Source organism: Homalodisca vitripennis, unplaced genomic scaffold (genome assembly GCF_021130785.1).
Source record: "Homalodisca vitripennis isolate AUS2020 unplaced genomic scaffold, UT_GWSS_2.1 ScUCBcl_1034;HRSCAF=4144, whole genome shotgun sequence".
In the NCBI taxonomy this organism is placed as follows: Eukaryota; Metazoa; Arthropoda; class Insecta; order Hemiptera; family Cicadellidae; genus Homalodisca; species Homalodisca vitripennis.
Genome location: NW_025777169.1, coordinates 1 through 109,040, shown reverse-complemented (window position 1 = coordinate 109,040; position 109,040 = coordinate 1). Strand labels below are relative to the sequence as shown.

Sequence of the window (109,040 nt, the reverse complement as noted above, 5' to 3'; positions counted from 1 at the left end):
TTGCTGTAAACAAAAACTCATTTTTTCTTATAACTATCTATCGAATCAATTACAACTATTATCATAGGGAAAGTAGTAGATAGAGTCCATTCGTATACCATACACAAGTATTAAATCGGCATACAAAGTGTTGAGGGTATTCACAAAAGACAATATAATGTGAAATGCAAAACCGAAGAATTGTAATTTAACCACTTTAAGTGGCAGTAGTCTGGCACTTTGAAAAATGAGCCCAATTTCTTTATAGGACGGTTCAAATGTTGCCCAAATATGACTTAAAAAAATAATTTCAAAACAATTTTATTTGTTTTTGTGTTTTTTTTGGGTGGGAAATTAATATCCCAGCGAAACATAAGCAACCTGCCATTTATCCATGTGCGGTGTATGATTTACTGGGATATATATTTCCACTTTTTGGATATTAGAGGAATTGAATGAAATAGTTTTAGTCATATGCATAATATTTTCTTAATAATAACAGCAAATTTAAATTATAAATATTATTACAAAACATTATTAATAAAGAAAAAAAACACTTTGAAACACAATAATGTATTGTGGGCTCGTTTTGTAGCCTTCTTCATCTATTTTTGGTGGAATGGAGTGAAACAATCCTTGCAGAGAGGCAACGTTTACAAGTCGGGCAGACAACATATTGCTCTTCTTTCATTCTCCTTGGGCCCTTTGTAGAACAATGTGGCGCACCTTCTATACTTCTCAATTTTTTGGGGTAGATGTGCACCTACATTTGAGTGCCGAACAGCATTTTGAACAAGATCGCTCGTCCTTTTATACTATTCCTTTTTCTCCCCCATACTCTTCCTGGAGAAAATCCTTTCCGAAGTCTCAAAGAAAAACTTCCAATGAGGCCATTTACAAGTGCAGATCTATAGTTTAGGTGTGTGCTTGGTTTTTTCTTTTTTGTTTTACAATCATGTGAGGACATGATATAGCTATTGACTACAGCTGATTCATTAAATTTTTTCTGCTATAGTCTACAAGTGGGAGACAATATTTGACACAAAGAGATTCTAATTAGTGTTAAAATTGTCAGGAAGTGAATACATTTTATGCAATTATAAGCTGTAACAAAAATGCTAGACATAAAATGATGTAGGCCTCAACCTCGTATAAAACATTCCTTTCTAAGTATGCACGCTTACAGTGACAGCTAAATATTAACTTTTTCCAAATGTGCTTGGACTAAAGTGGTAATGTCCTTTTGAAAACTATAATTTGCTGAATAGGTTTTCGATGTATAATACTGTGTTATCTAACCCTTCCAAGTGTGTAAGAAAATATTACAAACTCTCCAGCCAAAAACATAACCTGCAAATCTAGCCTGTCTTTGCAACACAATAGTTTTCACTCCAGTCATAATACATGAGAAAATGTATACATTATATCATTAAAATAATCCTATTTGATCATAGATATGTTTACTAACTTTCAAAATCTGCAATGGTTACATCAGTCATCTATTATCTTGATATAAAAAACAAAGAACCAAGAAGAATCTGTAAGTTAGTTGTCCCAGAGTGCCAGTGGGATAATAATTTCCCACTTTTGAATAAACAAAAGCTGACTGGCTTTACTATTTTTTTTGTCAGCTGAAAGAAACCTACTTCTCCATAGAGATATGTTTATTCATTGAAGGATTCCAAAGTGGGAAATTATTATCCCAGTGATTTTTTGAGCTGTAACAAATAATCCAAAGCAAAAAATGTGGGAAATAATGTCACCCACTATCACTTAAAGGGTTTTAAAAAGTATAGACATTGCAAAAACCCATTTTTCCATACTTTGTGATAAAATAACAGTGAAACTATGGGCCCGTTAAACAAAACTTAACTCTTAATTATCACAAAACTCATAAAAACATTTTTTAATAAGAGAGTAGTTCTGTGAAATAAACATTTACCGAACACTCATACGCAAGAATAAACTGGAACACAGAAAGTGAAGGAATATAACACATTTTAGTAATAACCATTTATAAAATAGTAATATAGTTTATAGTATTTCAAACATATTTGTAATCAATGATTATAGTAATATATAGCCTAACATAACAACCTAAAATTAAGAAGCAATGTCTTAAGGTATTTTTAAATGAGTAAACCAAATGAACCCTTTGAGTGCCAAGAGCCGATGTGATCGACTCGCGGGTATTTCAGAAAATTACCAATGGCAGACTATATCGTCTGTTTTGATATTATTATTGTGTTACTAAATAACAGAGGTATGGAGATATAACATTGTATTTAGTCTCATTTGATACATAATAAGTCAAATAAACATAGATTATCTGTTCTGATTTGATTTGTTACAGGTGGTAAAAGCTAGTTGCCAAATATGAGATATGATAATATATAAGAAAAGCCAAAACACAGTATAACAGATACTTACTTTTTTGAAACCTGCTAAGTTAGTTATACTTGCTCCTACTTACATTCTCGCTGGCATCATATCTCCGCCCCATTGGACTCTGAAGCTGGTAGAATTTTCCACAAAAAAATGCATTATTGCAAACACGATCATGTTTCAATTTGAGATATCCTCCTAAATACAATGTTCTGTGTAAACATGTATGGCCTTGCATTGAGTAACCTCGATAGTTACAACACTTCTTATTTCAACCTTGTCTGCAATCGCAATAACTTTTTAAAATTTAATATTAGGAAATATTAAAAATGCAGTGGTGGTGTAATGCAGATATCAAACACATAAGTAAGTGTGTTTGATCCCCTCTTCAGACTTGAGGACTTTCCCTACTTACATACTTTGAGGATGCTGTAGCGCTCGCTGAATTCTCAGACCACATTTGGAATACTGTAGTGTGTTTGTTTGGTCCTTAAACCAACTGTACTTGATGTATCTGTATGACATTGAAAAAAGTTCAGAGGCGCTTTCTTAGGGTAGTTAATTAATGTAAGATTATTTTTTGGAACGTCAAGTATTGCAGTTTTTTTAACGTACTGTTCTTACACTACTTTTAGTGATCAGACAGATATGTAAGTCGATTGTTCATTGATTATGAACGTTCATCTAACTAGACCTTTGAGACGGTGTCAAGCCTTGTTAACAGAAAGATTGTGTTGAGAAAAGCCTATTAGCACCATCGCAAATTTGATCTTCAGAGTCGTGAAGAACAGTGTTCAAAAATTGGCAACTGTTGACTATGCCACGCCTCTAGATTTTAGAAACAACATTACTTTGTTTGTTTAAATGTGAAATAACCAGAGGACGAGGGCATATATAAATATTTTGCAAGAGGCACAAATAACTACCGTACGGGGATGCGAGTATTTTTTTGCGTGTAAGAATAGCAATTAATTTTCGTTCCATTGTTTCAGTATTCCAATTGAAAATTTTAACGAATTATTCTTAAAACCTTAACCGTTTAGGCAAATTAATGTTTTTAAGTAATAAAACAAGTATATTCGTACAAATAATGATGTATATAGGTGATTGTTGGATGGTTAAGTTGTTTTTTTACTACTTCAATATAAGTTAGATGTTCGTATCGAGAAATAATTAATATAATGTGAATTGTTAATTTTACTATTGTAAGTGACATATAATTTGTATTATACTTGTAGAATATAATAACTATCTATTTATCTAATTAGTAGCTAACATACAACAGTAAAAATAATAAAATATAAACACTACCAATATAATAAATTATTAAACCCTATTAAAAAAATTGTAATTAATCCTGTTTGTGTATTAAAATAATAGAAAAAAAAATGTATATAACTAATTTACATGCAACAATAATATGCTGTATTGAATATCGACTCCCATGCTAGTTCAGATCTTCTCCGCCAGGTTCATGACCGAGTTAGTTTGGACCAAGTCTGGTAGGAGGCACCTTTTTATTCTATTCTTTTTCTGAAATTAATAATTATTGGTATTTATAAAATAAATTATAAAATGATCTTGAATTACGTAAAACATGAATTATATTGAAATATTTATTTATGTTAAACATATAATGTGTAGAATAATATTAATTACAAACAAAGCAATACAATCAAACACATTTGTTATACACTCCCGTCTCCAGATTTAACTCTAGTGTTTTTACAGTTTACTCTAGAATAATTACAAGTTCATGGTATGAAATTATCTAACTCTTCACCTAATGAGCAAGTAGACCTTTCTTTCTACTATTATTTGTAAGCTTCCAATCAGTCATTCTTACCTGAATGCTGGTTTGTAGCTCGTTTGGACTAACAAGTCATAACATAGATTTTGTACTGTATTATAACTGTCAAATTTGTAAGTGAATTATATTTGTCTATTTAAAAAAAAAATAGTGTTAAAGCATTAGGGCCTACTGCATTATCGACTATGACCAGGTACTATAAATATGGTTAATTGTTTTGTACTTTGTACCGTATTTAGTTATTTTATTATCATATTATACCATGTGTATATATTAATTATGCTTTAAGCCGTATTTTCAACCATCGTTAATTGAAACGAGAGTCACAAAAATATCAATGTTATATAGTACAATTTTGTATGTATAGGGAGTTTATTAGCAGACCAACAATGGTAAACGTGTCAGCGAGGCAACACCAACGAACTATACTACTGGAACGCGCACTGCCCATAAGCCACATGTTGTGTTTTCCGGTCGCACACAGCTGTGCGTTTCGGGTGTATCCATGGACTTGCAGGCGCTTAAAGTGGGCAAGAACTCGCCGAGTTGCTAACTTCTAAAATAATAATTCTCACCAATATTAATTTCTGTATTGCCAAATTATTGACAGGGTTACCAAAATAACTAAAAGTACGGTAAGGCTGTTAATAATTAAATTAATAAGCTATCGTTTTTTGATAATGAACAATAATTATATAGTTGAGTAAAACATGCTTATCACACTCAATTATTTCATCCACATTGATCCAAGATATCAATGTTGGTCGTTATAGCACTTATAAATGCATAAACTTATAAATCATTGCTAAAAACAATATCTACTGACCTACTCTACTGTATAATTGTTGTATCTTTGTGATTTTCAGCTACCTGTATTTTATTATTTGTTTGTTTTAACTTTCTATTGAATGATGACGATTTATTAAAAAAGTGGATTACTGTGACAAAAAGAACAAAATTTTAAGCCAACAAAACATGCTGTTTAATGCAGTAAACAATTTACTGAACATGATTACCATTTAATTTGGCCACACACTAAGAAAATGTCTAAAAAATGAAGCAGTTCCAACAATGTTTTATTTTCAATCTCATATGCAACAGCCATTGGAGTTTGTACATTTTATGTAGTTTACTTTGAAATAAAATACTGTCATTAAAAAATTGTTTTTTTCACCTGGTAAATATTTTAATGTATGTAATCTTCGTTTGCGACTTACCAAGTCAAAATCTCAGTTATTTTCATATTGTACAAAAATCAGTTTTTTTTTATAATTAAAAATAAAAATCCACGGCAAAAAGCAGTTATTTTGTAATAATAAATAAATGTTGGTATCTAACAATATTATTAAGTCTAGAAGGCGTTTTAAAGTGATGTTAGATCATTACTAGAATGCCAGACATATGGGCGGAGTGAGTTCTTGCCTATTTCCAGCGCCTGCAGACTCGGAACGCAGGCCAGGAATCCCTTCAGAACAACTGTGAAAATGATAATTGTCATAATTCTAAATAGGTCGAGAGTAAATTTTATCCAAAGACAGTATACGATGCACACGACGTAAATAAATTCATTAACTAGGCGTTACCAACAAACAGTTTCAAAATGGCGACTCACTAGGAAAATACGTTGCATTGAAACGATACTAGTATGAAAATACTGATTGAAAGTCTCCTACTTATCAGAGGAGTTTTCGGTAAATCTTTATCTAAACCTGTATTTACACTCAGCACCGCCGATCAAAAGTAGCGTGAGTTATTCGTACTGATTTAGCCCATCTTCTACTCTAAATGAGCTTCAATTCAACATTCACGTAAGTGTCTGAAATACTAAATTCTGAATGCAGCATCCTAACAATGACGAATTACACAGCCTTAAGTGATGTGGACGGACCGCGAAGCTACGGAGATGTCGGATTAAGAGATCGTTTTAAAGATAATATATTTAAATCTGCAAATAAAACGTAAAATATTTTAATATATTGTTCTGTTTATACTTTTTACTTGAATATCAATACATGTTCTTATAACTAATAAATTGTAAGTATAAATAAATTTCATAAAAAGTGTTTTATATTTTATTTAAATCCAGTACAATTAAAACTTAGCTAAGAATCCACTTTTAATTTTGAGTAGAATTTCTGATTCTATTGGGAAATCCCAATAGTCACTTTGCGTAGTAGATGCTCTAGGACATAGCTGCCTACCTTACAAAAGCATGTAGTGCAGAAAAAGAGCTGAGCAATTTCCCCTCAATGGCTTCCAGGAGGTTACTCAAACTACAAGTAACCTCTTTACCTCTTTATAAGAAAAGAGCGCAATTCAGATAATTAAAAACTACAACTTGACATTAATTGCTAAAAAGCAATAGACACATTATTGTGCTGAATATACCATTCCAATTGTTATAACTTTTAGTCGAGAACGCACGTCTAACGGTGCATTTAATTTAGACGATAGGACCTCTAACGGTCGACACCACTTGTTTGGAGTTTGTATATTAAAATAAAGCTTACAGAGCACCTGTGTACAAATTTTCGTTGCGGGCACTTGTTTGGTTTAGTCTCAGGAGTGATTTTTAGTCGAGAACGCACGTTTAAACGGTGCATTTAAATAAGACGGCCGACACCACCTGTTTAGCATTTGTATATTAAAAAATACACCTTTCAGAGCATCTGTGTACAAATTTCCATTGCGGGCATTTGTTTAGTTTTAGTCTTAAAGGCGAATTTTTAATCGAGAAAGCTCGTTTAACGATAACATTTTCTACGGTCAAGTTTTTATATTTGGAATTTTTATTTTATTATTTATCTAACAGAAAACCTTTGTAGACAATTTTTAATTCGTTAAAACTGTGAGATTTTGAGAAATATCTCTGATTAATAATTAGTATTTTATATTTTATCTGTTTTCTTTTTTTTTTTTTTTTTTTTTTTTTTTTTTTGGGAGCGCCTTCACATTGAGTACTGCAACATTGTCGCACAGCAATACAAAGGGACGATAACTTCACGGACTGGACGACAAAGTGACGCTAGCTTCACGGTGGTTCTATTCATGATGTTTTGTTTATCGGAGTGGCTATATGCCCGGTCACCGGTCTTAGTTTCAAAGGACGGGAACGACTATGACGTCACAGACTTGACGCCAAAGGTTTTGAAGTAGCTCTAGCACTGTGCATTGTTATTAAAATGGCGGGTTGTAGAAAGTTTAGTTCTTTTGACCAGTTGAAAACTTTTATCAATAATAAAGAAAATACGGACCATATTCAATTAAGAATAAGTGATTCGAGGTTTTCTATATACTTTAAACTGTACCAATATCCCTTCTATAAGAACCTACTGTCCTGATAAAGTCCGATAATACTTAAGTGATTAATAATAAAACTATTTTTAATTGGTAAATGGAAGAATTAATTTTCAAATATCTCAAGACGAGAGACTAATTTCCCTCTTACCACTTACATACAATATACAATGAAATCATGACCATTTGAGTGTTATTAGTAAATAAAACAAATGTTCCAGTTTATTTTATGCTATTAAATGACATACATATTTAATGACAAAAATTATTTATAATTAATTATGATTTCTCTTAATGACTATTAATTGAAACATTCCAGTAAAATTGCGAGAAACAAAACTATATCTTAATAAACTACGAAGTGTAAATTCTGGTACATGGTTAATTTTTAGTTTGTATATTTTTATTCTTTTTTAATTTATTTAAGCGTACACTTTTATTACATTAACGTTCAATACATTAGCAATGGCATAATATGCAATTAATAAAATAGTCTACAAATTGTGTTTTTTATATTTCTAAGGCACTGGTGTTAATGTGACAGTTATGGCTGCCCTTTCGTTACGTCACGGTGACGTCACCACTCATCGCCCCGTCTGTCTAATTTACAGACGGTAGCCGGCCATATAGCCACAGCGACCAAACGCGTTTGTTTATATTTTCACTTGTCAGTCACATAACCTTACTTAGTTTTGTGAATGAATTTTGTAATGACTTTATTCATATATTTACCAAAAAGGTATGGAAATTATTGAAGGAGAGCGTAGTGGTTCAATTATGTATGTGTATGAAGGATTTGTGTTTAGAAGAAAAAAGCAAGATAAAGGAAAAGATGTATATCTCTTGTACTTTCAATGGTTGTGAAGCCACTGCTCATATTCAGGGAAAAGATTTTTATCCTGAAGAGACCTCATAATCATGCTCCAGAGGATATGCGAGTGGAGAAATTACGGCTAAGGTCTGATTTAAGGAAAGCTGCTGAGAAACATCGGGGGCTTGGCATGAAAAGAGCATTTGAAGAAACTTGTAAAAGGTTAGATCAAAGAAAATATTGTTTCCTAGTTTTATTTATAGATTAGTATTATTATGTAACCAAATAGCTTGGTCAAACAATTCCAAAAAATTGATAATTTTTAGTAAATAAATATTGAGTTTCGCAAAATACCATTCCAATAAAAAAATTCTAGACAATTTTAAGATGTAAGTTAGGCCTAGTTTGTTTTTGTTTTGACCGGAAACATATTTTGTACCGTTTATTTTAATTAAAAATATGGCACTTAAATAAATCGTCGAACACATAATTGGTCCTTAAATTACAATACAAAATGTCTCAATCATTGACTTTTATCAACATTAAAATAGTTCTTTCTACATTTGGATGACAAATGAGGTCTGTTTTGATTGTTTTTTCAGAATTAAGTTAGGGTACGAATAAGCGGACCCAGTCTTTTATATCGAAGAATGTAGTATTCGATACAGACTATCAATCGATATAAAAGTATCTATAGTCCTCAATAACAATCATATGTTTTAAATTAAAATATGAATTTAATATTTACAGTGATCAAATAATTTAAAACAAAAATTAGGGAAACTGAAGACGACCATATTTGCTTCTCTCACAGTTACACTTGTTTCTTTCCCACAAATTTTCACATAATGGATTTTCGGTACGAGTCCAACATGTTGAAGCCACAAAAAACAATCTATTTTATTTGTCTTATCATCTTTCAAAGCAATGTCGTGTAGTTTTCTAAAATTGACTGCCATTTTTAATCAAAATTACTTATGTAAAATTGAAATATTACCCTATGTGTATTATTTTTAATAGTTCACAGCTGTGCCTATAGACTATTTTAAGTTAATAGTTCAAAATAATTAATCAGTATCGATTGATTAAATCGATGGTTATGATTAAGTAATATTGTTTACCAATTTCGATATATAAAACCGGGTTCACTTATCGTACCCTACCCAATTAAGTTGCAAACAGGCTACAGTATAATCAGGCTAATAGCACCCACCAAGACAATTGAATCAGCGAACCAAATTATCAATTATAATTAGCTAAACTATTGAATACAAAATTTTTATAGTTATTACAATTTCTTTTTTATTTATAGTTAATTAAAATCTATTTATCACTAGTTTTTAATGTATTATAACAATTGTTTAAAATTAATTCAAACAATGTAAAATAATTTGTGTGGTATTTAGGTAATGACTGCAACTACAATGCTAATGACCTTTGTTATTTGTGTCACAAGCTATTGGATGTATAATAGCATTTACAATAATAATAAGTAAGTTTTACAAGTTTTTTGTATACAAATATATAGTTTTTATTCATCTTTAAATTGTTACTTTTTAGATATATAGGAATAGCTGAACTATATCATAATATGAAATACCTAAAACGTAATTCGGTTTGTTATTTTTGGTATGTTTTGGTAGTTTAGAAAATCAGAAATATCAATGGTTCAATATCCATGATGGCCGTTTATCATACTGCAACCAGCACATGTATTTGGTATTTAACTAAACATAGATTTCGAGTGCTAGGTGAAGCCAAATGTCCAACATGTTCTGAGTACAGGAAATTACTGATCAGAATTTCCCCTAGCTTCAGTGGCTCCCACCCTGCACCTTTGAAAAGACTAAAAACATCCCCCCACCTAAAAGTCAAACAAAGATCATGTGAATGTCCCATAATCTCTTCAGGTTGGATAAGATAAGAAGTGGCATTTGAACATATAGTTGTCAGTATCTCAATTTACCTTTCCATCTTCAGTCAAATTTGCTTTATTCCTATTTTTAGATAGGAAACAACAAACATGTTCAAGTTACAAACTCTTGGGATATTTTTAACCCTCACACTTGAAATAATAGATATTGACGTGACAACGTCTTAAATTAGGTTGCGGCTCGGAGTCACTCATGAAAAAGTGTAACGCCCGGTAACGTTACGATGCCCGTCCAGTGGGTCCGCCGCACGGGATCCGCACGGGATAAAGCAGATAACTGTGGGTCCGCCGCACGGGATAAAGCAGATAACTATGTTTATTCGTGAAAATGTGGAGTGCTTAGATTCGTCATTTACAACAACTACAACAATAAAGGTAAATAATTGTACACTGATATTTCATTATCGTAAACTATGATTGATTGATTAATTGTTAGATTGACACAAAAGTTGAGAAACTGAGTTTATAGGTTATGTCATACTATTGACAAATGTTGATAGTGTTAAGTAAATTATTAGTTTAAATCACTCTGCAATCAATCGTAATTCAGTCGATTGAGAAGAAAAACAGCGCGTATTGCTAGTCAAACATTTAAAATAACAAATTATAACCTCTAACCTGTCATAACAGTGCGACCAAACAAACGAACTAAACCGACCCAATCACCACGCGCGGAGTTAGAATTTAACTGTGTTTAGCAAGAATTTCAAATTCCAATTTTAGTAAATGTTTTATTCAACTTTACCATTTACAATAACAAATTTTAATTAATTTCAAATTATGTACAATGTTTTAGTAAACAAAATATATTTCTATAGTTAAAATTTGTGCAATTCTTATTTTTCATTCAATTCCTTGTTCCTATTGTGCAATTTAATAATATTCATATCAATAAATATTCTACCGAGAAAAAGACGTTGTCACGTAAAAATCTTCGCCCGTAAAACCGACTTTACAGGCAACCATAATTTTTTTTTTTTTAAAGACAGAACATATTTATATGTTAATTTTCATTTTTTAATTTCTTTTACCTTTCACACAGTAAAATTGTCTGACTAGGCTATAATTTTAAATGTTTCACTTTATAATATACTATAAGAGTTAAAAAAAAGTTGATAGTAATATAGAATTGCTCAAATATCATTTCTCTTTAACTCATGTAGAACCAACTAATGAATAATATTTTTAGTTTGTATTTTGAGAAATAAAAAAAATTAATGATATATTAGTTTAATGTCATTATGCATTTGTTAGTCAAAGTTTAATCAACAAAATTATAATAGCATGGACTTATTTATATTGTAGTTTTCCACATTGTTAAATTTTCATTAAAACAAATTATCATGTTTTTAAATTATTAAAAGACATTCAAACTAGTACAGAGGTTCCAATAAATTCGATCCCTACATTATTATTTGTTGTAGTAAATTTGATAAAAACCTTCATCAAGTTCTGTCAGATCCTTCAAGGTACTCCATTGTATCTAGCTTTATTTTAACCGGGATATACTATTTAAGATTTAACTTTGAAATAATTGTTTAAAAACTTCAAATTTTTTCAGTACTAACTACCATCTGTCTGTAGTAGACCCTAAAATGTTCATCTCACTGTGATAATAAACACACTGCGAGTTGGTTCATTTAACAGTATAATTATTGTAGTGATGATATGTAAAATATGTTTGAACTCATGAAAACATATATCCTCCAAATATAATCCAAAATCTATTTTAACACGTTCATTACCAAAAAGTTACAGTAGCATTGTCTGGAGTGTCACCACACCATACATCAAACATACTTGTTTCACTCGATGGTTAAAAGTGTTTTGTACATTATGGCTGTTGTAATATTTATGTATATATAACACATTAACTACTGAAGGCAACATTATATGGTGTGTAATCCAATATCAGACACTGTGTCGCTCGGTAATCAAAGTATTAATCCCTGCTTGTAAAAAATTGTTGACACTATTTAATTTATTTCATATGTTGCACCTTTCCTCTGTTCTGTAGGATGAAAACCAAATTAAAACAGTTTTATTAATTAATAAAAGTCAAATTAATTCATAAGTGGCACTCTGACTGTTGTCTTGATACTAATTGATATGTTGATTATTCAATATGTCCTAGCATCATATATTTCGTAAGTTTTTATTTCACTAATTAAATGTAGAATGTCAACTTTATATAAAATTTAGTACATTACTACTTTTTTAAGAAAAATGACCAGGAAAGTTCACTTTTGGATGGTTTATAGCTTCCATTTGAACCTAAACTGGATACAGCAAAAACCGCTGTCACTAAATCTTGGTAACCCTAGGGATGTCTAGGAGTAGCATATCACTAACCGCAAAAAAATGAGATATTGAGGTACAAGAGTAGATTTATAGGTCTAGTCCAATGCCAGGGATGACTATTGGAGTTGATGGGGTTCCCTAAATATTAAAGGCAGTTGCTGAGCGAGACATATGAGTTTGCCACTCCTGCTTGCTTTGACTGGAGAGGTTGGTACAAAGTTGACCTTCTCTTCTTCCAAGGAGACATGAGTAAGATTAAGTAAGATCTAAGATGGGTAAGATGTCAAAATTCTTCCTCAATTATCTCCCCAGGAGGTGCCCCCTACCCTAACCTTACCTATCCAGAATATTCTTTCACTCTGGAAGCAGCGCAGGATGCAACAACCCTCATGCAACAATTGAATTTGTTTCACTTTTGGCCATGAATGTTGGTTTTGTAAATTGTTGATACCATCAAGAGTGAACTGTGACTCATCAGTAAATAAAATATACTTAAAGAGTTGACAGTTAGTGTTTAACCAAATGTAGTACTCCAAGCAAGCGATGCGCATTGTCTCCTGGATATAAATGCTGTATTTTTGTTTATGATAGGGATAGAGCTTGTTATTATTGAGTTTTCTCCATACTTTATTTACTAATGCCTGAACTTCGCTCAACAGCCTCTACAATAACATCATGTTTGGCAAGAGCGGTCATCCTGGAACTTTGCACTAGGAAGTGATCCTATTTCCTGTAACATAAAAAAATGTAACACTAATTGTTCTAGTATTTGGAATTCTGAGGTAAGAGTAACGTCTGTATTCTTTAACAGCGGCCGTATCATTACCTTCACATACACCATAAATAAACAACATATCAGCGTATTCTTCACTTATAAAAAAGAGTGGCATAACTAAACTCCAATAATTTAATAATTTACTACAGACAAAATAATACTTACACAGAGACTGCAACTCAATTACTACGAACAGAACAATATGCACATAGACTGAAACTCAGTTGCTAGCTCTCAAAATTATTGCCAACTTGTATTGTAAGTTTCCTGCAAACGTCATTCTGTGTTTTTAAATCAAGCCTTACCAGTATGTCAACCAGCACCTGAATGCACTGGTAAAAATCAATCTACTCTATGAAATATTTTTGTTTTTCATTTCCGAATTGAAAATGTACAATTTCTTAGTAGAAATTTAATTTGTTTAATGGTAATTATTAAAGTTATTGTCAGTCCAAATGTAAAAGGCATGTTGTACTGTTATGAGTAAAGATTCATTTAATCAAACATCTATTCACTTTATGTGTACTTTATTTACACAGTTTTGTTTAGAATACAATTTTCTACAACTTTTATTGGGAATTTTGATCTGTTTCTTGGTTAAATTTGTTATTTTTACCCAAAGATGAATAATAAAGGTTTTTTCACTTCATTTTTTCCATTTTACATTGGTTTTCTAAAACAAATACATAACACAGTTCTGAAATCTGTTTTATTTAATGTATCAGGTCAAAAAACCATAAGAAACGTTTGAAATTCGCTCCTTAATCAACCTTACCAAAATATCATGAAGACCTTGTTTTTCATGGTGAGCTGAAATCCGGGCGAAAACTTTCGCTTGCCGTAACTCGCTAATGAAACATTCCCGTTTTTATATAGCCTAATCTGTTTAAATCATTTTTTTACGTGTAGAATGAGCTCCAACAGTTTCTGCATATCTTCGTGAATCACCTTTATATGCTACATAACGGGATCAAATTTTTAGCAAACTCCAAAAAAGCTGTTTTGTGCGTGCAATTCGTTGGTTCTGTCAGTTCGGAATAGGGTAGAGAAACAAATAAAGAAAATACTGTAGTAGCGTTTTCAATATTCTTGATTTCCCGGGTCAGCGTATGGGTTGGAATGTTGGAACATTGAATGAAATGAAACTGAGTTCGGACTACTGGAATGGGAATGATTGAACTGAACCAGGACAATAACATAAACAATGTTATTTTGGGTTGCGGCAGTAAATTATAATCGATAAGTGATACCTTTAAGATTATCTATTGTTATGGAGGTTATTGAGGCAGAAAAACGGGTACAACTTTATATGTGTACGAAAATTATTTATTTAGAAAAAGCAGATCTTCCATGAATGGTGATAAGTTATATGTCGCTTGCGTATTTAATGGATGTAAAGCAACTGGTCAGATCAAGAGAGATGAGTTTATCCCTAGAAAGTGTCATAATCACGGCCCGGAAGAGTTGCGAATTCAAAAGTTGCGTTTGCGAGCTGATTTAAGAAAAGTTGCTGAAAAACATCGAGGGCCTGGTATGAAACGTGCCTATGATGAGGCGTGTGAGAGGTTAGTTTATTTCTTTAGCCAATTAACCCTCGAGCTGGCAGTTGAAATTTCCTCAAGTGGCAGGCCATTTTGAGGTGTTTTGCAGTAGTATTGGTTTTTATTTTTTTTAAATATAATTTGATTATAAACCTATATGTATTATATATCACTGTTTTCACAAGAAAATTTACTTTTTATTTATGGAAATAAAAACCCAAAAATATAAGAAATTTATCACTTTTTTTTTACTACATTTGTTTTCAAAAAATAAAAAAGGTATGTAAAAGTGGTGGGGGTGCACCTATAAAAGAAATATTGTGTGAAAAAAAATATTTCCAAAATACCCAAAATGTTGAAAATTTTTTATAGTTTTTAGAAAATGTATAGTTTACTACACTTTCTTTAATTAAAACAATGATGAAATACTCTAAACTGAAGATAGTACAATACGGATAAATTCGTTTCTATGGATACGACTCTGTTACAAAAATTCATCAAAACCTTAATTATTACTCGAAAAATTCATAAAATACATTAAAAGTAAGCCTATAAAAATAAATAAAGAAGCTTTATATCATGATCATCCCATATGAGAATGATCCTAAAGCTAACTAAAACTATCACAACACTGCACATAGCCTAGAACACAAAATCTCACTAATATATTTTTTCACATATATTTCTTCATAACATCACAAAATAAACTGATAAAACACAATCAATCTACGAGAATTTATATGCATAAATAAACACACTTATTACATAAAAACACTTATTTCATGTAAGAAACTTACGTTTTAGATGGACAAGAATAACGCGACACCGGGTAACAATACAACAACAATGGCCGACTGTTTACAAACAACTCTCGTTTTCAATATGTCATACTTAAATCATGGCATACAAATACAAAACAAAATACATCGATCAAATCAGCAACTATTTCTGATTCCAGTGGTATATGAATCATTGCAGTTTAGTTCGTGTATTGATTATAACAGATGTCAAACGGGCACGTGTCAAATCGACTGATTTTCAGGCGACTGCCACTACAGAAAACATTAATATCGACTGATAATCAGGCGACTGCCAGCTCGAGGGTTAATTGAACAACACAACTCTAAACTAGTTTTTATGTAGCATACTATTAATGATCATTACACTATTTTTAAGAATTTTAAGTAAATATTAAGATTTTAAGAACTTAATATTTTGTAAATAAAGTTAATGATGCAATTAACAACATACCAACTAATAATAAAAGTTTTCCTTCTTTTTTTAAAATTCTGGATGCAGGAATTATTGCTTTTTTTAAGTTGTCATCGGTTTCCGTAGTAAATGTTTTTTTCTGTGATTCCATAAACGTATTATTAGTTACTGGATGCTGATGGCTTCAATTCACTTATTTCTAAGAAAGCTGCCTATTATATTTATGAACTGTTAGTTTATGTAATAAATTATTGCATTAACTGTAATATTTTTCTTGCATATTTCAAGTAAGTTGTTTAAAATTTGTACCTGTCCATAAAAAGGTCCAAGTTCTGACTCTGGTAACTATAGGCCTATATGGATTATTCTTGTCATATCAAAAGTTTTGGAAATTATAAGATTAAAGGCCGACCTGGCAAATCACGAATTTGATGTTATCAACGTATTCTGCTCATCCTCCTGAACAAAAATTATATATGGTTTTTAGGGGGTGCAAATGACAAATAACATGAGTTTTAGAGGATATATAGTTAAGTTCTTAATGTTTTTATGTTCTGTTTTTTGTGCTGTGGCTGGGACTGGCAGCGTATCTGTTATCTGAGCGCTCCGGGGCAGAAGTCAGTGCTTCACAAGATAAGATATCGTGCACTGTAGGTTGGATCGAGTGAGTGTGTGACAATCATGGATCAACCATCCACTAGTTCGATCAATCGTATTGAAGTGGTGTGTCGTAAATATTATCTGCGGCTGGATCTGATATCTGAGCGCTCCGGGGCAGAAGTCAGTGCTTCGCTAAATATTGTGTACTGTAGTTTGGATCGAGTCACTAATTGTAGTGAAATTGATGTGTCAGAGAGTTTTGTCAGGCATGTAAAGAGTTTACGTTTCGATCGAAACGAGATTATTTATTTTTTAACAGAACATGGAATTTTTAATCAGTGTATTTGTTCGTCGTGCGGTCGTGTATTGTTTTTAAACCTGGAGACTTTGATGTTTTTGTTGTGACAGAAAAGTTTGTAAAAGTTGTAAAAAATGTAATTTTTTTTAAATCGGCCCGGGCAGGTTCCTTTTTTTAAGAACCCACTTAGACATAGAGATATATTTTTGTTTGGTGGACCACATTGTTGCATTTGAAGCCACTATGATAACGCTATATTTCGTTGGAGTTTTGGCGTTTCTGCACATTCTGTGGAAACACACTAATGGTAAGTGTTCTCTATTAATGTCCTTTACATTACAATTTCAGTTTATATTTCTGATCAGCCCCCTCTAGAATTTGATACTTTACTGATAGGTACTATCTCACTTGAGGGATGTTTTTCTTTCGTTGACATCAGCGCGAGGTAGCACCAAAGGTGCTGCCGAAGCCCGCGCTGATGGCTGGAGGCACTTATCTCAACTCGATAACAACTAATTAATTTGTAGCTCTAAATTAAGAAAAACATTGTTCATTTGGATCAAAATTCTGCTCATTTCAGTATTATTTGTCATTTATGTTTGCAAAGATGGCACCGCATCCGATGACGTCATCACGAGGTTCAATGATGGTCACAAAAGGTCACTTGATGCTCAATGTGGATGTACAACATGGAAATATTGCTCCGCGCATGAACAGTTGTTCCATTTTTTGTGTGTTCTAGAACTTCGTTATTTCTCATTTCCACCCTATCAAACCTTATATTTTTTTGTTCTATAGGACGATTCCAATAAGTTAATAATGCGAAACTCGTATTTTGCCGCTCCGGCCGTTAATATGATAATTACCAAAGTTTTTGATATCATAGCCTACTTACTCGCCAGATTGTAGCATATCTTGAGTCTAACTCTATTCAGTAGCTGTCACAATACGGCTTTAGAGCTAACCATAGCACAATTAAAGCTGTATTCATATGTACTGAAGACTTACAAAATGTTCTTAGTGTGGGTGGACGACTTTATGATCTTACGAGAGCCTTTAATGCGGTTACTCACAACAGCTTACTTTAAAAGCATGATTACTATGGCTTCTGTGGTTCTAGTGTTTGTCTTATTAAGTCATACCTGAAAGAACGATATCAGACAGTTTGTATTAATGGTGTCTTGTCTGATTATGGGCTGGTTAAGAATGGTATCCCACAGGGTTCTGTGCTGGGATCCATTTCATTTCATTTACTTTCAGTGGCAAAGCCAACTTTTACAGAGTTTAGAATAAATACAGATATTAAAACTAACAATATCAAGGTAGTAACAATAACCATAAATAACAAAGCATTAACTATGAAGACAATAACATTAAATACAACTTGATAACAAATGCATTGTAACGCTGTATTTGGTCCTTTAAAAGCACCACCAAGAGAAAGGGAGGTTACACTGTTCACTACTGAAGTTGCTGGCTTAGTTTTGTTAGGTTACGTTTGAGAAAGAATAAGTAGAGTAGAAGTCGAGGTTAGAAGGGTATGATATTCCCTTGATACTGGATCCTCAGTAAGATGGAGTTGACAATGTAGGAGGTAGAAGTTAGTTGTAGGTTTGGCAAACAGGGCGATAGATCTCATGGCAGTAGGTACTCTGAAGTTGTCGCTTTCCAAAAGCTCAGGGCAGTTAAGTTCAGAATTGACAAGGCGGTACAGAAAGAAGATGTCGTGGGTAATATATCTGGCTTCAAGAGATGGAAGTTGAAGAAGTACTACCTCTGGAAAGTCGAGGAACCTGTAGTCGAGTAGTCTCAAAAAAGCGCTGTTGGATCTTCTAGATTTCAGTCTTTAGATAAAGTTGATGGGGCGACCAAATGATGTGGGTGCACTAGGGCAAAGAAGAGAAGTTTAACAGACTGGCTGTCATTAAGGCAGTGTGAGAGTATAAATAAGATGCAATATCCAAACTGCCCTATTGCGCATGTTTCGGACTTAGGACATCCCAAGTAAGAGATGAAATAAAAGTCACTCCCAGGTCTTTGATAGAGGACTCTCTGGAAATTTCCTTACACTCTAATGAGTAGTCAAACAGGAGTGGAGTAATTTTCGGAATAAAGGTTGTTATGACACACTTATTCACATTTAGGACCATACTCTAGTACCACTCATTCACTGCAGTGGTTCTCAAGTTACCTCCAGGTTAGAAGACATCAAGTGTGGTTCCGTTCAGCTCTATCCCCAGAATTTTTTTGCCACCGCTGGAGCTCCTCAGGGCTTCCATTTAGGACAAACGTTGATATATATATATATATATATATATATATATATATATATATATATATATATATATATATATATATATATATATATATACATATATATAAAATAAGTTATACAGGGTGTTCTGAAAAAAGGTGCCCATAAGTCAGGGCGTGATTCCTCACATCAAAATAAGAAAAAAAAGGTCTAATTAACATAGGTCCGAAAATGCTTAGTTACCAAGTTATACAGGGTGAAAGATTTCGTCTGAATTTCAGTTCCCCTGCTGTAACGAAGCCCTACGTGTATTTGTTGGCTGTTAATTAAGATGTACAATTTAGCGTACTTTATGTAAAATGAACTGAAAAATTGAATAAAACCGTTTCCAGACCTGTAGGTACGTAATTTTTAAGATATGTGACGAAATACGCGAAACTTGGTCCCGAAAAAACAAGTTACATTTAGGTTTGAAGCAGATTTACTATGTTAAATGTACAATAAACACAAAATATTTTTTCACGGTACTTGTAGAAAATTTAATTTCGAAGAGAAAGATGTAAAATAAGTCTATAATAGACAAACGCAAACTTTAAAAAATAATCCTTAATTACATACAAAACGCATGAAAAATAGACAAAATCTGTTAAGCTCTCTACAAATGTAATATTGAAATTAAAACAGCTGTTTTTATTAAAACAAATTAATGAGTTACTATTATTTTTTATCAAGTAAATATTTTTAACAATCATACATTATCATACATAAAAAAGTTATCTGAATTATCATTCAACAAAAAAGTTACACTTGTCCTAAAAAAACTAACCACGTCACAGTAGATGTTCAAAATGTTTCCCCTCATTCAAAATACAAGCATCCAGCCGTCTTCTCATAGACTGCCGAACTCTTTCGAAGATCCCAGTGTGTCTCACGTATCCTTTGAATCCCGTTAACAATCCTTATTCGCAACTCTTCTATGGTATCCACAGGCGAGTCGTAGACAAGCGTCTTTAAATGTCCCCATAAGAAAAAAGTCTAGAGGATTGAGGTCAGGTGACCTTGCAGGCCATGCTACTGGGGCTCCTCGACCAAATCCATCTGTTTGGATATGCTTCATTTAAAAATTCTCTTACTTGTAATGTGTAATGAGCTGGAGCTCCATCCTGCATGAAACCACATGTTGTTGCGTGTGTATAGTGGCACATCTTCGAGTAACTCATTTCAGATTAGTCGTCAAGAAATGTAAATAATTTTCACCATTGAGCGTATCAGGTAAAAAACTAATAAAAATTTTATCACCCAGAATAGCAGCCCATACGTTTATAGAAAACTGATATTGGTGACGGTTATCTGAAATAGCACGTGGATTTTCAATTGCCCACATGTGAGTATTGTGGGTGTTAAGAATAGCCATTCTTGAAAATTTTGCTTCATCAGTAAAGATAATGTAATTTTAAAAATGTGGATTTCTGCACCTTTGGATAAGCCATTGGCATAGCTGAACACGAGGAAAGTAATCTCGAGGCAAAAGAGCCTGGACCCTTTGATAGTGATAAGAATGCAACTGCTGCTCGTGTAAAATCTTCCAGACAATTGAATTACTAACACCGAAATCCAAGGCTAGTTCTCTAGTACTTCTTCTAGGATGATTCTCTATTTCGTCCAATACGCCCTCCTCCAATTCAGCTGTACACGTTGTACGTGGCCATCCTGATCTACCAACTTTTCCAGATTTAAAGGTTCCCGTCTCGCTTAGCCTTCTATGAATGGAAGAAAACATTTTATGAGTCGGTAACTGTCTATGAGGAAAATGTTCCTGATAGAGTCGTCTAGCCTGACGACTGTTGCAATGTGCAAGACCGTACATTAAATGCATGTCTGCCATTTCACCATTAGTGTACATAATATTCATATTACCTGCCATGATGAATAAGATATTATTAGCTATCAAAAATTAACTTCAACGGCACTCGCACTAACTTGTATTAAAGTACAGATCAAACACACGCACTTAATGAGCAATGGAAAAATAGCTGCTTGTAATGTTTATTTAAATTATTATAAACAATGTTACATTGTTAAAACATATGTTTTAAATAGAAATTATTTTGTTTCTCAAATCAAATATTTTAATAAAACAGCTGTTTTAATTTAAATATTACATTTGTAGAGAGCTTAACAGATTTTGTCTATTTTTCATGCGTTTTGTATGTAATTATTTTTTAAAGTTTGCGTTTGTCTATTATAGACTTATTTTACATCTTTCTCTTCGAAATTAAATTTTCTACAAGTACCGTGAACAAATATTTTTGTGTTTATTGTACATTTAACATAGTAAATCTGCTTCAAACCTAAATGTAACTTGTTTTTCGGGACCAAGTTTCGCGTATTTTCGTCACATATCTTAAAAATTACTGTAGCTACAGGTCTGGAAACGGTTTTATTTGACAAAAATTTGAAAACAGCAAAGGATATCAGGAATTATCTTGTAACATATTTCTTGATTCCAGGGATAGCAATTCCGCCACACAATTGTACATCTTAATTAACAGCCAACAAATACCCGTAGGGCTTCGTTGCAGCAGGGGAACTGAAATTCAGACGAAATCTTTCACCCTGTATAACTTGGTAACTAAGCATTTTCGGACCTATATTAATTAGACCTTTTTTTCTTATTTTGATGTGAGGAATCACGCCCTGACTTATGGGCACCTTTTTTCAGAACACCCTGTATATATCAACAATATTGCAGTTTGACAAAACAAAGCTCCCCTACTCTGTGCTGGTGACTTGAAGATCTAAAAATAAATTACTGATAATCAGGATGCACATGCTCTTCAAGAGGACCTAAACTGATCTTTAGTTCTTTGAAGGCATCTTGACCGATCTGTTGTGAAGAGATTCTTTGTTTATGATTGCGCTCTTCTATTTTACCATAATTATCTCAATATTGGCATAACTGGTGCCTTCCCAGTTGGCGATACCCTTGGCTACTTCATATGTGATTCAAATAACATAAAATATGTTGTTTTTGTTACTTCAAGACCATTTATTTTAATTTCTTATGACATAGATTAATGAGGAGAGCTTTTCACAGAGATAGTTTATGTGGGCTCTCCAGGACAGGATAGAATTCCAAGATATTTTATGTTATTTTTTACTCTCTCCCTGATAGTGTTATTTTTGTTTTTGGTAGTGATGGTTAGCTGGACTGTTTTCTTTTTGTTATGAAGTAGTTCATTTGTTGTGCAATACGTACTGCTTTGTAATTTAGAGGGTTAGTATTTGTATTTCTTGGATCTATATGCCAGTGTGATAGATCCTGTGATACAGTACTATAAGGCAGGAACCGTGTGATCAGCTTGGAAGGTTGTTTATCAGTACAATGTACAATATGGGCCCTAGAACTTCTTGCGGAAACTCCTTGATGTAAACTAATGAGTTCTGGTTTTAATTTGTTTTACTGGTTTTTATTATTTATGTACTGTATCTCAATAAGCTGTTTCCTATCATGTAACCATGAAACCATTTTTCGAATGTCCCCGTTATGCCTAGGGCTTTCAACTTGTTTAGCTATTATAACTGAGACAGTTGAAAGCCTTGCTAAAATCCATAAATATGCTTGTTACTTTGTCTCCTTCTTCTAGTTGGTTAATTATATGTTCTGTGAATTATATCAGAACAATGGAAGTTGGTCTTCCTTTTAAAAACTGATGTAAAGAGATTTTCAGAACTACTTACTCTATTATTTTTGAAAATATTAAGATAAGGGTAATTGGCCTATAATAGGTACCTGTACTGGTGGTTTCACCATTTTAGTATTTTGGATACACTTTTTCACTTTTCAGTAGGTCGCAGAAAATTCCTTGCTGAAGTGATTTATATGTGATATCTATCCAGAAAATTGTTATTTTTTACTTACAGGTCTTGGTTAGTTTTGCTGACAAGTGTCCTGAAGAGGTTTCTGGCTTGAGGAAGTTAATGGTATTTTTATATTTGCACATATCGTGGGTTGAAATAGAAATTCAAAATTTGTTGGAAAAAATGTTTAATTTTTATGAGGATTAAGAGTAATGGTGCTGTCCTGAAATGTTAATTCTTTACAAAAATTTGTTTTATTTCTACAAATCTCCTTATCTTTGATCATGTTTTAAAAAAGACTTCTTTAATTTATTATCTATTAAATTCTATTTACAAAATATGTTTCAGGTATCAGAACGCTGCAGAATTTGTCTCATATAATGCATTCAAATCAACGATGTATAGGACCAAGCAGGTACAAACTCCACCCAACCCACAAGATCTCACTGACTATGCTAACATTCTCAGTCAGGAAGAAGGAGAACATTGGGCCAAGACTATTGAGGAGCAGCGTCGTCCGTTTTTCCACAAGTTGATTGAGAACAATAAGGACGACTGGAAGGCTGTTATCTTCATCTGTCCGACGCTGAGCTCCTTGATGGAAACCACCAACACCGTGCTCGTGGACGGCAGGACGACGTATGAGGACATTATGTTGCAACTAAGGGCCTACCAGCTGTTCACTGTGCATGTGCTGCACATGGGTCATGTAGGTCATTGTCATTGTAACCGTAATTACTGTAAGAGTTAAAGCGGCTCTAGCCTGAGTGATCATAAGTACTCGAATAAAACAGCAAGCACACTAAAGCGTCGGCCACACTCAACATGCTAATGTATAGACTAAGGTACACCAAATGTCAATGATAAAGATGCTTTTTAAAGTAATTTTTCAATTTTTTTTTTCATAGCAAGAGACCAATCCCCTTTTAAGCCTTATTCTGTCTGTCCTCATGGGCCACTGGCCTGTGCGAGGATCTTATCAAACAGAATAAGGGGAAGAGTCTATACAGTACGAGGTTGATGGTACTGATAAAAAGTGCAACGGTCACAGACAGGATTTGAACCTGCGCTATTTCTAACTCATACCCAAAGTCCAACGACTTGGACCGCTTGGCCATCGGCACTCCCAAAGTTCATAAGGTTACAGTTCGAGACTCAGTCTTTAGATTTCATTAACAACATTAAGGTGCCCATTACTTTGAACATCAAATTGAGATTCTTGGCTACAAGAGATTACATCTCAAATCGCTTTTGATGTGTTTTTTCTAATATGCTGAAAAACTCAAAAACTTCCAGCTTGGGATTTTTTCCCCAATCATTTAAGAAATGCTCTGAGGTAAAAGCGCTGTCTAGTTTAGAGTACGCATTGACACCCCTATTGGAGGTCTTAAAAAACCAAGTTGATCTGCCTTAATTAATCAACATTTTCTTGTTAGTAAGACACTCATTAAAATGTACTGATATGCTTATATTATGGATTTGTTGTTCATGGAGTGATGGGATAAAGATGCTGTTTTAAGTTGTTAATGTGGGGCTACGACAATGTGTTTTTTAGATTAAAAGACAGTGATTTTTGTTTACTTTATATTTTCTTGAAAACTAGTTAGCTCTTTTAGTTAGTTTTCAAAACTGTATCTCCTGAGACATTTTAAAATGTTGTTCCAGTTCTTCCCGGTGATGTATGCCCTGATATCTCGCAAGACCGAGGCTTGCTACCGAGGTGTGCTGGGTGAGGTGGTGACCAATGTCTGCCCCGGCTCCAGAGCCTCTGTCCACACAATACTCTCGGACTACGACAGTGGGATGATGAAAGCTGCTGCTTTTACCTGGCCCCATGCCACTGTTGTTGGATGCTTCTTCCACTTTGTCCAAGTAAGTTCCCTGTTCAATGTTTGAGAAATCTTGAAAACTCATGGTGACGAGATGGAGACAATAATTGTAGTGGGAGGTGTTAGGTTGTTTAAACATCTTCTTATTGATAGCATGAAGGCACAATGGAATATGTCCCTGGCTTTTTACTTTGTTCATACATTCATATATAAAATGTGTACTATAGAATGCTGTCATGATATTAGGGTCAAATCTTATAAAAAATATAATGATAACATAAAAAATAGTACAAAATTAAATTAATCTTCAAAAAATTGTTTGAGGACTGCTTTTGTTTTGTTGAGTGTGAAAAATGTTATCAATGTTATAATTTACGTCAAAAATAAAATTAATGGTAGCTTTATCCATGATACATGACAACTTAATGCCGGTCTGTAAGCTAACTACAAATATTGATCAAAGAAATCATTCTAGTATGTAAATTATAAATATAAAATCTGCCTACTGCTGTGAGAAATTATTTTTTCAATAGCAATATTTAAATATGTGTTGAATTTTGTAGGCGGTGTACCATAAGCACATAAGTGAGAACATGACGGAGCTGACGAAGCACAGCGTCAGTGCACGAACTGTACTGCGGATGTTGATGGCACTGGTGCTGCTGCCGGCCCATCTCATGGGTGAGGGGTTAGACCTAGTGTGGCAGTATACAGTGCTCCACGAACTCCAGTCACAGTTCCACCCACTATTCGAGTACATGCGTGCTTTTTGGCTCACGGCGGTGGGGCCGGACACTTGCTCTGTGTACAATCAGTTGCACCGCACCACCAACGCTCTTGAGGCTTTCTACTTCCAGCTCCAGAGGATAGAGAGGCGACCTTCCATCTGGGAGTTTACAGGTGAGTCTGCAACTGGTGTCTGAGATTTGAGGTGTTGCCAAGGCAGGATGCACACTGAAGAAACCTGTTTCAGGAAATCGGTTTCATGAAACGAGAAACTTTAGTTGCTTGCAACAGATAGGTTAGATTAACGTAGGGCTGTGCACACTGCGTTTCATGAAACTGTGGTTTCATTGATTTGAAACTGGTTTACACGCAACCCAAAAAATAGATTTCATAATGGCTTTAGTTTCATGTTTCAAGTGATTTTACTACCATGTATGACTTAAATAAAGTATTAAAAGTGCTTTCCACAGTATAAAAGTAATACTATAGTGTCGATACTTATTTTTTTGATTTTTCGGTACCAATACCATTGATACTTATATTCATTAAAATTATGTAACGTTTTTAATGACACATCTCTAACCTAATGTATCGAAAAGAATTTGCTGTTAGTATGGCAGAATTTTCTTTCCAAGGGAAGTTAGCAGAAGCTGTCGAAAACCATCCTTGCCTCTATGATTTACACCTAAAGGAATACAGCAATAGGGATAAAGTACAAGGAGCATGGCAATCGGTGGCACAAGAATTGAACTCATGAGGTATTTATATTTATTATATATTTAAATAAGCATAACACGATAAACAATATGTCGACTTTAAAAGACATATACATTATTGAATAAAGCAATTAAGCCTTTGTACATACTTCAATACAACAACAATATGGCCTGCACCTAATCCCTGTTTTCATGTGTCAACTCCCATTGTGGCGGAATTGCTATCCCTGGAATCAAGAAATATGTTACAAGATAATTCCTGATATCCTTTGCTGTTTTCAAATTTTTGTCAACAATACGATGACATACATTTTCATCACTGCCCTTAAATTTTGGCAAAGAAGGTTTATATGCAACACCTTCTGATTTCCGGATGTAATTGTGCAAAACACACGCACTTGCAACTATAGGCTTGACCACTTTCTCAGAACAACCAATAGGGCCATCAAATATACGGAACTTTGACCTTAGCATTCCAAAAGCACACTCTACTGTCTTGCGACCTAAAGTCAACCGAAAATTGCAAATACTTTGTTCATCTGTCAAAGCAGCTCTTGGGTAATTGCAGCTCACTGTAATTGTTAATTTTTCCTCAACACTCAAAGCTAACCTCCAGTTGGTGTCTTTCCTCGTTATTAAAGAACTAACTAATTCCACCAAACGATCAAAAAGTGGCTTCGACATTCTAAAAAAATCCTTACATTTGACAGGATCACTGCACAAGTGACGAGCTACAACGTAAGTACTGTGTTGACGATCCCTGATCAACGGGTGAACCCAATACTTTTCTTTTTCCTTTAGCCACCAACATAAAATAACCACATCATCATCATCCGAATCCATCATGAAACTGATGGAAACCCGTTTCTGCTGTGTGCATATTTAAATTAAATGGTTTTCTTGAAACCAATTTCATGAAAACGGTTTCCTGAAACAGGTTTCTTCAGTGTGCACCCTGCCTAAATTCCTAAATATATTTCCGTATGTGAGACTTGACCAACAGTGGCAATCAGCAGTCCGATAGGGAAACTTGATTGAAGTTGTTGGTAAATAGCAATATGCACTTGTAAGTTCTTTTAAAGCAAGAAATATCATCATAATCATAACACCATTAGAAATATCAGTTTCCATTGTCTTCGATAATGTTCCAAATCACCATCAAAGAAAACAAAAGGCATTGACTGACATTTGAGGCTACACAACCTCTTGCCAACAATTGTATCCAATTAAGTAAGTTGTATTAAGAGAAAATAAAAAGACGAAGAGTGTAATAATTACATTAAAAATCAAAACGACAGGTTGCTATGTAGTGTGTGAAGAGACATCAATACACAGCAATCTTGACAAGTACAGACTAAAGTTGTAGAGTGAAAAAAAGTTGAGTGGTTTAAAAATATAATTTAAGAATTCAATTTAAGAAACCAATAGAATCATTTAGTGTGGAAAATGGCATAATCTTAACTTATGTCATAGTAAACAGTTGGATTGTTATTTTTCAGGCCAGAACTAGCAGCCACCTGCGATTCTGGAATTTAACTCAATGATTTAATCTTTAAGGCTATATTACACCTTAACATATCATGTATCAATGAAAAGACAAAATTGTGACCTTTCATTTTATATTATATAAAACATAACTGACCGTTTTCAAAAAATTAGAATAACTAAAATAATTTGTAATAGTTAAAATTTACTATAGTTGACCAGTTGCATTGAAGAAATTTAGTTTGAAAAATTCCATAGGAGTTATTATTTTTTGTAGAAACTTTAGAGTAGTAGCATCTCTGAACAGTAATGTTCCAATTCTAACCTCCAGTTGGTGTCTTTCCTCGTTATTAAAGAACTAACTAATTCCACCAAACGATCAAAAAGTGGCTTCGACATTCTAAAAAAATCCTTACATTTGACAGGATCACTGCACAAGTGACGAGTGTAGGTGTGTGTGAGTCAATTGAGTGTTTTTATGTATGGATTATTGTTTTAATGTAACACGTTTTGAAATTAAGTATTTATTTGGATAACTACAAACAATCAAAAGTTTCAATAGTCGGGAAAACCAAAATAAAACTTGTTTTATTTTTACATATGGTATACAACATTTTTTTAGTAATGTTATTTGTACGAAACAAAAGCCTATCATGATTAATATTGTTTGATTACCTTCGTAATTCTTATCGGTCAGCAGTTATGATACAACTGTTTTAAAAGCAACCATTTTTTAGATTGTTGCATGAACTGAAGCAAAAATTCTTCAGTTGGTTTTTTGTTTAATGCATGTGTTGATTATAATATCACTTTATTTTACTACAACGCGTAATTTAAAGTATCACATTAGTTTTAATATATACATAGTTTACATTTTATGTAAATTATAGTTTGTTTTTTCCTGTAACATGTTGTTTAATGTTAGAGGAATTTACTATAAGTGTGAGGGCAATATTAGGAATAAAAACATTTTCTGCATTCCTCCCTTCATTGACAGTGAATTCAAATTTTGAATGAAAAAGTAAAGCTTGCAAAATATTTAGTTTTATATGTACAGAAGCTAAAGGGGCCCAATAATCTTTGAAGTTTTCCTTAAATTCTGGTTACCTAACTGATCTCTGATACCTAGACTGTTGTTTTCAATCTACAAAAAAAAATATGGATTTCTTCAGGGGGCCTACAAATGATCCAACGCGACGCAGCTGCAGATGTGTCACGGCTAAACAGTGGCTCAACGGTGAAGTGCACACGCAAGAAAGCGACAGGCCTTGCAGGACAAACAGATCCGCAAGGCATGGGCCATGCTGGAAGGAGACCGGTATTCACTCATGGAAGTTCTGACGGAGCTGGCACATGCTGTCATGGGACTAGAGGAGAGACTACGAAGTGAGTCCCTGTCTGCAGTTCATGGCAGTCCTGACACCTTACCTTCGTCCCAGCAGGAGTTACCATGTAAGTAGTAGCAGTACTTGGAAAACTTACACTTTCAAACATTTTCTAAAAAAATTTCTTTCTCATTAAATTTGCAAAGCAGACGAATGTTACTAATAAAGATAAACTGACAGTATTATTTTCCAAAAGTGCTGAATTTAGTGTTTCAAGGAGAGCAATCAAAAAATGTAATGGGTGCTTGCGTATTAATTTGCAATCTAAAAAAATTCAAAACAAACACCTTAATCGAACATATGTAGATTTTTTTGTAATTTTGGATAATTTTTCATAAAAAATTACAAAGAACTAAATTTAGGGAAAATCTGACGTAGGCATTAATGCATTTTCTTTTGTTTTTAGATACCGGTACACTACTCAACACGGATTCGGGTCATGGGGGAACAGACAAATAGAAATGTGACACAGGCACATTTTCGTGCCTTTTTTGTTCTCTTAGGACAAGAAGCTGAGAAACCTCTCATTGCACTTAGTCCTGAAAGGTCCTTTGCACTTACTTCCAGGGTGACAGGATATTCAGGATGGGTAAGGTATTGGACCACCTCCTTTCGAGATCCCCTTAGGAGGAATGGTGAACACTCAGTCATGTCACTCTGGAAGAAGGGGAGACCAGCTCTGGTCCAGGCTCTATAGCCAAAGTGGGCAGGGGACAATGCAATACTAAGTAAGGGAGTTCCACTCACTCCAACAGTCATCCTCCGCAGTAGACTGGACCTATCAATGCACCCTTCCATCCCAGTATCTCAACATTTGCGGTAAGTGATGTGCAGCTCCTGGACACGGTTGCTCAAACACATAAGTGCTACATCGGTTTTACCAGCACCCAGTGTAGGCTCCATTGGAAAGTATAAACCGGCTAGAAGTTGACTTTCCTTCCTAGGTAATCTGGATTAGTTTGTCCCACCCAATAAATTATTTCTAACAGTGCCAATGGGTACTTTTATATGTACTAGAGTGAAAGGAAAATATCAATAGTACAAATTATTCATGCATTTAAATCTGAGATATACAATTTTGGTATGAGACGTAATAAAGCAGATTTTTTATGTAGTGATTACAAATATATGAAAATGTATTACAATTTGGGCTGCTATTTCAATAAAGGAATATAGGTATTCTTTGTAAGACTGAATGTACATAGCCAATTTAGTATTTAAGGTAAATTTGGAGAATAATACTATTAATTGTGATAAAACGTGATATGGTAATAAATATTTTATACATGTTAAATTTTATAACAGTTATTTACTGGTTTATATTACAGGCCATTTATATTATATTTAGTAATAAATTGTAAGTATGAAATACACATTATTTTGTAAATATACGAGGAAATTTATTTTATAAAACTGTTTACCTAGCTATTATATTATGTAATTGATTTCATTATATTCAGTTAAACTTCTCATTTATTCAACTTTTACAAGCTACATTTTTATTAGCTACAATGAATTAACTGTTTATTCGTGTATATAAAATGCAGTTCAACACTTTAACCCATTAACAAATTATTTATTAAGGGCTCTGCAATATCGGTAGCAGCAATTAAATTGGGTAAAAATGTAAAACTTAGATTAAAGCTTTCTAAAACAAAATCCATAAAAGATAGAGCAGTACATTTTTTACCACTGTCTTTACAATATACTAAATGTTATACAGGTGGTGCAAAAAGAATGCATGGATTTGAGTAGCGTAGTATCACTGGACAGGAGCTGTCAGTGACCGCCGCAGTGGACCGTGCAACATCGATTATGATTAAAGAATTTGCTTTAGTGTGTGCTTGAGGTCGTTACAAATGAAAATGCGATGAATCTCACTCCATTTGAATAGATCTGTAAACAAGCAGAATTGCCACTTTTGTGTAGCTAACAACCCACAAGAAATTCATAAAAAACCACAGCAACCTTAAAATTACAGTGTGGTCTGGGGTCTCAAAAATTGGTAACGTTGGACCTTATTTTGTTGGGGAGTGGTGCAATAGTCACAGTTAACTCTCAAACATTATGTGAAAATGTTATACATATTTCTACAGCCAAAACCTAAGGCCTTGAGAATCAAGACAGCATAAATATGCTTTAAACATTATTTGGTTAACAGGATGGGGCTGTAGCACATACGAGTAATTCATTTATGAAAGTTGTTAGAAAATGCTTACTGATCACGACATTGGCTTTCCTGCATACACGCCAGATCTATCACCTTGCGACTTCTTCTTATGGGGTCACTTGAAATTCTAAGATTACTGTCGTAAACCTCATTCACACGAACAATTAAAGGCTGCAATATACGAAGAAATTTGCTGTTTTTTATTTATAAGAAATTTATGGAAAACTTTGTGGAGAGACCTTAAATGTAATACATAAGGACACCATTTTTTCTGAGTTATTTTAACAAAATAGTTGGTCAATATCAATGATCAATTATGTAAACTTTCATATTGTCAACTTCATTATACACCCAATAGGGTTTTTGAATGGGCTTTATTTTTTCCTGTTTTGCAAGAAAACTACGATTAAAGAAGCGCTGATAAATGTTCATAAAACTATTATATTTGTGTAAGGTAAATTATAGGCCTTATGCAAATTAATTAATATTTGTAATCTTTCTTAGTTTTCATCATTAATATTCCTATTGTGGTTTTTTATTTTTTCTGGGGTGATTTTTATGCCAATTACACCATACAATCATAAAATGAGCATCTACAGTACCATTATCATTCACTTCCATGTTAGCGACAAAATTTATTAATGCATGTTTCAGACAGTTTATTTTATGATTATGGCAAATGGAATTACTTTTGCTTTCGTTTGCTAGAATTGAACTCTGTTTGATGGGAGGGGAACATTTTGAACACTTACTTTGATCACAGGTACTTAAAAATTGGTGTTTACTTGTAATACTTAATAATTTACATTGTTCAATTGTTTTAAAATTCAAATAGCTATAACTACTGAATGAATCCACCTTTTGAAGTCCGGTTTGCGGCATTGTACTCTGCTAAGTAAGACCTTTAATTTTTTGTTTGAAGGTTATTTTTGACGATGGAAGGATTGTGAAGGAAACAGGATTTTTCCGGACATTTGCCATTGTTCAGTGAAACAAGAAAACAGTAACACTACGTTTCGAGATCTGCAATCTGATCTCTTCTTCAGGTAAAGAACTAACCAGAACTAACCTAATACATAATTACAAACTAGGTTAAAATAAACAAATCTTACTAAAACGATTGTGGCACGCCTAAGTCAGGAATCACAACCTACAACAACATGTAGGTTGTGATTCCTGACTTAGGCGTGCCACAATCGCTTTAGTAAGATTTATTTATTTTAACCTAGTTTGTAATTATGTATTAGGTTAGTTCTTTACCTGATGAAGAGATCAGATTGCAGATCTCGAAACGTAGTGTTACTGTTTTCTTGTTTCACTGAACGATGGCAAATGTCCGGAAAATCCTGTTTCCTTCACCTTAATTTTGATACCAAACTTGACCTATGCTGCTATTTAAGAATTTTGTCTGACTCCTTGTGGACCGTCCCCCAAAGGGATTATCCGGTCGGTAATTGGGCAGATGTGTGCGTTACTATCACCAGTAAGCACATGTGAACTTTGGTATTTCTTTCTATTGTGGTTCAAAAAATTAAAAAAGAGGTTCCAGACTTAATTGACACCCTGTATATGAGCTTCCAGCTATAATTTGAACAAACAGTTATTTAGTTTTTGAAAGAAATATTCTCAATTTCTGCAATTAGATTACCCGTTCAGAGTAGAGACAATGTAACTGGTTTGAAAGAGACATTCAATGATTTTTACTTCTGATAAGAATCAGGCCAAATGTATAATTTTGATATTTCACACATATTTACTATTAGCTTTTAAAAGATTTTTGAGAAATATAATTATGGATTTCTTAAACACGAAGCTTTTCCGGGCTAAATCTGTGTTTGCTAATCAGAAAATATAAGGTTTTGTATCTTATAAGATTTCAACCAAATTGTTTTCCAACCCAAGACTTTCAGATGTATAAATAATATTAAGTGAGCTAATGCTGTTTAATTTATAATTAATAATTTATAGTCATTCATATATATATATATATATGAATGACTATATATATATATATATATATTAAATTTGTATAAATGGCAATAGCCTTATTTAATTTCAATAAACATTGAATCGCAAAAAGTACTTGCTCCGCCGGGACTCGAACCCGGATCTCTCACTTGCCGGGTGAATGTGTTACCATTACACCACAGAGCCCTCACTTTTTACGATTCAATTATTTTTGTATTTGGCTGTTTCTTTCACATATGTGTTTAAATAACCAAACTAACATATGATCGGAAGACCAAATACCTGTCAAATGACTTTATTTACATTAAATTTGTATAAATGGCAATAGCCTTATTTAATTTCAATAAACATTGAATCGCAAAAAGTACTTGCTCCGCCGGGACTCGAACCCGGATCTCTCACTTGCCGGGTGAATGTGTTACCATTACACCACAGAGCCCTCACTTTTTACGATTCAATTATTTTTGTATTTGGCTGTTTCTTTCACATATGTGTTTAAATAACCAAACTAACATATGATCGGAAGACCAAATACCTGTCAAATGACTTTATTTACATTAAATTTGTATAAATGGCAATAGCCTTATTTAATTTCAATAAACATTGAATCGCAAAAAGTACTTGCTCCGCCGGGACTCGAACCCGGATCTCTCACTTGCCGGGTGAATGTGTTACCATTACACCACAGAGCCCTCACTTTTTACGATTCAATTATTTTTGTATTTGGCTGTTTCTTTCACATATGTGTTTAAATAACCAAACTAACATATGATCGGAAGACCAAATACCTGTCAAATGACTTTATTTACATTAAATTTGTATAAATGGCAATAGCCTTATTTAATTTCAATAAACATTGAATCGCAAAAAGTACTTGCTCCGCCGGGACTCGAACCCGGATCTCTCACTTGCCGGGTGAATGTGTTACCATTACACCACAGAGCCCTCACTTTTTACGATTCAATTATTTTTGTATTTGGCTGTTTCTTTCACATATGTGTTTAAATAACCAAACTAACATATGATCGGAAGACCAAATACCTGTCAAATGACTTTATTTACATTAAATTTGTATAAATGGCAATAGCCTTATTTAATTTCAATAAACATTGAATCGCAAAAAGTACTTGCTCCGCCGGGACTCGAACCCGGATCTCTCACTTGCCGGGTGAATGTGTTACCATTACACCACAGAGCCCTCACTTTTTACGATTCAATTATTTTTGTATTTGGCTGTTTCTTTCACATATGTGTTTAAATAACCAAACTAACATATGATCGGAAGACCAAATACCTGTCAAATGACTTTATTTACATTAAATTTGTATAAATGGCAATAGCCTTATTTAATTTCAATAAACATTGAATCGCAAAAAGTACTTGCTCCGCCGGGACTCGAACCCGGATCTCTCACTTGCCGGGTGAATGTGTTACCATTACACCACAGAGCCCTCACTTTTTACGATTCAATTATTTTTGTATTTGGCTGTTTCTTTCACATATGTGTTTAAATAACCAAACTAACATATGATCGGAAGACCAAATACCTGTCAAATGACTTTATTTACATTAAATTTGTATAAATGGCAATAGCCTTATTTAATTTCAATAAACATTGAATCGCAAAAAGTACTTGCTCCGCCGGGACTCGAACCCGGATCTCTCACTTGCCGGGTGAATGTGTTACCATTACACCACAGAGCCCTCACTTTTTACGATTCAATTATTTTTGTATTTGGCTGTTTCTTTCACATATGTGTTTAAATAACCAAACTAACATATGATCGGAAGACCAAATACCTGTCAAATGACTTTATTTACATTAAATTTGTATAAATGGCAATAGCCTTATTTAATTTCAATAAACATTGAATCGCAAAAAGTACTTGCTCCGCCGGGACTCGAACCCGGATCTCTCACTTGCCGGGTGAATGTGTTACCATTACACCACAGAGCCCTCACTTTTTACGATTCAATTATTTTGTATTTGGCTGTTTCTTTCACATATGTGTTTAAATAACCAAACTAACATATGATCGGAAGACCAAATACCTGTCAAATGACTTTATTTACATTAAATTTGTATAAATGGCAATAGCCTTATTTAATTTCAATAAACATTGAATCGCAAAAAGTACTTGCTCCGCCGGGACTCGAACCCGGATCTCTCACTTGCCGGGTGAATGTGTTACCATTACACCACAGAGCCCTCACTTTTTACGATTCAATTATTTTTGTATTTGGCTGTTTCTTTCACATATGTGTTTAAATAACCAAACTAACATATGATCGGAAGACCAAATACCTGTCAAATGACTTTATTTACATTAAATTTGTATAAATGGCAATAGCCTTATTTAATTTCAATAAACATTGAATCGCAAAAAGTACTTGCTCCGCCGGGACTCGAACCCGGATCTCTCACTTGCCGGGGTGAATGTGTTACCATTACACCACAGAGCCCTCACTTTTTACGATTCAATTATTTTTGTATTTGGCTGTTTCTTTCACATATGTGTTTAAATAACCAAAACTAACATATGATCGGAAGACCAAATACCTGTCAAATGACTTTATTTACATTAAATTTGTATAAATGGCAATAGCCTTATTTAGTTTCAATAAACATTGAATCGCAAAAAGTACTTGCTCCGCCGGGACTCGAACCCGGATCTCTCACTTGCCGGGTGAATGTGAGATATATATATATATCCTTCTTGAAAACAAAATTCGTCGGAGTATTAAAGGATTGCACAGTCTTTTTCTTTTATTGTTGTAAGAAGCCTCTGCGCATTTTTTTATTCATACAGTGTATAATAAATTTTTTAATTCTTGTTGGCTCAATAATAGGGCGTTATAAAAAATATTTTATGGTAATAACTTGCATCTTTTTATAACAATATATAAAGATGGTATTTAACATTCAAAAATGTTAAATAACAAGAAGATGGAACTTAGTAAACAGAAAGAAATTTATAAGTCCAGCTTTTACTGGGACATTAGTTAAAACACAGTATATTTATAAAATATATATATTTATATTACTACAACAGAATGTGATTTTTAACAGAATTTGTTCCTTACCTACTAAGCATAACATTATTTAAATAAATCTTACAATAAAAACTGTTTATAAATTCTGAAACTTAAAAACTTAAATTTCTCTAAACAAATTATAACAATCGTCTTTGGATTTTTTTTAAGTACATATTTAAGAAATTCCAAAAACTTAACTCGGTTTGAGAATAAATTGTAAATATTACCCTGCTTCTTGGTAATTTCAAATAATCTCACTTTTAATGCGTACATACTGTGCATCTCACACCACCGTATTTGGTTTAGTCATAGATTAGAACCTGTAAAAGCTGTCATTGACTGGCTCTTGCGTCATTGACTGTCGCCGGAAGTGTCACCTCTGTACCATCCAAGTCCTTTGATAATCTGATTTGACAGCCAAGTCTGGACCTGAGGGAATATTTGGGTAAAAATATGTTGTTACTATTATAAATATAAGACAATCAAGGAACAATATGATGAAAGGGGAAGGGTGGGAGGGAACAGAGGAGAAAGATAGAAGGGATGTAGTCCTAGTTTATACAATAGTAAATATTATATACAACAAAGCAAAATTTAAAAAAAAGAAAGTAATATTGATCAATAAGTACTACAAAGATTGTTAGTAAGATTCCTTCACTACAACATTTAGGGTGTAAAAAATTAATTTTCCAAACTGGAGTTGTTTTTAAACAAATTGCACTTTTGCTGTTCAAGTGATACGTCTCAATGAGCACAACATTAATAGACCTAAACAAAATAAATAGTTTTTAAATTAGCTGATGGATTTTTTATGGATGATTCTAAAGGAGGGTCTTGTATTCTACCCAAAACTAATTTAGATATAATTCATAGATCTGATCTTTCCATCTTAAATGAACAATTTGTTTTTGAGGAATCCTTTATTGAAATCAGACCATTTCAATTGTGTACTTGGTTCATAATGGGAACTAAGTAATTGTCATTGAGAAATTTTTTTGCTTTGTATGAACGAATCTTTACCTTTAAAAATTGTCATTTTTAAATAATAAGATAAAGCTAAAAAAATTGAATAACAAAGATTAAAGTATTCCTCATAAAGGAAACATCAATTTCATATATTAGCAAAACAAGTCAAGATTTAATTATTTATATTTAAATTTATAAAGTATGTAAAGAATTATTAAAAAGGTGTAGCTAAAGCTCATAAAATTATGGCAAATCAAGTTATGTATCCAATGCAAAAAAATAAATGGAAAGCTACATGGGCCAATGTTAAAAGAGAGCTTGATGTTCAGAGTAATAAGGATGACAAATTGTTATTAGATATAAATTAGTGACCTGAAAAACTTGTTGAACTTTTAATTTTTACTGTCATTAATAATTTATCAATTGACTTTCCAAATACAAATTTTATTTTATTTTCTAGTAATACTAGACAACTAGTATAGAAGAATAAATCGTAAGAACCCTAAAAAAATTATTAATGGTAGACTGTTATTAAACCAAACCAAAACAATGTAATGTATTTAATTACAATAATTAAATTTATTAATATTAATACAATTTATTAAATAATAATAATGTCTTGAAATGTAACATGTTTAGCCTAGTTGATTAACATACGTTTTTATGAGTGAACATATAAAAAAAGCAAACTGGAAATTTCATATTAAATAATTAGTAAAACAAACTAAGCTCTTTTAGTCTTGCAATGAAAATATTAGCAGATTCAGTATCTATATTATCTACATGTAAAATTGTATACTTTACCTATAAACAATTGATTCTGATATACGATATTGTACTTTGGGATCCATCTCCTAAATTTGAAAAAGTATTTATAGCCCAAAAGGCTGTTCAAGAGCAATTGGTTAGTGCAAACTAGAGAGATCTGCTGACCGCTATTTAAAAAATCTCAAATAATCGCATTACCATTATATATATATTTTTAAATTCTTTAACTTATTTCATAAAATCCAAACACCTTTGACTAATACAAAAATCAGCATAATCTATTTTGTTTTTGTGTTTTTTTTTTACCTTTATCGTAAAAAGAGCTTAAAATTAATAATTTTCGGAAGGTTATTAAAAAACTCTTCAGAAAAAAAGCTTATTACAGTATACATGAAATGTTGAAAGATAGTTTTTCACACTATAAATAAAACAGTAACTAATCAATTTAAAATATTTAAACATCTCAACCCATGCAATGATTCATTGTTACACCATATTATCCTTTCAGGCTTTGTAATATAAAGATGATTTTATCTTAGTTATACTTTTAGAAACTTCACCATCCAACTATTTGTATTACTTGTGTAACTGTTCAATGACAATGTGCAATCGATACTTTGAATCGATCCAAACGATTAGAGATATAATATCAAATCACTTTCATAATGTATTATTTAGCAAATTTGATATATTAAACAGAGACACAGGTAAGTAAGTGCATCCATAGAGGGTAGTTGACATATAACATGAGATTCAAATATGATGCGAGAAAAGGGTTTGGAAGAGGCAGAATAAAGTAATAAGGTTCAAATAAAATTGATTAAATTTTAAACACTAGATAAGATAACAGGAATTGCAAGATGGTAGATGCAAAGCTGAAGACAAAGAGACAGATGAGGGAAATATTTTGTATTGAAATTTCATTTTTAAATAGTGCTAGTGTTCTAGATTACAATATGATATATTGTATCCTTTATACTTGTATTTTTGAAAACAAGGATGTACTAAACATTAGTTTTTTATTTTGCTCATGATAGTATATCCTAATTGATGATCTGATCATATTGTATTTTAATAACTGGTAAGGAAATTTTCTACCTAAAGAAGATTCATAATAAAATGTTAAAATTCATTAATATATAATATTAATTATATAACATTAATATCATAAATTTTTTATTTTGCTAAAAAAAACATTCTGCTTTTAGATCACACCTTTAAACATACTGTAGATTCTGGATTATTCACATTTTAGAATTTCAAATACATTCACTTACGTATCAGTTACCCCAAATGCCAGGTCAAGCATATCGTTCTCCTCAGTATTAGGTGGATTGGGTATTTTGTCGAAAACATCCTGCTTGAGGATACAGTGACACGTCGAACAAGTCAGGGTTCCTTCACATGCACCTTCAACAGGTAAACATATATTTTAGCTTTAGTTAGAGAAAGTGATTGATAAAAATAAATCATATATATATAAATATATGTACAAGCAGTTACCTACGGCTTATGAGTGAATTATATTTCCAATGTTAATGTTGAGTTTGCCTTCTTCCCGCGATCAAGAAAAATATGTTAAACAGTGTATACTAGCTGTTACCCGCGGCTTCGCACACAATCTTTAGAAAAGTCCTTATATTACTTAGTAAAAGCAATTATGCGCGATTAGCCGCGGGTAACAGCTAGTTCGTCAGTACATTCGTAGTATTTTATAACGAAAACTCTTGATTTTCAATAAAATACCAATTACAACCAGATACCCAGTTACCCACGGTTTCGCACGCAATTTCCTGCAGAAAAATTGGGACATAGGAGGCATATTTCTTTTGAACGTCCTTTTGTTACCCTTCTGAGATAAATAGTCACTGAAAGATACTCCAAGCTCATGAACTATTTAAGATTTAAATTTTAAAACAGTCTCAATATGTACTTGTGAAATAACTGGAATTTTTCTCTAATATTCTATGATTTTTTGTATACAATTGAACTATATTAGCCCAGCGTGGACAGGAGTCAAAAGTCAAATTCATTTGCACACATACGATGTAATAAATGATGGCGCTCAATGTAATTTTGAAACGAAAATAGGCATATATTAGGTACATATTATTACAGTCTAATGATTATGAGCTCCAGATGTTAAACGAAATTGCGTATGGTTTTTATTTTAGGCTTTGCGCGTGTATCACTTCTGGATCGAATTATTTATACTCATATATCCGATGCCATTATTGAGCTTGCTTTGTTGTCTCGATCGAGAGAATATGTATGCACGGAGTTGCAAGGTAGGTTTTATAACATTCTTTATATTTGTAGCCAATATAAGATAGTAATTTTGATATCTGCATTGCTCTTCTGATCAAGCACGAGCATGGTTTATATTAGAAACATATTGCAGTTAAAGGTGAATTTTTACGTAAGATTTGAATTGTATTATCTGGATAGTAAAGTCTATGCTTAACAGTGATTGCAGAAACAGTTGAAACAAAATTTGCTGATTCCCTTAAGCTTACTTTAGGGTCATTCCATGTCAATTCAACCAGGTCATTTCACCAAACACCTCAGATTTTTATGAAACTTGGTACATTTGTTCTATATATAGAGATTAATAACACCACCAAATTTTAAATTTTTATCTCACATACTTTTTTAGTTATGGCACTTTAAAGTTTGGTCGTTTCTCTCAGTTTCCGAGCATTGGATAGTGCCCAGTAAAACGTGTATTAGGATAGAAAAAAAAATTCTCATTCACTTATTTGGCACCCAATCTTGGTGAAATTTTTTAAGGTAGGTTTATATAAGTATAAGGAAGTTAAAAAAATATATAACATAACCCTAAGCTAAGCATAAAATATTATAATAAAAAATATTTTTTTGAACTTTTTACAATTTATAAAACGGGAACATGGCTCAGCGTAAAATTAAATATCTCAAAAAGGGGAATGAGATAATCAAGAATTTTTTTCCCCCCCTAAATTATCTATATGAAATGGGCTTTAATTTAATAAAATAAAAGTTTTGTGTATTTTCTTCCTTCTATTTATTGATACCATTGAAAGTGACATTATATTACTTACGAGCAATGTGAAGTTCGCCTGGTTTCAATAAATGGGTATAGCTTGTTAAACAAGGATAAATTACATTTTTATGTTTGGAAATCATAATTCACCCTTTCACTGTACTTATTTTAAGGCTTTGAAAGTTAATGAACCATTAGCTTTTCAATTAATTTTATGCACTCTGGTGAGAATTGATATGTTCTTCCAGTCGAGGTGTGTGGAGGCTCAACCACTGCAAGGATGTGTGGAATCGGCACATCACATATATCATCTCGTTTTGGCCAGTAAAATGAGGGGGATGGTCCTGCTGGATGAAGAAATTTTACTGTAGCGTCTCCATCTTCCTTGGCAACATTTGTTATTATCCCAAAGAACCAAAGATTGTCGTATTTACAAGCAATGTAGCGTGAGGGGTACAAATCTTCATCTCTTACATTTAAGGCCAACCCTCTCCTTAAATTGTACGTTAGGCTAGGATGTTCATCAGTACTAATTCGCCTTGCTTCTAATGTTCCTGAAGAGTCCAAGGGTCTAAAGTTGTGAAAACTTCTGGTACCTGGAAGAGTATTAAGGTTTTCAAAACGTGTTTCAAGCTGTCGGCGAACATCATCTGCTGATTCTTTTGAAATGAAATGGAAATTTTATTTTGGATATGTTTGATTTACAAAACTCGTAAAAGGTAGCTGCTGTTAGTATTTGATCTTGAAGAGGCCTTTGAAGACTTGCTTTTCTCGCCAACCTTTTAACAGTTCCCCCAATACCGTCACATTCAGTTTTGCCGTGGCTTGTAGCAAAGAAAGACCATTGGCCTTTAATTTTGAAGTCTTTTTCATGAAGTGAAAGGTTCATGAAGTTGTATTTGTTCTTGTACTGTCCGGCGCAACCGTCACTGTAATAGTGAACATCCGTGACATTGGGATAATTTTCCTTGACATACTCTAACAGGGTTTCTTGTATTTTATAAACCATACAAACATCATGATTTAAGTCATCGGAGATTACACAATGTGATGAGACTATTTTTTCCTCGTCAACACACATGTTAATAATTACTGGATGAACAGTACAGGAGTCTGAGGTCCAATGATAACCCTGCACCTCATCTTGAATCACAAATGAGAAATTCTCACTAAAGTCCATTGATATAATGGCTTTCGTTTGGCGCACAGTTATCCTTTAAGCTTTTAAAATAGCTGGACTGGCTTTTTGCAATATAAGAATGAGGGATCAGTTTTTCTATTTTTGTTGCCAACTCGTCAACAAATTCATCAATAGTTGAAGTTTGTGTTATCATCTGTGTCCTGTCTGTAGCTACCCACTGTTTGAATTCTATTCCATCATCTTCTTCATAGTTTTCAAACTTTGCTTGTAAGAATGTTGTCAGATTGTCTTTTGAGGGACATGTTTCACATCGCCTTAACATGCAGTTTTGAGTTGGATTTTCACATAAAAGAAGATTTTGTAGATCTTTGTGACTCTCTTCCAGTTGTGCTGCATGTATTAAGAGCAACACATTTTGATGAATAGTACACACACACAAACAGAGTGTGTTCCACTAGCACCAGCCAGAACACACCATTTGGGACGAAGAGTACAAAACTTGGAGAACCCTATTTTTATGTCAGGATGTTCCCTTTTGAAGTTTGCAAATATTTCATTGAGGTTACTTAAAATTAATCTTTTCTTCTCATATTTTTTTCTTTCCCAGGCTTACTACATCTTTCATACCTGGCAAAACTCTTGATTGCTCGTCGCTTTGATAAAAATTTGTGACCAACTCCACAACTTCAGGACTGAGTTTCTTTCCTCTTCTTGGTTCAGGTTCAGCCAAAAGTCCTTTTTCTTTGTACAATTTTTGTGCCTGTCTAGCAGAATAATCAGACACTTCAAAGGCATCTTTGATTTTTGTTCTCGACCAATTCAGTGATGCTGGAATCGTTAATAGTTGTATTTTCTTTTTTGATGAAAGTTTATTTACTTCACTTTTTATATTCTCAACAAGCAGGTCCATTTCATCTGCTTTTTGTTCAGCTGTTTTTTGCAATTTAGGTATTTTTGGTGGCAACTGAACATCTAAAACTGTTTCAATTTTCTTTTTTACATTTTGATGCAGTTTTTCTAATTTATTTTGTGCATAACCAATTTTGGAGTTTTCATTCAACGCATGTAATTTAAGAGGTGAACAACCAATATCCGTTAAAGAGGAATTTAGAGAATCAATAGCCTCTTCTTTTTGTAACTGAGTTTTCAGTTTCAGTCGGCAGTGTAAAAAGATCATCATCATGTGATTCTTCTTCACAGTCATTTGGAGTAGAGAATATATTTTTAGAGCAATTGGTGCACAACTTTTCCCCTGGTTTTACCTTTAAACCTTTTGTGATACAGGCCTGACTTTGCTGAATACTTACAACTCTTAAGCCATTTTTAATGGGTTTCTTATGTTTTTTAAAAGGATCACAACAGACTTTTTGGAGGAATTCGTACTTGGTCAAAAATAAACTCTTATGATGCAAACAAATGTTAATTATTTCCTTATCATCTAATTCACTTCTTATTTTAATCAAGTTGAGATTTTCTTCAGACAAATCACTAACATTTTCTAGCCCTTTTTTTGTAACATAAGTTAATTTGTGGCATTCTGTCAGTTTTAATAGCCCTATACTACACTTATTGTCCATTTCTAATTGATTTAAAAGCAGGTTAAATTTCTCTTCTTTACAAATGCATCATAAAACAACGAAAATTTCAAAAATTAAGTTCAAAAATTTGATCTATACAAGTATATGGAATATCATTAATCTTTGTATTAATATTAGGTTTTTTAAAGATTGGCACCTTAGTTAAAACTCAATTCAACACTCAGACACACACACTAACACAATATCATAAATCCAAAGAAAGGTAAACACCACTTTATAACCACCACAGCTTATAACACTGTTACCTCTTGGGACACTAGTAACAGACTGGCTCATAACTGTCAGATACACTGCCTAGAAAAGCAGCCTGTCATGACATGAAAACCTCGTGTTGCAACTTGCCCAGATTAGGAGGTAGAATATCTGCCTGTTTATTTCTGTAGTCTAATCTATTTAAACATGAATGTTGACATTGAACTTAGGTACAGTACTGTGTTAAACTAAGCTTCTATATAAATATTATAATAATTATAATGTTTATATAGAACATTATAATTATTAAAATGTTAAATTAAAATTATTAAAAATTTTATTTAATTTTCATTAACAATCTGTAGCCATTGAGACTGGTACAACCTCGCTTTGATTGTAATTAATATATTGTAACTTGCAATGGCCTTAGTTAATAGAAGGAAGAAAATACACAAAACTTTTATTTTATTAAATTAAAGCCCACTTCATATAGATAATTTAGGGGGGAAAAAATTCTTGATTATCTCATTCCCTTTTTGAGATATTTAATTTTACGCTGAGCCATGTTCCCGTTTTTTAAATTGTAAAAAGTTCAAAAAATATTTTTTTTATAATATTTTATGCTTAGCTTAGGGTTATGTTATATATTTTTTTAACTTCCTTATACTTATATAAACCTACCTTGAAAATTTCACCACCAAGATTGGGTGCCAAATAAGTGAATGAGAATTTTTTTTTCTATCCTAATACACGTTTTACTGGGCACTATCCAAGGCTCGGAAATTGAGAAACGACCAAACTTTAAAGTGCCATAACTAAAAAAGTATGTGAGATAAAAATTTAAAATTTGGTGGTGTTATTAATCTCTATATATAGAACAAATGTACCAAGTTTCATAAAAATCTGAGGTGTTTGGTGAAAAAATTATTTTTTTCTGGTTGAATTGATGTGGAATGACCCTTTATGCTTTCAAACTATAAATGTAAAGGAATTTAAAATCGTAATTAAATGATATAAACATATTTGCTTGTCGCATTATATATGTTTACAAAGAACAGCTGATTAAATTTGAACAGGCTCTTTCACTTAATAACATATGTTTGCTGCAATGCATTTCTTACGGGTATTTCCGTAACTTTTAGAGACCAGTGGGGCGGAATCCTGAATCGGGAACTGGATAAAAAGTATCCTATGTCCTTCTCCCAGTCCTTAGCTACCTCCCTACCAATTTTCAGCCAAATCGGTTCAGCCGTTCTTGAGTTATAAATAGTGTAACTAACACGACTTTTTTTTTATATATAGATTTATGGTAATTGTAATTCACTTTGATGTCTTTTTTTGCGTTTGTGTCATTGCTGAGTTTGCCTCTTTTCTGATCAAGAAAATGTTTATACATACACAGCTCTGAGGACCCTACTTTTGTCAAAAGACAAGTAATTTAGGTTTCATAACAGTCTTTTAAAAGTGAAGGTTAGACAGCATTGTCTCATATCTGCACTGCTAGCAGTTACCCGCTTCTTAGCACGCAGTTTAGTAGGAGTTGCACATGTATGTCCATTGCTGGTGCAAGTGAATTATATTTCCGACGCCAATGTTGAATTTGTCTTGTTGCCACGGTCCGGAAAATACGTCAAAAGAGTTTATATTTATGGCCATTCTAATTTACTTTGTTAGATAATAACATTATTTGATAAAAATGTAGAGCTAAAAGTATATTAACAATAACACTTCGCATTTGTTTCTTTATACATGGAAAAATATAGCTAATATTTTAGAACATTTAGAGCTGGAATTAGTTCAAAAGCACAGTGAACTTTCATCTAGTAGTCTTGCCGACTGCTTCAAAGAGAGTGTTCAGTGTCAAATTCTGACTATCTTATGTTTTGGGGAATTTTGTAAGATAGATAAGTAATTTACTTAATCGCAGAAATCTAAAACACAGTTAAAAAAATTTGTAATCACTATAAATGTAAACAAGTTGAAAATAGTAAATAATGGAATAGTTGATTACATTAGAAATACTCTTTTAATTAATTAACTTTAGAGACCAAGGTGGGATTTTGTCGCTACTTTAAAGACCAATGGTGTGTAGCCCGGAGGGATTTTCCAAATAAGAAAAGGCCTTTATTCATCCCAGGGAGCCTAAGAATGTCCATGTCAAATTTCAGCGCAATCGGTTTGAATAGTTTATGTGTGAAAGCAAAACAAACAAAGGCATTTTCACATTTATTATATTATTAGGATTGGTTTATATAGATACAGTTTTGAGTAATTGTAACAAAAATAAAATCATCAATATGTAAGGTATGACAAAAAATCAGATTAATTTTAAAAACACAATAATTTAAGTAACGTTTAATAAATAATGAAAATTACTCCATGATGGTCATTACTGCTCATATTTATAAATTGAATTATGGACAATTTTAAATTTTTTTGTAGGCAGAGGTGTCCTGCGAACCACCACAAAATTATAAAAATACCTTTATTATAAAGTGGTCTAACACTCAAGCTTTAAGTTCAACCTGAAATTTATTTTAAAGAAAAATATACATATTAACTTAGCGTCTTCAAATAGTGTTTGGCTATTTAATATATGTCACTATCTCATAATTGCAGTTTATAATGTGCAGCCACTTTGAAAATTTTTATTTTCTAAATTTAATTTGTAACTGCTTAAATTAGTAAATCTAAACCATTCTTGAATCCAACTGAAGACAACAAAAAAATTTCATTAAAATCCATCGAACCCTTTAGGAGGTGTTCAGTGACACACAGGCACACAAGAATTTAATATATATAAAGATATAATTGTCATTAATCATGTTCTGTGCAAATGGTTCTTACCAAATCCATCGAAGTCCAAATCATTATTGACAACTAAATCCAAAAGACTCTCTCCTTCTTTGCCTTTGGTTGTTATGCGGTCTCCATTTGCCTTAATGAACGTTATTGTATATCTGCAATTAATAAAAAGCAATGATAAAAATAATACAATAGTAAAGTTTGCAAATAAAGGTCACTGAAAGTGATTATTGACACTCAAAATATACAACTCTACATCGCTTAGTAGCCAAAGTGTTAACATTGTATACTATAGCTAGTAGTATTAATATAACTCATTGAGCACCAGAGGTCACAGTAACAGTAATTAGTGACACTCCCAATATACAACTCTGCATCGCTTGGTAGCCAAGTGTTAACACTTTTAACCGTATCACCAGTCTGTGAGACCGAGGGGAATTTCGTTCGGTTGCCCCCTCTACGCTCAGTAGCTGTCAACCGGTCTCTCCTGAGCCGTTTTTGATTGGTTTTAGTTTGTCTAGGGCGTTTGACCTTGAATCAGTCCAGTTATTTTTGTGAGCGCTACGGTCTACTGTACCGGACGATACGGTTACTGTAACTATTCTACCGGTCTGTCATACCGGGTGATACGGTTAAAGTGTGAATAGTTATTACGTGTTTGTATATATTAGTTTTTTACGTTTTATTATAACTTTTTATAATCATGAGTGACTGAAATTTTAAGAGTGAACGATGGAAGATTTAACGAGCGACTTTTACAACTCCTTCATAACGTTATAACTATGACATAAGGGGATGATAGTGACGATGAACCTGTTGACGATTCGGATGAAGATCCAAATCTATGTAATGTCTGATAACGAACTAGATTAAAGTGAAAGTGATGATAGTTTTGCTGTTGATGAACCCCAACTGGAAGATGAAGATGACATCCACTATAGTGTCGAAAATTATTTGGTTCAGGAATCTGAAGTTGATTTTATTTTGGAGAAAGATGATAGCGTATGGTGCAGAAAGGAGCCACCCAAGCAGCGCAGAACACCTCAACATAACATTTTGAGGGGACCATTACCCGGGCCTACTGCAAGAGCAAGAGCCTTAGGTAATAAATCCACTCATTACAAGATTTGAATTCATAAAACGTCTGACCTTAAAACTTATAAAGCCTCACATGACAAGACGCCTAGAAATTCAAAATTTGCCAAGAGACATTAGACGCGTCATCACGGAGTACATTGGAGAAACAGAAGCTGCAAATCCTAATGAATGTGTTCCTAGTGACAAACTGGAAAAACGGAAGACATCTTCCAAGTGCCCAGCTGCTAAGGAAATAAAAACCAATTACAAATGTATTGTATCAAATGCAGACAACCCATCTGTTTGGAGTGCAGCAGAAAGTTGTACATTTCGTGTGTTCAGAATATCTAAAATCTGTGGATACTTTTTTTGTATGTACTTATGCCTTTTTGTAAGTTTTAATTGTTTTGGTAAAAATGTATGTGTATTTCTGATACTTGTAAATACAGGTTTATACTGTAAGATTATACTATACCAGTATTCTAGAATATTATTTTCCATCCTAAATTCTCCAAATTATTAAATTTTATAAGTTTTTGCAATTATAAAAAATTTAAAAAATATTAATAATTGTAAATATATTTTGTGTTTAAATCTGAACTAAAAAACAAGAATAGCCCAAAAACAGCAAAAAAACTCCCTCAGGTCTGTGAGACCGGTTGATACTGTAAGTGATTGTAATTTCATGATACCGTAAAAGTGTTAACATTGTATACTATAGCTAGTAGTATTAATATAACGCATTCAGCACCAGAGGTCACAGTAACAGTAATTAGTGACACTCTCAATATACAACTCTGCATTGCTTGGTAGCCAAGTGTTAACATTGTATACTCTAGCTAGTAGTATTAATATAACTCATTCAACACCAGAGGTCACAGTAACAGTAATTAGTGACACTCTCAATATACAACTCTGCATTGCTTGGTAGCCAAGTGTTAACATTGTATACTATAGCTAGTAGTATTAATATAACTCATTCAGCACCAGAGGTCACAGTAACAGTAATTAGTGACACTCTCAATATACAACTCTGCATCACTTGGTAGCCAAATTGTTAACATTGTATACTATAGCTAGTAGTATTAATATAACTCATTCAGCACCAGAGGTCACAGTAACGGTAATTAGTGACACTCCCAATATACAACTCTGAATCGCTTGGTAGCCAAATTGTTAACGTTGTATACTATAGCTAGTAGTATTAAAATAACTCATTCAGCACCAGAGGTCACAGTAACAGTAATAAGTGACACTCCCAATATACAACTCTGAATCGCTTGGTAGCCAAATTGTTAACATTGTATACTATAGCTAGTAGTATTAATATAACTCATTCAGCACCACAGGTCACAGTAACGGTAATTAGTGATACTCTCAATATACAACTCTGCATCGCTTGGTAGCCAAAGTGTTAACATTGTATACTATAGCTAGTAGTATTAATATAACTCATTCAGCACCAGAGGTCACAGTAACGGTAATTAGTGACACTCCCAATATACAACTCTGAATCGCTTGGTAGCCAAATTGTTAACGTTGTATACTATAGCTAGTAGTATTAAAATAACTCATTCAGCACCAGAGGTCACAGTAACAGTAATAAGTGACACTCCCAATATACAACTCTGAATCGCTTGGTAGCCAAATTGTTAACATTGTATACTATAGCTAGTAGTATTAATATAACTCATTCAGCACCAGAGGTCACAGTAACAGTAATTAGTGACACTCCCAATATACAACTCTGCATCGCTTGGTAGCCAAGTGTTAACATTGTATACTATTTGCTAGTAGTATTAATATAACTCATTCAGCACCACAGGTCACAGTAACGGTAATTAGTGATACTCTCAATATACAACTCTGCATCGCTTGGTAGCCAAAGTGTTAACATTGTATACTATAGCTAGTAGTATTAATATAACTCATTCAGCACCAGAGGTCACAGTAACGGTAATTAGTGACACTCCCAATACACAACTCTGAATCGCTTGATAGCCAAAGTGTTAACATTGTATACTATAGCTAGTAGTATTAATATAACTCATACGGCACCAGACGTCACAGTAAAAGAAATTTGCGACAACGTCTGATCAGTAAAATTGTCAGTCTACATTCATTATTTTTGTAGTTCAATTACAATAAAACCCTGGTTAACCGAAAATCAGTCATTTCGGATTACCAATTAATCGGTTAAACTAATTACACTTAAAAATAACCTATCAGAATGAATCCGTTTTAGTAGGGAAAATTAATTCAATACAAACGATTTCTGAAATTATACTTAGGGAACGGTGTAGGAACGGGGGAGATGACCAATAACAGAGATGTATAAGTCGGCCAGCACGGCTGTGACCACTGGGGTGCCTTGGTAGCGCAGTGGTAGTTGGTGAGGGAGTGGAATTGCGAATCATCACATTGTTTGCCCAGTCGGTTATGTCAGCGATCACGCAAGTACAATGTTCTTGCCTTCCGAGAGGTGAAGGATTGGTACAATGTTCTACTGTTGAATAGTAACTATTTTCTATTTTGTCATTTATATACACATTATCATTTATGGAACCGTTTCGGTTGACTCGGATTCGGTTAACAGGAGTTTTACTGTAGCTGAAAATTGCAAGCATAATAATTATATAAAAGGTAAAAAGTAACAAGAACATTGATTCTAAAAAAAATATTTATTAAAAATAATTACAAAAACATAACTCTCTACACCAATAATACATACATAGTGGAAGGGAGGACTTTTTAGTCCTAACTTCGCCTCTATAAAGGCATTTTCATTTCTTACAATGCCTTTTACAACTTTTGTAGTTTTGAATTACTTATGACTGTAAACTAAATTGTTAAAAATAACTATGATAGGTTGAGTGTAATTTAGGCCACAATCAAAATATCTTAAACAATCGTAACATCTAGTCACTATAACGAACAACTAGTTATTAATATACAACGTGTTGTACAAGAAAGGGAAATCTCCAAATACAGATTAATTTTGAGAAGTTGTTGGGAAAATTAGATTTATTTATTGCTTAATATCATTGATAATCATGTTGACCATTTAAAGATCACCATGTAAACAAAAACTTTCTGCAACTTACTGGTCACATCTCATCTATTTTTACAATAGATCTATCTTTTTATTTTTTACAATACAATTAATAATTTTTAAACTGTTTGAAGGCTTGAATGACCATTTTACTTGTTACCATAATTACATTACCTTCACAACTGTTGTAATTTAAATACATCTGAAGGTCTTCTTGATAATATAATACTTCGTTATTGTAAGACTTAACAAACTACTAAACAACTAAAATCGATTCTATTAACAAAACCCTTCTTATTTATTGCACTTGGTATTTTACACAATTTATCTCGTTTCTTCAAACCATTGTGAAGTTATTAAAAGTTAATGGCATTGGCCTACCAAATCAACTGGAGAGATTTGTGTTGTTCGTCCAGGAACACCATGTATAAATATTTGTTTCACTGAACGATGGAAAATGTCCGGAAAAATCCTTTTTCCCTTCACAATGCTTCCATTGTCAAAAATAAACTTCAAACAAAGAATAACACACTCTAACATTAAACAATCTGAATCTAAATTAAAAGAAACTTATTTTAACTGTGAACTCTTATAATTAATAAAACACCATACTTGAAGCCATAAATTTGATAACACAATAAGAACAATATTTTGAATCTGCTAATATAATCTACTAATCACAATTCAAAACATGTGATCCATTAGAGAGATTCATAAATTTATAATACATACTGAACTTTATATACATTAAGTTTATTTAAATGTAGATGTTTCTACCTTATTATATGTACACTATATATTATTATTATTATATGAAAATACTAAAAAAGTGCAAAATTTAACTGACATGCATTTAAAAAATTTCAAACTGCACGTTTTTGTACATTTTTTAAAACCACAAAAATGAAAATTTGTAAGTATTGTGTAATACAATACTAATTACCCGTGGTTAGTGAGATGTAAGTTGACCTTAGAAAAACTAAGTATAGTCACACTGGGTTACCTGACAAAACAAAACGGCAATACATCCACAATTAATTGTATTAAATTTTCAAATGCAGCATGCAGTCCTTCTTTTTCTTGCCGTGAACTTACGGATGGCATCACCCATACTGATTGCCTTAGTCAGTTGAGCCTCTACTCTACAAAACCCGATGTTTTAAAAACCTTATTGTGTCATTGTAGACCACATCACAATCACTCTCTTTCTAAACTTAAAAGCAATATTTCCATACTTGCAATAGTTACAGGAATATTTTTTAAACACTAGCACAGCAATAACAATTTTCCCTTTTTTTGATAGCAAAAAGTGGCTGCTTTTTTAGAAAAGAACTTGGAGAATTTTCCAAAGTTTATAGTACATACAAACCTAAGGTTTTGAATTAAATGTTGTAATTTACTAATTCATCTTTTAGATCATCCTGATATTTTAGAACTGTCAGTAGATTTTACTTTTTGTCTTCTTCAGTCATCACCTGGACATGAACAGGACTAAGAAAATCTAATAAATGTTTTAAGTGATTAAAACCTCAAAATTAGGACTTCAATCTAAATATGATAGACATTTCTTTTAAACAACGTTATTGCATCGATATATCAAGTGTTTTCGTCAGTAAAATCTTCAACAACCATCCTTTTACATTTTTCACCTTTTTAGATTATTTGGTTAAGCCAAACAATATTTTCAAGTGTATACAGTTAACTGTAAAACCACTCTACTACAAATAACCAGGTTAAATTACCCCCCTCCCCATCGGCGCACCCCTGCTCATTTGCCAACCTTTAGGTAAAAATGCCATTAGCTATTATTTCAATCTTATGTTTCTACTTTAAACTAATTTTATTTAGTTATTTCATATATATATATATATATATATATATATATATATATATATATGAAACAAAACTATATATATATATATAGTTTTGTTTTTAATAAATTTTAATTCAAAAGTTCAAAAAATAGTAACATTGAATAAATTACGGTTCATATTAATTAAGTTTTAATTTGCTATTAAAGGAAAATGTATTTTAAGTTTTTTATTCAACTATTGCCACTACAAATTAATTTTTTGCTAAAGACAAGTTTGTTTTAAAAGAGCAGCTAAGCAATACTGATTTTTGCAATAGTCTACAACATTAATTAAGCACATACATTTAAACCCATTATTTGATCACTTTATTCTGGTGCAATGATAACTTCATAACTAAGTTTAAACATTAATAAGAACCACACACCAACACCATATGCTAATCCACTTTTAACCTCATTCTAAGCTATCTCTAGGAAAGAAGAGATTCTCATTTGTGTCGCTCTTGTCTCGTGACCAAAGACAAACATGTTTGTCTTCGGTTTACAGAAACTGGCAATGTAGTGTTGCATGTCCAGATAGGATATGCTTATATTTCACCATATGTTTATGTCCGTTATCGTTTAAGTAAGACAGCATACCGGTCACCCAGCTATAAATAGGCATTACCTTTTCACTGACCACGTCAGTAGTTGTGCCACGAGCCTAAATTGTCTTGTTCTCCTCAGAAACGTATCAATACGTTAAATGAATGTCATAACTAAACTCTCAAACATTATGGCCACAAGTGCAATGTGTTATTTGTGTCACAAGGTGTCAAACACGTTTACACTGTTTTGTATGTTATATTTGATAAAAATACATAGCCTAGACAGTTCTTTATTTATCATTAAATCCTTACTTTTGAAGATGTAAAAAATAGTAGAACTATATTGTAATTTGAAAAAAGTATAAACATAATTTAGTTTGACTTTTGGTTTCAGTAGTTTTAGATAGTCATGAATATCAACGATTCGATAGTTGTGGTGGCTGCTATTTTGTAGCCAGGAATCATTCCTAAAAATCTGAATTATCCAAAAGCTTCTACAGGGCAAGAAATTCCATGTGGTCTCCTACATGCGTGAGAGGGGAACTGCAGCTGGCAAGGAGGGGGAAGCAGTGGCGGAGGAGAGCCGGCTCACAGACTGAGCTTGCGACTTTCCCCTCCACTTCACATGACCAGTAGGCTATTGGACATCGTCTGCCTGAGGACCACATGAAATCTCTCTGCCTGTACATCTTCCGTTTTGGTCCTGAGTTGAAGTCCAAGTTTGCTTCTCACTTTTAACTACGATTTTAGTGTTTCTCAGTAGTTTAAATTTACCAGGAGGGATGTAGAGGACTTTTCTCCCTGAAATTCTGCTTTACCTTATAAGTATTTTGAGTCAATTAAAACTAGTTTAAAGCCATTCCAAATTGTAACAAAATTTTAACACAGATGTTTACACATTCTTAATATTTCTTTCTTTTATTTTTAATAGTACTGAATAAAATATAAGGTTTATACACTGTAACCCTCCACCCCCAATAATGCTCCCTAAAAGCAATTCCTGGGTACATCGTGACACGAGCAGAATTCAAAGGACTGAACTGTGGTCATTTATGTACGATAATAACTGGGTTGTTGAATCATATACGGCGTAAAGTAAACAAAGACAGGCCCGTCTGCTTCAATGCATTGCAGTACACAGCTCTGATCCAAATGGTCAATATTTAAAATAATATAACTGATTGTTCACTTTAACACTTCTGGGAAAAAACTAAATGTATAGCTTTGTATTGGCTCCTCCCTTAGTTACATTTAACTGGCTTGACAGACTTATCACAAGCAGCTGTATAATTACTGTAATATAGTTTATAGAAGCAGATGATGTTCATTTCATTAAGTTTTTTATCCTGTCAAGTATGGCAGCTACACCTAAGTACACATTATGTAGCATATTTCATGTGAAGATGAGAGAGAACTCAACTGGAAAATTAAACTATGATATAAGGGATAAAGCAGTGGTGAACCCTCAGTCTCTCAAGGTTTGCCCATTTCCCATAATCCATTTTTTTTAATTTAGCAGATGTGCAATAGTAAATATATGTATATACAGGGTGAGTCAGAAACATGGTAAAATATTTTAAGACGTAATTTTAAATCTAAAAATAAGAAAAAAATGTCAAATAAAGGTAGGTCCTGAAACGCTCCATTAGTGAGTAATGGCTGGCGAAAGATTTTGCTTTGTTTTCAATTCACCTGGTGAAATTAAGTGATTCTGAAATGTTTTGTTCTTACTTCTTAACTCAAATAAGGTGGATTTATAAGGAAATTCACCTGAAAAATCAAATAAAACCACTCTAGAAGGTTGTAGTGGTGAACAGCTTTTTTAAGAAAAAGTAGGTATGAAATTTGCCAAAAATGTTATAACAAAAAAATAATGTCTTACATGTTTGATGAACCAATAACATTGTTAAATGACCAATAAACAAATTTGTTTTTCCTAATACAGATTGTAGAGAATTTAATTCTGAAAACAACTATATATAAGCAAAGTTAACTAAATGTGTAAAAAAGTTATGAAATTGACTCCTCACGTATTACACTACACAGCAAACTTTTGCTGTTTTATAATAAGGAATGAGTATCTGATTGGTAACAGGTGGTAATAATTAATCGTTTAAACAACAGCTGTTTAAACATTTTTAAATAATAAATAATCAGCTGGGTATTTATTATTAGACGACATATGTCACCTCATTGTTGAAGAAAACAACAAACTGTATAGATACTGTGTGTTTGTGTTAAGTATTTTAACCAGTTATTTTCATCCATTTATTTGTGATTTTGTGTTTCATTTATTAAAAATGGAAGGTAATATTCATGTGTATGTATTCATTGTCTTCAGGACAAAATTTCCTGCAATTTGGCTATTCAGAATTTTGAATATGTGTAGTATTTCAAATACATGTGGACAGTCAGCAAAACCTCACAAAACGGTTATGCATTTTACAAAATGTGATGGACACTCGAAGGGTTAAACATAAAACTTGTTAGAAGTTACAAAATGGTGAAAATTTACCTGCCACCAGAGATTAATGTAAATTCAGGGTTAAAACTTAATGTATGCTAAATATTACAAGTAGTAGGTTTAGTTTATTGAGGTTACCCCAGAATACAAACATGATAGGTAGTCTAATATAAAAACTCACTCATTTTTGCGACTTCAGCAGAAGACTTGTATAAAATGATTTACTTTTCACTAGACCTACAAAAGAAAATTGTTCTAACAACTTTTCACAGTAAGCTGATCGTAAAACCCTACTTTTGTAGGTTATCTTAGAGAAACTATTCCAAATACACTTCTTTACAAATGTACTTGTCATTTTAGTGTCCTTAATTATATTACGTAATTTCTAATAATTTCAATGCATACACAACTTGCGCGATAGTTACAACAGTACATCACAGATAAATAACAGTAACTAACACAGCTGACCTACTTCTAATCAATTCTTCTCCCGCCCTGGGCTGGTACCAAATTAAATATAGATGTGTCGTTCCCGTTCGGTGATAACTCGTTCGATCCTGACGGATCGCCCAGGTGAACTATTGATCCGAACCATGGCGTTTCAAAAGATTCGTTCACTTTTCCATGTAATTATTAACCTGTGGAAGACTTGTTGCTTAACAGGTTGCAGCAGATCCCCAAAATCGTGCAGCTGTTCAGCTGGTCCTTCGCTCAGTCGTTCTTTCGTTCACTGTTCACCCGACCGATTAAGAATAAAACCGTTGCCGTAAGATTTGGGAAGAGAGCCTGGGTATTGTAAAAGTGGCGGAAACGGTACTTTGGGATTATACCGACCACACCAGTATGAAGAACACAAAAATATAAATTTATAGAAACAAACACGATAGAACGAAAAACAACTCTTTAATTACAAACTTACAACGATTATCAATTGTTAATGGGGTCAGATTCCGTTATTCACTGTTATCTTATCTTTCTCGAGAATCCCGATTACGGCAGGCCGCGCGGCATCACATGATTATTTAAGTTTTTTGCACGGTACATAATTGCCTTTCCATTACAATTCAATTTATATTTCTGATCAGCCCCTCTAGCATTTGATATTTTACTGATAGGTACTATCTCGAGGGATGTTTTTCTTTTGTTGACATCAGCGCGGGGCAGAAGGTGCTGCCGAAGCCCGCGCTGATGGCCGGAGGCACTCGCATTTTGGGTGGCGGAGTGTGATAAAGAATAAAAACAATTTTTGTGTGTTTTTTTCAATAAAGAGTTTAGTTTTTGTTTGGTAATGTTTGTTTTGACGTGACAACGTCTTAAATTAGGTTGCGGCTCGGAGTCACTCATGAAAAAGTGTAACGCCCGGTAACGTTACGATGCCCGTCCAGTGGGTCCGCCGCACGGGATAAAGCAGATAACTATGTTTATTCGTGAAAATGTGGAGTGCTTAGATTCGTCATTTACAACAACTACAACAATAAAGGTAAATAATTGTACACTGATATTTCATTATCGTAAACTATGATTGATTGATTAATTGTTAGATTGACACAAAAGTTTGAGAAACTGAGTTTATAGGTTATGTCATACTATTGACAAATGTTGATAGTGTTAAGTAAATTATTAGTTTAAATCACTCTGCAATCAATCGTAATTCAGTCGATTGAGAAGAAACAGCGCGTATTGCTAGTCAAACATTTAAAATAACAAATTATAACCTCTAACCTGTCATAACAGTGCGACCAAACAAACGAACTAAAACCGACCAATCACCACGCGCGGAGTTAGAATTTAACTGTGTTTAGCAAGAATTTCAAATTCCAATTTTAGTAAATGTTTTATTCAACTTTACCATTTAAAATAACAAATTTTAATTAATTTCAAATTATGTACAATGTTTTTAGTAAACAAAATATATTTCTATAGTTAAAATTTGTGCAATTCTTATTTTCATTCAATTCCTTGTTCCTATTGTGCAATTTAATAATATTCATATCAATAAATATTCTACCGAGAAAAAGGCGTTGTCACGTAAAATCTTCGCCCGTAAAACCGACTTTACAGGCAACCATAATTTTTTTATTGAATTTTTGTGTTTGGAGAAATGTAGGGGTAAAACACGGAAGTAGAACAAAGCGACGCACCAGCTGAACGGGCGGCGAGACTGCAATCACGTTATCTACTAGGACCGCTCGACTTTGACCTCTGTCTGAGGATGGGGAGGGGTTTGCGATAAGACAATTCCTGTTTTATACTGACGAAATATTGTTCTACTACGCTAATCTAGTAATCAGTAGAAGCAAAATGTCAAATAACGATTCATGGCTGGGTGTGGTCGGTATAATCCCAAAGTACCGCGGAAACTAAATCGGTTCTTTTGTAAAATATGTTGTTAGGGACTTACACAAATTTATTATTTTCAAACGAGCTATGTGTGAGTTTGATTTTTAATAATTTCTTTAAAACATTTGAAAGCAAATTATCTAACTTATGATAACTCAAAGGCGTCAATCGTTCATAAAGTATTAATATTTAAAATAGTACAGTATGATGCGATCAATATTTTGTATCAATGTATTGCAGTGCAGTAGGTGTTAACAAAGATGAAGTGTTTGTTTTAATTAATAATTTGTTAACTCTGATAGGCCGAAACGTCCTCCAATATATACTACTAGCTTAGTGACAGGAAAGATGTGTGATTTTACTCTCAATGTTTCACATAATCGTTTTGCAGTTTCCTTTACAAGGTGCAGAAAACACTTAATCAAAATTTCAAGTTAGCATTGTTCTTTATGTCATAATACATTTCGGTGTTAACATTTTTTGTGCAAGTACTTGTACAGGGACCTAACAATATGTTGTTTAAAGGTTATCACGGCTATTTTTCTAATTCAAATATTGTGAACAATTCCTCTTTTAGCCGGATTGTGAAACAAAGAGAATGTTAATGAAGGGAAAAATAAAAATCAATATCAAACCGTAACAAAAGGAAATAAGAGGCTATTACATGAAAATCTACACTGGAAGTGACTAGCCTACTAACATTAAACTTTACAACAGTTTTGAGGTGCTTATAGCAGCCGTTATCATCGATGAAGATTCTACTAAAAAGGGGACACAAGAGAAGACAACCCGCCTTCCATTGTTTTCCGGTATTACCTGATACAAGAGGTATGGTTCATATCAATCAGTAATGTTATTCCAAGCGACCACTAAAGTTATAAATTCAATAATAGAAACAGAATTAAAATAAACACGACAACAATTGAAGTGTACAAGTCATTAGTCAGGTATTTAACTGAACAAAAGGCAACCATTCGTCATATCAAATATAAAAGGGCCTATTATATAGTTGTTTAAAAAGGTATATCAGTCAAGATTATATTGTTATTTTTAAAGCTAGAATCAAGCTAGTATGTTAAGTTCTGAATTGAGAGATACAATGTTATCAAGTGTGACGTGGTTTACTCCTCCCACTAAAATTTATAAAAAATAATATTTCAAAGGTGGAACTTTTCACAAGCATATGTACTATAAAGCACATGTCACTATTTTTTCACAAGACTAGTCATTACCTAAGCTAAAGTCAATGCATGAATTTTCCATTGCATTTCCTACCGTGACTATCACCAAACACATGATATTTTTGTATATCGGACCTATTTTGACTTTGTAACTAACCGTGAATGAAACTGCTTTTTCTAAATTCTCTCCCTTGAATCTTTTCTTTGAGATTCCAGGCATAAATTCAGGCCATGTTTTATTCATTAACGCGGAGTCAGAATTAGTCACTTAACACTTAAAACTACTTGGCCAAAGGAGTGTTACGTACAACAAGCCACCCATAGATAGAGGACTTAAAAGTTCTCTTAAGGTTAGCCCAGTTTGCCTGAAATATTTTACTGTTAAAAAGTTTAATACCTAATTTACTAATTTATCCCGAAAGAATACATTTTGAACCAATTTTGACTTTGATTTATTTGCTCTCACCATGTGACAATGTGCTCTAGATTAACAATATTTGATTTTTTTGTTGATCTTAAACCCAAAATGCGATGGTGGTGGGTTCTTAACTCTTTTCTTATCAAGTAGAACCATAAAATGCTTTTAGATTTAGGACATCCATAGAGTTATAAAGAAGTAAAAAAAATTATGGTTGCCTGTAAAGTCGGTTTTACGGGCGAAGATTTTACGTGACAACGCCTTTTTCTCGGTAGAATATTTATTGATATGAATATTATTAAATTGCACAATAGGAACAAGGAATTGAATGAAAATAAGAATTGCACAAATTTTAACTATAGAAATATATTTTGTTTACTAAAACATTGTACATAATTTGAAATTAATTAAAATTTGTTATTTTAAATGGTAAAGTTGAATAAAACATTTACTAAAATTGGAATTTGAAATTCTTGCTAAACACAGTTAAATTCTAACTCCGCGCGTGGTGATTGGTCGGTTTAGTTCGTTTGTTTGGTCGCACTGTTATGACAGGTTAGAGGTTATAATTTGTTATTTTAAATGTTTGACTAGCAATACGCGCTGTTTCTTCTCAATCGACTGAATTACGATTGATTGCAGAGTGATTTAAACTAATAATTTACTTAACACTATCAACATTTGTCAATAGTATGACATAACCTATAAACTCAGTTTCTCAACTTTTGTGTCAATCTAACAATTAATCAATCAATCATAGTTTACGATAATGAAATATCAGTGTACAATTATTTACCTTTATTGTTGTAGTTGTTGTAAATGACGAATCTAAGCACTCCACATTTTCACGAATAAACATAGTTATCTGCTTTATCCCGTGCGGCGGACCCACAGTTATCTGCTTTATCCCGTGCGGCGGACCCACTGGACGGGCATCGTAACGTTACCGGGCGTTACACTTTTTCATGAGTGACTCCGAGCCGCAACCTAATTTAAGACGTTGTCACGTCAAAAACTTTTTCTACAGTTTTTGTAGCGTGTATGCATTGTTTACTGAGGCTACATTCAATTAAAGCAGGGGAGTTCTCAGCCACCGGCAACGAAAAATTATTGCTCTTAGTTGTAGCTTTAACCAGGGTTTAGATATCCTCTGCCAAGATTGAGTTTTGGGTGGCCAATTATATGGCAAATTTTCAATATGGGAGAAAACGACATTTTTCTTAACAGTATCTTTTTTGTACTTACAGCTGTATAAACAAGTTATAAAATTGCCGTTGTAATGTGAAGAAGAGGCAAGTTAGGTATGTATGGCCTTACCCACTCACAAAATATCATAATCTGAATTGAGACATCGATGAGACATGATGTCAAAAAGCCAAAGGTCTAATACAACAATGATGTTAGTTTCAGTGTGTGGTATTTTAAAATCAATAACGATACTGTATTTTTTAAATAAATTAAAAAGTTGATTTACAATTAACTATACTATTATATCTACTTTAAACATATATACATATATATATATATATATTTGTTGTAAAATATGTTTATGTGTGTGTGTGTGTTTTATATTTATTTCTTAATTTATTTGTGATGTTTGAGAATTTTAACATTATAACACATAAAAAACAATACGTCACTATATGTCTTTATATGAATGGGTAAATTGTTTTCATAATGTTGGTGAACATGTCAATGCCGGAAGTTGCAACTCATATTAATCCAGACCAACTTTCTAGATTTCCGCTCCTTTCGCATTTCGCGTTGGTAGTGAGTTGGTTTCGTAAAATTGTAGGTGATTGATTATTTGTATAAAAACAATGGTAAGATAAATCGAAATTATTAGTAGTTATCTTTAAACATAAATATGTCTTATTCCTAACATACCTGCTTAATTATTCTTCAGTGAAGCATTTATTAGATTAAACAAGATAAGTTTCTAACCTCTACCCATAAAAGTGCAACACTCATATGGTGTCATTACCATGCAAATTGGGAAATAATTATCTAAATCTATTTGATTAAATAGTATTGGCTTCTCTTCAATTCCTAAATATTGGTAATACTGGGAACTAGGGATGTACTCTGCTAGTAATTGACTTATCTATTACTAAAATGTAGTAACTGGACATGGTGCTAGATTTAGATTTTTAGGGCTTAGGAAGGTTTTAAGATGCTAGGTTGCGTGTGTACATATATATCACATGTAACAAACAAAGCAGTGTAAAATTTAGTATAAATTTTAATTTTTAAAAGGATAAATGTGTCTTGACAGCTGGTGTCCCAAATAATGCATGTTCATAGCAATTGTAGGCCTACTTGCGGCATTACTTAACCCTTTATAGGGCAAACAATATTTTTGCCATTTTGCTGGAAAGCTCTCCGGTCGAAAAATCAACCACCCTGAAAATCTTGAAATGACCAACCACTTTTTTACCATGTTTTACATTTTTAATGATTTTGTTTCACTGTAAATGCTAACACTAGACATTACAGATCACTAAATAATTTTTTTTATGTTTATTTAATTTTTTAGAGGGCGGTTGAATTTTCAACCGGAGAGCGTCCCCACAAAATGAAGTATGTATGTGTTTGCCGGTTTTAAAAATCAACCACTTAGAAAACTTATGAAATTGAAGGAAAAAATTAAAACAATAGATTTAGCAAAACATAAAAACTGCCTTTTATTTATACAGAATTGAAAATTGCACAATATTGTGATACAAAATCTTGTCAGTGGTACATATTTACACCTTTAAAACATATTTATAAAATTGGCCATATTTATATATGAATGTACCTATGTAAAAAAGGAAAAAACAAATATAACAATTAGTTAGATAATAAAATACAAGTATAAATGACACTTAGTAAAAAATTAAAAAGTCCTCCAAATAATATGTATGCTTCTGTGTAACGATATCCTAATGTTACTGTTTTTGAACAACTAATCAGTACTATGGAACGGGGCAAAACACGCCTTACATAGTGCAACCTTGCAAGTGGAACATTCTATACTTGATCTTTCGTGCTTGGCTGTAGTACTACATCTGGCATATCTTCTACTTGATGTAGCAACAGGAAAATGTTCACCCACATTTCTAATGTTGACGGTTTTTTCCTATTCTTCCACCAACTTTCTTTCCTCTCTTACAAACCGCTGGTGAGTTTGTTGTTTTCCGGCTGGTAAAATTTCCAATTAACTCTGCACCAAGTTTTCTTCGAAACATCAGATGTTTCATCACTTTTTGTTTGTTTTGTTTAGCTATATATCTGTACAAAATAAACGAATTTACCATAACAGAATCCAACAGAAAGTAGAATATTTTAATCCACCATTTCCTAGACTTTTGGGCAATACTATAGCTAGACAGTAAATGATCAAAATGATCTACACCACCCATGTACAGATTATAATCGGCCACAGCTTGAGGGCATTTAACTTTAACTTTTTCACCCCTTTTAGTTCTTCATTTTATAAAGTCAGCTAACAGTGAAGTATTCTATAAATTATACTTTTTTTAGACAAAATAATTTTATTTGTTACAGAAATATCTACTATTTCATAGGTCTATTTGTTTTGGTAGCTATTAGCATAAAATACCTTTCCAAACAGAAAAGTTATGTAATGGTGGAAAATTATAACAGTTTGTAAAATTTTGCTATCATGTAAATACCATATTATTGTACTTTTTGGCCTAATATCTTGCCTGCACTGATTATTTATATCTTAAAACGCCCTAATTTATCTTTTGTCATAATTTAAAGTGTTATACTAATGTATGTAAAACTCTGAGGACTATATATATTTTTTTATAAATATTTTCCAATGTCATGATTTTTTAGGTTAAGTGTAGAAGCAAAGACAAAATTGTAGTTAAATAATTTCAAGTGACGGTGACAACGATGAATGACTGATAAATCAAATGCCTAAAACATTGTAAATAAAATTAAGTTATTACAAAGAACTTCATATTTACCTGTCAGGAGATAAATTTGATATTAACTCGCTATTACACCAACTGCTGCTTGGTTCGCGAGCTGGAAAGGTCTCTGGTTGATAAATCAACCATTTGCCACTCTTCAGATTAAAACTGACAACAGGAAGCAACAGGCAAGCTGAACAAAATTAGTAAGCTTCCATACAACCTACCAAGCTACTGGAAACAACCAGAACGACAACTGCATGCTCTGTCACCGAATTATGAAACCATATTGTAAATGGTTGAATTTTTAACCGGAGACTGTTCCCGCAAAAGTAATAAAATTTCCTTGCCCATACAAAGGCAAATTAGGTGGTTGATTTTTCAACCGGAGACTGTTAAAGGGTTAAATACTATATATGTATATGATTGATCAATAATTTGATTGTGGTAGAGGCCGCTTATACTGCTGCCTATATTACGAAGTCAGTATTGTATTATTGTCAAATATTTATAATAAATTATATTATGGTTAGTACCTATATATAGACTATATCACAAAGTTAATAACAAGTAGTAGATAGGGACTTGAGAAACAATAAAACCAACTATGGCCTGGACTTAGATATCAAAGAAACCTTTCAATATTTATAACTTGTCCAGCGTGATATCAATAAGTAACCGCTTTTGTGAAATGGAGGAAAGAATTCTCCCCATGGTATTTATTTACAATAGCGTGACCATGTAAAATGGACTTTTTTCATGGGTTGGGGCATTTATAGCCAAGTATTATTATCACAGGTGCATATAAAATGGGGGGAAAATATATTATTGTATTATATTGATGCCTTTCGGGCATTATTGCGTTAAGGAGCAGGGGCATCACGTGATCTGAGATTCGACTTTTACAAGCTCGAGTTAATTTTTTTTTCTAAAAGAGCAAGCAGTGCGCAGCGGGCAGGCATCGTTGACAGGATTAACGTACTAGTCAGCATCATTTCAGTAACTCATCACTTACCTTAATGTTCAGGGCGTGGTTTACATTTAATTGTAAAACTCCATACTCGTCTTTACGAATTGCTTCCACGTAAGATAACGAACATCCAACACAAAGGTGTGCCATTACCACTACTGAACTAGGAGGTTGAGAATAGACACGGAGAAACAAAATAGTTCAAAATGGCGTCCCTTCTTTATTTGAGAGAGCCGCGGAGTAATACCAAACTGTCAAATATGGATAGTGTTGCCAGAGGTACTGTCAAAAACAGAGTTTTCAGAGGATTTCTAAAAATCGTAACTCCTTTGATTTTCGTTGCCGACAAATTTTTTCTTCACTATTGTTTTTAGGGAAAAAAATGAACATACCTTTCCATGGTCACGTTATTGTAAATTGATACCCTCCCCATGGGTTACTAGGAGCCGAACCCACATGTTGAAGCTACTTAAACAAATCTCGTCAATTGTGAGAAATATCTTACGTATTTCATCATATTCACTGCTATTTTCAAAGTCTCAAAGTATTAGTTACTTCTTATTTATTGTTTACATTAAAATTACTCTAACTAATTAGTTGAAATCATATGATAAGTAGTAATAATAAATTGTAATATCGAGTTATAATTCTGATAAAAACAATCGAACCATTTGATAATAGCAATAGAATATCGAGTGCAGGTCGCTTATTAAAGTCTACTCATTTATTGCATTTCATATTTTTAAATGGGTCAGGTATTATTAATCTACATGTGTGGGTCTATTTACAAATAGTATGCAATAATTTCACTAGGCTTATTCACTACAATGCAATTAGATTGATAGAATAATAAAATTATAAACTGGTTAGGCCTATTTCAAATTTCCACTAAACAATACAACTTACTTTTGGGTAGGTACTCAGTTTCTATCTACTATTGGTTATTAGGCTATACATACATAAGTTACATTTTATAAACTATAAAAGTTGAAGACAACCTTTACAAGCGTTCACATGATCTGAGCTTGTATTTGGGTACTCTACTATCTCGAAGGATGTTTTCCTTTTTTTGTCAAAGTGTGGGGTGGGGCAGCCCAGAAACCCCCATTGATGGCCAGGGGCATTTCCGGTTGGTACTTTCTCAACCTCGGATCACAAACCAGAAAGTCTCGTGATCTGACATGAGATGTGGATGTGATCTGAGGTTAGGAAAGTACTGATCGGAAATGCCCCCTGGCCATCAGTTCGGGCTTCAGCGTCATATCGCACTTTCGAAGAAAAATAAATACATCCCTCGCCAAATTCAGACTCATATCGCATAAGTGGTTACAAAGGTTAACTTTAACTTTGGTACTACTAGTAACATATGTTGGTACTTTGGGATTATACCGACCACACCCAGACATGAATCGTTATTTCACATTTCGTTTCTACTGATTACTAGATTAGCGTAGAACAATATTTCGTCAATATAAAACAGGAATTGTCTTATCGCAAACCCCTCCCCATCCTCAGACAGAGGTCAAAGTCGAGCGTCTAGTAGATAACGTGATTGCAGAGTCTCGCCGCCCGTTCAGCTGGTGCATCGCTTTGTTGTACTTCCGTGTTTTACCTCTACATTTCTCCAAACACAAAAATTCAACAAAAACAAACATTTACCAAACTAAACTCTTTATTAAAAAAACACTAAAAACTTGTTTTTATTCTTGATCACATTCCGCCACCCAAAATGCGAGTGCCTCCGGCCATCAGCGCGGGCTTTGGCTGCACCTTTGGTGCTGCCCCGCGCTGATGTCGACGAAAGAAAAACATCCCTCGAGATAGTACCTATCAGTAAAATATCAAATTCTAGAGGGGCTAATCAGAAATATAAATTGAATTGTAATGGAAAGGCAATTATGTACCGTGCAAATCACGTGATGCCGCGCGGTCTGCCGTAATCAGGATTCTCGAGAAAGATAAGATAACAGCGACAACAATAACGATCACAATACCTGGAAATGCTTGTAAGTTTGTAATTTTGTAATTGAAGAGTTGTTTTTTCGTTCTATCATGTTTGTTTCTATAAATTTCTATTTTTGTGTTCTTCATACTAGTGTGGTCGGTATAATCCCAAAGTACCCATATGTTAACTGAATCTAAACCTACTTATATGACGTAGCATATTTCCATTCCTAAACTCATTGCCTACTCAAAATTATCTCTTCTGTTACTGGTTACTGAGTAACCTAATACTAGAAAATCTTTATGAGGCCAAATCATTCAGCCCAGCTGTTATTGAAATAACAGTATCCTGGTAATGATTACCACTGAATAACTTGATCATAACAATAATACTGCCCATCTGTAATGGCATTTGTGACATAGTGTCAGACATGTTTATCCTTCAAAATAGTAAAAAGTAAGTAAATGTTACACTGTTCGTTTGTTACATTTTATAAATACACATAGGCTACACTAGATAGTTCTTTATTCATCATAAAATTATTACTTTTTAAGATTTAAAAGCAGCCGAACTATGTTGTAATTAGAAAATACCTGTAACGTTATTTGGTTTAGGTAGTTATATTGAGGATTTGTTGCTCATGAATATCTATAACGAGTACAATTAGAATTTGGCGCTACCGAAGCATGCTTTGATGGGTAGGAGCATTAGTGATCGGTACTCTTATGTAGGTACCAAATCATTCAATATATTCGGGTTCAAACATCCATCTTAGCTGTAGACCTATGACATGTTAATGATGATTTGCTTGTTTAAGTTAATTATAATTAAAAGTACCCTTTAATTTGTCTGCAGGGTTTCGTTAAAGTTGTGAAGAACAAACAGTACTTTAAAAGATTCCAAGTTAAGTTCAAGAGGCGCCGTGAGGGCAAGACTGACTACTTCGCCAGGAAGCGGCTTATAGTACAGGACAAGAACAAATACAACACGCCAAAATATCGGCTGATTGTACGTCTTTCCAATAGAGACATTACATGCCAAGTGGCATATTCAAGAATTGAGGGTGATAAGATAGTGTGTGCAGCTTACAGCCATGAGTTGCCTCAATATGGAATTAAAGTAGGCCTCACAAACTACGCAGCAGCTTACTGCACAGGACTGCTGCTTGCAAGAAGGGTAAGAACTTTCACCACAAATTTGTTAAGTAAACAAAACTTGAAGACTTATTTAGAATAATCTTAAAATTATTTTGTTACATAACTAATCATATTACAAGAAATTAATAATTTTATATGAGATGTTGGTATGTAAATAAAATTAAACTGAATTAAAATACAAATAAAGTATACAATAAATTTAATAAAAAACAATCCAAATGTTGGATATTAGACCGCTGAAGGAGGAGCCCTTACTCAATTTCTCATATCAACAGTAATGCCAATACATAATTTACAAACAGAATGTTTACATGTACAGCACAACTGGTATAACATATAGACATGGCCTATTCATGTACAGATCAAAACAGAAACATAAACCCTAACAATTAACTACAAATTCATAAATACTGATTATACATTAATTAATCAAAATAAGATTAACTTGCATAATTTATAATATTAATTAGAAAAATTATGCATGAACTTAAAGATAATTTATAGATAATCATGCTAAATATTGAACGTTTAATATAACAAGCACTGCTAAAATTGAAAAAAATTCTATTGTAGTGAAAGAAACAAGATGTCAAATAATTTTAAATTTAATCACGGGGGCACTCAACATCAGAGATGCCATCGTCAGTTGTTTTGAACTAAGGCATCTTCAAATGGTGATGTCTGAACACAGGCTTCCACTTTTTAACGAAAATGTTCCAGGGAATTGTCTAATCTGACATGAGGAAAATTGTATGCATATGTATTCCTGCATGTTCAGCAATTATTAAAGTAGTTTGCTTTGTATGAGAAATATCAGTGTCTTTGTCTTGTGTAATTAAGTTTAATATGAATGTTAAATGAGACTGAAATTAATAATTCATTTTGTTTCATTTAATAGTAAATGTACATTGATTTATGTAAATGTACACAGTACAGTAGGAAGTTTAGAAACTGGGCTTGTACTTATTTAAAACAGAAGTGAAGCTAGTAAATTATCCCAGTATTCAATGTCATATGTAAGATTGTCTACAATATATATACTGTTGTGTTCATTTAGCCTATCAACTACTAAGTTAATGTTGTTATCTCGGATATGAAGATTTTGTATTGTTTAAACTAAAAATAGCCTAACTTATGTACTTTGCACAAAACATATTGACTAATATGAACTTAGCCTAATTAATTTTGTTGTTTAATGAGGAACAAAATATAGTGTTTCTTTTAAAAACTATCATATTTACATGTTTTTCATAACCCTTTAGTAATTTGTTTCCAAGGGTTATAGTCACTTACACTATTACAGCTGTCATCATTCGTGCAATGAGGTGTTTCATTATTATAATTATTGTTTAATAAATGCCACTTTCGTTCAAAACATTCTCATTAATCATTGTAATTTACAAATGGCTCATGAACATAAATATAAAAAATGCAATCTGCAATCAAAATATATAAAAAAACAATAATTTGTTAGTTTGGCTATACCTTTTCATTAACTTTATACTAAATACTAAATAAACATGTTTCAGTAATCTTTGGTAAGCATAATGTAAATTAACTGTTATAAAAAAATGCATCTTACTTATGACTATGCACATACATAAATATACAAAATACAAACTTCAAGTACATAGTTTTTTAAACTACAATACTTTGTATGATACATTATTTGTTTACGGTTTTTCAAACACAAAGTACAGTGTTTTACTTATTGATTTAAAGAGGAATTCACGTACTATGCTGACATACTGAAAGTGATGAAACTCAAACATTCTGTCTAATAAATAATGATGCGCTACATCTTAGTCAATTGGAGATTGGATTATTGAATCTCATCAATTGATTCTCGAATTAGCATCTGTGTGAATGATTACCTTAAAAAGTTGTTTGTGGTTAGTGTTGCCCCAAAGGAACATTGGTTTAGCAATAAAAATCTGGAGCTATTGATTGCTATATAATATAGTATAATTATAATATAATATAATATAGGAAGTAACAGTATTTGTCAGTATTAAGTGAAAAGAAATTTTTACATGTAAGAAACCTATTCAGATAAATTAGTTAAATGTGAGTTTGTCAAGATTAAAAAATACTCCAGTTTTATCATTGGTGTGTATAGATCGTTATAATTTTAAATATTTGTCAATATAAAAAATATATTTGTTTTGAAATTTAGTATTAATTCCTTGTGCCTTATGAAGCCTTTGCGGTAAGTACATTTACCCTCTGTATTAACCACAGTTAATATTGTGAGTATGATGGGGCGTCATATCACTCTTTAGAAAAAGATAAGAATTTTAAATATAATGTTACAATCTTTAGCTTTAATATTGTTTTTATTCTTGAATAATAAGGCTGTATTAAAATTACAATTTCATTATATCCATCATTAAAATTTTTGTTGGTTTCATTTCTTTTCTAGAAGCTTCATAATACATTCATGTTGTTGGTTGAATTACAATTAATAGTGAGTGTTTGGTGTGCTTCAGTTATTGAAGAAGTTCAGACTGGACACACTTTACACGGGAACCACAGAGGTGACAGGGGAGGAGTACTGTGTAGAGCCTCTAGACGATGGTCCAGGAGCCTTCCGTTGCTATTTGGACGTTGGGCTCATGAAGACCAGCACTGGCGCTAGAGTGTTTGGTGCCATGAAGGGTGCTGTGGACGGAGGACTTAATATACCTCATAGGTCAGTACCTGCCAACTGACAGTTCAAACTTCCTTAACTGGTAAACATTTTGTGGGTGTTAACAATCTAATAATATTATAAAATATACACCATAAACCTGCATGTATGAAATATAATTTTATTTATAAGAATCTGTATATCATTTTATGATTTAGAAGAGCTTTAATATTATGTTTAAAATATTTCTCTCTGGCCAAATGTACAAAAGTGTTTTTAAAAGTAGTCAAAACATTCTAAATTTTAGTTGTTTGAATGTGTATTGTACAGAGTAAAGTAAAGTAAAATATAATCTAATAAAGTAATACATAATATTATTAGATATTACCTCGTAAACACGTTTGGTGTGTTTTTAAAATTATTTTAATTCCGTGTTTTTTGTTTTAATTTATGACGATGCCCAGTGCAGAAACATTTTAACGATTATTCTACTGTTTGAACATCAAAATGCGTAAACACAATATGTTTTGGGGTTGCTGACTAAAGGTAAATGCAAAAATCTAAATACTGATTATTGCAATACTGGAGTTAAAACATTAATTTTTAAGAAATAGAAGTAAATAAAAGTCCTTTAGCTCAATTAATGTTACATTTTTCATTATCTTATGTGGGAATGTACGTTGGCACCAGAAGACATAATCACAGCATTAGCATTAGTATTATTTATAATAGACTTGAGAGAAGGCTCATCAATGATTAAATTGAAATAATGTATTGGAGTATTGTTTCTTGGCATGGGAACACGTACTCCAGTAGGGCGATTAAATATAAAAGATTTTATCACTGAATTATCATTCTATACTAGTTGTGGACGAGGAGTGTTCCTAATTTGACAGCTCTGATTGTGTTGGAGGCAGGTTTGGGAGGAAGTGGCCAATTTACTCATAGACACATCTGGGTTGCCATTCATAGTGTCAAGTTCTAAATCCAATCCAGAATCACTATTACTTGGTCTGCAACTAACACCACTACTGAATACCTTTGATTCAGAAGCAGAGTCATAATATCTATTGATATTAATGGTTAAATTATTTTGAATTATGCAGATTATGTCTTGTGGTAAAACCAGCCAAGTGGTAAAACATTTTATTTCCCATAACAGATAATTTCCAATGGTTCAAAGATAAAATGTGATACTCAGTTTTGGAAAACAAGACCTCAATGAAATTTTAAATCTTTTTGAATCCAGTGGTATATAGATTATGGTGATGGTATCGACTTATGTACTATAAGAAATATCAAACCCGGTGTGTTTTTGGATTGTTATTATGATACCGACGGCCAGTTGGAGGTTTAAATTCCAATTTTGAAAAACATGAAAGAATTCTTAAGGAAGTCTGTTAGAGGCCTGTGGCTTAGTGGTAAATCTGTCAATACTGCTTTTCGGCTATGTCATAATTCCAGTACCTTCCCTTTTTATGTAGACTAAATACCGTAATAATTACTTTTAGTGGTATTCACTTAAAACGCAGTGTACAATATTGGCTACCTTTGAAAACATTATTGTATTTTTTTGTAAGCATATAGCTTTATAGTCTACTTGTTTTGAATAGTTATAAGCGAAAAATAATTATTTTTGTTATTATCTTAATCCAAGGAGTTTGCAATCTTATTTAATTTAATTGTCTTTTTTGTTATACAACATTTTAAATTGTTAGTTTTTTTACGGATTTGGCAATGATATGTTCTCTAATCTTACAGAAATAAACTAGTAAAGAATATTGTTAAAAAAAAAAAAAAATACTCTTCAGTGGTTATCTACGTAGCTATAGAAAACAGGAATATGAACTAAAATTTTGTAATGAGTAACATTTATTGCCATTGTTCAAACTAAATAAAATAGGCAAAGTCAAAATATAGCCATTATTTAATTATGTTATTAACAAGTACATCATTAAAAAGGTAAGATAATACTTAGCACTGCATTAAAAGCAAGATTGATATCTTATAGCAACATTCATCTTACAATTCTTCATACGAACTGAATGCCCACAGGAATGCCACGTCCAAAATTTCATCAATCAAATAAAAAGGGTTCTTAATGTACCAATTATATATAATTTAGATCTAAAAGTATTGAGCTCCACAATACAAGCACGTTCTGGATATTCAGTGTATTACAAAAGTTCACACAGTACATTTTAATAATATTTTACTACTTGTACCAATATAACACTTGTTTTTATTAGTATTAAAAATTTGTTATACAAGTTTTATGCCTTTTCATAATTAATATTAAAATTCTTATTGAAATGTTTGCTAAACACCTTCACTGCGACATGACTTAAGAACAGCCGGATAATGATTAGTGACTGTCTGCCGTATTCATTGTGTGCATGTACTAAGAGCATAAAATTTAAAGAAAAATATTGGCATTACAAATTAACCTTATTTAGCAGTTTGGCAAAAAACACATTTAAGTGGTAACAATATTATAACAAGTTGTAAGGACAAACTTGTACTAAAAATTAGAGTGGAACGGTAAAAACAATGTTGCTTTTATTAACTTGTTAAAATATTACACCGGTTTTTAATGTTTGTTTTAAGGATTGCTAACTAATATTCAATAAAACGTGATGTAACAATTCACGCAATATGCAAAATTACATAAGATCTTTATATTTTTATAGCTAAATGTATTAAAAACAAAAGTCTTCACTTATTTGTTTGTCTACAGCACAAAGAGATTCCCTGGCTATGATGCAGAGGGTAAGAACTTCAATGCCGAAGTTCACCGCAAACATATATTCGGCCTACATGTTGCTGAATATATGAGGCAGTTGTCAGAAGAGGATGACGATGCCTATAAAAAACAATTTTCGCAGTATATCAAATTGGGAATAAATGCTGATGGGGTAAGTATCAGTCAGTCATATATAATTTGTTGACTTCACAGTGTATTCACTACGTATGCACAGTATAGAGATATATTTAAAATGTAGTGGAAAACAAATTTGATGTGAATTTTGAACAACTGGCTTTCATAGTACAAATCCAGGCAATTCGTGCACTAAGATCTTTCACTGTTTCAAAATTATTGGATTGAAGTTAAAATTCATTCTCATTTGATTAAAAGAACTATACAAACCGTTAACTTAAAACTCTTCTTATTATTTAGTACAGAGGTAATATTCTGGTGGATGAACTTAATTCCAATAACATTTATAAATTGAATAAATGATTATTATTTTATAACAAATTTGAATATTCATTACTTTAAATATTAATAGTAAGATTTTGTTATTGTAGACTTAGTTTTGTAATAATCTAAGTTTAGTAATAACTCTACCTGTGTTTGCGCAGATGGAGACCATGTATAAGAATGCCCACTCAGCAATCCGAGCAGACCCAACACTGAAGGGTCCTGCAAAGGAGAAGACACCTGTCAAAAAGAGGTGGAATAGAGCCAAGCTCACCCTCTCAGAGCGAAAGAACAGAATACAACAGAAGAAAGCTCACTACCTCAAGAGCATCAAAGAAGAGGCGGAAGCTTAATTTTATTGTTGTTCTTTAAATAAAAATTTTAAAGAACTTCTGTGTTTTAGTTAAATTTGCTATTATTAATCTCCTTTGGATGGTTTTAATGCAATGGCCATGTTTTAGTCACATGCATGTGTCTGCATTTGTTATATTTTTAGTTAATATTTATAACAGATATCAAATCACGTTTATTTCCACCAAAAAAATGAAAGACTGAAGTAAATCTTTATATTGAAAAGGATAACAAATGTAGCATTTGGATATCTAATAATATAAAATATGCAAAAGTATTCTAGTAATACATTTCAAAATAATTAACGCTAAAATAATATAAAAAAGACTTATGTCTCAATAAATTAATCAATGTAATGAATAAAGAGATACATTGAAATATATACATCCACATACACTGTATACACACACATACCTAGTAAAAAACAGTATTAAATTTGCTACATAATTTCTGAATAATTTAAAATACGGGAAAAGAGCCTGCACGAGCCTTAATGGCCTGTGCGTAGACGAGTTGAAATTGTTTATTCGAATTTTATCTCGAGCAGTGTGTAGATTAATTTTATAAATTTCTTAATTGAAAGAAGTCATCTGAAGCAGAATGACTTAGAAATTCTGATAATTAGCAATATTGTAGAAAAAGTAGACAAAACAAATAAAAATATTGAGTGAAAATTAATAAAAATAGGATAATTACTTAAGTAAATGGATTTTTCCATCTATAGTTTGGAGAGGAGAGGGGACAATCCTGTCGGTCAGTTGTCAGATGGTCTAGGTCCATCTGTAGTCAACAGAGATAAGTAACTGGGCCCTCTCACTGCTTATAAGAATAAAAAACTCCTTGACATTTTTCTTAAAAACCTCGAGAGGGAGAATTGAACTAGAATAATTTCGATTTAAAATATGTGCTAGATAAAAACTGTTTGTTGTCTCAAATGATTTGTGTTGGTGAATAGTGTTAATTCCAACTATATTTGCATATCATGTGTTATAAAAATGTGGGATTGTAAAAAAAATTTAGCCGAAATGTTTGTAAATATGAATAAATAAGACTTTAATAAAAAAAGTTTTAATTGGCAGAATTCCTGTTTCTTGAAACAATAAATCAGAGGGATATCATCTACAATTCGCAAAACCGGCTTTTAGAATAGATTTCCCCCTCCCCTAAGCTAGAATGCCATAAGAAAAAAGGGATTGGACATTAGCAAAATAAAATGATTCAAAAACTCGAAATGCCATTTAACTGCCTACAAGCAAGTTATACTTAAATATATACTTTCTTGCTTTATTTAAAAAAAAAAAAAATTAATGTGATCTATCAATTTCATTTGAGAATCACACACACCGAAATATTTGTATGACAACACTTTCTTGTAATAAAATACAGGCATAGGCATTGTTGTAGTGATTATTACAAGTACTGTATAAATAATTAAATCGTGTAAGTTGTAATTTGAATTTGATGTAAGAGAAAGGGGCATAAATTAAGTTTTTGAAACGTTAAGTGATAAAACATTTTGGTCCATCCATTTTTAATTGTCATGAGGTCAATTAAAGATTTATTTTGAACATCCTGCCAAGATTTACCTTTGACAATAATTAGCGTGTCATCAGCAAAAAGAAATAGTCTGGAGTTTTGAAATGTTGTTAATGTATATCAAAAATAATATAGGGCCAGCGTACTTCCTTGAACTACACCATAATCCACAGGAAGCTCATCACCATTCACACCGCCGACACACACAAACTGCCGTCTGTCTGCAAGGTAGCTCCTAAACCATGCAAGAGCATTCATTACCCGTTACACCTATAGCTGATAATTTGTAAATTATTTTATTTCTATCTACACTATCAAATGCTTTCTTTAGGTCAAGGAAAATTAAAAAGGTCCTCATACCATCTGACAAAGTATGATAAACTTCTTTGTTTACATCAAATAGAACGTCTGAAATGTTTTTATCAGCCCTAAACCCTGGAGAACACACTTAACAATGAAATGGGACGATAGTTATTTTTCTCCGTAAATGTGCTAGCCTTGTGAAGTGGGATTACTTTAGCCAACTGTCAGGAAATATACTGTATGCCAAGCTAAGATTTAAAATATGTAGAAAAGATTTGGAGAAAATATGAATATTGTCTTTGAGTGCAGAAGCTGGAACACAGTCATAACCAGGAGCGGACCCGCCACGTAGTGCAGTAATGTGTCCGATAACGTACAGTTCAGTAACAGTCCGAAGCCGTGTGAACAGTGAGTCCCGCCCGTAATCTGCATCATCGATAATTAATGCACCCCCGGTGTTAATTGAACTTGCCAAGTTATGTCCAGTGCTAGCAAAAAACGTTGAAATCGTTGGCGGCTTCTTTACATACACCATGAGTAACACTGTACATTAGGCAGATACCTCTCTACCGGAAATAAACCCTTATTATTTTTTTTACCTGCCAATTCGTTAATTACAGCCCAAAACAATTTAGGATTATTTTGGCTTGGACGATCTTCCCCTCTCTTAAGCCGGCGAGCCCTCCCCAGAAGTGCTTTATTGTGAGGTGTCATGTGGTCTTTCACGTATACATTACTCCGTGTGAGAGATGAGTGGATGTCCGCGGCGTTTAAATTCTTCTTTGTTCTCGTTGCCCTCAGCCAGTCCTTGACGCGTCTGGATGGAACTGAACGATAATCGGCGGATGTAAATGCCTCTTCGTGGGTCGAAGCGCACCGGCAATGTGCTGGAGATGGTCGACATTATTTTTTTTGTCGGTTTTGGGCAGACCGACTATCTTCACATTAGCAGATCAAGAGTGCAGTTCGGTATCGTGCAGTCCCTGTTGCAAATCCCGCACCTCGCCAGCCAATGCGTCATTAGAATGCTGCAGCGCTCCTGTAGTTTTTCCTTCTATTAATTAAATTTGCCTTCTATATCGATTTTTAGGGTCCAAATAGCTTCTAAAATAGAATTTTTGTCTTCGAGGTCCTCACTACTACGAACTGAAGCATTAGATTTAGATTCCTCAACACATGAATCACACTTCAAGGTTTTATTTCTCGATTTAGTGAAATTTTGGGTTGATCCTGGACGCGTGCACGTGGCATGAAAACTATGCCTACAATTGACGCACTTGGCCATTATATCACTCTCGACAAAGTCCTTGTTACACTTTTTACAATTATCAGCCATAATAATAAACTATTACAATAAAAAAAAATATTTAAAATGTAGATATAATATAATTAAATACACTGTAACAGTCAGACCGTGCCGGACAGGTAATGACACATGACATGACTCAGCCAGGAGAGATAAGGCCGATAAGGACAGACTGCTCTCATCGATCTGATAACAACTGGTCAACTGATAAAAATTTTAATATAGATATAAAACAAGTGCTGGACTATTTAAATCAAATACACTAGAAAATCAATTGTTAAAAGTGCAAGATTTGTTCAGAAATCTACTGATAGAATGATGATATACAATACAACAGTTTAATACCACCAAATACAAAAAATTGAGTAAACATCACGTTGATCTTGTTGAAGGATTTCTTTATAAGCTAGGAGTAGTCCTTTTAAGATTCTTATAAATAAATCTTATATGATTTCTTGTGTGGAGTCCAATTCATGCCTGATTGACTTGCTTGTTACGAATAAATTTTAGTTTTACTTTTTTAATACATAGCTGTAACAGTAGTGTATAAAGATTTTGTAGACGTTCCTGCAACTGTTGTGATATAGTAGCCCTCATTCTTGCATGTTATTATAGAACTAGGCTGACTGGAGTTAGTAAAATATACAGTGCCTTTTGGGGTAATGATGGATTTCATTCTTTGGACAAATAGTATAATGCTGAGCTGATAACACAAACCATCTTATGTGGATATTTCGAGACAGGCAATAATCCAAGTTCATGCCCGGTAGCACGAGAAATTTTAATGAAGTGGGGTTGTTACTTCTTGTTTCTTCCAAAAATTGTTGTTTTTAATTCATGAAAACTATGGTTATATTTTTAGGAGCTCAGTTGATTTGTTTTACCGAATGGCAGAATGAGGCCTAGATTGGTAGTTCACTGGTATACGAGAATAGAACAAGGTCACAGAGCAGGGCCTTAAGAGGCAAATCTTTATTTGCTAGTGTTGTCACACCTGCATCTCTTGAACCACAGTAGTTAAGCGTCCATAATACCATTTATTTACCAGTTATTGTAGATAATTATAGTACACAAACTGTAACTAGTAAAAATGTCTAGCTTCGAAGAGACCTCCTACAATAAGAGACAACTTGTTAACTAAGTAGCACAACAGAGAGTTCCAAACAAGCTTTATGCAACTTGCTTCATCATTCAAGATAGTATTCAAAAGGAGATTGAGAAGTGGAGGAACATTCTCAAAGTGATCATTGATGTCAATACTTTTTTTGAGTAAAAAATAAGTCACCATCTTCACAAACAAGTAAAAATGAAATTGGTGTCTGGTAGTAGGATGTTTCTAAGCACTTATTAATAGATCACTATCATCATGCCAAATCCAACAAGAATATGTTCAACTATTTTTTGTCATAATCAAAGTAAACTGATGTTTGTATTGGAGGTCAAGTGAGACAAGCTTAGATCTAATAAACATTAGACAATGCCTATCATTATTGATTGCATTCCAGACAGTACTCGCATTGAGAAAATGAGTACAATTATTTAGTTTGTAGATTTGTAAGCAAGAAAGAACATGTAAAATAAAGGTGAGACTGTATATTTCAAAAACTAAACGATGATTGCCTGACCAATTGCAGAGATCAGGGTTATGATAATGGCTTGAAAATGTAATGGATTACAAGCAAAACTCTTTTAAGTTTGATTTAGTGCACATTGTTCAGCTAGCTTTGAGCAATCATTACTTCTTATCTATCTTCCTAAATCATTTACTTTCATGATTTAAATTAACACATATTGACACTATGACACAAAGCATGAGCAAATAATAATAATAATTTATTTTTATATAAATGGTAATGAATTTATTTAATAATAATAATAAAGGTTGAATCATAAGTTGAATCCATCTATGCTTTTATAATTTCAATGAGCTGCCATTTTTTACTGGATCAAAATAGAAAGCTCTAATTTCCACTGTTCTTGTTTTATCAAGACCTTTAATGGGTCTTTACATTAAAAGAGTTTTAGCCGCTACCCCCAAAATCCCATTTTAGGGAAATAAGCAAAGTTGTAACATTGACTAAAAAGTTCACTTCTATTACTAGAAAGGTGTCCCCGAGTTCCATCCCTCCATCTTTATCCATCAAAAATTAAACAGAGTGTATCCATACTATTAACTCACACTGCATAAAGGTAACCCATGTTCCAATATTAACCATTTGAAAATTTTGTATGGGTGACATTTTGAAGCCAGATAATATAGTTCTGAAACTTTTAAGAACAGGTTCTAATTAGAGTAAACATTTTGCAACTTTATTCAGTTTAAAGTTTAATTATTTCTCTTAAAACAAACACACATAGATTAGAAGGTAAACTAAGCAAGACAGGGCCATATTTTAGATGACATTTCTTATTTATTTTGACTTGACAAATCAAATAGTGAAGTCTGACAAGAGTAATTTATGGACAACCTGTAGCATAGATATAGGTCTGATACTTAAGTTTTTTTTTTTTTTTTTTTTTTTTTTTTTTTTTTTCCTTTGGGATATTGGGGTGGATTCCTAGATCCTCACACGTCAACCTGAGCTTATTGTGTGCCCCTTTGATGTTAGAGGGGTAAAGTTATTTCCTGTACCATGGTAGCATTTATATTTTTGTCCTGGTCAAAAAAATGTATACATACGTTGGCATGTAAAATCTACTTCAGTCAATAAGTGACTACTTCCGGTCTAAATTATTTTTTTTGTGCTGTAGTAATGTTTGCATTGTTACCATGATCAAGAAAATATATACTTACATAGAACCTCAATTTCACCTCTTTTAAGAGAGGAAATTGAAAAAAAAATACAATTCTAAGAATTGCAACCTTATTTCAGCGCTTATGGGTGGTGGTTGATCTTCACAAAAAAAGTTTAACCTTTTCTGAAGTATAATGCACATATATTTCAAACTCCATTGTCAACGCCTTCAGGAAGTTGAAAACCAAAACAAAATAGTTTTTCTAGACCTAACAACACCTTTCAATGGACATGGAAATGCTTTAGTTTCTATTTAAAGTAATGGCACTTTCCAACTTTCTGAAATATGGGGAAGTTAATGTGAGAATGTGTGGAGCGAGTAATGGCATGTAATTATTTACATTCTAACACTTTTTAAAAATAGACCTGTAATATATCTGTAGAAATGCTGTAATGCTCTTTATTATTTAATAATTACAGTACTCCTCAAAGGTTGACCATCAAGATGGCTACTGAATAATACTGTGTTTATTTTGAAGTGTTTTTTAAATCAAGGTTTTTAAACGTTTTACCAGTATTAAATTGAATATGGTTTTTAGTGCACTGGAGTTTGGATAAGTATCAAGCATATAAGGATTAATGTTTTTGAACGTTTTTAGCTAGATTTTGAAATATGACACATATGCAACATACCAGTGCACTTGTATAGCACATGATTACAATTTGAACTGTCTCTATTAACATGGAATTATAGCAATGCTATAGTAGCACTTCAACTGGCCTTTAAACTAAGAACACAAATGGAATATTACTAAAACTATTTAAACAGGTAGAGGACTGTGCACTGATAGGTGTAATAAGCAAGTCCACTGCAAGCCTGCTTGTATGAAAAAGCAGATACTTGCTTGTGCTGAACTCTGACCACCTGCAGTCTGTTTGTTTACTCAGCTGTCACTACGGTTGCAGTCTGCTTGTCTACATTGAACACTTTCTTTGACATGACATAATCTTGGACTGAACCGTTTCCTGAATATAAAATTGTCTCTTATTCAAAGAGCTTTGTCCAATTAACATAATAATTGTTTAACCTTAATAAATAATTTTATAAGTTACTACACTTTTTTACAGACATAGTGAATCAGCAAACAGCAAAAAACAAAACCATGTTCATCATCAAATTGATACAAATATATATTTTATTAATTCATTGAGGAAAATCTCCAATGAAAAAAACTGAAAAAAAACAATGTCTAAAGTATCCTTGCGGTGTGTGGTTCAGTTCGAGTTAAGCACAAAGGTATTCTTTGTGCAGGGACCTGCAAACAGTGGTTCCATTCTAAATGTCTAGGGACTGGTCGGATAAGAAATTTAATAACCTGTCCAAGAATGACATTGAATCTTGGCAATGTAGAAACTGTAAATCTATCAAAATCACTACTAGAGAAGCAGAAATGCATTATGAAGCAAACCCTTTACAGCTGCCCAAAAATACTTCACAACAGATTAAGAACGCAACCACTACACTAGGGATAATTCTCTGGGTACATATGCCATCCAAAATAAATGTGACAATTTAAATAAAATCAATAAAAAATTTTAGAAGACAGTTTGCTTGAAAATGAACGTTTGGGGAAAAAATGATGACAACGAAGATAGATTGGAAATGGCTGCAAAAAATAGGCTCTGCTCTACTAGAAAAAAACCAATTACTAGACGGAAAACTAGCACTTCTAGAAGCCAAAATTACCAGTGCTGAAGCGAAAATAGAATGACTCTTGAGGAAGAAAACTACTTAAGGAAAACTTAAAAACCTTCTTCAAAAGCTATCAGAAATGGAAGTACAACTAGGCTCAAACCAGAAACAACTTAATTTAGACATCCAATGCACTTTTGAAGAACATGACAGGAAACGGGAGCAGATCATTAATGAGTTGGCACTAAAAAATAGGGAATTAGAGAAATCGATGTCTCTAATGAGACGCGAGGGTCACTGCAGTACATTCCTCTCCTCAAGCATACATTGATACTGATGGGACTCAAACAACCCCCAGCTCTATCAGCTTTCGATAAATGTCCCACCCACTGGCCCACTATTGAGTTTTATCTGCTCTTGTCCTGGACATAGGACAATTAAAAAAACCGGACAGGAGCAACTGGAACATGCAGTCAAAGAATGCACTGTAAAAACTCCTCGGCCAAGGCCATCCAGCAACCGTGAATAACAGCAACAACTCTAGTGGAGCTCCCCCTACTTTAGTGCACGTTTGGGATGACTCCCTCTAGAAGTCTATCTACCACAAGCAGAAAGAATAAACACAAAGCAATAAAGGGGAAAAGTCACTTTAGCGTGTCACTGCAAGTGGCAAAAAACAAAACCAATTTTTTAAAAAAACAAGATAATAAAATAGAACCTGACCATACAAATAAGCAGTCTCTTCTTAGGAAAATAGGAACACTCTAACCTCCTACAAACTCAAGACCACGACCACACAATGGAGGAAATCTTTGACAAAAACATTGAATTTTACAAGCAAACCATCATTAGCAGTCACCCAAGTGTAACAATCACAGAATGCAATAGCAGCAACCAAGAAGAAGCACCTTTTTTAGTACTGACCACTTCAAAGAAAGGTAAGACAAAAACCTCAACACAAATGAAAAACTTACAATCCTGCACCAAAACATTAGAGGGGCTAATAAGTAAATCAAACCGCCTCCTTCATCTAGCTGAGTTGAAAAAGCCCAATGTCATCTTTTTTAAAAGCACTGAGCACGGGCCTCAGACAAAACCAGATAGAATCTATACAATGGTTACCTGGCTTTGGCCTAGTATCCCACTACAGGCCGCATCATCAACTAAAGACTTGGAGGCGTAGCTATATTTTTAAATGATGCACTCCGAAATCACGCTGAAGAAATGGAAGTGTCTCAATACTGCCAAGAACTATCATGTGAGGTCGCGCTTATAAATATTAAATTCAACAAAGATATTATCTATATCATGAGTACGTACAGATCACAAGACAGTAACCTGGATGTTACAATGGCAACACTATCTCATTTAATAGACAACACTAAACTCGAGAACAAACATCTTCTAATCTTGGGAGACATAAATGTTGACGTACTAAACTCAGACAGAAACACACTAAAACTAAATGAAGTGCTAGCCTACCATAAGGTTCAGAGAGTCAACTTGCCAGCTACAAGAATCACTTCAAAAACAAAGTCGTCTATAGACTGGATTGCTTCAAATATGACAACTGATGCACTTGATTGAACAGTTTTTCATACTGGACTCTCTGATCATACTGGCCAGATGTGCACTATTACCAACTTGGAGGTAATAACAACGCATAAATCAGTGTACAGAGCTATTGGAGGTAGAAACTTGTTTGAGCTGAAAGGATTGCTATTTAACGAAAAATGGGAAAAAGTGTTACACCTCTTTGAACTCGGAAGAAGCTTACAAGAACTCCAAAAACATAGTAACAGTTGCCCTAGATACTGCGTAACCTCTCATATCTGCCCAAAGCAAAAAAAAGAAAACCAAAACACTTTGCTGATGCAGAAGCACTAATGCTCAAGAATGAATTCCTAGCTTATCTTAACGAGTACGAAACTACAGGAAATCTTGATGACATAAACAAAGCGATGGATTTGAAAAAAAACCTATGACCAAAAACTGAAAACTCTAAGAAGCCAAGATATTGCTAATACAATTTCCAACTCAGAAAACAAATCCAAAACAATATGGGAAACAATTAATACTGTCCAATCAAAAAAAACTAGACACCTCACTTGAATTAAAACTAACCATCGATGGAAGACTTGTTGAGGATGCATATTTGGTTGCTGAACATTTCAATAACTACTTCGCCAACATAGCAAAAAACACCATTAATCTCAAAAAGAACACTTCAAGAAAACCAGTTGAACTTTCTATAGGAACTCACATTAATGAACTTAGCTCACTAAGACCCACAACTCAAGAGGAATTAAGATCAATTATAAAGAGCTTTAAATAAAAAAAAAACTCAGCCGGAATTGATGACATATCCACAAAAGTACTAAAACACTGTGCAGAAGAACTTATCCGCCCCCCTTACTGACATCTTCAATAAATCTTTCAACGTAGGTCATGTTTCCTCGGCATTAAAAATATCAAAAATCTATCCTAAATTTAAGACTGGAAGCAAAGCAGAATTAAGTAACTACAGACCCATCTCATTACTACCAACAGTTTCAAAACTTTGTGAAAAAATAGTCCTCATCAGGCTATTAGGACATTGTAATGTGAACAACCTGATAAGTAGTTCGTAGCATGGTTTCATCAAAGGCAAGTCTACTATAACAGCAATGATTGACTTAGTGGAATCAGTAACTGATAGCATAGAAAAAGGAAACCTGACTACAGCTGTCTTTTTGGACTTAAGTACAGCCTTCGACTGTCTGGGACATGATCTCATACAGAAGAAATTAAAAGAATTGGGTGTAACAGTATCAGCCCTGAAATGGTTTGAAAGCTACCTCAAAGACCGAAGTCAAGTAGTTGAACTAAAATCAAATGAAAAAGGACTAAGCAAAGCAATCCGCTCTCAACCTCAGCCTATACAAAAAGGTGTGCCACAGGGATCAGTGCTGGGCCCAGTGCTGTTCATTCTATTTATTAATGACCTTCCAGAATACTTACATGAATACTCTAAAACTTGCTGACGATACAACTTTAATCCTTGACAAAAATACACCTGAAAATCTCAGTCTGAATGCTTTCATTGCTGTCAACATGGCATATCAATATTGTGATGGCAATGACTTAGTGGTTAACCCCTCTAAAACTAACCAACTAGAGTTTGGGAGAAGAGCAGGACAAATTAACTGTCTACCAGATGTCAACTTGGTTGAACAAACCAAACTCCTCGGAATCATAACTGACTCAAGCTTATCCTGGACTCCTCACATTGACCAGCTTTGTAATAGGCTAAACCCAAGCCTATATGCACTCAAGCAGGTTAAAACAATCTGTGACTTGATGACAGCACGTACTGCCTATTTTGCTCTGTTTGAGATACACCTAAGATACGATCTAGCTGTTTGGGGAGGAACATCAAATGCTAACATGACCAGAATTCCAACACTTCAAAAAAAGGCAGTTAGAATTCTTGCAAATCTCCATTTCCAAGAGAGCTGCAGAGAGGCCTTTGCAACATTAAAGATCTTGACCGTGACAGCTCTCTACATCAAAGAAGTTGTCCTGTACGTTGATAGGAAAAACCTATCAAGACTCGAAGACCTACACTACTACAATACCCACAACTCAACGATGTATCCACTTCCCACTCATCACTTAGCACAGTACAAGAAAAAACCATCCTACATGGGAAGAAGCTGAGTAACTGTCTGCCAACGGAAATAAGAACGAAGAGAGGGAAACAGCTCGAGTTCGAACTCCGAAAACTGGTCTCATGCCAGGCCATCTACACGCTCGAAGAGTTCTACCAACTGACCAATCATGGACTTTGATGCTCTATGTAAAACGTTTCAAGTTACCAATTAATTTAACTACTTTTTGACACTATCTCTGTACTTTATGTATATGAATAAAGAAAATTTTGACTTTGACTATTCAAACTAAAAATATTGTTTAAGGATCTTGGAATACAAAAATGACACTGAATATTTACATTTATTTACATTACATATAATACACATTAAATCACAAATCTAAGCTAATAATGGTGGCTTCTGTGATGGGTTCTGGAGCCTGGCCTGAGAGAGGATACTGGAGTAAAAGTCAGGGTTATCCTGTAGGATGCGCTTGTTGTCCTGTATATTAGTGATGACATGCTGCAATGTCCAGTGTTTGCGCAGGAGAGCGTTATGTATGGTGAAGAACGCATGACGCACACAACGCAGCCCTGTACACACAGCGTTTGTGTGCATCTTGATACCGATCTCATTAATCAATGATTTGAGGTAAATCTCATGCTCATTTGTTGAGTGGATTTCTGAAAAACACACTTGCATTAGAACTATAACTTTATTTATATTTTAAAATACATTTTGTTTAGTATTAATGACACGGGTGAATATAATTTATTAAAATGGCACTCAATCAATATATTGTTACTGTAAATTAGCAAGCTTAGTCAATGCTCGGACCGAGTTTCAACTAGGAATGATAAACCAACATATACTTCAATCAAAGACTAATATTACTGTACAAATATGCTGTTAAAAACTTTGGTTTTCAGTTATAGGTTGATTAATCTGATACTTTATAGTAAAGTCAACAGATTTTCAGAGGAAAATCCCAGGTGTACTGTTTGAAATTAGGGTATTCATAACTACACAAACCCTTTTTTGTGTCCATTCCCTCCAAAATACTTTAACACATACACCCCTGATAAATAGCGGTAGTACGACTCATATGCAGATTTCAGATTGGCCATTGATTTATGACTGAAATGTGATGATACAAATTTAAGAACACAGAGTTATTGGATTTTACTCACCAAAATAAAACAAATTAAAGTCCTTAGACTTACGTGGCGGTATAATACCTAATATCAAAGTCTTCCATTCACGTCATGTTGAAAAAGTGCTTACTTCTAGAAATATTTCAGCGTCATTGTTCAGTCAACAGATGATCACCGAAATTCTGTTTTCATGGGAGAAAGTGCAATTGCCCCAACATGTGACAGACATCATGTTCACAATAAGTAAGACTTTTATTATTGAGAAAAATGATCATTCCATTCTAAAATGAGGTAAGCTTAACTGCTACTAAGTTGTACAGCGCAATTTTATTTGATTTATTAGCTTCACATGTGTCAAAAATACATGTACATAGATTAACCCTCGAGCTGGCAGTTGAAATTTCCTCAAGTGGCAGGCCATTTTGAGGTGTTTTGCAGTAGTATTGGTTTTTATTTTTTTTAAATATAATTTGATTATAAACCTATATGTATTATATATCACTGTTTTTACAAGAAAATTTACTTTTTATTCATGGAAATAAAAACCCAAAAATACAAGAAATTTATCACTTTTTTTACTAAGTTTGTTTTCAAAAAATAAAAAAGGTATGTAAAAGTGGTGGGGGTGCACCTATAAAAGACATATTGTGTGAAAAAAAATATTTCTAAAATACCCAAAATGTTGAAAATTTTTTATAGTTTTAGAAAATGTATAGTTTACTACACTTTTTTTTAATTAAAACAATTATGAAATACTCTAATCTGAAGATAGTACAATACGGCTAAATTCGTTGCTATGGATACGACTGTGTTACAAAAATTCATCAAAACCTTAATTATTACTCGAAAAATTCATAAAATACATTAAAAGTAAGCCTATAAAAATAAATAAAGAAGCTTTATATCATGATCATCGCATATGAAAATGATCCTAAACCTAACTAAAACTATCACAACACTGCACATAGCCTAGAACACAAAATCTCACTAATATATTTTTTCACATATATTTCTTCATAACATGACAAAATAAACTGATAAAACACAATATACGAGAATTTATACGCTTAAATAAACACACTTATTACATAAAAACACACTTATTTCATGTAATAAACTTACGTTTTAGATGAACAAGAATAACGCGACCGGGGTAACAATACAACAACAATGGCCGACTGTTTACAAACAACTCTCGTTTTCAATATGTCATACTTAAATCATGGCATACAAAACAAAACAAAATACATCATCAAATCAGCAACTATTTCTGATTCCAGTGGTATATGAATCATTGCAGTTTAGTTCGTGTATTGATTATAACAGATGTCAAACAGGCACGTGTCAAATCGACTGATTTTCAGGCGACTGCCACTACAGAAACATTAATATCGACTGATAATCAGGCGACTGCCAGTTGTAGGGTTAAGTAAACATGTGAATTATCAGTCATTATATAACTAGTATCTGGCACATACAATGATCTTACATTTTATAAATCTACGAACTAATTACACAAACAAACTGATTATCCATCATTTAACAATTCGGCCATAGAGTAAAATATCTTGCTTATGAGGTGGTGTGTGAGGGAAGCTCTAAAAGATCACACACTGCATTCACGCTTCAGATGGATTGGAAGGGCATTCAAGTTTCATAGCGGAGTAATAAGTTTCTTCCTCATATAGTTTAAGTCTATGTATTGGATACTGGTAATCAAAGAGTAACCAGTACAATTATTGGGAAATACGCTAACATTACTTTTTAGAAAAGCTAGACATTGTAATATGTAAATTGAAGGAAGAAAATTTGTTTACAGGAATCTCTGGGTTTCAGGTTAAAAATTGTCCTCACAATCCTTTTCTGAATAAAAAAAAGTTGAATTTGACTCAACAGAATTTTCCCAAAATATCACTCCATATCTGAAGTGCGAATATACATAGGTGTAATAGGCTATTATGACAGTATCATAGTTGGCTAACCCTGCAATAACTTTGATAGCAAAATAGGCGGAGCTTAACTTGCCAGCCAAGTATGACAAATGATCCCTCCATTTCAGATTTTGGTCGGCTACACACCTAAAAGTTTTGCCGATGACACTCTTAATGTCTTCACATTTCACTTTGACATCAGGGCTTTGCAGTGTTGATAAATATGTGAGTTGGCTTTTATTGTTATTTAATAACAGCCCATTCATAATAAATCAATTTTGAGCTTCTAATTTCAATACATTTGGTGAGGTGGAAGGAAGCGTATATCTCTGTTCTAAAACGATTCAAAAATAAAGTTCTACTAGCTCAACCTCATAGTGTTGGCACATGTCATGGCACAAGGGCAAGTGTCTTTGAACCATGCTAGGTAGGATACCGAAATTGCTAACTTAGTTGCACTGAATTAAAAAAGTAACCAATGCTGCAATTTTTATTGACATATCATATGATAGCAATCATATTTCTATGCTCATATTATGTACGGAACAAACAGATGCAAAAATGAAATGACTAGCCAACACTATTTGACAATAAAATTATATGCCCATACTTAATATGGTACTAAACTGAAATACATCAAATAAGTAAGTAGCCAGTTCCTTAATTTTTTTACCAGTACTGTGATTTTTATACAAATACAAAAGGAAGTTGGTGTCAAAATGATGAAGTCAAAGCGACTATGCTGCTGCAGACCAAGGCATCATGCACCATTTGTCTATGATGATGGAATTCAAACAGTATAATGAACAACTAAATATTATTGTAAATTATTTAGCACAGGTTTTCATGTAAAAATAACATTTTTTATGTTGGCTATTTGTATTTCTTTCTTAAAAATGGTACTGAATAAAAAATGCATTGCATGTCTAAGAATATTATGCTACAGTCGATTTTATTAAAATAATTTAGAGCCCTCATAAAACAGTACCCAGTTTTATTTACCTGAAATAGTTCTCTGGTTACTGAAAATTAAAAACCATCTGACCTTAGATATCAGTAATGAAGACAGTAACAAAACTACACAGAGATTTACAATTATTAAACACCCACAAGTGTTAGGAGCTGACACCCACAACTTTGCAACAAGAAGAGCCAACAATTATGCTTTGCCTGTCCATCGGCTAAACATCTATGAGAAACAACCATCCTACATAGGTGCAAAATACTGGAACATTCTCCCAGATGAAGTCAAGGCACACATTAACCATCAACTAAGGAAGAGCGTCTACAAGTGGCTGCTGAAACGCCCCTTCTACAGTCTGGAGGAGTTTGAATCTGGCAGCAATGAACTTGATTAGTTTAAATTGACCTAATTTGTTGAATTCTTTAATTATTGTTCTTTTTAATGTATAATTTCACTTAATGACAAACAAAAATGATTAGGTTAAGATTGACTCATTACTGTTCTCAATGAATATGTAATAAAGATTTATGATTATGATGATTATTCGTCTGTACGAGAGATGAGTCCCTCTTTTAAATTGTGATATTAATTATGTCTGTTAGATACATCTAAGACTTGTTGTTTTCATATGAAAGAAACATACCCAAGATAAAGTCAGGAGGTTTGAATTCGATACACTTAATACTGTAGATCATCGGAACATTAGGGTCTGCTGGTCGGATCAGACCTTGCACAGCCAGTTCATAAGCATCTTGGGACTGGATGTCTACCCCTGAGAGTCTGCAACAGATATCACATGTTTTGACCACAAAAAAGAATAGAATAGGGACGATTGTGTTAAGGTTACAGACTGGAACTGGTCAGCTGATATCCGCAAGCTCCCTCTCTTTATTGTTATTGAGTTACTGACAAATATTAACTATATGGAAGTGTATATGAAGATTCTGAGAACAATTGGAAAATATTTAAATTAAATGCAACTAAATATTTATGCAGTCACATGATGACGAAATTGATTTTGAAAGACCTTGCCCAAGAACAAAGTACTATTTGTGTGTGTATGTTTATTTGCACTTATTAATATATGTTTATGGAATTAAATATTTTAATTAATTAATGGAATGAAATCTAATTACGATTTAACACATACATTGAAATTAAAAGAAAAGATACAACAGATTCTTGTAATTGATTCAGAAATGAAAAATAACACTATTAATTTGCAAGTTCATGAAAAATATCTCATGAACTATTCATTTGATAAAATTGAAATAATAGTAAATTCAAATTCGGTTTAGTTATTTTTGTTGGACTAACATTCATCATGATATATCATAAATGAAAAAACAAAATTAGGGTCGATTCTGATAGTCTATATACCTACTTAGTGGTACTGAGGATTCTTGATATTGTGGCTCCATTCCGATACCAGTCAGCTGTGTACACGGTTGATAGCTGATCGACAGAAACGTGTTTTTGTCAAACTTTGTGTATGAAAAGGAGTAGATAGATAACAAAAATCATAAATTATTGTTGTTTGCAATACTTTGATTTCTGTTCATATCTTCTATACTTCTGTACATGGATCACAGCAAGTCTATTACATTTATTTGTGGGCAACATCTGATCGGTGGTACACAAATTACTGATTGTCAAAACATGTTCATCATACTTTGTGTAAAAAAAACTGTAGGTAGAATACTAATTAAAAACTTATTGTATTGTAAATAATAACATAATAGCTTCCAGTTCCTATTTGTTAAGTCACCACCTATCCTAGTCAGTTCCTATTTGTTCCTATTCATGCACCACCTTGTGCCTTGTAGATGGACGACAGCTGCTCGACAGAAAATAAACCGATTATTTTTTTACATTGTAATTTGTTTGATTGTATAAATATGTCCTCTACAAGAATATGTGTATCTTTAATTCTTAACATTTTTTCATCCTAGCTAGGGCCACTACTACTGACCAGATGTTCTTTAGCAGTTACAAAACAAAAGTATTTATGGCGTTATATTCTTAGTAACAAATAAACAAAGGAATCAGTAACGAATTCAAAACTGGGAATAGAGTACATAATGATTCTGTATAGGTGTTAGAATCACATATTTTTTTAATCAGCTCCTCTTTAAAAAAAAATCATCTGAAATTATTTTTGGAGAGTAGGTTATATTAGTATTAAGAATGTTGTTTAAAAAGTCGACAAGAACTTTTTAGCTAGGTTTATAGAATAATTTTGATATGATTAAACAACTTTTCATTATGTTAAATTAATACCAAGTAATATTTTATAAAAATTTCAATAGTGGGGAATAAGAATCTTTTAATTATTGTAGAGTACAACCTAACAGCAGAACAGAATAAATTATTCCTTTTGTTATTTAACAAATTTTCATGGGAACTCAAAAAAAAATCTCTTCATATCGACTTACTCAAACATGGACTTCTGATGGGCTGACTGGATGGTAGCAAGGTGTTTGTCAATCAACTGACGTGTGACATGACGGAATTTGGACCTCTCAGTGACTCGGCCATCTGTGTAATACGTGTCTGTCGCTCGGCCCAGCTGCCCGCTGACGTGGAACGTGCGCACGTGGTGTGCATAGTCCATGGCTGTCACTGTTCTAACCCCTTTGTTCAGACCAAGCACTGCAACAACATAACTCATGCGTACTAAACTTTTATTTTCGACACAGAATTGTATAAAGTTTTATATCAAATGTACATACATACATTACAACTGGTCTTCTCTATAGACATGTGTACTAGTTTCATGACTTGATAATTGATTTTGATCCATAATCCTTTCAGTGCCAGACATCTAGGTTACTTTGCAAAAAGTGTCAAGGTATATGCCCTATTCGTATCAAGTTCGCCAAATTACTGTGGCCAAACTTTACTGTTTTACAGCTGCCTACATTAAATGTTATATCTTTGTTAATTTTTGGACTAAAACAATTGATTTTTCTTAAATTTCTTTCATAAAAATATACTTTAAACAAATTATGAACCTATTTCAGTGTGCATGTATTAAAAAATTATATATTAGTAACAAGCAATGACTTTTGTTGAATTATTTTGTTTTTTTTTTCATTTTGCTCCAATAAATGCAGTTAAAAAATTCCTCACACAGTAGATGGTGTTATAGTTCTCACCCAAAGGTATTACAGTGCTTAACTTCAAAAATTCACTGAACTATCTTGAAAAATAAACTTTTTACACTCGTTTATATAAAAAATAATAACTGATAATTCATAAACAAATGACATATACACATATTTACCCAAAAAAAACTCTTTAATGCAAAAATTAAACATTCAAAAACCATTACAAAACAGAATATGAAAACACATTTTGCATATTGTACATTGAGAACATGAATTTTTTGCTAGTTTTGTAAATTCTGTAAAGTTTTGCTTCACTGGACATTTCAAACAAACCATCATTCACGTCCTCCTCCTATGTGTTCTCACTTATTGGTGATCTATTTTGCTTCATTTATTTGAAAGAATTCAATTAAAACTAATTGGTAAAAAAACAGTAAATAACCGCAAAATAACAGACAGACAACAGAAGACAGCTGACTGATGAGGTGAAAGGGCAGATTCTCTTTCATAGATATATTTAGATCTATTCCGATCAGACAGGAAGAAATACAATCTGTCAAAGACATTATCACTAAGGTGGAACATTATGAGAGTTATCTAGAGTGAACAAGCTTTCAAGCTCTGATCATAGAAACTGTGCATCACCAAAACAACAATTGTCACATTACTTGACAAATTAACCAAGATATCACCACTAATTATATGCAGCATTTAAAAAAGTCCTTATTATTGTAAGAAACGTTAATAAATAACAGAGAAAGATGTTCCGTGTGGGAGACTCATTATTGTAACATAAGTAAGTTGTCATCAGTGTTCCTGATAATACTCTGTCCAATGTTTCACTCCGATTGTTCCGACAGCTCAATTTGTCACTATTCCTTACTCTTCTTCATTATTGAGAAGATAGACATACAAATATCTGAAATAACTCAGCTTCCCTGGTATAACTTTTATCTGCTCACCTTTCTTACTGAGAATGTGAACACCAAGTTTTTTGAGATCTTTCCATCCAAACCAACTGGGTGAATGTTTAGCTGAATTCCCTGAGACATAATCTCTCAGATAATCTAAATGCTATGCTATGGAAATAGTCTTTAAAGAGAATTGTATCTATGCAAGACAGTATTCAATAAGCAACTTACAAAAAACTCCAGATGTGTGAAGACCAAGGGGCAGAGGCCAGCGACCTTGGAAGTCCTTCTCTTGATAACGAGGTCCAACAACAAGAGGATGGTCGGCGTAACTTGGACCCACGGTTACACGCATCTCCTTAGTGGTGTCACCTTCAATTGATACATAGTCCACTGGTGCCCTCACTTCCATTTCATTCAAATCTGAGACACAATACAATATATGACAATACATACACTCTATGAAACCATTCTTTATAAGTAAATCAAGTAATTCACCACCTACCAAACATGAATATAGGCTAATAAAAGGCGTAAACACAGATATATGCTGAAAATTGTAGTAAATTTAAAAGTAACTGTAAACATTTTCCTAGTAAACCAATGCTTTTATGATTTGGATCTTGTTTTTATAGGGTTTTTTTTCTTCCTTTGGGGCGGCCTACTGCCATGCACTTAAGCCTCAAGGGCTTTTTGCGCACCCCAGAAACACACCATGAGGCCCACCAGTCTATAACTTCAGCAGTTCCACAAACCGCCGAAAACAACCTATCAAGTCCTCCTGGGAAAATTCACCACCCCTGTCCAAACTACCAAAGATGGCATACCGCTCTCTTGCTATTGCAGGGCAATCAAAGAGCAGGTGCTCAGCAGTCTCCTCCTGCTCATTACACCTTCTACAGAGCGGATCCTCCTGAAGGATGCAGACTCTGTGAAGATGCTTCCTCAGGTGACCATGCCCCGTAATGAGACCAATAACCTTAGAAGACATTGATCTGTTTAATGAGAGAAGGTCTGAAGCCACCCTGGAGGAAGGTGACTGTAATACCATTCTACTCATTCTCAAACCCGGATGCAACCTCCACCTTCTCTCATGCTCCGCGCGAATCCGTTTCGAGACAACCCTAGAGGATTCACACCTTGGAACACCGCAGAACGGTTTATAGGGTTAGTATGAAGTAGGTATATTAGGCACTAGAGCTTATAAAAAATTGTTTTATGCTACCATGGGAGGATACTATGTTCTCACCTTGAGGCACATTTGTATCCTTGTCATTAAAATGATGGGTGTTTCTTAACATCTAAGTGGCACCTTTATGTTCTATTTACACACCTCATATTTTGCTATTTTTAAAACAACAAAATCTTGCTCTTGAAGCTATGAATATTTTTCAGAAGACCTACAGTAAAAAATATTTTAACAATTTTAGTTCTATTTTGTCAATGATGTTGTAATGTCAAAATGTGTAAGCGCAGTATTGTACTAATTATTGCAACCTTAGCGAGGGGAAGGCAGGCGGGCAGCCTGTACGCTGCTAGGTCTTCTGACTCCACATAGCTTAGGTTTTATATTTTTATTTATTCACTGATCAGGATAACTTCCTCTGTTTCACAATAATATTATGACTTTTTATGTAACCGTGAACTTTTAAATGACTAAAACTATTATCTAGGCCTTGCATATAAATCTGAAATTTTAGTTCTTCGTTCTAGTATTATACAACTGACGGTGAGTTCTCTAAAGCTGCCGGCCACTCCCTGGGATTTTACCCGGGTAGAGTACGATAAGCGGATCCGGTTTTTTATATTGAAATGATCAAACCATTGGTAAAATTACATTAACCTGTGTTAGTATGCAAAACATTACGGCGATTGGAGCGGTAATCGCTGATCTTAATATTTACCTTTCCATTCATTTGAAAATGTGATTTTAATTTAGTGTTTTAGATACATTGATATTTTATTTTATTTTATTTCCAACGGATCAACTATTACAAAAGCGAGCATAATAATTTATAATTATAGTAATAAGTTAGCAACAATGACTAACACAAAACTAAAAAACTAAATCCAGGCAATAAGGCACTTATGGGTATGGCCTCCTAAAGGCACCATCAAAAACCAAACACGAGCACAGGTGTGCATGCACGTGTGTGTTTTGAAATTCATAGTTGAGTGGTCAAGCACTGAGAAGCACATAGAGCTCTCTTGAAGGAAGCCAAGGAAGCACAGAAAAAGTCTATGTGTTCTGGTAGCAAGCATCAAGTCTCTGCATCCTAATCACAGGACTGTTGGCTGCATAGGAAGTTTTCACCGAAGTTCTTGCAAAAAGGACTCAGATCTTGTGCCAGTGGGAATTTGGAAATTTATTTTCTGTAGCAGGTCTGGGCAATCGATGATTCCGTTAACCAGCTTGTACAAGAAGAGAACGTCTTGGATGATATTGATTGATAGTTCTGTTATTCGATATATAGTATCGATGATTGTAATAAGCGATATAAAAACCGGGTTAGTTTATCATACTCTGCCTCTTAGGCCCAGTCTAAGGGGTGTACATTTTGCAACATGGATTAATTAAAGTAGGTCTCATGCTTTGGTATTATGAAGAGTAAAGTTCATCTAATTAACATTGTGTGACATACCATTACATAGTTTTGTAAGAAGTGAATACTTCACAGCTCCTTCAGAAATGCCACTTGGCTTGTACAAACACACAATACCATTTAAAAGTCTCCAAGCTGTTGGAGCATCCTTAACAAACTGGGAAATCATTTCTGATTTATAATATCACTGCTTATGATAAATAAACTTTTTGTCATTTTTATAACAAAGCCTGCCTCTGTTCACTCATTTTGCTTACTGATGTACTTATTTAAGTACACAGCTCCACCATGTATTACACAAAATTGTACTCTTACGCTGTAAGTGTTAAATACACTTATTGTAAAAACAAATCTATGTTAAACTATTACAATCACATCTAAACCAAAATCTCACTTTATAACCTAACTCAAACATCCACAATGATCATAATAAACAAACGAAACGGCACAATCAGTCTTTCCACTACGGGGAATTAAAAATATCGTTATGCAAAATGCATGAAAATATTTTGCCCACAAATGTGAATGCTCTCTATATTGCTTTCTACGAATAAAAATTATTATATTAATTTTAAGATTTTTTCCCGGTTAACTGCATAATAAAGTATATAAAATGATATACTGTCTTCTAGAACAGATTTTTTTTAAATCCATTATTTGAAATCTATCGAGATAAACCTTTACTTATTAATGCTAAGATTCAAAAATAATATTTTTAATTGTTTTTTCCCTTACGTCATTTAATAAGACTTTGAAGACAACGTCTGCATTAACCGTGGAAACTGGTATTAAGTTTACCGAATAACATTCAAAAATTCCATTTTAACAATAATGCTAATAAAGACACGGCCATGCCTTTTAGCGTTGAAAGGCAATACTGAAGTACATTTTTAATTAAGGGAAAATCCAATTTGTAAATATAAGTTAACACAAAATTTAATATCAAAGCTGGAGGCCACTGGAGTTCGGGGTCATGCGCTTTCATGGTTCTCAACCTACCTTACAAGTAGGCTACAGACCGTGTCTGTCTGAGGGACCGAGAGCGACGCGTTTCCGGTGGACTACGGGGTGGTTCAGGGCAGTACGCTCGGCCCAATTCTGTTTTTAATTTATATTAACAATATCTATAAATTGAATTTATATGGCGATCCTGTTTTATTTGCTGATGATAGCTTAATTTTAATAAAAGGTAGCGATTGGGGTGATGCTCGTTCTAACGCTCTACATGACCTCATGGTTAAAAAAAAAATGGTTTGACCAAAACATTCTTTCATTAAATACATCAAAGACTAAGTTTATACCCATCTCTCTCCGAGAGACCACAGACTATGCCCTCGGCGACCTCGTGGTTCATAATTGTGGCAGTTACAACAATGATCTTTGTTCGTGTGAAACTATTGAAATGTATCGTCTTATAAATATTTGGGTGTCTTCTTTGACAAGCGTTTAAAGTGGTCTGCACATGTTGAATATGTAAAAAAAGAGAACAAGGAAATATATATTTGCGTTTAAACATTTATGTGAAATTTTAAATGAAAAAGAAATTAAACTTGCTTACTTTGCCTATGCCCAATCGTTGTTGTTCTCGTTTAGAATAATAGCCTGGGGTGGAGCGTATAAAACTCTTTTACAGCCACTGCAAGTGGTTCAGAAGGCAATCTTAAAAGCCGGTTTCAAAAAATCTAGGAGATACCCAACTGACACTTTATATCAAGAAACTGCCATTCTATCAATTCGAAAAATCTTCATTAAACACTTCTTGTTCATATGTATAAACATTTTTATACAATTTTCTCTACAACTTCACATTCTCATAACACACGATATTCACGGAATATTGGAGTCGCATCAATGCAAATCAGTAAATCCTTCTCATCTACAAATTCTCTTTATATATCCCATCTTGTGTATAGAAATATCTGTAAATACTTTCCGGACAACCAAATATTCACCTCACCTTCAATACTTACATGTAAGAAACGCTCGAATGAATGGCTGTATCTTATCAGCGCGGAGGAGGCCGAGGCAATCATCACGGCTGACAACAGAAGGACCTGACTTTTGACCTTGCCTCCCCCCTCTTATTGCCCCTTCAACAGCACTGATGCCTTTAGATGGACTTTTCCTATTTTATACATTTATTTGTTTTATTTCATAACAGTTCGTAAAGAAATCTGCTAGTAATGTCTTAAGTTGTTCTGCAGGTAGACTTTTTGATCCTTAAAATACACCACTCCTTAATTTTGTTTTTCTTCTCTTTAAATATTTCCTTTAAACTATTTGTAGTATTTACGCTGATAAATTTCAATGCCGTATTATGTAGGTACGCGCGGGCGCGCGCGCGCGCGGTGTGTGTATGCGTGTATTGATGTTATAATATGATAATTAATCACCAGATTAAATTCGTCCAAAATCTCCAGGGAAGCAACTCGAGCCTACGCACAGGCTTTTCCGCCCATTTAGGCCTTATTTCCTAGGCCACTTTAAATTTGATGTGTATAATATTTTTATGTATAATGTTGTTATGTAAACATTTAACCAGTATAGTAACAAGACAATATAAATTTAATAGTAAATTTGCACGCATGTAAATATTTTTTGGAGATAAAATTATGATTATGATTGTCATATTCCTGGTGATGACCATTGGTGACATTTCTGATATCTGGCAAAAATAAAATACACAAACACTCACTTTGACAAGTATATGGAAATAATTCATGAAACATAAGAGAATTCAGAAAACAGTTATGACAAATCAATAATTAATTATAAGTTATAGATCAATTTGGAATAATTTTGAGTTAGGTTGGGGGTAGTATTACGTGTTATAGTTGGCTACACTGCTACGTACTGCTCAGTAGTTCTCTGGTGCACACTACTGCACAGCTGCGAAGTCAAGCCTGGTTTACATTAGTCGAGTAGTAGGTCGAGTAGAAAGGCGAGTTAGTACTCGACCGTAAACTCGGCCAGTGTGAACAACTGGACGAGTCGAGTGACGGGCGAGTCGAGTGTCAGACCCAGTTGGCAGGCGGGGGTCGAATAGTTTCGGCGGGGAGACAGCCACTCTACCACTTTATTAGACTCGCCCGACCCCCACCACCGACAATTTTTACTCTACGAACAACTCTCCTGTTTACTCACTCAATGTAGACAGTCAGCAGATCGAGTTCTATGTCGTGTTGCATTGTTCGTGTCAATTCACGCACACGTGTTTGAGTAGTGTTATTTGTGTAGTTTAATACTTCAAGCAAATATGAAGTGGACGGAAGAGGAAACATTTAAAGTTTGTTGAGCTGTACCGGGATGCAGAATGTTTATGGAATTTAGCTAGCCCTACGTACAAAAACAAACAAATGAGACAAGCAGCAATTGACAACCTTGTCAAAGATATGGGAAAGGAAGGGTTCGGTATACAAGAAGCCAAGCAGAAAATAAAAAACATGAGGTCTACGTATAATCAAGAACTGACGAAAATTAAAATATCAACCAAGTCTGGAGCAGGATCAACTGATATTTATGTACCTTGCTGTCAAATGGTTTGCTATTTTGGACCCAGTTATGAAAATAGGAAGAGGACAATCTGAAGCTACAAGTAATTTGGTAAGTACACATTTTATTAAGAGAATTACATTTACATATAAAGAAATGAAATGCTATTTCACTGCCAAAAAAATATAATTAATCACAGATTTTACACATTTTTCATGCTTCCGGAGTTGAATGTAATAGTCTTTCTGATTTTATTTGTTTAAACATACTTGTTTTGCCAAGGCACAGCACCTTCGTTGTTGAAGTAAGTTTTCAAACCATCGCGGATCTTTTTTGCAAGTTTGGTTGTTCTTCTTCCTCCAAACCTTTCTAAGTTTCTGAGTTCTCCAATGTTTTCCCTCCATCGACCAGGTACTATATTACCTGTGTCTAAGGTTTTCTCATCTACAGATCCTGGTGCAAAGTAAGTTGTAGAAGAGGTTCTTCGTAGCCAGTTATGTAGAGAGCATGCAGCTTTAACAAGTTTAGGTACTGTTGAGATGTGACATACTACCTTTCTCTGGAAAACTCTAAATCGACTTACCAAGATACCAAAGGCGTTTTCAACAATCCGCCTTGCTCGACTTAAACGATAGTTAAAAATCATTTCCTCGAGAGTCAGTCGTCGTTTACATGATGTGTACGATTTCATGAGGTAAGGCTTCAGCGGGAAAGCATCATCTCCGACAAAGAATAAACCATCAGGAAGAAGTCCATTCTCCAACGGTAACCATATTGAACCGTTAAGGAAGACACCGGCATCATTTTCAGAACCTTTATGTCCTACTTCGACATAAGTAAATAAATAGTTGTAGTCTACTACTGCCATAAGAATGACACTGTGAGTTCCTTTGTAGTTGTAGTATATAGACTACCACTGTTTGGAGGGGCTTGAATCAAGATATTTTTCCCGTCTATGGCTCCACAGCAGTTAGGGAAATTCCATTCACGAACGAAGCCTTCCTGAAACAGCTTTCCACTCTTCATGGCCGTTTGAAAGCTGAAAATAAAAAACTGTTATTAACATTAGTCACAGCTATTTCAAGAGTTTTTTTTTATTTACAGGAATCAAATACTATGGATGATGAAGTCGAAAGCCAGGGTATCTTCGAAGATGAGTTATCAGACACGAGTGGAGTACCAGCATGTGAGCAGGAAACTCCTCGACGGGTTTCTACGCCAACTGTACACACGCAAACTGGTGCCAAGCTTACGGGAAGGAAGCGTAGAATTGAAGAGTTGTCACATGCTGTTAATAAAAAATAATGACTAGACCTACCACTGATCCAGAGGAAGATGAAATAGACGTGTTTGGTAAATACGTGTCAAAAACATTGGAAAAATATCAGCTTGTGATGCAATATGCGCCCAACGAGATATTCAAGATCTTTTGACAAAATACAGGTTAGGTAACTGCCCTCTGAGTGTACAAACAAATATAACCTACACCTCAAAATAATACGTCTAATTCTCCACAAACTTCCACTGTATTGTTTAATGAACCCTCGGGATTACTCTCTTTCGCTAATATCGTTGCAGACTCAGTAAACTTGCAGTAATGAAATTGTATTGTCCTTTTAAATACATTCCTGTTAAAATGTGACTCACTTATTCGTTGTAACTTTCTTTAGTCCATGTTTAACTACGAATAATGTAAAACTATTACTTATTTTGTATATTTTGACTACCTAAATAAATTGTTTCATAAATATAAGCTAACTATGTGTTGTACCCTTTCCAAAATAAGTAGAATTAGATAATTAATTATGAATGTTTCAATCAGAAATTCGGATATTATAAGTGACCAATGACAAACTTCACCTAATAATTTGGTAGATAAAATTTATAAAAAAAACATTCCCTTAAGCATGGACCAATTTTGCTTGTCTTACTTATCATATTTACCTAAAAATGTGTATGTTTAATAAATGTTTCGGCTTTACTTTCATGAACTCTTTTAGGCTCTCAGATATAGCATCGCAAACTTCTGGGATGAACTTTGACATAGCTCCCCGAGGACACTCGAAACATATGCTGCAGAGATCTGTACGTGTTTCCAGTAGCAAGATAAGCTAACGTAATCTCTAATTTCAATTTAGCAGGTAGTGCGTCTCTCAATTGAGTGTCCTGTTTGGTGATTTTTGGTGAAATTAGATCCAGTAGAGTGTTAAGGGGAGTCCTAAATTGAAAAAATTTATTTTTTTTCAATTTTGGGTTTTTTATTGAATATTATAGTTTGAAATTTCCTCTTTCCAATGATATATAACACTTTGTAATACATAAATCATAAAGCCATGAAAAAAATCAATAAAATAAGGCCTGCAACTCAGTTTTAGTAAAAAAGTTTCTTGGTCATGCAACTGTATCAATCTGAATCCCTACCTTATGGACCTGATGTAGTAATTAGAAAACTAGAGTGCGTAGGTCATGTACAGAAGCGTATGGGGACTCGCCTACGCACTCTAAAAGATAAATGTAAAAAAGAAAAATTGTCAGATGGGAAACCTTTGTCTGGGAAAAACCGACTAGCGACTGCTGCGGTTCAAAAGCTTCAGACGTTTTATGGATTATCAATTAGGAGGAACACCCATAGTGTAGTTGAGATGAAGAAAGCTGTTTGGGCAACATATTTTCATGTCCAATCTACAAATGAAAGGCCAACACATCAATTGTGTCCGAATGATGAATTGACGTGGTGTAAATATAAAAAAGCAGAACTCGAAAATAAATCCTATGACCATGGCAAACATTTCCATCTCCCTGAAGCCATTATGTTGAAATTAAAATCAATTTTCAAGAGCCTGTCTGATCCAGAGTTATTAGCAAAGTGCCTCAAAGGGAAGTCCCAGAACCCAAATGAGTCACTAAACAACCTCATATGGTCTTCGTATTCCTAAAAGGGCTTTTGTACGATTGCACACTTTGACATTTGGCGCACATGATGCTGTGCTATCATTTAATGAAGGGTTTTCCAGCAAGTTTAAAATATTAGAGGAGTTAGGGCTGGAAGTAGGATCTAACATGCTTGCCGCTATGAAGAAGATGGACTTGGACCGACTCCAAAAAGCAGAAAAGGCCATGACTGACCTTGAAAAAAAATCCAACAAAGCAGGACATTAAGCAAAAGAAGACTGGAAGACATTTACCAGGTGTCAGAAGACCCAGACAACCCATCTTATGGTGCAGGATTACACTAAAGTTAATATAACTTATATTTTGGTGTTAATTTTTACATTTTTGTAGTTTTCCGCAAAATAGCATTTTTGTACATTTGATGTGATATATCTCAAGAACGGTTATAGGTAGGATAGCCAAAGTTTTTACTGTAGCTGCATTACTATAAACAATAGTTCCTCCTAAAGTTTCAAAATATTCCAATTATAAATAAAAATTTAGCAAATAGAAAAATATAAAAAATAATTTTAAAAAATCATCTTTTTTTAAAAAAATCACCAATTTTTGTATTTTTTACCAATAATAACAATAATTTACGCGGAACTAACTAAAGAGCTGTTCTTTCAAACAAAACAAAACTGTAGGTTTCTAGGTTACTTACTTCCAGAGATATGTAACATAAAGTTAACATTATCGTTAAATGGAATTTAGACTCCCCAATTATCTGGAGTTAATCTGAGAAATGACCTGTACTCCTGAATATTATCCTCCAACGCCAGTCCAGTTAATAACATAGCAGATGCACCGTGAGTGTCTCTTCTCTTAATCCAGTCTCTTACCCAAACGCGTGTTTCCCTGTTTATTTCTTCCTCCACCACTTCGTTTATCTTCTCTACCCACAAATCATGCACCCTCTTTAAGCAATTTCTAACGATCTCACGGGACATTTTCAGAATAAGTTACAACATGCATCCAACAATAATTTTCTTGTTGTACTGTCTCCGTATCCAATTCGGACGAGCATACTCGACTAATACAAATGCATTTTTCTAAACTATTGCGAGTAAACTAGGGGCCTAGCACACTCGGCCAAGCTTACTCGACTAATGTACAGTTCGAGGACTTTAGCTGTGCGCGTGACCTGGAGTGTGTGGTGATGGGCGGAAGGGGTGGCGGGGTAGCATTATGCGCTACGTCCCGAAAACATTTCCTTTGACTTATGGTTAAAACCCTCCTTTCAGGAATCGTATTGGCCCAAATAAACTCATCGCACTCGCCATAATCAGTCTGTTTTGTGACAGTGCTGAGTGTAGCTTGTGCTTCGCTTTTACTGATAATGTCTGTTGAGTTAAAGTCAAAAGTCAAAAGCCTATTCATAGTCAGGCTCGCGAAATTGTGAGTAATGTTTATACATTTATGAAGGAAGAGGCAGACCATCAAACTGTTAAAATTCCGTTGTCAAAGGCTCGCCAAAGAACTGCTGCAGCAACTGGAGTGTCAGAGCGAGTTGTGACTAAAATAAACAGTTAACTTAACAAGTTGAAGGTTAGTAACATGTGTGAGGCAAGTTTTACTACACCAAACAAAAACTGTCAACGACGTAGAATTGTTGACAATTTTCATGTTGAAGAACATCGAATAGCGACTGCAAAACTTTTGAGGGAGGCGCTAAGGGACAAAATATATTTCCAGGGTTGTGAGAAAAGTTTTAGGTGGGTATTAAAGGACCTGGAATTTACTTGGAGAAGGACGGCAAACAATAGGAAATTATTAATTGAAAAGCCAGAAATCCGAGAGAAGAGGATAACATACTTGAGAGCGTTGAAAAATTACAGGGAGCAAGGACGCCCCATAATTTATTTAGACGAATGTTATATACTATCGTCTCACGTATCTAACCAAACTTGGTCAAATGGCTCAAATGAAGGGTTACACGTGCCGATTTCCAAGGCCGAGAGACTAATAATTATCCATGCGGATGGAGAGAAAGAGTTCTTGCCCAATGCTTTTACATGTTGGAAAGCAAGCAACCATAGTGGAGACTACCACGACAATGTGAATGGGGACATTTTTATGAAGTGGATAAAGGAAAAAGTGTTTACCGAATTTAGAAACCAAATTCAGTACTGGTAGTCGATAAAGCACCCTACCATAACATACAAATTGATAAAGCTCCTACTTCAAAAAGTAGGAAGCAAGATATGAAGTTGTGGCTTTCAAAAAACGGAATACCATTCTGCGACGATATCCTTTTATCCTGAACTCTACAAACTTGTGCAGCTATATAAACCAAGGCATGTCCGGTACGCCTTGGACGAAACTGTTCAACTACAGGGTCATGACATCTTACGACTTCCGCCCTACCACCCAGACCTTAATCCCATTGAGTTAATTTGGGCCGAAGTCAACATCATGTGGTTATGAGAAATACATCTTTCACTATGTATCAAGCTAAAGCTCTATGCGAAGACAAGATATCAAGTATGGGCGCAGAAGAGTGGTCAGTAAAGTGGCAAGCACGTAGAGGAAAATCGAAAGGGACTATGCAGCCGCAGAACCCCAGATTGACAATATTATAGAATCCCTTATTATATCAGTTGGTTCGGTTACAGACAGCAGTGACAGTGACCTAGAAGAGAAGGACAACTTGAGTGGAATTGAAGAGCTCCAATGAAAAAACAATCATTGTAAGTAACATTTGTTATTAGAAAATTATATTCTAGCATTTAAATTAATTAAATATTATTGAAGTGATTGTAAATTAAATAATAAGAGAATACCAAATAATAACAATAATATGGACTTATCCTTGTTTTTCAGTTGTTTCAGTGTGTGTGGATAATAATCGGCAAATCGAAATCGTGAATTTAAAGTCGTTAAGAGATTCTTGCGCCTTCATTTCAGCGGTTAGCACGTAAACGCAACCCGCCACACAGATAGTTCTTTTTTGAAAGGGTTAGTTTAGGGCTGCACGAGCACAGCTAAATTCCTCCAACTGTAAACCAGGCTTCACAGATGGCTGCTGAGTGAGTGCTGATGGGACGTTGAGACATGAGGATGTGTTGTGAAACTGGACGTTAAAATTTGGATGTTTGCACTTAACCCTTAAGTGAGCGCGCCTCCTAAAGTTACGTGAGTGCTTCGCGTGGGGTCTTCTAGACCCCCATTAAGAAAATAATAAATATGAATGCATTCTTACCTTCTTTGTGTTATTAACTATAGTAACTTACATTATTTGCGTATGTCTAATACCTATTTAATTAAAGATAACTATAGTTATTATGATTTTTATATTTTTTATTCATTTTTACGTTAAAAGTATTACATTATAGTTTTCAGAAAAAAATTTGTATTGGCATAAATCACCACACACACACACACACATATACGTGTATATATATATATATATATATATATAATATATATATATATATATATATATATGCTATACTATACTATGATATAAAATTATTATTATAAGAATAACTATATACATACTGAATTATTCGATTTCAATAAAATTTAAAACTGTAATTCCACGATCGTGTAGTAAAAATTTAATAATACAAATAAAAATACAATACAGTTTTTTTATTTTTTTTATTTTGTTAAATAAGTAATCTTTGTTTTTAAAGTATTATATAAATATAAATACTATATAGTGTTTGTTGAACTTACCAAAACTTTGTTTTGGGGAGATAAAAGTAGGACTAGTAAACGGGGGAAAAAAATCACTGATTAGGAAAAAATTATTTATTGAATATTGAACACACATCAGATGACAGTAGATATGCAGTATAGAAAACTCGAATTATATGAGAAATATACCTCACAATTAAACACGTGGAAAATGTGTTCTACAGAAACTTAGTCTGAATCAGTAATTGCACCGTTATTCATGTTTTGGCAGAGATTACAGAAGGTCTCCATGTGCGATAAACACATAGGTCGTTGGTACTTACAACATTTTTGTGTTGTTTTAGTGTCCTTTGTGCGGGGGCAAACAACACATCTTAATCTCGAACCCGCTAGCCGATTGACTGCTGATTTTCGAAGAGGAATCTCTTGAACATTAGCATCCTTGATGATCGATGATCGCAGCGTCTTTGGAAGCGAACAAATAGTTGCCCTTTTCGCTACATGAGGCTTTATCATCTCTAAGCCGACTTCCCTCAGAAACTTCCTTCTTTCCATTACTTTTTCTTCTTGACAGTTGCTCAAGAAAAATAACTGTCCATTGATGCCTGCGATGTTCAAGCAAGCGGTTCAAATAAACAAGGGGCCACTTTTGGCATCTCCTAGAAGTGGAATAAGTACCAAATTTTTCATCTACAACATCAACCCCAGACTTGGTAGAGTTGTAGAAAGTAATTATGTCTGGTTTAGACTTGTCTAGTGTGTCAGGGTAGCAGCATCAAAATGCATTGATGATACGAGAAAAACACAGCGGTTTCTTTTTTGGTGCATATGAAACTACAGTCATGTCATCACAAAAAGCAAAGATACTCGAATGGGCAATTCGTTTCTTAGAAAGAAGTTCTGGTGGTAGTTCTTTTTATTCTTGCGTAGTGTTCCTACGTAAGTTAATACCTCTTTTTAGGAGTTCCCTCACCAATGGCACACTTGAGAACCAGTTGTCTGCTGTGATGTTCCTGCCGGAATTTTCAAGATTGCTTATAAGGCGTAAAACAACGTCCTTAGGTCTATTTGACTGTTCAAATGGGCTGTTCTGTGGTTGGGTACCAGGGTAAATCTCCATCTTGTGTACATAAAACATTTTGGAATCTGTTGCTGTGAATATTTTAATACCATACTTTGCTGGTTTACTTTTCATAAATTGTTTGAAGCCACATTTTCCTCTGAAGGCTACCAATTGCTCATCTATAGTAATTAAAGCACATGGAACGTAATTTTCAGCACATTTTCGGTTAAAACTTTTCAAATACAACCCTGAATGCAGCTAGTTTGTCTAAAGCAAGTCTAGGTGGTCGATCATTTTTATTATCAAATCTAATAGATTCCAATAAAAAAGTGGAACCACTTCAAACTCATTGTGCAATTAAAACATTTCGATTCCAAATCCATCCCTTTCCCACAGTTCAGAAAGATTTTGGTGATTAGATCTCATAAACTCCTGCCAATAGTACAAGACCTAGAAATGCATTCATTTGTCAGTACTTTTAACATCTTTGGACCTAGAGAAACTCTGTCCTTTTCTTTCAATGTAGATATTAGTACACGTTACAATTATATCTAGTATTTCATCATCTATAAATAGACTGTAGCATTCCAAAGGAGTTTTTGCATGTTTACCTGCATTTTTTGGGCCAGGCAAACGTCGTATTATATTTGATCTTATTAGGTCGAGCGCGAGCAGTAGCTGCAACAATTGGGTCTTTTTTCCATACAGTTTCCTCTATCCTTTCCAATAAATTCTTGCACTATACTTCCAAATCCCTCTACAACTTCTTCTATAGGTTCCTGTCTACATTCATATGATTTTTCAATAACATTTTCAACTTCGTCTAAGTCCTTATTTTCAGGATAGTCCGTTGACTGTCGGTACAGGTAGTTTTTCATTATCACTCATCAGTACAATATCGGAGTCAAAAATCACTATCTTCATCTCTTCTCTCGGTCTGTGGCTCAAAGTCTAGAATCTTCATCTGTGTTATCAGCTTCAGGAATCAGTGTTTGTGGTCCGACTCACTCACAATGATCAGTTTCGTCATGATCCGACTGAGCATCCTCATCCTCAAATATGTCCCCATCTTCTTCGGTTTTAAGTAAAAATTTTCTAATTCTAGCCACTTGGAAATCTTCAGAACTCATTCTCGGAATAAATAAATATTGTCAACAAAAAAACAAAATATTTAGACACAATCTATATTCAAAATCCGTTAGCGATGTATATACATACAAATTCTCCTTCTGTATATAAAAATATTCACTTTTCAATGCACATATCAAATAACACAAGTAATGCGCGCGGGGGTAAAAATGACCCGGTAATTGCAACACTAGTAGGTAACGTGAGTGAGTGCGCGCGCGGGGGTCTAGACGACCCCAAACATGTAATGTTTGTTTGGAACGGACAGTACGGATTCACACCGCGACGGGTCACCAGCCAAACTGGACTGTAGGGTTGCAATTACTTATCGTCTACCCGGAAGGTATCTAGCGTCACAGCAGTCTAGCCAACCTACTTCGAAAAAATAGAGCAATATATCTACTCGTGGGGTCGTTGAGGCCCCCAGCGCGCTCATTTAAGGGTTAAAGAGTAAAGAATAGAAGCTAAACGAATAGCAGCACTTAACTAATAAAGTTTTCGTAATAGATTTGCAATAACGATTGATCCATCCATAATTCACAGTGAACAGAAGCGCCAAACAACATGGTTTTGATAACCTTTAGTTTTTCCAGCCAGAATAATTATAGAAGTGACAGATCTGTATTTTGAGGTTATGTCAAATATTTTATGTAAATTAATTTAATTTGCATGCTCGTTAAAATTTAAATCATAGAAAATTAACGTAATTGATAGATGATACATATGTTATAATACTTTTTAATTAAGATATTGTACAAAATGCTGTAGGTCTAGGTAATTTGTAAAGGTTAGGCCTATTAGTTAAATATTCATGATACTAGTTTAATTGATTTGTCTCTAAAACATTTAATGAATCTATCAAGGGACCTCCGAAATGGAAAAACACTGCTGAAAAGTACTAGAACATTGTTATTACTGAAAGTGTTGTAA

General features: G+C 33.5%; 4 protein-coding genes across 4 annotated transcripts; 2 read left to right on the top strand and 2 right to left on the bottom strand.

The window, feature by feature from the left end:
• Positions 1-14,594: 14,594 nt before the first annotated feature.
• On the top strand, positions 14,595-29,074 carry LOC124371182 (the record flags this gene model as incomplete). Its single annotated transcript, XM_046829497.1, has 5 exons — positions 14,595-14,856; positions 23,406-23,766; positions 24,723-24,929; positions 25,450-25,786; positions 28,986-29,074. Coding segments are annotated over exons 1-5 (1,209 nt in total), but the record flags the coding sequence as incomplete, so codon positions are not given.
• Positions 29,075-36,352: 7,278 nt separating this feature from the next.
• LOC124371181 (adrenodoxin-like protein 2, mitochondrial) lies at positions 36,353-47,057 on the bottom strand (the record flags this gene model as incomplete). The annotated part of the gene is made up of 3 exons (XM_046829496.1): positions 36,353-36,801; positions 39,384-39,516; positions 46,907-47,057. Coding segments are annotated over 3 exons (381 nt in total), but the record flags the coding sequence as incomplete, so codon positions are not given.
• Positions 47,058-61,502: 14,445 nt separating this feature from the next.
• LOC124371180 (60S ribosomal protein L5-like) lies at positions 61,503-74,014 on the top strand. Its single transcript, XM_046829495.1, has 5 exons — positions 61,503-61,619; positions 67,493-67,813; positions 70,284-70,486; positions 73,161-73,338; positions 73,787-74,014. Exons 1-5 carry the CDS (start codon positions 61,617-61,619, stop codon positions 73,976-73,978), a joined length of 897 nt encoding a protein of 298 aa, XP_046685451.1. The 5' UTR covers positions 61,503-61,616; the 3' UTR covers positions 73,979-74,014.
• An 11,509-nt stretch (positions 74,015-85,523) lies between these two features.
• LOC124371179 (mitochondrial mRNA pseudouridine synthase TRUB2-like) lies at positions 85,524-96,306 on the bottom strand. The gene is made up of 5 exons (XM_046829494.1): positions 95,894-96,306; positions 93,483-93,674; positions 91,666-91,882; positions 89,874-90,010; positions 85,524-85,864 (listed from the first exon to the last, which is right to left on the bottom strand). The coding sequence occupies exons 1-5, from the start codon at positions 96,021-96,023 to the stop codon at positions 85,581-85,583; spliced, it is 960 nt and encodes a 319-aa protein (XP_046685450.1). The 5' UTR covers positions 96,024-96,306; the 3' UTR covers positions 85,524-85,580.
• Between the last annotated feature and the right edge of the window lie 12,734 nt (positions 96,307-109,040).

Bases quoted from the DNA above. Each gene is read 5' to 3' on its own strand.
- LOC124371180 (XM_046829495.1), top strand. The intron at 70,487-73,160 runs GTCAGTACCTGC...GTTTGTCTACAG, and splicing joins GGACTTAATATACCTCATAG to CACAAAGAGATTCCCTGGCT. The intron at 73,339-73,786 runs GTAAGTATCAGT...GTGTTTGCGCAG, and splicing joins TGGGAATAAATGCTGATGGG to ATGGAGACCATGTATAAGAA.
- LOC124371179 (XM_046829494.1), bottom strand. From the start codon at position 96,023: ATGATTTCCCAGTTTGTTAAGGATGCTCCAACAGCTTGGAGACTTTTA. The intron at 90,011-91,665 runs GTAAGTCGATAT...TATCTGTTGCAG, and splicing joins CATCAGAAGTCCATGTTTGA to ACTCTCAGGGGTAGACATCC. The intron at 85,865-89,873 runs GTATGTTTCTTT...TGTGTTTTTCAG, and splicing joins ACCTCCTGACTTTATCTTGG to AAATCCACTCAACAAATGAG.